At 35.0% G+C, this 144,179-nt stretch overlaps 2 protein-coding genes across 3 annotated transcripts; both read left to right on the top strand.

The window, feature by feature from the left end:
• The first annotated feature begins 21,133 nt into the window (after positions 1-21,133).
• LOC149803371 (uncharacterized) lies at positions 21,134-28,894 on the top strand. Its single transcript, XM_089953083.1, has one exon. It carries the CDS (start codon positions 21,144-21,146, stop codon positions 23,157-23,159), a length of 2,016 nt encoding a protein of 671 aa, XP_089809209.1. The 5' UTR covers positions 21,134-21,143; the 3' UTR covers positions 23,160-28,894.
• Positions 28,895-59,289: 30,395 nt separating this feature from the next.
• Positions 59,290-119,914, top strand: LOC149803370 (pituitary homeobox x-like). Of its 2 annotated transcripts, none has more exons than XM_089953082.1 (3): positions 59,290-59,639; positions 112,552-112,754; positions 118,063-119,914. In XM_089953082.1, the coding sequence occupies exons 1-3, from the start codon at positions 59,576-59,578 to the stop codon at positions 118,588-118,590; spliced, it is 795 nt and encodes a 264-aa protein (XP_089809208.1). In that variant the 5' UTR covers positions 59,290-59,575; the 3' UTR covers positions 118,591-119,914. The 2 variants fall into 2 exon arrangements, with proteins under 2 accessions (XP_089809208.1, XP_089809207.1); XM_089953081.1 differs by lacking the exon at positions 59,290-59,639 and adding an exon at positions 104,182-104,731.
• Positions 119,915-144,179: the final 24,265 nt, after the last annotated feature.

Genomic DNA, 144,179 nt, shown 5'->3' with positions numbered 1-144,179 from the left:
TCCTTTTGAACCATTTGGCGAAGAACGTGACGATGTTTGCCTAAGCATTGTTTCTGGTGTTTGGACAAAGGGATCGTGCCTTTCAAGACGTTCAAATAACATTCGCACACGGTATCGATGACCTCTTTGGAAGCTGATTGAATGAGGTTTTTTTCGTAGGGTGGAGAAGCTTTGGACAGGACAGATAACATGTCCCCATGTTTGACTAAACGAGGAGGCAGTCCTTTCCTTTTCTTTCCTTGGGGTTGTTTAGAAGAGGGATGTTTTCTGGAGGGTGACATCTTTGAGTCTTCAGCACCAAAAACACTGATACCCCTACTTAGTCACAGGCCTTTTTATACTGGAACGCATCGCCACTGGTTGTCTTTACGTCGTATCAACTTGACACGACATGACACGTCGTGCAGGGGTACGTAACGGACTAAATCGAGCCAGTTCTTGCTTGGACAAATCCAGTAAACTTTGTAACATGCCCTATCTTTCTTGAACTTTGATTTTGGGAGAAGGTACTTTGTGAGCAGCGGCCACTGCCGCTAAATTGGAGGGACCTGCCACTGGAGAAGTTCTTGGGGTCATTAACGGAGATGTTCTTGGTGTAATCAACGTCTCCAAGTACTCTTCAGTTCTTGGTGTCATCAACGGAGAAGTGAATGAACCTGAGGCTACCGGAGACGCGGTCACCGCCGTTGCAGGTCGTGGTTTGCGAGTGTAAGGTTGTGTCCTGGCCGAAGTGCCTCTCTTGCGACTAGTTTTCTTCTGTGGACTTTTCTCTTTCTAAGGACTTTTTCTCTGTTTATTTTTCTGGGGGCTTTTCTTTTTCTGGGGTGGTGACTGGTAAGAGGAGGGTCCCGCCACTGGATAAGTTCTTGGAGACACGGGTCTCCTTGGGGACTTGGCCTTGGCACCGTGGCTCTTTTTCTTCTTCTTGGAGCTTCGTTTGACTTTTTTCTTGCGGAGAAGTTTGGGAGCATTAGGATTCCATCTTAAGAGAGAGCGAATGATGACCCCTCGTAGAGTACCGCTCCCTCCAGGTTTCAAAATGATTTGTTTTTTGGTTTGAGTGTCGATGCGGGGATCGGCCAGTTCGACCAAAGCGACTTTGTTTCGATCAAAAAAGCGTTTGGTTTGATGAGGAATCTGAATGATTCCTTGGATTAATTGACGTGCTGTCAATATGAACCATCGTAAGACTTCTTTGAGACTAGCTTCTAAGACACGAGCTCGTATTTGTGGATTTTTTTCTCGAATGATGCCATACAAGGCACGAATGAATTTGATGGGAAGATGCGACTGAAGGGACGTCATGTTCAAGCTGTGTGTGAGACAGACGAAAAGTGTCTGAGGTTTTTATAGATTTTTTTGTTAAGTGAAGTTAAGTCGAGGACGGAGACGTGTACAGGACAGGCCCTCCGTCTTGGCACCAGTGGTGAAACAAGTGGGTACGAAATCGCAAATCATTGAGTGGCATCGTCGTACGCCGGAGTCAGCCAAGGCGTTCCTAACTGTTTGGCTAAGACTTGCACATGTGATTTATCTCGAGGGCTTTTAAACAAGACCACGTAATGCGCATTGAGACTGATGGTGCAATGGGCTTTACTTTGTTGAAACAAATTTTGGGTGATGTAAACGACACTGGCATTACGGTGATGCCCTTTGTGCGTAAACCACAGTTTAATTTCTTCTTCGTCTTCTCCTAACATGTCGTCGAAAATGACCAAATGGGTTTGACGGGAGTCAGAGACGATGCCGTCGTCTTCTTTAGGAATGCCTTTCACAAACACGATGGAATCGCCTTGACTTTCTCGCAAGAGGCTGTACGCCGATTGCCACTCTTTGTAACACCACACGATGCGTTGAGCTGGACGACCGATCAAATGATGTTTATGTTCGATCAAACGTTTGACGAATTCGGTTTTGCCTGAACCGCTAGGTCCAGCAATGAGAATGTTAATTGGATGGCGAAGATACAAAGCCTCCCAACTGGCACGATCTAAGTGTTCGTCGATGACTTTGACAGTAGAGGAAGAGGGAGCAGAGACAGCAGAGGTAGCCATAGTGTTAGGAATGTCACTTGTGACACGAAAACAAACAAGACAAGAGTTTATATACTTTTTTCAGAACACGTTTATTGAATGTTTTAAACATGAATACGAAAGACAAAAATACATAAAAGCCAAAGGCTTAAGTACAAGGATAAAAGGCACATCAAAATCATCAACGTGGAATAGAAACAAGTGTCTGTACAACATGTTTTGGGTAAGGTTCTAACCAGTTCTATAGGGGGTAAGGTCACACAAGTGTCCTCCCGAAAGTGTCTTTCAGGCATGTCCACGACAGTCCTGTCCTGGGTGACGGGTTCTTCTTCTTCTGGTACCGTCACCAACACAGGTTTAAAAGTAACTTTTTTCTTTGGACATTGAAAGGAAGGACAACAACTCTCGAGCATACTGGGCCACTTCTTGGGTCCAAGCTTCAAAACCCCATTTTTTCCAGCCACGGACATCTGTCCAGTGGGGGTGTAGGTCACAAGCTACACACACATCGTCATTCACGTCTTGGGTAGCTAAAATTTGACGAATCTTTTTTTCCCGTAGAGGTCGAGAAGTATCCAGATGAAAACGTAAGGCTTTGAGCAAAAGGAGTCTCTCGTGAATATTTAAGGCCATTGGGGTGGTAAGTACTGATCGTAAAGAGCCCACAAAGAATCGGCTGGTAAACGAAATCCCAGAAAACAAGTCACTAAGACACACACCACTTGTCGACCCAAATTGAATGGATACAGTTCTTGTAATAAATGATGGTAATGATCCACGGTTTGAATATGGTCATTGAGTTCCTTCCACGGAATCTGTTCAATCACATGTGATAAAAGTCGTGACATGGATTCCTGTTTTTATACTCTCTTTGTTTCGGAAGCAATACACGTACTTTCTAGCCACAGATATTCGTTCTCCAGTGGGGAATCTAAATCTTGCATACTGTAACCTAAACTTCAGAGTTCGATTAGAAGTTTCCTCTTCCTCTAAGTAGATTCCACGTAAAATATGTTGGTAATCCTTTAACTTGTCTTCCTCAATGCGATGCACTAGGTGAATCTCGAAGTAACCAAAATGATGAACATTTCGTTCATTCACTAACTCAAAGTGTTCAACAAGGTCTGACCACTGAAACAATTTCTGACGAATCAGTTCTTTTATACCATTCAGGTACCAGTGGTTAAACATCTGGTGACGTAACGGATGCAACTGTTCTTTACGTTTCACTTATATTTTGACCCGCTCTCGGTAAATGCGTTCTCTCAACTCCACAGGCAAAGCACGAATGTTCTCTTGTAAAGTACCCATCAATAGGTCAGTCCGTACAATTCACAATCTTCTTCTAGAGTAAAAGTAATCCACATAGTGAATAATTTCTGACCACTGCCATTCAGGGTAACGTCCAAGAATCTCATTGAATTCTTTTGATGTAAACGGACTAGAGTAATATAATAGGATGAATGCACACTTGACCCAGAGAAATCTAACACACTGATTGACTTTTTTTCACTTTCCTCTTGTGAATTTCTCGGCACAAAAGTTCTACAGTCACCCATTGAGATTTCACTCTGGCAAGCCCCTGCCAAACTTCTTTGTAAATCTTCTCTTGCAGTTCTTTAGGTAATGATTCAATATCGCTTTTGAAATGAAGTTTAAATACTGGTCTCGGTGATGTCCAACATTTGACCCCTAGCCAATCTGGTTTCTTCTTCAACGACATGGTAAGTTACTTTAATGTCTCGGTCCCACTAAGGGTAAGTAATGACAATTCGGTGACCAACGAGTATGTTCTAGGTAGGCCGAATCTTGTGGTTCCCAGTGGTGAAGTGACACACCGCAACTGAAGCACTTGACTTTATCCCCTTCGCCCAAGTAGAAAAATCCAGCTCTGGCTAATTCTTCGGGGGTTGGTCCTCCCAGATACTTAGGCCATTTTCCATTGAACGATTGAAGACGATTTTCAGAGTTGCAGTATTCCGACGAACGCACAGGAAACGAATATTGGTCTTTCACAGGTTCGTTTCGATGAGGGTTGGGTGACATGGACAGGAGTTTGCTCAGGGCTGGATGACATCCGTAGGGGGGTAGACGTGAAGGTGAACATTCACCTTTAAAACGAAACCCAGTAAAGTGTCCAAGAGGACGAGCGGCATCGCTTTCGCATCCCTCAGGTTTGACACGCACAGCATCACTTTCCATGATAGGGGTAGTGAGAACAAAGTTCCCATGATGCTTTACGGAATCGCTAAGGTCACAACGTACAGCATCGTTCCCATCGCAAGGCTCACAATCGCGTTCGACTTAAGAAGCCCCAAACTTGAATTGTGCCTGTCTGAACTTGTTTTGTGTTTCTCTGAAAGCATTCATCTTGTTCGCTTGGTCTTGGTAGTCACAATGAACTATTGATCTTGACCATAGCCCCTTTTTATACTAGTCGCAATGCAGTCTCAAGCTTGTACATCGTTCCTTTTTTATGTCTAGTTTTGGAAGGTACCGTCTCTAAGGTACCGTCATAATTGTACCGTAGTGTAATGGGTGGAAAGGCCATAGAAAGGTAAAGGCAGTGCGGAGACCATCGAGTATGTTCCAGAATAGCTGAATCTTTATAGATACATAGATCCATCGTAACTTCAGTCCGCAAGCGAAACACTGTACTTCGTATCCCAATCCAGTCTCAGGTCCTAAGTAGACAAATCCTATTCTAGCTAAAACATGCGAAGAAGGTAATCCTTCCCTATTTGTAGGCCATGCTTGAAACGTTTCCAATCGACGGGCACAATCACAATAGTCAGGTAAGAAGACTGGAAAATGGTAGGGTTTGAACTTGGAGTTCTCACTGGATTCTCACTCGATTCTTGCTGTGGCGAAGTCATACTTCTGGTGGGTGGCTATCCTCTTGCAGCCAATGTTTTATACCGACATGTCCATACAGCAAAGTGATTGGGAAGCAGCACTCGCTTCTGGTACACGATTTGATAGACTTTTTCCAAGGGTCGACTGACGATGTGGTGAGTGGGTAAACGTACAATCTTGTTGGGCTGATAGGTGGTCACTTTAAAGTGTTCATCCTCTCTAGACTGCAAGGCTTCTTTCAATACCCAAAAGTTGACCACACGACTGGTACGATAATTCAGAGTCAGCCTTTCACTTTACACGTCGTGTGCACTTCTTCTTGTTTGTCCCGGTATTTGTAGCCGTAACTTTTAGGACCACCACTGACGAAACTTAGAATCTTGTCGTCGGGGTGCTCGTCTCTCCAGGCTCCTAAACGGTCTCCTTTTATGTCAGGGTGATGTTGAGTCTGGTGATGGATGTAAATGCAGCTGTCCGTGTCAAAGTACAGGACACGTTCCCCTAACAGTTCTAAAGCTTCGTACAATTTTAAGCGAGCATGAGCTGTCACGTAAGCCGCAATGATGACATTTCCAAAGGGGTCGTCTTGTACAAAGTCCAGATCTTCTTCGTAATTCACTAAGATCAAACCTTCGCGAACGACGTCCACGTGTTTCATGTATTTGGGTTTGTCGTGAATCATCTGGAAGTAGCGGGAAGGTTCGGTCAAATATTCCGTTTTGGGTAAACACGGTCGTCGTGCCATTTTACCCCACAAGCAATTTAACATCACTTTGGCAAACGATCGCCTGCCTTCGTTTTTCTCGATGTGGTCTAAAGAGATGCCTTCTTGTGCCCAGTATTTCTCTTTGAATGTCTTTTCGTCTTCGGGAGTGTGATACCAGGAAGGATAGCCGCTGGCTTCTTGCTTCAGTTTCAAAAAGGCATCCACGTAGTCTGCGACAATGCCTTTCTGCGTGGGGTCACCCTTGTGGTATTATTGTGTCTTGGGAAAGTGGCAAATTTCGTACACTTCTAACAGTTGGTATCCCATGTCCAAAGCTTTGAACAATTCTACGCTGACCCACGTCCCCGTCAAGGCCCGTTCTTCCTGCGTGTGCTGACAAGGTTGATCTTGGTTGCACGTTTCGGCACAAGTACGGCACAATGGAAACACCAGTTTGCCTTGGCAATGGTGAGGTAAGACGGGATGGTTCAAGTCCGTGGGAGGCAAAACTTTGCACTTGATCAAGCCTTCGTATTGTCGAATGTTTTTCAGGTCAATGTGTTCGGTGAACAATTGTGGGTGCCCTGCAGGAAAGCGACAATATTTGCACACGTAAGGATACAGCGAACACACGTCTTCTCCTTTCTCTTCGTCAGCTTGGTACAGCAAACAGGTGGCATTGGTCCTTCCTCCGTACAAACTATCCCTCGGGTTCAGGGGGTCCATGAACTGGTAACTTTCCACGAGGCGTTTAAACTCGGGATCGGTTTTCAAACGGTGATCGTACTCGTGTTCCCACATTTCCACCACTTGGTATCCTTCCTGTTCTAACTTTAGGTGTCGCTGACAAGTGGCCTGGTACAAGTCTTCCATGGTTCGTTGTAAAAACTGATTTTTAGTGCCGCGTCAGGGTAACAGACGGGACATCCGTGAAATAAGCAACCGTTAAACTCGTACACGATCTTGGGGTTTTCTAAGTCCCAGCCATCGACCGAATGCGTTCCGATGGTCTTTTCGCCCCCTCCATTGCGGGCATGCTGAATCCGCTTGTCTTCCTTGTTGAACAAGTAATGTAACCAGCGTAGGGCTTTGACAGAGTATTGACGTTTGACATAGTTGGTCGTTTGAGGACTGATGATAGCCACGGTGTTTTCAGGCATGAATCGTTGGCGGTACACTAAGGAACACGCTTTGCCAATGGTGCAAGCTTCTTTCAAAGGATCGACCCCTCCGTGTTCCATGAACAGTTCTCGAAATTTTTCACAGCATCGCCGTAAAATGTCCACGTCGGAACTACAATACTTTAGCATTTCTTCCTGAAAGTCGAAAGGGTCGGAGGCGTGAGCCTGGTACCAAGCGTAGAAGGCGTCTCGTTGTTCGGTACGCATGTTGTCGGGGTCGTAATAGTGATCCTCAGGTAAATGGGGTAGAACGGCGTGTTGATTGGCTTCGGTATTGAAAAAGTGAGGAAAATACCCTTTAGCCATTTCTGTAATTCCAAATGTTTTAGGCATTCGGCTCAAAGGCATGGCCAAGTAGCTCATCGAATCTTTAAACTGTACTTGTCCCACTTGCATGAAAATGACTTTGGCTCCGTTCAAAGTGACTTTAGGGCGCTCGGTGCCTTGTTCCGTATAGTATCTGAGAAGAAACTGTCCATCGTATCCGGAGAAATTGTGAGCCATCACCGTGGCATGACGATGACAATCTCCATAACGTTCGATGTCCTCTTGGCTCCACGTCTTGTCGATGGGGTCTAAGACCCATCGGGCGAAATCGGCTAGCGTGTTCGGTCCCCGAAAGATTTTTTCACGCCCTCCGGGAATCTTGCTGCAGTGAGGGCAATGACTGAAGATAGGTTCTTGAATGCACTTCTCGCACGCTCGATGAGCCACGCAGAAATTAGGAATGTGAATGCCAGTCTCTTGCATGCATTCGAAATCGAAAAAGATGAAATTGCCTTTCTTCTTCTTGTGACCGTCCTCTTCCTCTTGTTGGGGTTTTTATGTTTGCACGTAACATTGGTGTTCCAAGTCCACGATGTGGTGACAAATGTGACATTTTTTCTTTCCTCGACATACGTGTGCCTTGGCATTATTGGTACATATGCCTTGTCCACACGTGAGGCACAATCTCAGCAGTTGACAAGCACATTTCTGCTGTGAACCTTGCGTCTTCAGATGTTGTTGGTAACAGGTAGGACTGACAAACGTGCGCTGACAAGCTGGACAATGCACTGGTTCTTGCCCTTCGCTCAGACAGGGTTGAGAGGCCAAACATCCTGAGCATTTCGATCCGCAATGTTTGTGTTGCTCTCGATTTTTATAACCACGGTCACATTTCTCACAGTAATATTTGTATCCCACGAATCCGGTGATACTGGTAATGGTATCGAAATGGTCATCGTGATGATAAAGGTGAATGTATTTTCCGTCCTTAAAATCTTGGCCTCGAAACAAGAGGCCCACGCACTTCTTGAGGGTGTACTTTCAAGGTGTATCGTGGAGCTAGGGCATCTTGCAATTTTTGCATCCCAGGAATGCCACAGGATGTGTCTTTGGACAGTTTGGCTTGTTGTAGCAGGAGTTCTGCTTCATTTCGTTGTTTGGCTCGGTTCGATTTTCGAATGTTCTCCCATTCTCTTTTCCATTCTGCCGTGTCGTTCTTGTTGGCATAGGTTCGTCCCACCACGATAGCCCTGGCTAAACACATCTGGTCTTGAGGGTTGTTAATTCGGACGAGGCTTGTTTTGGTGTTACGAAGGCCGTCCACCAATAAGACCTTTTTGCGGCCAGTCCCTTGAGGAGGAGAGACGTGGGTCATGTCCAGTGTGGCTTTTCCATCGGTGATGTCAAACTGGTCATTGGATTGTTGTACGTGTTGAATCTTGTCCATGACTTTGGAAGCGGTCAATTCTGCAGGGCCGCTAAACTCAATCCAGGCAGGGATTTCAAACCGTCGTGTTGAATGGAAAGTCTCAAGCGATCGTCTTCTTTGGGTTGACATTGTCGTTTGAGTGTGGTAAGCAAACAATCCCACACCCCGGTGATGAACCCTTCTGCTTTCTCTAAGGGTACGTCGGACTTGAAATCTTTAAACTTTACCGTGTATTTGTAAGCCGTGGTTCTAAATTTTCTAGAGGAGCGCTTTTCTGTCTCTCGAATGGAATAGTATTTTTCAGGGTTAACTAAGGGTGGTGAACTTTGTTTAGAGGGTTCGGATTCTGGTTCACTCATGTCCTCTTCAAAATCACTGGCATGAATTTGTGCCAAGACTTCAGCTCTGGTACGAGGCGATAGATCACGTTTCTGCCTCTTACTTTCTTCTTCTTTCTTCTCAAATGAATTGGATCGTTTCATCTTGATAGCAAAAAGTCAAATGACTAAAATTTAAACACCATGGACTAATTTATAGTCATGGCAGACCAGTGTATATAAAGGGTATATGTCTTGTCCTTTCAATATTCATTTCACTCTCAAACCGAGCACGACGATGGAAGAGACTACCCAGATGGAACGTTTCATCAGAGCGTTGCGAGGGGTTATTAGAAAATTTTCTTCAGACCAGCCGACGGACTACTCTCCTTCCTTTCGAGATAAAAGTGAAGATACTTGCTATATCTGTCAGAAGAAAGGGCACTGGTCTTCAGAGTGTCCAGACCGTCAAAATAGAAAAAAGGGGTTAGAAAAGACAAAAGTCAAGATACCTGTTATTATTGTCAAGAAAAAGGACATTGGTCTCCAGATTGCCCTAAGAAACAAGAGGAGCAAGAAGAGAGGGATTCTGGAGAGGAAGAAGAGGAGGAAGAAAGTAGACAGGTGAAGAAAAAGAAACAGGAGAAGAAAAGAAGAAGGGAAGAAAGTGAGAAGGAAGAGGAGGAAAAGACTGTGACGGTGAAGAAATTGAAAAAACAGAGAGAGTAAACAAAGAAACAGAAGTCTATGAACTTTTTAAAGTGCTATTTTGTGAATTGTGAATTGGATTGTAAATATTGATAAAAGAATAAATTAATTATATAAGGTAAGTGTCTTTGGGTTTTGATTTTAAAATAAGAACGTACACTCACATACTCATAAACAAGTACTATAGGGGTAAAATGGGTTCCTTTTTTTTTTTGAGTTTGAATGGAAGTTGGCAATTGAAATTCTATCTCTTTTCGAGAGACGTGGGTGGCCCTGAAAAGGGCCTTTTTTGGTGTAGGGGTGAGTTTAAGCAATCAACTTTAACTGTCTTAAGCCTTTGCCACGGCCAAGGCCTACTTCTGGACTGCGTACTGTTGATGATATGATGATTTGGTTGAAATCACTAAGGGTGGCACGGTAGGCTTAGTCACAGGGTTGGAGTGTTTAGCTCGGGAAGGTCGTATTCTCTTCGGTCATAATAAAGAAGTCTGATACATTTGTTTCAGACTTCTTAACTCCGCTAAAATGTCTAACAGTACCGGGACCGTTTGATTTTCACCCTCTTGTTTCTTTGCTGCTGCTGCTTCTTGTTGTTGTTGTTTTTTTCTTACCTCTTCTTCTTGCTGTTGTTGCTGTAGGAGAAAAGCTTGTTCCGCTTCCTTTTGCTGTTGTATAAATTTCTCCAATTCTTCTTTCTGTCTCTGTCTAAAATTCTCCACTTGCGGTAATGAAGAAGGTGACGAAGGTTCCGGAACAAATTCTTGCGAGGTAAGAAAATCCACAAAATCCCATTTTACCTCTTCTGAAAGTAAGTCCGGGTTCCCTTGGGTGATTTCCATTGCTGGTGCACCCCAATTTATCGTTTTCTGAGTTTCCGTCATGTTGAATAACTGTCGCATGAATTGAGCGAATCTATATAGACCACGTGACGTCACAGACTGCTCTCTTCGGATTGGATGCGGGCTGACTGAATTTTTAACGCGTGTTTGGATTGGTCAATGAACTCAATCCGTATCAATCCTTCCTCTACCTATAAATAAACGCAGTTCACTACATTGATTCACCCGTTCTCGGCGTCTCAGCATGTGGACTGACGTTGAATCTTCCACCCTTGTGTCAACAATGATGTTCAGGACGGACATACAGATGTATGACCGATCCGAATGGACAGTTGTCCATAGGACCGCCACAAGCCTATGGATACGTAGGATTTACATGGAGAGGCAAGGATGCCTCAAAAGAGTGTTAGTTGTATGGTCCTACCATTAGACGAAGCCTAAGGACAAGAAGAAGTCACAGATGCCCTTTATGTTAAGGGCATATATAAACCCAAAGGCCCTTTTCAGGGCCACCCACATCTCTCGAAAAGAGATAGACTTTCAATTGCATACCCCATTTTTTTTAATTTTTTATTTTTTTTTTAAAAAATGAAAAAATAGAGACCCCTCCCTGTTTCAGTTTTCACCTGTTCCCTTTCCATAGACCCATCAGGTCGGGACCATATTAAAATAGGGTCCCGACCCTGTTCCATTTCCTCTTGTCCCTAGATAGACCCACACTCTATTCCCATGTTAAATTCCCCTTGTCCCTAGAATGGATATTTTTTTTCTCCCATGATAAATTACATAGTCCCCAGAGTGGATATTTTTTTTCTCCTATGTTAAATTTTACATAGTCCCCAGAGTGGATATACCCTTTTTAACATGGAAGTCCCCTAGTCCCTAGAGTGTCCCACTTCACTACTAAAAACAGTGAATATAGTGAATGACATCTTTTGTATTAGGTGTCCTACTCGCGGCCTTCACACTGTGTGGCCCATGGCCATATAGCAATATTATCGCAACCATTTAATAAGAATGTCATTAGTGTCATGTAATAATATTTGATTATCAAGCTGTTCCTGTTATGCGGCCCGCGACCCTAAGCATTTACTTTGTTTTGCTCTACAGCCAAAAGAGGTTGGACGCCCCTAGTTGATATTATACCTATATGAACATACTAAAACTTCATTCGGGGTTATAAAAAAAGCGCATTGATTTATCTTTATTTGTACATTAAAAACAAATAATATTGTGCAATAGAGGAAAATAGTTTAAATAAATTTAAGTTTTGATAGAAAATGTAGTTCATAGCTTCTACGTCCTCGGTACATACAAATTTGACATCCGTCGGGGGTACTAAATATAATTTTATGTGTTGATTAGTGTAATGATATGTAAATTAATTATTACCAAACTCATATATGTGTCCTTTTTTGACATATATTAAATTATATACCTACTTATGTGATATGTTCACACAAACCTATAATAATCAATGAACGAAAGAATACTTGAACAAAATTTAAGTTACGAAAATATAAGAACCCATTCTAGCTTGCCTGATTAATAAGAGAATAATTTACAAAAAAAAAAAAAAATTTTGCTTAAGGTCAGTTTAGTTCACACATGAGCAATACGCTTACCATATAAAGAAGTGAGTTATTTATCAATGGAAATTTTTCTCAAAAAAAAAGGCTAGATTTTAATTAGACTAGACTGGTTCGTCAGTCATTCGGCAGTTTGTTTGTTTCATTATGTTGGCCCAAGGGAGGTAACTTCTACAACTAGTGCGCTGTATGGACACAGTCGTCCGTCTGGTCTACAATGAAGGCTAGGATATTCTTATGTTCATCAAAGTTTATACAAGGTTTATGAGGTAATAAATTCATGACATGCTAGTTTACCATGATGTACGGAGGATCATGACTGTCCTGAACATAATCACCTGTCGCCTTTCAGGACGATCATAACATTCGGTACACCACAGTAAATGTATGTAACTAATGATATCTATTTGAATTACATTTTTTTTTTGTTCTTTCTTCCAAGTAAACCTTCCCAAACATACATTTTCAATAATTCCCGTGAGCCGTTTACCTAGCCAGAATATAAAAAGCAGAAGGAACTGGAAGCCTTTTAGGGCAAACCCTGTACTTTGCAAAACATAACTTGTAAGAAGCCTATCCGATGAAGGGTTGCGATTACTGTTAGGATACAGTTATGGTTCAAAATGCCGTTTTTCACTTTCAGCAGTAAATAGTATGTGTGATTTAATTGGTAAATTGAAAGGTCAGCATAACATGACCTCGTGCGTGCCTGTCAGATCTACTGAATATTAGCCTTTTTTGTAGTAGCATATGCAGGTACACGTACTAATAAATGCAGGTTGTACAGTATTTTCGATGTAAAACGAAGGGTTGAGTATTATGGTAGTCGTAACAGCGTACTGCATCCTGTGCAACTGCATTTGAGTTTCTATACAAAAATGTTTTACATATTTATGTTCCAAAAAAAAGGTGAAAACAGATGCTTGCACTTTAAACTTTATTTTCTTCCCCAGAAAGGAACGAGATTACCTAGAGGTTTTATTTTACTGAATAATTATTTACTCTAATTATCGGTTATTTACTAAAAGACTTAATGCAGATACAATTCTGCATATTGTTTAGCTATTATGATTGTACCCCATAATTATTTACGGGGAACTATATACAGCACCCGTTGTTCTCCCCGAACATTAGAAAGAGTATTCGGTTATGCAAATTAGGAGGGGATCATGTCAAGTAGTGACAGTAAACTCAAAATAATACATGTAAAAGTACCTCGATAGCTCACTTCATGTTGAAGTGTGCGTGCGTGCGTGCGCGCGCGCGCGCGCGTGTGTGTGTGTGTGTGTGTGTGATTTGGATTTTTAACGTAGCTTTAACAATTGTTCAGTCATATCGATGTCTGCAGTGTGATTGTTTTTAGTGATGTTTAGCACTGGGGTATCATGTAGCATGATGTCCCACCCATTCACACTATCCTTACACCTATCCGCCCAGTCCTAACTCGAACCTCTTAATGCTAAGCACCAAGCGAGGCATCTGTAAGTACCAATTTTAGAAGTCTTTGGTATGACTCGGCTGGGGAGGGGATCATGCCAAGTATTGATTTTAAACTCAAAATAATAGTGCCTCGATAACTCATTTCATATTTTAAGATTGGCTGCGAACAAAAATGGATGAGATAATCTTCGAGAATACCATATTATCGTTAACAACCTTTTCTTTCAGCGGACATTCATAAGCATGAGATATATTATTTAACTGCCAGTTTTTTGGGGTTTTTTTTATGTCACTGGGTTGGATACAAGTCATATATGCGATTACAGGTTTGTTTTACAAGATAAAGAAGGAAATAGTACTTGAACTTTATTTGCATGATAAATAGTTATCAGCTGATTTCATTATTTTATATGATGCTGTGCCTCCCGTCTGAATTTTACATACTGGAATTTAGTTTTACACTCACACGATCACGACCGTGTCATACGAATAGCGGACAAATATAGGTCAAGACGGGCTCGAGACAAGGACTAACGGTACGCTTACACTACTATAAATCGTTACAAAAAGTTTACTTTATACTGTATGTTTCAGACTATTTATGGTTACTCTATATAAATACGTCTCTCAATTCTTTAAGTTTAAATTTCAAACTTCTGAAGATTATTCATCAGAAAACTGGCTGTAACATTATTTGCTCAAAAAGGTGTTTTATATTTTTAAAAATCTGTTTTCTTACTGACTGCATAATCACCTGATTTATCTGCATATCGTACAAGAAGTATTCGTTGCAGCCACGTATACACCTAAGCGAGTATCCCCTAACACTGGGAACTATTTTAACTCCGCCACCTTAGGCCAGTCAATGTGTGCTTTCCAGGCACATTTCGCCAATATCACTGCATCATATTTGCCCCTATGGCGACATAAACGGTATCTGTCGAGTCCCTTCTTATTTATTCCTTTGTGTAATTTACCGGTTTCCTACTGTAAATACTGCCCTGCAGTCACACCACCAATGTACACCACTAGATTTTAATATGGACTATCTCACGACAGGGACATTCATTCGGTTTTGTCCTCAATTCACTACTAGTGAACCATGGTATCATGGAAACTCACTAACACTTCACTCCGTGATGTTTGCTCCTAGTAAATAGTTAATTATTTCGGGCTAAGGATATTTCCGTTGCGCCGAATTCCAATAATCACACAAATAATCACACAAATCTAAGAATTCCTTAAAACAAGGCGCTATAACCAAATGCGCATGCTCCAAATTTATGACATTATGCTTAGGCTTAATGAATACGACTGTTTGATAAAGGTGGCAGTTTTGCAAATGTGATTGTCTTACAAAGGTATTTGTCTTACAAAGGTGGCTGTTTTTATAGTTGACGGAGGTGGATGTCGTACAAAGGTGGCTATAAGAGCATGTTTGACTGTAAGAATCGTATGTGCATAATGTTGCTAATTAATTGGCTCGTTAGGAATCTGAGTGATCAGTGCATTTATGTCTCATAATGCAATGTAAACAACAATTTTTTCGGAAATATTCACACCTGTCTAAAATGTGGGGACCATCTCCTTTTTACTGCCTTTTTTCTTATTTTGATACTCTGCACTCAAAGTGTGCTCATATTAGGTAAATATTTAAAATATTTAATTAATATTTTGTAACTAAATGTAAGAAATTGAAAATTCGCAGTTTGGTTCGTTCAGACCTTTTCTACATAACGCTATATATTTTTATATGATCATCCCTGAGATCGTTTTCTGTTATTAAAGAGACAACAACAATTTATATATGGGTTTATCCTCCATTATTTGCAGTAGTGTCAAGAATGCATGATTTTATATTTTATGCAAACATGGACGATTCTAGTGTTGAAACACGCTGGTGCCAGCCGGGTTCTAGATTAAATTTTGGTAGACAAAATAAATAAGAGGCTACCCATTTTTCCTAGTTCTGCTTTTATGAGTTTACCTCAAAAGTTTCAGTTAACGATTTTGTTGGAGATCGGTCTGTTCATGGTCCACTTTCCGCTTTATTAAAGTAATACCCTGGGTACAATTATCAGCGCCATTTGTAGACAGATTATCTCAGATATTGTTTAGTAGGCTCTCCGTGATTTGAAATTTTTGGGATTTTCAAACTTGGAGAGGCTGGGGGAGAAGTGGAATGACAATAAAGTGAGTAATCATCAAAGTACAAACTTCACCGTGTCCACTGTTTAGTGATTGGGTTTCTCCGTTTTCTGACGAGTTTGAAAATGTATACATGTTAGTGGATATGAATTTATTTTGACAGGAGTGCATTCAGAGGTGAGATTTTGTATCGTCGTCTGCCGCCGTAACCAAAAATTGTCTAAGGCTACCTAGGGTTAATTTCTCAATACCACTTATTCCAATTATATAAAATAAAACTTTATGAGTAGGTAATAAAATGTTAAAATCGTTTTCATGACACAGACTTTGCGTGACACACAATCAGCGCTATTTTAGGATTTTATTTATAATTAAAGTTGAAGAAGGTATAGGGATAACTACAGGGTAAGTGACCTCTTCCGAGGTACAAGAATAACGACTTCTGATTGACTAATAAAAGAAATGACGTAATCATGACATTATAGAGAGAAGAAACCATAACGTGGCACTCTATATTGCTCAGGGTTTACTTTTTAGAGAAAAAGAATTTTTATGGTTTTCTTCAGCAATAATTATTTAAAAAAAACTGCTTGCTCCGGTTGGTCATTTTCACTTCCTGAATTTTAAAGATAACTTAGAAACATACAAGCCAATACTTTTTAATTTTTATATATTTTTGTAATTCATTCATTGCACTTTCAGAAGCTGGTGTTGCCTAATCTGGCGAAATTCGCTTCCCTTTTTTAATCACTCTAAATTTAGTGTACTTTGGAGACAAGTTCATGTTGAATTTTGTAGTGTATTTAAGCTGTCATTTTTGTTGGATATGTGTTAGCATATGTATTAACAAGTTGCTGATAAAGCGTGGTCTGAAAATGACCAGATAACTGCAGATAAGACAGAGCGGATATCATAACCGTCAGAGTTGTCTCCCTTTTCATATCACCTGAGGCCGTCCTTGCTCAGCATCAAGAAACGGAGTATTTAACGGTGCACGGGACGGGTTTTATGCAACAAATTTAGCGCCATCAACATAAAATAACAAATTCATAAATCTGTACTTCAGTATGGTCAAACAGTCACATTTATATAGCTCTAATAAATCAAAACCTACAAATGTGATTCATTTGACCTGACAAGTCTCATCTAGCTCATGTCATACATTTTAGCACGAAGAAGCAGCCTCGACATGGTCGATGAGTTATCCTATGTGTTGCAATGGAGCAATGTAAACTACTGTCAACGTCAAAAAGATGACATGAGTAAAAAATATACTACCTAACTAGAGTTATGTTTCTTTTTTGAATTGGGGTAATGATAAAAATTTTAAGCCTATATAAGGTAAAATATTGGTATATTTACACTAACCACCATGCCATAGAACACTAAATTCTCGCTGTAATTCGCTTTCCAAATATGGCTTGCTATATCATAGTTAGATATTCTACGAAAGTTACTCCATGCCATATTTACTGCTATCTGTTTCCGTTTCCAAAGAGGCATAATGTGACACCGGTGCTATACCTAAATTAATGTCTCATGTCTGTTCATGGAGCATGATGGCTTTTTCGTCACAGCCGTTTCCGTTGGCTAGAAAGGTGCCAATCACAAAACTATGCAAAATTAAATTGTTAATGTTATTTAGTAGAGACAAACAAGACATGCTGACATGCGTAGTTACTAGTCCATGGAATGTATGTCTCGGCTGTGTCATGCGTAGTTAGTAGTCCATCGAACGTATGTCTCGGCTGTGTCATGCGTAGTTACTAGTCCATGGAATGTATGTCTCGGCTGCTTTCTCAAATTTCGTAAAGTCTGCTACAGGATAATTTCTTAATGGGATTCCTATCACAGGATGTGCGTCGATTTGGTTTTCGAAACATCTTAAACTTGCTGTTTACTTCAATCAGAAAAAAAACATTTATTGGTATGTTATGTTGAACAAATCCTGTAAGGGAAGAAACCTAAGATTTTCATAACCTTTAACAGCATGGGCATACAACTGAGTCTAAACAAAGCACCAATAATTACCAGATCCTAAAATATAACTCACTTTCTCCACCTCTTAACAGCATCAGAGTGTTCTTAAGTAAAGCGCAATCCCTCAACTATTCAACAATTACGATATTGTTTCTGCCTTAAATAAATACCCGACCTACTTTTTCTGCCGGACGCCATTTAATGTTAGAAAAGCTTTCTTTTCATTACTTAAAAAAACAATGAATGAAATATAACAGAGCCTTTAAGTTTCTGGATGGTAATGCCTGGTCCTTTCTACTTGTAGTTCGTAATATTATTTCTGTAACATCATTTTTTCCCTCCCATCTCCTATTTGACGATTTTAACATACATAGTTGGAACAGTTCTAAAACATGCATTTTTTTCAGCACAAAGACTTAAGCGTTACTTAGCAGTACTTATGTACAGTATCACTTAGAGAAAAAAGTCAAAACGAAATTAATTTTAAGTATCTCGTGCTCTCTTATCTTTATTGTTATCTATGTGGAAATTTCTAAGTATGGTTTCTAACTAAATGGATGATTTCTTGAGATGCAACATTATCCAGCTACACTGCTGACCTTAATACAAATTAAACAAATATACTATTTAGTGATTCATTTATGCACGATTTAAAATATTTCTCTACTTGAACGGCATATACTTCCATGAATACCTAAAAGAAAATGTAGCTTCTTTATTTCATCAATATTTCATTATCACTCTTTTCCCAGGAAAAAAAATCCCTTTATCTTGTAACAGGATGAAACCGGATGAGGTTGGATCTATTAAAACCACTTAACACAATCGTGTGAATGAGATATTCATTTATATTACAAAGTAATGATGATAATGACGACCTTAACTTTCACGTTTCATAAACTGAACTATAACAACTGAAAATCCTTCCCAACTCATGAGCACAAAGTTCAATAACAGATGTAACAAAATGGTGTCGTTTCTTAATGGATACGATCAAGGTTTTGAAAACAAGGAATCGCAACTGATGTCGTCTGTGTACGGATTTGATCAAAACATGGGATTTGTTAACAAATATGAAAAATGTAAACAAAATATAAAATTGATGTATGGATTTATCAATAAATATGGTGGATGTAATCAATTAACACGTATGGTTAATGTACTAATGGATCAACAAGCATAATGTTGTATTAGATTGCGGCACATATAATGACATAAACTTTTTTGTTTAAATCCATATATATATATATATATATATATATATATATATATATATATATATATATATATATATATATATATATACGTACGTGTGTGTGTGTGTGTGTATGTGTGAATGAATGATGTCATCTCGCGGCATCAAGGCGATCTGCACGATTATTTCCTTTCCGATTAGCAACTCCTAACAAATGGTTAAAGAATGGCCAAGTAGATCTGCTCCTCCCAGCCTTTTGAATTGTCCCTCAAGAACCTTCCTACCACGCAAGTCTGCCGGTAGCTTCTCGTGGGTCGGTGGTTCTTCCCGGGGTTTTCCCGGTTTTCTCCACCATTTATACTGGCCGCCATGCATAGCCTATCGTGTGCTGAAAAATGGCGTTAAATCCCACAACAGCAGCAACCACGCAAGTCTGTTGTTCCAGAACCTTTGACCCTTTATACTGAGTTCAACTGTATCGTTCTCATTGACCGCATTATTCGGGCTAGACAACCACACGGAATCAGCTCGGACAGATTTCATGCGGATCGGAAATATTGGTGACTTCACTGTTAGAGTTTGTTCAGTTGGCTTTAGTGAATGCAACAACAACGGACTCCTCATACTGAGGAAATGCACTGAACACCACCTTCTAATCACTAACACAGTTATCTGCTTGCCAAAACGCAACAAGATTAGTAGATGCTCTTGCACTCTAAGTACTGGTATCTCAGTGACTATCTCATCTTAAGGAGAAGAGATCATCATGATGTCAGAGTAACGAGGCACACAAGAAACAGTTTATTTGTTGTTGTTGAAGAACTGTACAGAGCACGAATAACAATTCATACGAACTCCATGAACTTCGAGGAAAACGAGATATCTTTGAGAGGCTATGTGTACTCGGCTCCATCGAAAATCTTCGGTCCCACTTCACGTCAGTACTGACACCCAAATCAAACGAACGAAAAATATTTGGCTGCAAAAAAAAGCATCTCTAGATGACAGCATTTTATCATCTATGAAGGCAGCCTTCAACAGCATCAAGAGGACTTTTGCAAGACTCTTAGCTGAGCAACAAGATTGATGAGTCCTACGCAGACATGAATGGCATAAAGAACTTTTATGATGCTCAGAAGATACTCTATCGGCTGGTCATCAGAACCATCTCCAAAACTGATTAGAGACGGCACCACATTTCAACATCATCCTTACTCATCAGTCATTGAAGAGGCAACTGATCGACCGCCCCAAGTGAACAATAAGATACAATTTGCCAATCCACCTAGAATGCAAGTGAAATGCTCTCAATTGGCGAAGCGGATGCTGTACCAGTGTAACGTCTGCAAAGTCTGAGGGTTGCACATTGACCAGAAGCCGACTGAGCTCTTTCTGTCAAAGCGGTCACTAAGAACTATACTTCAAAAGCATAATGATGCATCGGTCGTCGGCTTGTACAAGAAGAAAGAGGATAATTGCATGGCTGTGCATGTTAAGGCGCTTGTTCATCGAAGCTAACCAATAGGTTACGATACTAGAAGCGCAGGTTCGATTCCTGCTTGGGATGAATTATAACTTCCTAACCAGTCCGATCATATGAGTAGTCTTTGCACTTACAATTATTCACTTATGTATACATGGTATCAAAATTAATGGCAATATATTTCAAATAAAAAATACATATACACTGCAATTATCACTGATGTATATTTAAATCAGCTTCATGTTTAATTTTTTTTAATTTTATTTAATCGTTCTATTTAAATATAAATAGTTTTGACTCTACATATATAATAGCAACAGAGCGAGAGAGAGAGAGAGAGAGAGAGAGAGAGAGAGAGAGAAAGAGAGAGAGAGAGATTTGAATGTCATCAGTATTGATTAGCATTCTAAATCAGTCCACCAACGGAAAAATATCTAAGGATATATCTTCAAATTTTACCTGCTGTGTATATGAAAAAGTATAAGAATAAATATCAAATCTCATAATCTTACGTATCTACATCACATCTTAAATATTATAAGTGTAGATTTACCATGGACTGATCTCAAATGCGTCTATATTAATTGTGTCAACTAATTTTGCAAACATTTTTATTTTTTGTCTCTTTGCTAACGAACCCGCATGTATTATTTTAGGTTACCTAACTAAAAAACAAAACTAAAGACACGGCGGACGAAGTAAAAGGTCCGGCTTACGCGGATACTAACCTACGAAAAATCAATCAGATAACATGTAAATAAATCCTTTTTGATAACAGTATCAGTGTACTATTTATCTTCCTTCACACCCATTAACGTCGTCTAGATACCCAACTATTTTTCGGAATGGATAAATGCAAGCCGAATTTAGACGGGGTACAAATCAATATACATATAAAATCAATATATACCCGGAAGTTTTATTACCGGCTACTCTATACACTTAAGACTTGTTAAATGGCATGCACCTAAAATGGAGACTGCGAGTGAAGATCTGATAGCTTCAAATTCAGCTTCGATTGACAATTCATCAGATTTCGTTGAATTTAGAGTGTCTGAGGATTTGAACTGTCCACTTTGTCTGAAAGTATTTAGGTCCCCACGACGACTGCCATGCTCTCATTCGTTCTGCCAAGACTGTTTACAGTCTCATATAATTAGCACCGCATCCAAAAGTGGTTCGCAAAAGGAATTCAGTTGTTCGGTATGTAAAACCGTTATTTCTGCAGAAGATAGTCCCTTGGATAAATGGGTGTATTTATTTCCCCTTAACATACTTCTTTTGTCTTTGCTGTTAAAAGCGAGGGTGAAAGCAGACTTTGCATGTGATGTTTGTCGGGCTGATAATGTCATTTCTCCTCTTGAAGATTTGTGCGTTGTATGTGAAGAGGGATTGTGCAAGAAATGCTCTAAATCTCATAGTAACCAAAGAATATCGAGGACTCACCCTATTATCAAATTTAAAGACCTGGCATGCAAGCAGGATATCATTCTTAATAACAGTTCAATGTTCAATTGCGCAGAACATCATCAGAATCATCTGGAACTTTACTGCAAAAGTCATGAGCTCCCGTTGTGTGGCACTTGCTTTAGTAATAATCATCGCACCTGTTCTGATGTGGTTCAGCTTAATAGTGAGGTACCAGACTTATCTGAAACATCCAAGCAGGTAAAAAATGTTTCAGATCGGCTGAAGAAACTGACCGATATTAACGAGACAAACCTGAGGAATATCGAATCCCGGGTAAATGATTTGACAAGTGAAATAAGGACAATAAAGGTAGCAATTAATAATGCTCTTGAAGACCTTGAGAAAAGAGTAAAGATCGATGGAGAAAGAATTTGTGAGAAAGAAAGGAAGAGATCTGAAGAAATACGCAAAGAATGCAATGCTCGGATTACTGCAATCAGGAACTCAAATGTTATTTTAGAGTGTGTGAGAGAAAATGCGACGCAATCTCAGATCCTCCTCATGTCCAGAAAAGTGAGAAGTCAACTTGACCTTTTCAAGAAACAAATGGAAGAAACGTATAAGAAGAGTGACAGTTTGGAGTTGGAGTTAGAGATCAATCCACATCTTACGTCCATTGCAAATACTCCAAGGAGTGAAATCGGAAAACTTCAAATTAAAAGAAAAGATGGTAAGAAAGATATAACTGACGGATTCAAGCCGCTGAAAGGGTGCAAGACAGAGGTCGCTTATGTCAAAGAGATCAAAGGCCTGGACTCCAAGTGTCCATGGTATTCAGGTGTGACTTATTTGCCCAACAAACACGTGATGCTAGCAGACTGCAACAACAATAGATGTTGTCTTCTGGACTCCTCGCTGAATTATGTGAACAGTTTCCATTTTAATGATTTTCCATTCAATGTATGCGTTGCTGGAGACAGTGAAATAGCTGTATCGTTACCTTGTCAAAAGAAGATACAGTTCTTGTCGGTGGGAGACGGCACAATAACAGAAACTAGAACGATTGCAACCAAGCGTCGTTGTTATGGGCTTGCAGCTGTGAGTCAAAACGAGATCATAGTATCAGGACCATGCGACGATGATAAGAAGTACTATTGGAGTGTTGTTAACCTGGATGGGAAGGAGAAATACTACTGTAAGTTTCGTGGCGACGGTTCCAAGCAAACCTATATAACTCTAAATGCCTTCAAAACCCGTCTGTTTATATCCGTATTGAAAGATGATTCTCTCCATTGTTTTGGTCTCAATGGTACAAGATATTTTACTTTTAAACATCGGAAATTATTAGAACCTCAAGGTGTTGCTGTGGACAGGGATGATAACGTGTATTTGGTGGGATCTGGATCCAGGAATATTTTACAGCTTTCTTCGGAAGGTTCCCTAATTCAGATCATAGCGCAGGAAATGGATAAGTCTTCGTTAGGAATATGTTTCGATTCGAACGGTGAAATGTTTTTGCTGACACATTTTAAAGATAGCACTGTCAGCATGTATGGGCTCAAGGATAAGCACGGTTGATGCTATAGTACTACAATAATGTATCATATATAAAAAGGGGTTGTAAATACATCACTTTGTACTAGAGGTAACGAAATATTTCGCGAGTGAAATGGTAACATTGCCTTACGCGATTCGAAATGTCTCCGCTTTACGAGTGAAATATTTCTATATATCAACTAATCAACGTCGATTTTCGTTTTATTATATACTTTTAAAGGCTATACTCCAATGATGTACTTTCGTGCCTCGTTGAATGTCGTGAGTTAATCGTAACATTGTCTGACCTTTTCACCAATGATCGAAGAAAACATCTAGGATATTCATATACATGCACATAAAAGGAAGGATGTGCGTGCAATGAAATTCACTGATAATTATATCTTGGTAAATTCATGTGCACATCTCATACTAAAAGCAAATTGACTTGTAAAAAGAAATTGTAAGGTTTATTTTTGAACGCTGTAGATAACTTTATTTTACTGAATTTGTGCTAATAATTCCATATGGGTTTCATAATGCTTTTGACACGGCTATTTTGTCCTGCCTACTTTATCCCGTGGCTGAGTTCACCGGCTATGTCCCCCTTTTTATGCTGGGTCACCCCATCGAAGTAAATCCGAGATAAAACATACTCCTCACAATGGATTAGCTCCCTCTAGAAGAAATATGAGCTGTGAGGAGTGTTAGAAAAGTCATGAGGTGTTCCGATTGTTTATATGTATATTGCACGTATTGTCTCACTCAACCAGACGCGTAAGGCGAAGATTCCATAGAGCCACGCGAGAGTCTAGTGAACGAGACAAGACTGAGCCTAAATGAATAAGCCGCATTTCTACATTGATAAAAAGAAATTCCCGTAGTTTACAATAATTTGATGATAGTTACTTTTTTTCATTTCCTACATATTACGATTGAAATTGTTTTGCCTTATTACTGACTGTTTTCCAAAGACGACTGAAACGATTTCGTTAGCACAAGTTTTATGTGCACGGAAATTGTTAACATTGTTAGATGGTAGCATCATCACAGAGCAGAGGGATCCAACACCCATTAGAACATAACAAATTCAAACTAAAATTGTTATGAATGTGAGTTGATTTATTAGAATTTTAATCCCGGGTGTATGAGTTAGGGTGGGTGGGTGACTGACTGCATTCAAACGCTAATTAGTTTGTAATGTATGGGTGTGGAGAGAGATGGAATCACTAATTAAACACTTTCTTAGTATTATATGTTAACGGTTTTAGCAATATGTTAAAATTAGAAATTTAAAACTAAATACTTTTTCGTTTGTACTCGATTTTGTAGCTGGTAATGACGTCACTAAATATGCAATATTTAAATAGGTCACGTGCCTTCTGTCATTGACGATTTGTGTATAACTATTTTCAGTTTATTTTCAGACCTCTTTATCACACCTGCAAATTGTTACATAAATGCATAATTTTTATATATTTTAGGATCTGTTCAAATTAACGATTTGGGGTTTTATCCCAGCAACACAAAAAAGTTATTTAGTGCCGAGACCAATGGAGTATAATCGAGCGAGCACAAAATTTATTGCAGAACAATGCCTGTAAAAGAGACCATCTGTCAGTATCACATAACGAGTAGCGGAGGTGTGATGAAATTGAAAGAGAATATTGTTGGATCAATAATCGTGGCGAAAATTCACCACCAATTTTTTTATAAATCTTATAAATTAGTGTCTTGTCATTTCATCAGTATACAAAAAAAAAATGAAGAAGACTACCCTATATATAAAGGATATGATGAAAGTTTTGACAAGAACGAACGAGTTTTCTCAACCTTATTTGCTGCAGTTTTACTTACATGATCTGACTGGCTCTTTTTAATCTTCTGTAAGACACACTTGAAATTTATATTTTAATCGCAGGGCTTGAAAATTCCATTCGTTTCGTTTACAAATAAGTAATTTATTACTTCAAAAAAGAAAAGATGCTTGGGTATTTTTCTAATCAAGGATTCCCTACTTAGAAGTTTTCTTCGCCGACATCATGTAATAGATGGATACAACTGTGTTGCTGTTTACATACAAGCGTATCATTTGTAATGATACATACTAATCTAATATTAATAATATTATTAATACTAATCTAATATTAAACTTAATCATTTGATGTACTCTAACATAAATTTGAGTTATATCAGCATCCTATAAACTATTTCCTACCTTTAGAAGAGAAGTGTTTCAAACGTTGTTACTGGTTACCATTAACTTTTAACATTTATGTTTTGCTGTTTAGTTAGAAATACAGCTATGGTACCAGACAATATGAACTGTTTATTGTTACCAGTGGCAAACGGGCGATTTTCCTTGGCATTCGCCTAGAGATATTATGTGTATAATTTTGTATATGATAAGTAACAATTCTAAGTCACTCACCCTGACTGGCAAAATGGGTTGGGTTTTTTAAAAATAAAAACTATGAAATGACGGATATTTTCAAACTAAAAAGCTATGTTATTTCTTGAGCATGAGTGTGTTTGAAACAGATGAATTTGAACAACTTTGAACAAAGTGGCACAGAGAAAATTATTCAAAATTTCTAATTAACTTTTTGTTTTAATATGCATAGTTGAAACTGAAATCAAAGATTGATACAGAATAGAATATACATAGTCGGGCTGTTTAATAAACTTAACTGGGCATGACTGATCAACACTAGTTTGTTGGATTCTAAATGAAACTACTTTAGTTTTAGATTAATAATAATACTATATTCTTTCTCGAATTGAAACTATAAGTCGATTTTCGCAAAAGAAATACTTCATAATACAATGAGTCGTAATATCAATGGGGATTTAAGCATTATGTGACCTTTTCCACACTGCGAAATGAACTAATTGTTAGCCCCTCACACGCTTGATTACACAAAAATATACACATGCTGAGGCTGCTGGGCTGCTAAAGGTTGGGAACACATGCGCAATGGGAAATGTCTAGAAAATGGTTCACTTGAAACAGTGTCCCCAGCAGGGAAAAGACTTTCAAAGCTTTCTCGTGTGACCATTTATATGATTGATTGTATGGTGTTTCACTGGTATTATTCCTCGTCATTTATTTTCAATCTTAATTATTTATGAGTGTGCCAAGCACAGTATATGCATACAAGTAGGTGACACTAATTTGCACGCTCATAAGTATGTTATACTCAACTCCATACCCCTACGTATGTCGTTCCTATTTGCATGTCACAAGTCTGCTGTCACAATTGTTTCTTCTTAAGTGTATTGTGCTCATTTTCAGATGGTATGACATACTCATTTACATATTTATTAACCTGTCATATTCATTTCCATACTCATTTACATATGTATTAACCTGTCATACTCATTTACATATGTATTAACCTGTCATACTCATTTCCTTACTCATTTACATATTAGCTAACTTGTCATACTCATTTCTTGGTTCATATGTATATAAATCATACCTATATGCTTACGAATAGGACATTTCTGCGATTCAATAATCATTAGGTACTAAGATAAAGAAAGATGTAAACATTGCAAGTAGCTGGATCCTCAAAACGAATTGGTGGCTTTTACGTTATTTGTTAAATACTGCACTGATAGGTATGTGAAACTTCAAAGTTTGAAGTAATATTTAAAAAAGATGTCAAGACTTATATCATCATTCTTTGAATCAATTTAATTTTATTCAACAACACTTCTACGATTGAAATCGCATCAATTTTTTTCCATACAGTTAGTGTTGTTGTTACCCTAAGTATATATATATATATATATATATATATATATATATATATATATATATATATATATATATATATATATACACACACACACACTTGGAAGTAAATGAAAATTGTGCTTATCAGACCTCCAATATGAACACATTGGGAGCCATCTTAAAAATCTTGTAATAGGTGATTCGTATAAAAAACGATTACAGTGACATATACGTTTACCTAAAGAAACAGTTCGATATTTGTTTGGTCCTAAATGAGGGCACTCTTTATCAGATCACCAATTTGATGGCCACACTGTCCATCTTGAAAATCGAGTTGAAAGTAGCCCTCTTTCAGGGATTGTCATATTTAGACGTGGTTTCGCTTAAACCCTTTTCTCTATATGTAGATGGTCCTAAAGGAAAATGATGCCCATGTGATCTGCCAATATTTGATGAATCTTGTAGCAGCTGCCTCTTGCGAATATATGACCGTATCCACATTTGTAGACTACTTTTGTCCATTCTGAAAATGTTTGCATGGCTACTTCTGATGAACAAAAAGGTTTTAACTGAAACACTATAAGAATACAAAATGTAGTCAGTTTTGAATGAAAGAGGTGTTCACTCAACCTCCAGCATGGCACAATAGCCATCTCGAAAATCTTTTGTCAAAATTTCACTTACACGGATAGTTGTATCGGCATCGTATTTTCAATTAAACTTCTTATTCAAATATTTAAATAGTTTTTAATGAATATGGTACAGATATGTCCACAAATCATCCCGTACCTAACTTTGTGGTCACGTCAGAGGTCATAGTTTGTATTTTGTATTTCGCTGACCTAAGAACACAGCGAGTCATAATATACAAATGAACTTTGGCCAGTTTTTGTATTTCGTTGCATTCCAATGAGCACGTTGATTGTTACCACTCTTATATTGATTTTAAAGTCTAAGCTCTAACTAAGGTGTTAGGCTGTACTGGCTTGTAGGCATGATAATGCACACAAGGAAGAATTGACTGTTATCATTTAACTTAGTTTTGGGGATATATCTAAATATACATTCATGATTCCACTTCAAAAACTGTGTTGTTTCTTTTTTTCTCCAAAATTATATGTTACAGAGTTCTCTAAAGTCTTAGCGTAGTTATATCTTATCTTTTTTGGAGACGTGCTCAGTTGTCTTGTATTCATGACATCAGGTTAAAGACCAAAGGCCATGAAATAAATTAGCACAGCACTTACGGGCATCTTGGGAACAGGCAACCCAAACGTAAGTCAATATTTATGTTCACAGATTTTGCATGATAGAATTTCCCAAGTATATCAGAGATAGTTTCAATACAAAGCTGCTAAAAGAACGAAACTGTCTTAACTTGGATTTCTGGAAGTTGTTTTCATCTAAAAGAGGGTCAGTCCCTTTGAGGGACTCTTGTTAACTTTAAGAGAAATCATTTCCTGTTGTTTTACTTGTGCAGGTTTTATTCTGAATATATGGTATTATAAACTCTTTGTACTGCGGGTCGTTTTACTGTGAGAAATGATTCGTATTTTCCTGAGTTTCAATTTATAATTATAAGAAATTAGAGTAATATAACAGATGTCTTCAAATATTACCTCATTTGCTTGAAAACCATGGTCTCTCGGCATGTATTATTTCATGGAATGTTTTAATATATAATGTATAATGAATAAATCTCTATACTGAGAATACGGTCTCTCGAGACAGGTTGTCTCTCATACCAGTGGCTTTCAAGACAGGTTTTACTGCAATACGTAAGGAAATTTTATTGCTTGCATCAATATTAATTTTGTTATGATAAAAGAGTTCCTGTATGAACGTTATGTGCTACGATAATTTGTTAAAGAAAATCAAGTTTCATACTTGAAAGGTTACATAATTTGTTCTGTGTTTATTCACCTTTCTGTTATTGTGTAGCTTTCACAGATTTTAGTTTTTATTTGATGCACAAAGATCCGAGCACTATTCAGAAATATTTGATTTTTAACTAGAAATAAAATAGTTCGGCTAATCATTGGTTATTTTTTTATATGATACTTTGTATAATTGTATGTACATAAACCATTGAGAAACAACGGTGCTGGCAAGCCTATAATTTTTTGTTTACCTGTACTAGTCGGACCGCTTCAGTGATCTAGTGATTAAAGCGTCCGCATAGGACGCGGGCAGTCTCGGTTCGAAACCCCGGCCGAATCATATCACTGATAAAAATGGTACTAACAGCTGCCTCGCTAGACGCTCAACTTTAAGAGGTTAGTGTTAGGACTGGTCAGCCTGGTATCAGGGTAATGTGACAGGGTGGGACATCATGTTACATGTCTGCGGCAATATACTCCATTGCTAGACACCACTATAAAATGCCACACTGCAGACATCGTAGCGATATGACTGAAACATTGTTAAAGCTCGGTTACAAATCCAAATCACACACACACACACACACGCACGCACGCACGCACACACACACACACACACACACACACACACACACACACACCTATACTAGTCATAGACCAGAATAACTTATCTGATGGCCTATCGTGAATCGTCCATAAGCAGTGAGGGATGGAATGAAACCTTACACATTCGTTTCACTGTAAACTGTGCCCCACGGACATCCAATACAGCTACGATGACATTCATCTTGAAAATCGTATCATTACAAAAATCTACTCCTGGTCGTACTAGCAGGGGGATTTCACTAGAATGTTTTTAACGTATTTAGTTGGTCTTAAATGAAAACGAATCCTCTTTTTTTATTGATTCTCCTCCTAGTTGGTCCTAAATGGAAATGGAAATGGTACCGATTGATCTTCCAACATGTCTGCCAAATGCTGTTATTATCGCTACTTCTCCTAAACACCTATTTGCGGTTTTCACCAGAAGACATTTGTTATTTGTTTCTCACGACAAGTTGAACCGAAATTAACATGGTGCCGAAATGACGTCCAATGTGGCCACCACAACAGCTAGCTTGAAAATCTTGTTATCACTTCTTCTCCTGAGCAGATAACTATATTAACATGGGGATGGCATCGTTGCAAAATTCATCCAATTTTTCCTTGGGTCTCTTTCACTAATCATCTACTAATGGTAATGATGGGGAATGAGGTGAAGAGACTACTACCGTGGGAGACAAATATTCTCGAGGAGAAACAGGAAACCAGCCAACGCTAAACTGAAGTCATATTTTGTTCTAATGATAATACTGGGTAGAGCTGCATTAGTAATCGTAGTCATGGTACTGTCACTCCAAGCCTACGATGTATCCACAGCAGGTGTAACCCAATACATTGTCTTCATGTTATCAGTCATACGTATGACTCTGAAACTGTTTCGCAACGGTAAATAAACCGTACGCTGGTGCGCCTATTTACATTGAAAGTGATCCACACGTCCCTTATCTTTTGGGGTCCCGAGTGGCCGAGTGGTCTAAAGCGCTCTCCGTTACGGATCACTGCGATCTCACCTATGTCTGCACCGGTTCGAGTCTCGGATTCAGCCAATGTGGGTATGTGAGAAAGCTTACCAGTAGCTTCTCGTGGGTCGGTGGTTCTTTCCGGGGTTTCCCGGGTTCTTCTTCCTCCACCATTAATACTGGCCGCCATGTATAGCCTATCATGTGCTGAAAAATGGCGTTAAACCCCACAACAACAATAACCATTCTCTTCTGAAGAGAGACCCCACGCTCTGATTGAAATTTATGTTCAAGCGTAATCTCCTTTGCTGACCCCTGTTTTGAAGACAATAAAAATCAGTCAAGAGATGGGTAACACTAGAGTTATCAATCATCATTTCTACCATGCTGTTCAACCTAGACTACTTAATCTGTTTGAAGACATCGTGGACGATCAACAAGTGATGAGAGTATGTGGAGATGCCGGGATGTCTGAAGAGGATATCTGAGTATAGGCCGGGTGTGAGAAGAAGTTTGAGAAGAAGAGGATCGGTTATGCAATGCCACTTGTCTTCACCAACATATAAAAAAACCTAACGGCCATTTCCAGAGCCATTCATATCTCTAGAAAAAAGGAGATACAAATCATATTTGCCAAAACTTTCTTTAATTTTCCACGTAGGTGTTGAGCATGTTTTGTGTCTTTTCCTGCAAAACACTCAAACTTAAAACCCCTTTACCTTTTCTCAAAACCCCTTTACCTTTTCTCTTGTGCCAAAATTCAACATATTTCCATCTAACTGTTTCAACTCTTGCTGTAATTAGTTCATTATTTGGTCAAGATAATCTAAATCCCTTCTGCAGACATTAACTGCATCAATATGCCTCACTATCCAATTATAATAACCAAATTAATTAATACTTACAAGGTTTGGCAATATTTAACAAACACTTGAACCCATTAAAGTTAAAGCTGGTGCTTTTTCAAGCATGTTGATCACTCGAGGGCTGATATTAGTGATGGCAACGACTGCTTTCGGTGGGCCAATTCTTGAAATCCGATTGCGATTGTCGCGAAAAGGTACGTAAACGAAACTGTATATAGGTCGCAAACGGAAAGTAAAATAATCCATTCTTCAAAATCTTCTCAAGTCCTGAAAGTATCACTTCTTACACATGGGAGGTTATGTATCTTCAGTATGTCTTGTCTGTGCAGGGCTGCAACGGGTAACCAATTTAGGACTTGATTATTAGCAGTGACAACCTCGACTGGGACTCGAGTATTCGAAATTGCAATAGTCTGTCTCCAGTCAAATTAGAAAACATCCAACTCAACCCACTTTCCCGGACTTTACGGAAAAAGTTGAATGCAGACTCTTAGAATATTTTTCAGTTCGGAATACATGCACACGTTCGTCATATTTGAAGTAAATTAGCCTTAATAACAGCAACTATATTGGAATATTACAATTGCGCGTCATTTTCAGCTGACCACAGAATACAGATCCCATTCGGATTAGTGTATCACCATTGGTTGCTAGCTCGACCAGGGTCTTATGTAGATCAGACTTCGTGAAGCGGGATGACGCAATTATTGGTCTGCAAATTAACATACTGCGCTGTTCGCATGAAAAAAATATTTAAGCTGAACATCGGTGAAGATTTCATTATTCTGCGCGAAGAATAATTGAAAAATATGTTCAGCAAAACCGTTGTCAAATTGTATGGTCCTCCAGATAGAAATCAAAGAATAAGAGCGCCAGTGGCTGCAGAAGGAAAAAAATAACTCTGGTTTAAAGAAAATAAGTACAGCATCGTGACTTTCAAATTGTTGGTTGGAGTTGTCTCCTCTTTTTGTCGAGAATTCAGGTCTACGATGTTCCCGACTCGTACCCGAGTACCTGAATAATCATTGTAGCACTTTTGTCCAACCCATATTGGCCTTTCGTATTCATCACCTGAATGGAACAAGTTTTTCAAAATCGTGTACGGTCTTGGTTGCTGTTGTTGTTGTTGTTGTTGTAGGGTTTAACGCCATTTTTCAGCACACGATAGGCTATACATGTCGGCCAGTATAAATAGTGGAGGAAGAACCCGGGAAAACCCCGGAAAGAACTACCGACCCACGAGAAGCTACTGGCAGCTTTCTCACATACCCATGTTGGCTGAATCCGAGGCTCGAACCCAAGCAGACAGAGGCGATATGGCAATGATCCACACAAACTGCAGCAATCACATGGCAATAAACCACCTCAGAGTTACGTCCCTTGCATGTAAGGTAAAAGATGTAGTTTTCTTACATTTGTATTGGGATTTTAAATATATATATATATATATATATATATATATATATATATATATATATATATATATATATATATATATATATAAACGAGCAAAAAAGACCCAGACAACAAAACAACACAAACGCTGATAACTCAGTGCAACTAGTTTTGCATGTAATGTATGCCTCTTCAGGCACAAAATGTTTCGAAAGAAACGAATGACTTCTTTATATTTAAAATAGCAATTACCTCATAGTATATGTACAGCATGTACGCTGTCAATGATATACCACGAGATGTATAAATTTTTCATTAAAAGAAAACGAGGCATGCCAAATTTCCTTTGAATGAAAAATTTATACAACGAGTAGTATAGCATTGATACAGCGTACATACTGCACATATATTTTATTTATATCACATACAGATACATATATTTGCTCTTTGAACGGAGTTATGATTTACTACAGGCAGCTGTGTATTACCGAGTGAATGAACTCCACACATCACCGAGTGTGACCGCTACAAAATGTGGTTCTATGCCTTTTGTGGCTATTAACAATCACCTTTGAATAATCATAAGTTGATTGTTTTCTTTTTTTAGTTTATATTTTTCTTCACATTGATTAAATCAATATAATACACACTTATGATTTAAACATGACAGATTGTTTTAATGGTATAAGTAGAGCACTACAAACACATGGGTAGCTACGCCATTCACATGAAAGCTTAGTCATCCACGTACCGGCGCATGAAAATTAATGTGGAATAGAAAATAAGCGAAATGACGAATCAGCAAGAGGTAACTAAAATATTTTAATATATTTACAGTTGATGTAAGTCATTATTCTGCTTAAATAATAACAGTACCACCGCCGACCTTAATCAATCTCTCTCTCTCTCTCTCTCTTTCTTTCTCTCTCTCTCTCTCTCTCTCTCATACATCTTTGGTCGATTTGACAACTTTTACCATTAATCATAAGTCCAGAGACATCCTGAGATGAAACAAACGCTCATCATTTCATAGATTTTAGCCCGTATCTTGGTACGAAGGTCCAGAGAGAGAGAGAGAGAGAGAGGAGCAGCAAAAGAGGGCGAACAGACTCTAATTGACTCACCCTCGAATAGCAAAAACAAGCCTTCCTGAAAATCGCAACAACAACAAAAATCGCAACAACAAAAAAAAGAAAGGATCGCGGTGACTAGGTGCCGAGTATGAGACTTCGCCTTCTCTGCTGCTACTATCCAAAAATTGTATCAAGACCGACTCGATATCTCGACCTTGGGTCATGTAAGTTTATTGTTATAAATCCATGCGGAGATAACTGAGCCTGACTAAATAAATTTCTAAATTTAATTATGTCCATATCTCCGCTGCACCAAGTCTGATGAATATTTCGCAGAGTACGTGTATCAACTCCGTTAAATACAGCTAAAATATTGCAGTTATCTCTGATCACTTTTAGTATTTGTGTATAATGCTGGGTTACATAAATTACATCTGTCTTTTTATGTCTACCGCTTCAAAATATTCTAGCAGGATTTGATTGCTTATCCAGCTTTACATCGTTGTATACAACTAAATTATTAATAAATCCATCAATATCATCTACAGATGGCGCTTCATTAATATCAGTAATAAATTCAATAACATCATCGTCGTTTTCATCCAACAACTTTGCGTTTTCATTAAAGTCTTTGAGTATATCGTAGCATCGCTGATTATCTACAGACGGAGCTACTAAATACAACTTGTCCCATCTGAGCCATCTCATTATCAAATTAAGCAGCAGTTGTGTTTAACAGACCCAGATGGACCTATTACAATCATTCGGACAGAATTTGGTAGCGCAGCATGATGCTTGAGCGGCTCTTGCTTTCGTGTCGCTGAGAAATCAATTACATCCATGTTGTAGAAATATAATAAATGTAAAATGCAGGACGCGTACACCCACAAGTGGACTACGAACCATCACAACAAAAGATAATAGATAAGAAGTTACATGTAAGTGTGAACGATGTGGTACAAAAACATTTAAGTTTATTTCAACAAGCGGAGTTTTTTTTTTAATTTTAAAAAAAGGTGATATTGCCGCGCAGTTAACAACGTTACCAGGAACTCCATGGGCGAAATATCCAGGAGAAAAACATCTTCAAGGATATAATTATTGTGGTCCTGGGACTCGACTTGATATCAGGCTTGATAACCAAGATCAGCCAAAACCAGGTGAATATCCAGTAAATGCTATTGATAAAGCGTGTCACGCTCATGATGTCGCTTATAAAAGTAAAAACCTACAAGATAGATATATTGCAGATGTAAAATTAATTCACGCGCTAACTTCCATAACAAATAAATCTTTCAAAGAATCATTAGTTAATTGGTTAGTAAGATCTGCAATGAAAGGTAAACCAGCATTAGGAAATTGAAAATTGCCCGAGCTGGTAATTAATCAACCGACTATTTTCACAACAGAGTCGATTTATTATAGCCCAAGAGGATACTGGAGGGGTAGAGCAGCGATTAGTAAACTCGCCGAAGCAGCAGGTGTCAAACGTGTTGCTGCTGAAAATGGTTAGCACGACAGGCAATATGGCAAATTTACCTACCACCGCCTAAAACAATACAGTACGCACATTTTGAAGTCAGCGTTCCAAATGAAGTTCATCAGGCGGATATTTTGTTTTTACCACACGATACTATCAAAATACGTAGACGTCAATTAACATAGAAATAGGCGCTAACTGTCGTTGATGTTGCAAGTAGATACATGGAAGTAGAGCCGTTATCAACAAAGACAGCAGCTTAAGTAGCTTCTGTGTTTGAACGAATATATCGACGTGGTGGTCTACGATGGCCACGGCTACTACAGGTTGATCCTGGCAAATAATTTCAAGACGCAGTATCATCGCTGATGAAGCAACATAACTTCAAAATACGAAGAGGACATACTGCAATCCATCGTGATCAGGCAAATGTGGAACGATTTAATCGAACGCTTTCTGAGCGGTTATTTGGGTTTAAGTATGCGAAGGAAATAATTCAGGACAAAATATCAAGCGAATGGGTTGCAAGATTACCAAATGTGATAACTGCATTAAACCTGAAATTACTCGTGCAACTTCTATGAAACCAATTAATGCAATCACAAAAAACATATACCCGTACAACGACGTGATTTTTCAAAAAATCCAGTATTAAGTAACGTGACTGTAAGATATTTATATGAACCCGGTGAACTAAAAGGTGGTAAAAAAAGAGCGACTGATCCTATCTGGAGTATTACGACACATAAAATTTTCAGCGTGGTAAGATCCGCGGGTAGACCTGCAATATACAGACTAGATTCAGCTGCTCCTCAGCGTGGATTTACACGTGAACAATTACAAGTAATTCCTGAAGACACACAATTACCACAGCGATCACTTAACTAGCACCTCTGCGCTGATTACATTCAAGACAGGTTAGCATCACATTTTCGCGTGTATGATCATTACTACTATCTTTTCTATAAACGGTAAATTGTCTTGGATCATTATTTGAATATCGCCACAACATTATACGATTACAACTTGCTTGCACAATTATTATTCTGCTGCTGTTTTAGCGCTATGATAAATTCAACATCGAGGTCAAAGTCTCGTTTTTTTTGTCACTATGTTTATAACCAGCTATTTTTTAACTTACTTTATCACTGTCATCGAGGACATCATCAATGGTTTCTGTAGCGTCTATGACAATTCTCCTCAGCTGAGATATTCTTCTGACTCTAGACACTTCAAGATAAACTAAATTTTGACCACTCGACACGATTATCTACAATCGAAACTCGAGTATTAGAGATGGTTAACCCCTGAGATGAGTGAATTGTCATCGCGTATCCCAATGTCCATGGAGTCTTATCCGCGCTCAGTGTATCCTCAACAACACTGATATCAACCAAAACAACATCATTTAATGTCAGATTCTGTTTCTCAGTCTGTCCTGGTATATCAATGTCGATATTATGTCGTCGTGTATCAGCTGGTCTATAACACAATGGTATACGTAGGTCTGAAAATATATCTTTATGTAACTGAAAAAATCGCTGCTGAAGTGTATCACGAACTATCGTTCTACTTGCCACTATTAAATCATTTGGTCTCCACCTTTGCAGAACATCGTTGACAGAAGTTTCTGAAATTATTTTACGCATTATTTCACATTGAATCTTATTCGGTTGTAGTCTGATTAATTTCTTAAACTCCCTTAATTCTACATCAAGAGATCTATGATCATCAGTTATCTCCTCGTAATAAGCCACAAAATGTTTTAGGCACCCGTGTGGAAATGGCCCAACAAACGGAGGCGGTTGACTATGATCTCCGCACATGACCACAGCTGTATTTTTCAATAAAAGCCAATCGAGGAACATTTTTAATGTATCTTTAGATACTGTGCATACTTCATCCCAAATGACGATCTTTGGAAAATATTTCTCGCCCATCCGATCAGGAGTCCATATGTCATCCTTGTATCGGAAAAAGCTAAGATAAGAACATGATCGTACTCCTCATTGTTTCATTTCTCTTGCGAGTCTGTGAGTAGGTGTTAAAACAACCATATCATCCGAACTCTGCCGAAATAATTCAATACCTCATGTTGTTTTACCAGAAAACTCCGGTCCGTTTTGATAGACCGTCTTGTGTCCGGATACTGGATCATACACAGATGCCGCGGACGATAATTCTGATACCTGATTATTTTTGTAATAAATATCTTTGATTTCAACATCTGCGGATTCAGAATAATTATATAACATTTTTTTGTTTTATTATCCATTTACCCCACGATGCATCATGAGCAGTATATTGAGTCAGTAGTTCTGTATATTTGTTTTCGATGTAGAATAAAGACGGAGAATCGGCGACTTTCTAGTCAGTCGGACTGAAGTTTACAGGGAAAGTAAAATGTTTTCTTCAGTAATCTTTTACACAATTTTATTATATCACATAGTTGAGAAATATAATGTAAAGATAAATTATATACTGTATAATGAACTACAAAAATATCAACGATATTATTTCAGCTATTAAAAAATTAGAAAAAGACGGCATAACTATATCTGATGAACTAAATCCTGAAAAAATTATTTATGATTTTGAAACATTACAAGAACGTAAGTGGGAAGGGGGATACACATTGCCATCAGAATACAGGCTCGTAAAGCAAATTCAAACGTGGCGGTTTCAGTCGCTGGCCACAGTAAATGAAAGTTAAGTGAGGGAATTCGTCCCTCTTTCTCTCGCAATAGAAAAGATTAGATCAGAACTGTCTCGTGAATATGAGGCAAAAAAAGACAATCAATACTCGCATAAGACAATTAAGAAAAATTATGTCAGAAACTGTCGGTGGTAATGAAAATGAAAGTTAAACTCATTCGTGAAAATGAAAGTGAAAGTATGTCAGATTTTAGTCTTTCTCTCACTGATTTTGTCGATTTGTCAGTTAAAAAATATCCACCCTTTTGATTTTAGCAAGAATAAAATCAGGGAGATAAAAATCAAGGACGGGGATTATTATTTTTTACTGTTTTTAATGTGTATCACAAGTCAGTGGCATTTTTCAGGTAAGTACTTGTTCCCTTGACCCTGTCTTTGATAAGGGGAGACAACACTCTACGATTAAACGACCTCGAAAATCGTTGATTTTTAAGATTAAAAGTCATTAAGAATTCACATATAAATTAAGACTTAAAACCTCTCCACGAAGGTCAAGCAAGTTGCCGGACTGGTCAGTTAGTCTGAAATTTATTCTTGATAATAGCGGATGATGACATCGTAGATAGACCGGGTTAACTGGTTCTTGCAGAATCAGATATCAGGTGGGAATTGCGGTGTAAAAGTATACAAGATATATCCGTGCTGTGCTTGATTTAATATTTCTGTGTTTGTCTGATAGCTGCCATAAATTACGTCATATACAAAATTGACCGCGATCATTGAGGTTATATTTACAATTCCCGGCGAAATATGACAGCATTGTCCGTGTTGTCCATTGTTGTATCTGAGAATACTTGCCGGCGGCAATGTTTTTCTCCATTGTTCAAGTATTTTAGGAAAAACTCATCAATGATATTATTGACTGATTTTTTTAGTTCGTCTGGGTTATACCCGAAAATTTAAATGTAGGTAGATCTGATTCATTTACTGAATAATATTTGTGAAATTCTAGCTTGGGTTTTTCTTCTGACTTAACTACAGTTTTCACAAGACTTTCGTGAACAAATTTAAAATGAGATAAAAGTTGATTAGATAATTCTATCTGTTTTATGATTTCTTTCCTTGGCGATGACAAATCAAGAAGATATTCTGTAAAACTCTGTCGTATTTGTTCTTGATATTGTTTTTGGTTTTCTATAATTTCACCGAGTAAAGTGTTTAAACATGGTATAACACTTACCGCTCTATTGGTGCTATCATCAGTGGTAAAATAACTGTACTCCCAATATAAATCCTTCCCCATGAACAATAATTTACTGTTACCACCAGAATCATTAATTATTGCTTTATAATAAGTTTTTATGTAATATTCTGGAACAGTTCTCCAGTACGAGCGTTTGTCCGAAGTAAAATCAGCTTCGGTTGGTTCAGGTATTGGAGGTGGTGCCTCTGGGGAAACTTCAAGCCATCTTAACACTGATGTGATCGATGACTGATATCCGTAATCCGGAAAATGTATCTCTATCGCAGCGGACAGTGTTGGTTCATGGACTGTTACGGCTATCTTGGATTCTTTCTCTGTGAAATTCTTTATTAAACGTTGAAATTCATCACTGATCTGTTCGATCTGATAACTCCCCGTGGGTGTTCCGATGACCTGCCAGTCAGGTGTTCCATCTGGTTTATTTTTATTTGTAAATACCAACGAATTATGTGACTGCATTCCGCCGAATGATCTTGACCGGATATTGGGCCAACTGTAGTATACTTGCAACTGCGAAAGAGCGATTTCTTTTACTGGAATCGCGGTTGGAAAAGTAATACCAAATTCAGGGTTGGTTGAGCTTACTGATATCGTCGTGGTTCTCGACCGACTTGTATTTGCGGCTATCTGTTGAAGTAATTCTGTCGTTATTTAAACTCCTATTTTTCAAATCATGGTAATCTAAATCAATTACTTCATTATATGTCTTAACCATTATATCAAATTCAGAATTTAATATTGTCGTATCGTCAAGGCTTGACGATATCAGCGACGTCAATTTAGAATATGCTGTTGTTGCCGTGTGTAATTTTACAGTATAATCATGCAATTTTGTACTCGTGCACGTGGATATCTTTTTCGCGATAATATTAAAAAACCCATCAATTGTTGCTGATGATGAAACACATATCGTTGCTACTGCTACCGTTAATGGTATTAGCACTTATAACACTACGCCGATGGACGCAACGAGTGTAGATACCGAGTATACAACAACATCGATGGCAACTACACGTCTTCGATATGTTTTTATTTCGTTGTATACTTGTCCACGATGGTTTTTAGCGCTGTTTGCCATTCACGTACTTGATCATATCTAAATTTTGAACGTCCATTATACAGTAACCAATTGGGGCGTTTCATCAACAAATTCCAGACACCACCAGTAAGATGTTGCGGTTAATTTCTTATCAGCTGCTTCCAGTATAAACGTTTCTTCGTCGTTGCTATTTAACACAACAGACACAACCCCGAAAAACTTATCGGTTGATTGCCGTCAGAGATATGTAGTGTATATACTAAATTTTGCAGCGCTGATCACAGACAACCTGTACACACCAGTGACTTCCGCAATATGTTTGATAGTATTATTCTGCTGTGACCATGTTGAGAATCCTGATGACACTGATTATACCACATTGATGATCTGTTTGTGGGGAATTTTAATCAGATTAATTTTGGTAACGATATCAGGAATTCCACTTATGACATCTTCTAGTGTTTTTTTTTTTTAATCATTTCAATATTCACCTTGACATCAGAGAGTTTCACGTCAGCGGTCAACGGTGTGCCAAAGAAATAATCTGCGATTTATTACATTTTCTAAAGTTTCTACGGAGATTTGTAAACGCACTTACGTGAACATCATACTCGGCCCGCAACGTGGATAATTTGCCATCAACGGTGCTGTAGTTAACGTCTACATATTTTTTTTCTTGCGGCATCTTCGTCGGATGTTGGATCTCTTAACGCGACTATTTTATTTCCATTCATGCTGAGTTCACCTGTCATTGTGTCGCCGGTATTCTTCAAACGATTAGCAACGCTTCTTTAAATTTCATCTCTGATGGTTATAAACGATATATTTGAGTTTCTGATTCTACCGCCGTCAGTAAACACATGGATGTTATCCGTGGTAGCACCCAGAACTCTACGATCTATATCATTCCATTTGATATTACTTGTTTTCAAAACGTCGTATTTATCCTGAAAAACAACAACCTCATCTCGGTCAACCCCAGAGAGGTTCATGGTATCAGTGAATTCGTCTTTAGTTGCGTGATTTGACAAATCTATTTCGACGAACAATTTTTTTTTACTCTTAGTAGTATCACCGTGGGATCTTCCGTAAATATCTACCATTATTCTTTTCTTTTTAGTCTAAATCAATGATTTCTCAAACTGTTGACTTGTATAATTAGATGCGACTTTGTGAGGTGGCAACGGTGGCGTCGCTGATACAGCGTCAAGTACATCAGTTGCTTCACTGCCGCATATTGGTCGATCGGTTAATATTTGTGTTGGTAGCGTTGAGTACCAGGTTGGCACTCTGTGTCCGACTTTGTACTCAGAGACATAGTGCATTAATTCCTGCGGTGGAGCTAACCCGTACGAGTCAAAATAAACAATTCCAGGGGGATCAATCACGTATGCTACCCAATGAGTTACTGCGCCTGTACTATTATCGAGATGAATAATACCCTTCTCGGTGTGGTTTGGTCGTTGCGGTAACTGATCGCATATAAAAACACCTCTAAAAAATTATTTTTAGTTGCTTTGCAGCATCAAGTAAGTCAAAATTTGACATCGGCGAAATTAACACATTGTTCCTGGAAGTCTCAGACCCTTTCCTCGATTCTGAGTTCCTGGAAGCCTTAAGCCCTTTCCCTTTAATGCCGTTCCAGCATCGGTTCCAATAGCACCTAACGCGGCCACTTTTGCAACGGCTGGGGCTGCAGCGGCTATCAGCGCTGGTATTGCCGGAAGAAGTGGAAATATCCCTGGTACTTGTGGAAAGTTTAAGTCGTATAGCCCATTTCATACCGAATTTAACCGAGTTGCTCCGTAATTATCCGAATAACCTCCCGAGTTACTGTATGCTCCAGCCAATCAAGCGCTGGTGGGTACATGTACATAACAAAATGGCGTCCATTGTTCTTTAGAAATATTTCAGAAATAAAATTAATTAAATGACTGAAATTTATATATAAATTATCCACAGACTTTCAAAAACAAATCTGATAAACTGATATGAAACGCATTTTATTATAGTGACGTTTCGGATGCACAGAAATAGTTTGAACAACTTGCTCTTTGATTGTTAGGATTAAATTTGTTTACTTCGACACCGTTTCCTTACTTACATGTACATGTCCAAATGTAAACAGCTCAAAGCTACTCTCTCGTATGGGTTTGAAATCCGCCCTGTTTTCCAGAAAATAAGACAGGATGGTTCCAATATTAAATTTCGTCAATATATGCGCAGCATCGCTGTTGAACATGCATTTTTCAACTCGATAAACGATGTTGAAGTAGTTACAGAAGTTGATGCTAATGCTGTAGCGTCCGCCATATTTTGCCCACAACCTATCGAATGTCTATTACGGTCAGCTGACCACCCGCCACGTGATAAAAATACCGAGCAAATTACGAAGTTCACCGAAGTCTGCATGAAATGGGCTCTGCCGGTTTTGGATTGTGTGGCTTTATTAAGATGTTTAAACTTCGCGCTGTCAACGACAGTTTATTTTCACCGCCTGTGATTTCATTGTGTTTTAACGTTATTGTGACTTCCGTTTATTTCATTGACGCGGATTGTAGTTTTTTTAATCTGACCAGGAGTCAGACTGACACTAACATGATGGTATGATGACATTTATAAAATACTCGTGTTTTTAAATCGTTACATATTTGGAAAACATTACATGTTTTTACTGGTGCGTCAACGATTTTCATTCTGCCACCAGCGCCTTCAAGCAACATTGCCTTGTCGCTCAGTATAACCGCGATTGCTCTAGCACCAACTGGAATAACCGGTGGACCTTCTGCTCCTAATGGTACTCGAGCTATGCGAGCTAGCTCGAATGTGTATATCAACGACAGATTGCCTGAATAAATCCAAGTGTTGCAACGAGAAATAATAGATTGGATACAGTGTTGTAAAATCGCGCTGAGATAACTGTAAACCAGTATCGCTGTCTTGTATGCGTCCCATGTATGATGCTAATCGATGATATGCACGTGCAACATGATTATGCTCAAAATCCAGCAGTATTTCTTCAGATGGTTATTGATGTCCGTTTATCCTCAAAGCATCTTCAGGAACTCCAAACGGGTCAAATACCATTGGATTTCCTTCATGTCTGTTTACTCTGTGGTTTGCCTGAAGCGCAACAAATATATGTCGTGGTGCTGACACTTCCTGTTGTGATGCTATTTTCCACGTGAACAAACCAGCGGCGTTAACGATAGAAATATCTGTGGACATTGTAAGACATGATATTATCGATTTACCATCTGTGTTCATAAAAGAAAGTAATCGCTGTTCTGCAGCAAGCGATGGAGTCATTACTGGCATCCACAGTGACAGTTTTGTTAGTGTTATTTTACCATCATCAACCTCAGCAGAATGCCATATTACATCGCTGTCGGTGGGTTTTCTAACAAGTACTACTGTGTGCTTGGCTCCAAATATAACCTATCTAACATCTCTGCAAAATCCAAAAATATGAGTCAGTGGAATCGCGCATGAAAACTCTTCATTGTCGTTTAACATTCCTCGGCGTGCAGCAAACCCCATGTTGTAATCTTCATTCATTGATGCAACTTCGGTTCCAGCTGCATTCGTTCTTACGTTTCTGTTTCTGAGTGATCAGATGTGTCTTTTGCAAACATCATTGTTGGACCAGCCGATCTTGTGTAATCATCGGAGTATCTTGCAAGACCAAGTATCGTCGTGGCAACACCGACATTTACAAGACACGATTCAATATCTTTTCCATCAATAGAGTATGTAGCTCTGTTAAATAAAGCGATAATGCCATTATTAACAAAACCAACTCGATCACCAATTTCATATGCATCATTATTTGCTTTTGTGAGTCTACCTTCAACTCGATAAACCCCTCAGAGGGTAGGAAATATCTGCTTGTATCCTGAACTTGTAACTCAATTCTTCCACGTGCGTCTGGTGTGCGCGTATCATAAAAATAATACTGATAATCACGCACAAACTCATCTTTGGGAACTGGTGCGTCCATGTCAAATGCTGTATCGGATATACGCTTGAACATTTTTATTATAGTTGTTATCGTCTAACACGAAGACCACTTCCTGCTATCAGACTTGCAGTCATATTTTTTTCTATTTCTTTAGTACACCAGCCAACTCTGCTAGTTTTTAATTTGCGGCTGATTTATTATTTTACTGATATCCGCGAGCATAACTTCGGTGCTTGGTAATTTTGCTGGTTGTTGCTGAACCACCTTTCGTCTGCGTATTAATCGTGCTATTCTGTCTTTGATTGCCGTGAACGCTTTACCAGCAACGTCGCTGAAAGCACCAGGAGCTTTTTCACGAATAACATCAATGGCTTTCATTGATAATTGTTTTGCGATTGGCCATGCTTTGGGAGCTATCCTTGTAAATAATCCCTGAACAACATCATCGAGTCCATCCCCGTAATATGCGAGTTTACTACCCTGACCGTTTGGGGTTTGCGGTGAGAATCATGTATGATAATCTTATTTGTTAGTTATTCGTTTAATCGCTGTAGAAGCCGTCCGCAATTTCATCAATAACTTCACGATAAACATTGATATCCATGATGCCGCCGCGAAATAATCTTTGACAAATATTAGCTGCTTCATTTTTTATTTCCGGAGAATTATTACCGGTCGTTTTCCTCCTATGAGAACTTCTAGTCGTTGCACGTCATCGATGTTAGGACAAGTAACAAGACCACTTCCAATACCCCTTCCAGCTGTACCGACATCGTGAAATTCTTCTTCTGGTTTTGCATATAGTCTATAAAATTCTTCATCCGTTTTCTCTTGTTGCAGAGGTGGAAGAAGTTGATAAGGCTGTTGCTGTTAGAGTTTTTAGTCCTAGCTTGTCTATTCGTCGTTGTTGTGCTCTCATTGTAGATTCTAGTATCGTTCTCGGAGAAGACTTAAAACTTTGCGGGGAAGGGGGTCCCATCTCTGCTAATCGTTGTTGTTTTTGTTCTTTTTCTACTCGTCGTTGTTCTTGTTTTTGTTTTCGTTCCTCTTGTTTTTGTTCTTTTTCTTTTTGTTGTTGTTCTTGTTGTTGTTTTTGACGCTCATCATGAAATTTTACTCCTTTTGAAAATTCTGTATAAATAACATTTTGCTTGTCTATCTGATTAATGTTCTGGTTTATTTTATACACCCAATCAATCCATGTGGCATGACTTACGCCTTTGATATGTTCAGATTTTAAAATTGTATCTCTCGAAGGATAACTTGCGGCAGCAAACACACTAAACTTGATTATATCATCAGGTTTTATTAGTTAAAATTGTTTTATTACTTTTATACATTTTCGGTACATTTCTCCGTAAAACTAATTCCCCTTTCCCCTTTTTTTTGGTTCGTCCGCGCCTTCAAGTTGAGGAGGTGGTTGAGGTGGAGGTTGGGGTGAATACTGAGGTGGAAGTTGAGCTGCAGCAATATCAACTGGAAGATCTCGTAAAATCTTGGTTTTTTGTTTAGTTCTTTCTGCTGTTTTGTTTCAGTAGCCGCTGCGACTTTTTCAGTAACTGCTGTGATAGGCTTAATTAATTGTCCTGTACCCGTAGCGAATTCAACTTGTGCTTCTTGACGCGCTTGTGGTTTTTGTTTAACAGCATTAACATCATCTCTCAACGGAATATATTTCTTAATTGCTTCTAGTCGCTCTCGAGCTAATCTGGCTGTGTAAGATTCCTGCGCTGGGGGCATTATTTGTTATAATTTTATTTTAATTGATAGCAGCAGCGAGGGTGTTGTCTCGGCACCCCGAGTCACCGCTGAGATCTATTTTTTGGCTATTTTTTTGCGATTTTCAGAAAGGCTTATTTTTGCAATTCGAGTGTGAGTCAATTAGAGGCTGTTCACCCTCAGGCCCAGTCAACCCCGCGTGGATTTATAACAATAAACTTACATTGACCCATGATCGCGCTATCGTCTAGATAAAAAGAAAAATTAATAGCAGCAGAGAGGGCGAAGTCTCATACTCGGCACCCAGTCACCGCAAACCCCCCGCCCCATGATTTTTTTGGCGATTTTCAGGAAGGTTTTTTTTGCACTTCGAGGGTGAGTCAATCAGAGTCTGTTCGCCATTTCTGCTGCTAGAGGCCTTTGGACAGGATCGAAAACATACATCAGTCTATAATGAAAACCAAATCAGTAAACTATTAAAAGAATTGATATGTTGAATATCCTTAAAAACTATAATTGTATGCATGACTGTTTGTCTATATTTATTATTTTGCTTAAATTTCGAATATTGCGCTTTATGCTATAAACTGTTTATTTTAACAGATGAAAATAAATACCATATATCCACAACATATGCTTGGTTTTTATTTGAATATTTTTCTTCTTTTCATGTTATGTGTAAATATGTTGCATTTGTAATACGTCAGCCCATATAAATGTACTTAATATTAATTTTTTCAAATATTAATCGTTTTTTTTCTTTCAGAAATGGCATAAAATATGACATAATAAACAAGTGTCATTTTCTGATCAATTGGTTAAAATCTTTTTATATTTCAAGGTACATGTTTTGTTTTTTTAATTTAATTATGGAAACTTTACCGTTTAGTATCACAATATAAGAGAATATTTATCTGAGTTCGTGTTTATTTAACGCAGTATAGTATAGTGTTTTACCTATTACAAGCTCTTCATCTGACGCAGTATGCTGTAGTACGTTTTAGCAGTTCCTTGTCTTACTCAGTGCAGTGTAATACCTATTACCAGCTCCTTATTTTGACGCAGTTTGGTGTAGTACCTATTACTGTCTTCTCGTCTGATGCACTGTGGTGTAGTATCTATTACTGTCTTCTCGTCTGATGCAGTGTGGTGTAGTACCTATTACTGTCTTCTCGTCTGATGCAGCGTGGTGTAGTACCTATTACTGTCTTCTCGTCTGATGCAGCGTGGTGTAGTACCTATTACTGTCTTCTCGTCTGATGCAGCGTGGTGTAGTACCTATTACTGTCTTCTCGTCTGATGCAGTGTGGTGTAATACCTATTACTGTCTTCTCGTCTGATGCAGCGTGGTGTAGTACCTATTACTGTCTTCTCGTCTGATGCAGCGTGGTGTAGTACCTATTACTGTCTTCTCGTCTGATGCAGCGTGGTGTAGTACCTATTACTGTCTTCTCGTCTGATGCAGCGTGGTGTAGTACCTATTACTGTCTTCTCGTCTGATGCACTGTGGTGTAGTATCTATTACTGTCTTCTCGTCTGATGCAGTGTGGTGTAGTATATATTACTGTCTTCTCGTCTGATGCACTGTGGTGTAGTATCTATTACTGTCTTCTCGTCTGATGCAGTGTGGTGTAGTATATATTACTGTCTTCTCGTCTGATGCAGCGTGGTGTAGTATATATTACTGTCTTCTCGTCTGATGCAGTGTAGTACCTATTACTGTCTTCTCGTCTGATGCAGTGTGGTGTAGTACCTTTTACTGTCTTCTCGTCTGATGCAGTGTGGTGTAGTATCTATTACTGTCTTCTCGTCTGATGCAGTGTGGTGTAGTATCTATTACTGTCTTCTCGTCTGATGCACTGTGGTGTAGTATATATTACTGTCTTCTCGTCTGATGCAGTGTGGTGTAGTATCTATTACTGTCTTCTCGTCTGATGCAGCGTGGTGTAGTATCTATTACTGTCTTCTCGTCTGATGCACTGTGGTGTAGTATATATTACTGTCTTCTCGTCTGATGCAGTGTGGTGTAGTATCTATTACTGTCTTCTCGTCTGATGCAGCGTGGTGTAGTATCTATTACTGTCTTCTCGTCTGATGCAGTGTGGTGTAGTACCTATTACTGTCTTCTCGTCTGATGCAGTGTGGTGTAGTACCTATTACTGTCTTCTCGTCTGATGCAGTGTGGTGTAGTATCTATTACTGCTCTTCATTAAGACGCATTGCGGTGTAGTTCCTATTAACGCCTCCAAATCTTCAAAGTTTAGTTACCAGAAACACATCATATCGACGTCACTTAGTAAATGTTCGAATGAATGAATTTCTTTTCTGCTACAGTTTCATTAAAACCATATTCTGAAAAATAATGAGGATGATCTTTGTCACAATTCAGTGTCATTTAATATAGAATAAATCATGAGTTCTTCTGACAATGCGTATCAATATGCAGGTTTACCACAGTATCTGCATACACATTTGTTCACTCACCTGGCAATTTGTCGTAAAATAGGAACAAAGTTGAGCTTTTGGAAAGTAAAATTGAGATCTCGAAAGTAATAAATGGCACACAGCAAATACGAGTTATCGCCCTTATCAACGTACAGTTGGATGCAATAGTGGATTCCTGTGAAAATTCGTATATATTATACTAACCTTCATCATATATTCAGTTTAACCAATCATTGTAATCGCCCTATTTTCACATAAGGAATGTCCTTTTTCTGATTTATAAACTCATCTCCATCATGGAATGATGGGGTTGGTTGTGGGCTGTCCTCTAGTATTTAGCTCTACTGGTCACATAGCACTAGTTTGTCTGTTTTATTGGAACTATTCCACCTAAAATTATTATGAGCATTTTTATACAACTTTGCGGACGTGTTAAGGTCTGGTTAGTTCTACATCAAAATTGTTACCATCGGGCATCAACTATGGCCGCTTTGGCAACCTCATGAATGGAAAGTCATACTGACACGTGGTTTTGAATGAAAGACTTCTTATGATTTATATTTGGGTGTAAATGAAAATGGCGCCGATTTTAATACCCAAAATGTATGTTACACCAGCTTACCTTAAAATAATGTTATCGCTAATACTCCTAAATGGATGATCATACAAACATGGAATTTTACCAAAAGACTTCTTATTTTATCTAGCTGATCCTAAATTAAAATTGTGCCTATATGAGGAGATATGAAGATGAATAAATCTTATCGCCGGAACAAACGAGAGAGAGAGAGAGAGAGAGAGAGAGAGAGAGAGAGAGAGAGAGAGAGATGGATGGAGGGAAGGAGAGAGAGTCGTTGATTGCCCGTGGCATATTATCATTTTCAGGTATTGACGAATAAGCTTATACGGATAAGTGCGTATGTTGCAGAAGAAGAAAAAAAACATGCAAAAGAAAATGAAAATGTTCGGTGCAACCAGATCTGAAACACGTGTTTGTATTAAATTCTCGCTAATTGCTCATACTGATGTTTGACTTAAAACCTATGAAACAGAAGAAGAAAAAAATATGATATGTGGTGCTGTTTGGCTAAAACCCTTGCAAGCATAGTGTGTTTTGTTTTAGAAAGTAAATGTACAAAATACATATCACTTGTGTTCTCCGTGATTTCAAAAGACGTATTCGATATTGACTATATCAGAAGGACATTGACGGAACATTGACGGACATTGTCGGAACGATAATCAGCAGATGTGCACTGAAAACGACACTGATCTCAATATCTGGAAAATAGTACTGTATACATGTATTAAATTAGTTAAAGAAATAGGAAGAAACGAATAACTACTATTATCGAAGTGGAAGCCAATTGCATTAATAACAAAATTCAAGAGATATTCCGCACTGCTTGAAGTGGGTGGGGTGGGGTCGTATGTGCACACACCAATAGCACGCCGAAGGAACCTTACTTCAAGGGATTGCACTTTCCTTTGTACCTTACTCTACATTATTACAGCACTTCAATCATTCGCATTTCTCTTAATTTATTTTTCTTATTTTACATTTTTATTATGATTTCTTCCCCTCCATCCCTGTCTATTTAGACCAATGTCCGTGTAAGGGAGGTAACTCAAATGACCTTATGTTTTGTATCGATAACAGTCATCGACCTTAGTGTAGTCTACGTAATGCAGCGCATGTTCCTCTAAATGTAGCACTCCGGTATTAATTCAGCTCCAGTTGTAAACCTATGGAAACATCATGATATTAAAAAGGTCATAATTTTACATTTCTGAATGCTCATGATCAAACTTGCATTTATCAGTGTAGATATATCCATGAAGCAAGTTCTGTGTAGAGACAATCATATGAACCGTGGCATTTTCCAGATCTACACGTCTTTGTTTTCAAATCCGCACCAAAAAGTCTGGTGCTAATTTCAAGAATAAGTTTTCGAAATCAAATCTGCTTTTGACATTTTTCATCTTTGACATTTTATATAAAAAAGATATACGACATTTACATATCTAGATTGAGCATAGTGCAGACATTCACAACCTTTCCCAATATTGATTTATGGATTCACAAAACGATCTCCCGTAGAGTTAAATTTGCGTAGTTTGACTTGTAATAACCGACGGGGTGGGGTGGGGTGGGATGACTTTAGGTTTTCGATTTTCAGAATTTGTTTAAATTACCTTCATGGGATGGGGCAGTTTACAGTTAAAAAGTTTTCAAGCTCGGTAAAAATTAATATGTATGTATGCATGTATGTATGTATATATATATATATATATATATATATATATACTTTATGAAGAAATATAAATAAAAAGTTTAACAACATTTTTTGTTATGTCTATTTTATTATATACACACACATACATACATACATACATACATACATACATACATACATACATACATACATGCATGCATACATACATACATTCATACATACATACATACACACAAATACACACACACGTACATACATACATACATACACACAGACAGACAGACAGGCAGGCAGGCAGACAGGCAGACAGACAGCTGATAAAATCCGCTAATTTGAATATAAATGAAACCATATTGTTATTATACGTATTAACTAATCAGAAGTCGATATTTCATTTCGAACTGGCTACCGACTCGGTAGCTGCCCCTAAAGACCCTTTAACTTTGATAGTATATACAACATTTAATATGCGTATTACAGAGAAATCTGTATTTCTTCGCAGCAAACAAAACCAATTTCTCAAATTACTTTACATAAAACAGTTTTATTTGTGCAAGGGTTATTAGTTCTGGAATGGGCTAGTGATAAGGTTTATGTGCACCGAATGTTTTCATTTATCTGAAACAGAAATCTGATACATATGCTAAAGTTGTAGGTAACGCGTAAGAGAGCGTGTTCCACACGCAAGCAAATCTAGGAAGTCATCAAAATCCGTACTTCCGATCATACAAAATATACATCCTTTCGAGTAGTTGTAAAGTTCATAAGTTCTAATTCCTTGCTCAAAATAATTTCCAAATGTTTTCTGTACCTGGATAGTCACACAAAAATATCATTATTTTCTGTTCCGTCTTTATAAATGGTACATTTATAATCATCACTTAAATTATTATTTTTTATCTCAAAAGCTGATGTCTGCCAATATTTGTATGAAGAAACCTAAAAGTAACAGATCAGTTTGGTGTTTTTTGTACAACAATTGCCCAATAGAAAAGAATTGGTATATTTATCCGTACCAATAACACGCTTCCGCTGCATGGACCAAATTTCATCTTAACGATTGTGCAGTTCTATGTTGATTCTGATCAAGTCTTTACAAATAAAGGTATCATATTTGCGACAGGTATATAATAATTAAAAATGGATTCGCAGGATCCAATGGAAATATTTTCCTTTAAAAACAACAACATATATCTCCTTATAATAATAATAATAATAATAATAATAATAATAATAATAATAATAATAATAATAATAATAATAATCATAATGATAATAATAATAATAAAATTTCGGTGAATCGGGTGACGATAAACACAGTATTATTATTATTATTATTATTATTATTATTATTATTATTCATTTGTGCCCGGTCAAATTTTTCTGTTTCTAATGCCATAAAATAGGTGGTGACCATAGGGCACTCGGTCGTCGAGGGCTTGTGGCGAAATGGCAGATGGACCCTCAAGGTTCCTCTTGAGTTCTGGCCCTCTAGTTGACCGCTGACCCGCAGGTAACGGACCCAAAGGGAAAAGTTGGAAGGTCAAACTATTCCTCTGATATTACTCTTTCGCGGGATTACATCTTGAGCCGGCTGACGGCGGGACTCCTTGAAAAAAAATGAAATATATCGAGCAGGAAATTTTTGAGATAAGAGATGTTCTGCGCTAAACAAAGAAATAAACTTTAGAAGAGAGGATCAGATTATAGCAAGATTGTCTTGTCCAAATTTCCAAAATTTCCACCATTTATTGATGGCTGCTGGCACGTGGTGCTGTTTGGTTAAAGCTTCATCTTTTATTCATTATTTGTGTTTAATTGGTCTATTGAGTATAATAAGAAGCACATATTTCAATATTACAAATGCGGGATATTGTAAATAGCCTTGATTCAAAGAGACCGCTATCAATAAATAATGTGGAGAACTCTAATGTGGAAGACTTTGAATTCAATCGCTAAAGTGGCCACCTTCAATCATCTTGAAATGACCATTTATTTCTATCTAGAGATCAAAACAAACTTTGTGAAACAAGGAGATCTAAGATACGCTTTGGATAGCGCACATTAGTATTTGCAAATGGAGGCCAAATGTTCATGTCACCGTGACTCTTACCAAAAATTCAACACATACAAAGAAGGAACACATGGTGCATGTTTTGCATAACATGAAAATAATGGATGAAGACCTGAGAAAAAAAAGAAGCAAATAAACACAAAACAAAACACCCCCAACCCCACAAAAAATACCCAAACAGAACAAACAAGCTACAATCTCAAATCTGGCTTGATTTTCATATATGTGTATAGTTCATCTTTTAAAACATAATATCATAAATTATTTAAATGTTTCCTGTACATTAGATTTAATGTTAAAGTGTTTGCCACTACTGATTGTTTGTTGCTACCGCCCCTGTTCTATGACTACAAACATTTAATTTCATATAATGTCTCTTAAAAATGTTATCTCTAAAATACATACATAACTACATCTGCCAATCCAGATTGAATGAAAAAACAACACAACTAATAAAACTAAAACAAGCGAATAATTCAAATATATTTCATATTTGAATTATTCATAAATTACTTTTGGTTCTAGGAGTCAAATTTCAAGTTAAGCAAGTTACAATAATGAGTATGCTTGTCTGACAACAAAGTGGCGTCTGTCTCTCAGATCTTGTGTGAGAAAGCTTAGAAGCTTTAGCAAGTTTGATTTTTGACCTAAATAATAATAATAATAATAATAATAATAATAATAATAATAATGATGATGATGATGATGATGATGATGATGATGATGATAATAATAATAATAATAATATTGATAGTGATAATAATAATATTGATAATAATGATAATAATAATGAATTATTATTATTATTATTATTAGCAGTAGTAGTAGTAGTATTGAATTGTTGTTGTTGTTGTTGTTGTTGTCTCCTTACACGATAAAATATTAAGTGTAGAGGTGTAAACATGCTTTAAATATTTGATAAAATAAATGGTGACGACAACAAGAGTAAAATCCTTAGAATATACAAATATTAGGTGGGATTTTCATCAAACTTTGTATGCATCTTTATTACATCTTGGATCAGATCGAATATCAGCTTCGTCCAAGGTCAATGAAAGAGGCGTAGATGTTTAATCTAGACTGGTTGTGAAAAAATATGAATGTAATTTGATCACACACTCAGCAGTGTACTGGACAAGATCGAGAACCAGTGCTGCATGGACTTGACAGTCAATGTAAAAGTTTATTAAAGTTTGTTCTACAATGAGCTTCAAATGCTTGTACAAATATATACCAATGGACTAAAATCTGTATTCACATTTCAACGCGATATCAGTCAGGTTCGATAGTTGGCACTCGATGTCAAGCTCAAAAGTCTTGAATTATGTTTGTGAGTTGTAAGGGCTTGTAAAAATTATCGCCCATACAAGAATGGGTAGGTATTGATAAAACTTGTTATGTGGGTGTATCTGAAGAATATCTTGAACGAAAACACACGTCTCTTTATGACCTTAAATTCAAGTCGATATAAGTAATGAATAGCACATAGTCTGAAATAAAGTAGGGTGGCCGCTTAATCGAAACTTTTAAGGGCCTTTCTCCAATTAGTTATGAATAAAGGTGAAGCTTGGCTCGACTGCGGCCTCCTACTATACTCAGTTGTACTTAGATTAGTCCCAATGACGATCGTACAGTGGTCATTGTACCAGGCTGCGTTTGATTCTGGGCAAGGATGAATGTAGTCAAATAGGCAGACCAGAAGCAACTTAGAAGATAAAGATGGACGCGTAACGTAAGACATATATAAATCACAAAGAAAAAAAAAATAGAAAAGTTCTTGTAAAAGGATATGCTGAAATACTAAATAAAAATGTAAGAACAACCATAACCTCAAATAAATAGATAAATAAATAAATAAAAAATAAATAAATAAATAAATAAAAAATAAATAAATAAATAAATATAAAATCTTATATAGTTCAATCATGTGTTTTCATAAATATCGATTAACATTTAAATTAGGTTTGGATACAATATTTTCTGCAGCAGTGTTAACAACCAGACGCCTCAATGTAATTGCCTATTTTAGCCGAGTTGATTTGATTCCAGCATATAGGCGTGAGCAATTTATACCAGCAAAATCAACTTTCTGCGACAATTAAAAGCCCATTTAGTCTGGGGAGCTACGGTGAAAGTTGATGTCCTGCAGTTAGGTAATTCAGAATTAGTTCTCATTCTGGCGAAATTGTCGATCAACAAGTAAAATAATGAGCGTCCTTGCCTCGCCATAATGTGTTACTTTGCATCGATTTGCCTTCAATACACGTCTTTTCTTGATCCCATAGTCGCTATTCACATAATTTTAATCAAATTGAAGTCGAGCGATTTGACGCTCGTTCTAGCCTCATTACTCCTCTAATCACGCCAGACCCCGATATGGATTAACTTTAATCCCAGTGAACGATAACTAGCGGGAAGTACCGGGAGCGCAGCTTCCCGGTGATCGATATTTTTTTGTTTTGTTTTTATAGTGATGGCAAAACTGAGGTATTGCGGACGAGATGCGGCAAAAGAAACCAAAACTTTGACAAAGATTCTTTGCTTGAATTTTGATAGAGAAACTGAAACACATATGATACTGTTTTATGTTCTATTTGCCGAAATAAACATTTTTAAGTAAACGTATAGCGAGTATTAATTTCTTGTTCCTCTGCTCCCGTTTTCTGTCATGTTAATAATATTGCTAAAAAGTCGTATTTCCCCTTTTGTACAGGAAATGTTGATAGATAAATTGATACATCGAAAGTAGATAAATAGATCCGTCTGAGTCCATCTTAACGATCCCGCGCAATGTTCAGTAACGTTTGCTTTTAATATTGCTTAAATAGGAAACAACCAAAATTTAATAAAAGAATGCACAAGACTACAGTACTCAGTCGGTGGAATTTCAAATTTAATTTCAGCTCCTAGACGATTAACTTAGAAATGTTTTCCTTCTCTTTTCTTATATCCACCTTTGACCTGCAGATTTTGTTCTCAGTGTCAATCGCTCTCAAATGATCTTTTACTTCATTTTGTACTAACATGTTTATGCAGAATTTTTATTTGTCTTCGAATGTCTGAACGTATACATGCTGTATTTGTCTTTGCAGTCGTATGTCCGAACTTAGACGTTTCATTTTATCTTTGCATTCGTGTTACTGAAAATGCTCCTCTATCTTAACATGTAAAGTTCGTTCGGTTTCCATTGCATTATGCTTGTACACTTTAAACAATACGCCACTTGTGTTCCATTTTGTGCATCACATGAACGATGTTGTTTAATTTTAAATTTCTACCTGTGTTCAAGATTTTAAGATAGATAGATAGATAGATGGATGGATGGGTGGGTGGACGGATAGACATATATATATATATATATATATATATATATATATATATATATATATATATATATATATATATATATATATATATATATATATATATATATATATATATATATATATATATATATATATATATATATATGTGTGTGTGTGTGTGTGTGTGTGTGTGTGTGTGTAGACACATAGATAGATAGATAGATAGATAGATAACAGCAAATAACAGTCTTTCCAGTACATATAAGAAACAACTGCAGGTTCCTTTCTCAATAACACACACAAAAAAAAACCACTAACAAAAACAACAATAAATACAGACAAATGTCAAAAGTACAAATTCACAAGAAGAAACTGAAAGGTTTCGTATGTTTAATTGTTTTCTTCTGTGTTAATTGTTGTGTTTTGTATTTGTGCTTTTCGTAAGTATTCGAGAGCTATAACTCTAATTTGGTGTAATAAATGTTGATTTGCTTTTCTTTTTAAGTCATGTCTTATGCTAACGAAAATTCTGACCATAATTGTGATGGAAAGTAGTCACGACTCTTTTGATATCATTCAGCGCAATTAGGTCACAGTGATTTTTACTTACGGAAAACATTCTCGTGGGTCGGTGGTTCTTCCCGGGGTTTTCTAGGGTTCTTCCTCCACCATTAATACTGGCCGCCATGCATAGCCTATCGTGTGCTGAAAAATTGCGTTAAACCCCACTACAACAACAACAACAACAATTTACGGAAAACAAAACGTTCCTGGCTAATCTCCCAACCAACATGGGTTACACTTCTATTTATTAACGATCGTAACTAAGATACATGAATGAAATTAATTCGAAAAAGTATCTGTCATATCAAGATAAAAAGGAAAAACCTGTAAATAATTCGTATAGATGCCACGAGTTTAGGCGACTTTCATACAGTCTAATTAATGTTACGTTCCTATTTAACACATAGCTTTTAATAACTTTGTTTTCACTTTATGTCATGTCATAAAATACTGCTTTACTCATGCTAGAGTGTGACATTCAAATTTTATGGCGTCGAGTTATGACACTAATACAGATAAGCCCTAAAATGTAATAAATATAGAAATTCACATTCACATGAGTTTTCATTACACATAAAATGTATAAAACGAGATGCATGGAGGAAGTGGTATATGCTATTACCTGGCGAGATTCAAAGTCTAAAGACATACGAACATGGAAATAATAAGCTGTTTAGTTATACACATTGTATTTCTGAATGACGGTGCTGTGTCAGATTACTAAATATTAGGTAAAGTTGTGTCATATTTGTATGTGACCCTAAGACTATTAAATTTAACATAGTAATTCACTGAAGGATATATCTGACGACAGGATATGAAATACACAAGATGCAACATTTGAAGCATGTTGTGATTTTTGACCAGCAAAAAATGGCAATACAAGCGCAGACCACCAATAAATCAATATGTCGTCTTAATTTACCATCTAATCACGATGCATACCAAGATGACTCAAAATGTTATATTCGGATTAAGCTCGGACATATCAGAAATTAAAAGGGCAATCGAATAATAATCATTCGGCGAACTCATATGACTTTATCTAAATATTCATAGACATAACAACCGTATCTCGATTACATATTAACTTATTTAATAATTCAACTGCTTTTCATTTTGTCATATTCATAGATAACGTAATACATATTGCCGTGTCTTTCTTAATGAAAGATCTACACCCAAATGCCTCCGAAGCAAACTCATTTGTGATGGTATTGGTGTATGATACGTTAGCACTTGACAGACAGTAACATGACGATAGTTAGACAAATAGACAATGAAAGACTATATATATATATATATATATATATATATATATATATATATATATATATATATATATATATATATATATATACATATACATATATATATATATATATATATATATATATATATATATATATATATATATATATATATATATATATATATATATATATATATATATATATATATATATATATAAGTAATTACTATGTCGTCATGCACGAGTGCATATGGCACCAACTCAGTAGAATCACTTTTGGTGATGTCTGCTTAGTCGTGTTGGAATATGGACTGATGCGTGCAGGCAAGGCGATTGGTGTCGTTTACCCGCTGACCTGGGTTCGAATCTCCGTAGAGTACGACTTAAGAATTCTCTAACTTGTATGATAGTATTATTTGCATTAAATATTAATTCCGCCTGGTATTATGAAATATTCTCCTTTAGACTCCAGGGATAGCATTTTACGTTTGGTGCATATCTCTCTGTCTCTCTGTCTCTCTGTCTCTCTCTCTCTCTCTCTCTCTCTCTATATATATATATATATATATATATATATATATATATATATATATATATATATATATATATATATATATATATATATACACTAAAATTGGGGGTAGGTAGCTAGATAGATAGATGCACTAAATCTTCATAAAAATGGTTTTATCTCAGAAGTGCAAACTGTCATCGACATCTTTAATGATATACACAGGAAAACCTAAATTGATGGAAGTAACGTATGTATCCACGTATCTGGATGACTTGACTTTTGATTCAGTAGAATAGACAATAACGTCTGAAAAGAAAACATGTCCATGTTAGATAAGAATTTATTTTTCCTGGCGGTACGATTCCTGTCTCTTTGCGAAACTCAACCTCAATTGACCTTTAATTGCTATCGCGCATAGATATCAAAACACATTTTATTTCCATCAAGATTTCTTCCCGATATACGAGAAACAAATTAGCCAAATAAAGACAGAGCGCAAGAGCATTATAAGTTTCAAAATAAATCGTTTTGCAAACATATCGACTATTTCGCCTCTAAATACCCATTTGTATGATAATTTCCTTGTTGGGGCATCTTTGATTGCCGTCGTCTACAAATACCAGGGGAATGCGTTTATGATCCCGGCTTCGAAATGACAGATGCGATCAAGCGGAAATCGTAAGATTGTCGGGAATGAGCTTGCCGCGCTGAGGCTTCGCGTATAAATTCCATGAATTTCTATCAGATAATTGATCATAAGAAGCTTTAAACCATGTTCTTTAAAGTTAGATATATTATTGACCAATCTAAAATCCCAACTTACATCACATTAAGAAAAAATAAACAGCTTTCAATTTTCCGGAAGAGTTCCAAAGTCCTTGAGAAATTAGGATTTTACGTACTTTGTGAGCAAGTTCAGAACTAAGTCCAGCGCTTAGACCAAATCTTCCCCGCTTATACGCTAATGCAATTATGAAGTATTCTTTACGAAATTAAATTTCCTTATAATACTAGGACTTTTGGTGTTTAGGAAAAGATTTCACGAGCTTTTCTGCGCTTATGTCCCGCTATAAAACATGAGGATGGGTGAGTTCGATTTCTCTAACTGCATTAGTTGTCTGTGAGGTGTGCATTTCGTCTTATACGAGGTAGAAATAATTCGAAAATTGTATGCGCAAATATCAGCAAAATATGAGATCCCTGAGTATTAATTTTGCCTTATGTAGTGGATGAACTATTTGCAGTTTCATGGGAAAGTAATTGAAAAAATTGCTCTGGATTTTGAGAGCTCATGCAGTCGACTGTGTGATATGAAAATTACTTTGTTGGTTTTGCGGCTTATTGTTTACACCTCGGTTGATCTGAAAGTGTTTATAACAGATTGTTGAAGTAGAATAAAAGAGCAATATTTTGGCCATTTTAGTCATTCATATGTCCAGTGACACGGGAATGAACGAAATGGACGTTCAAGTCGACGGAGAAGACTCGGGTGGAGGTAGGTAATACAGTTACAGTTTATATATTTGAAGATCGGTATTCTGTGGCAACTTATTGAGCAACACTTCAGCGGGGTGGGGTGGGGTCGATGTGAGGGTAGACCTACAAATCGAGGTTGTGGTGAAGGAGGCAGGATTGAATTAAAGGTCAATGTTGTACCTTAGGTGGTTGCGAAGAGGGTGCAGTGGGTTAATTTCAACTTCTGTGGTAATAGATTTTCCTAGACTTATAATAGGGGAAAAATACGAGACATTACTCTATCAACGAACCAATTTTATTTATCTATTGCACATAATGCACTGATAGTACACTATCAAATTACGTCAGTCTATCGAGAACCTTTTATTTGTACCTTTTCTGCTTAATATATGTTTGTGTTCTCGTTCGCAATTTGTGTATTTTATTTCAGTTATAATTTTCTTGCTTGTATAAGAACGGCAGTATGCAAGCAAAAACCCATTTAATTAAATAATTTGCTAAGATAATATACATGTTCACTTCTTTTCAAAAAAAACAACAACAACATGGAAATGCAACTATAAATACAGGTTTCCTCCAGTTAAAAAATATGTCGGTGCACCATCAAATATGGTAGCCATTGAAGCCATGACTAAAAAGATATAAAAAAACATAAAACAACTGCTTATAAACATCCTGACATAAATGACTTTAAAGTTTATGCAAGTGAAGCCAATCTGTCATCAAATATGATTGATGTTAATAAAAAGAGAAAAAAATGTCTTGCTGACTTCTTCAAATATCGCATAACAGAATCTGACGAAATTTGATCAAAGCCATTATGTTATGAAGAGCTTTGAACTTTTATAAGTGGTTCAGATATGCTTCAAATATGGATGCAGTTAATAACAAGAGAAACGTTTTACAGTTCCTGCTTAATGGCGCAATATAATTTGACCAATTTTTGAGGCAACAAACTTGTTTTCAAATACTCCACCCTTTCATTCCTTCCTCTTGCACAAAACTGAAATTATGTTTTCCCTTCTTGTGAGTTTTTTATTTAAGCCACATTATCGTTTTTTTATATAGAAAGTGTATCTTACCATTGCTTCTATATGCTAAACATAGACGATATGTCAAAAATATTTTATTTAAATATGTAACCCGAACCTTATCCTTGTATAGTTGTATCCACATGTTACCCGATTCTTATTTGTTTGTGGTTGTATCCACATGTAACCAGATCCTTTTCTGTGTACAGTTGTATCCACATATATGCAGATCCTTATCTATTGATCCACATTCCTGTTTTCTTTCTAGTTCTCATCATCATTTTTTGCATGACGAATAATTAGTAAAATGTGATTTTATATTTGATAGCATGCTTGCTATAGTTTTCTTAATATACGTTATCCTATATTTATTTATCATATTACAAATGCTGTAAGTAAGAAACCTGTTTGTATGAGCGTCTGGGAACTGGCTCATCTCATAATTAATTCTCTTTGTTTTCAAATTTGTATATGTTTAGGCTTAAATTACTTTAAGCTTGAACACCTAATAACAAATTACTTCAAGGTCTTATACCTCATGGGTTAACTTACTTCAAGTTTTAACACCTTCTATTTATTAAAGGATGACAACATATTGCTTAATATATTGGTGTATTCCGCATGCTGAATCATAGAGGTGCGCGGTATCACCGATGGTACATGCCACAGTACGTCTTCACTGTACCGGTACTTCATATGGAATGTACGGAAAGTCCTGCGTAATCGTGCTACAAATTTAATTATATTAACAGCATATTATTTTCCATGACAAAATAAAAATTATAAAAAAATATTTTTTTAAAAGTTGCATTTGTCACAAATTAATTTTGAATATTACAAATATAATTTTTTTGATGATTCTTTAACAACATGCTTGCCACATGTCACGTATGCAAGCGTGGATGTCAAATGGTATGTTTTCATAGATTCTATAAAACAAATACCATTTTGTTAGTTAACAATAGTGTATGTTAGTGTGTTACGTACACGTTTTCCTTTGTAAGATTGAGAATACTGCAAAGAATTTTAGGAGAGCCGTGGTTTTCTGTTTGAATTTTAAAATTCATTCAAGTTAACTAAACATTTACTCGTTTGTTGAACATGTTTTATGTTTACTGGCCTTCTCCGATACATATCTGGTCCCGGTGTTCGCATTCCATTGAAAGTTTATCTTCTTATTATGTCATGGCGTAGCTAGCGAATTGTGTACAGAATCAACAATTCCTGTTTCTGTCAACAAGCTCTCTAATATCAGCATAATGTCTATCACAAGTGTCAAATATATTGATAGTTTAATCATTCAACTTCAATTACTGAGTATGATTATAATTTATACAACAATTAACATTAACATAGAAAGCGCATCTACTGTAAGGTACTAGTTCAATTAAGAGCGAGGGGTTGCATTTTTCTTTTGAGCTGAGATATTATATTTCAAATTTCTTTTATCTCAAGATAATTATTTTTAAAAATTACAGTGGATAAAAGCGCGTGTTATGTTGCTATAAATCAGGGCAAGATATTTTTTCCAGCATTTGTCAGAGTAAATATTGTAAAATACTCTTCTCATGCCCCTGTCCAGAGCATTACATTTTTGGTCCCAAAATATTTCTGCGGTGCAAAATTTTCCTTGGTACCATGCTTTACTAAACCACCTCAGTGCGATAAGATAGCACCTACCTGAAAAAGAAAAAAAAATGAAATAATATGTTGTATAATGCCAATAGCCAGTTCTTCATGTTCCAAAAATCAATGTCGGACACACAGACTGTCGATTATTTTACCCGTCTGTAATTCTGTAGTGCTATACATAAACTCATTTGATGGCAAGTTCGTCACTCAAGCAACGAACATTACTTAGACCTGCACCGCAAAGGTCGAAGTTTTAAAAAGAATTCCATGACTGTATTCCATTATTTTTTTGTTTCATCTGTCCATCTAATTTTCTGTCCCATTGACACTCCTTTCTGAGATTATGGGTTGATCCATATTTACGAGGTAGATGGGTGCTTTTAAGGTAGTGTCTATTTTCTTTTGTGCACTCAAAGCTACGTAGTGCATTGTTTGGTGTACAATGTAAATGTATGTTCTAGGAATATGTTAAACAGTTTGTTTTATGTGGTGTGTTGGTGTGAATAACTATATTATCTATAATTTTTCTAACTGCATTTGCCCCGCTCCTAGTAAATAACAATCTTGATCAAACTTTATTTTATTGCAAATTCTCGTAGTTTGTGATAGTCGGTTGATGGCTTAGCTGCTGTCAAAAGGTGGTCTTTATGGCAGAGGAAACGCTAGTACCCGGATGGAACCACCGATCTTAGCATGGCAACAACATACTCTTGCAGTGTCGGACCTAGAGATCGAAAGAGACGTCGCCAATATTCAAAGCTTTGCGTGTATTCGCGGCAATATCTAGATTTAGGAATCGAACTAATATTGGCTCCTCACTATATTCAAACTATTGCTGATGGTAAAGAAGAATCAATCATAGGTGTATATCTATCTGAACTCCAATCGTAAATGAATTTCATTATAATCTTACCTGAAAGTCAGTCAGTTATTATATAGGTCTGAAGTTGTTTTATCGTTTAGTACTGGGTGCGTCCAATCACATGACAAGATATTTAATAATTTCTCGATGTCAGTATGACGTATCATGGTCAACCCAATTCGGTTCTTAAATGAATAAAAGGTAGTAGATACAAAAAGATTTTAAGCTATTATTAAGTTTCCTTTTCTGTTTGTTGTATGGATTTTAGTGGCACTATTTTAGCACATTATTGGATATATCACGCCCAGGAAATGGGACCATGGCTTGCCTGAGCGGGTATCGAATCTACGACTCCTGGATTACATGTACGACTCTGTCAACTGAGTTACGGTGGGGGTTCGCATATGGCGCTCTTTTGCAAATTCACACCACGAACAATGTGGTCCTTTAAATTTATAGAAAGTATTTATACACAAAGAGAAAGATACTTCCGATAATGATTTTGATGATGATGATGACGATAATGACTGTGGTGCCGGTCATGATGACTTCATCGTTGATGTTGTAGGCAGTGTCTTCCATCACAGTTTGTTTCTATTATGTATTTTGTTTTACCGAAATAAGACCACTCATATTTCTTCCAAAATTAATACGAAAATGTGTGTAAATCTGCAAGTGTGCAACTATGCACGTGAACAATAATGGCGTTATTCTACCATGCACGCGAGACACATGGCGGTTGGCTAAGAGAGGTAACATTTCATCACTAGTCGCTGTATCTCATAACAATTATATCGTAACCACATTGAAACCCACCACGACGTTAGTATATAATGCTAATTAGATTCTATTATAACTACTTAGAGACATACTGAAAAATATTTTGCCAATGACAGCGTGTAAAAATCCGTGAAAATATAATGCCAACGAAACCCGAGGTTTTCCAATAAATTACACAAGTTTTACAACCAAAATCACGATAATTTTACAGCCTGACGTTTTTCCTTTGATCAAAATATATCATAGATATAATACTGTAAACAGGGCCCGGAAAAACCCAAATGGTAACCTAAAGGTAACGTTGATTGACGTTAGTTGGATGGCACGTAGTTTGGGAAAACATTAAAAAGAGGTGCTTGATTATGTCACAACCGCTTGCGTTTAACAGTCGATATCGCCATAAAATTACAATCACGTCAAGATGTACAGCATTAATGGCTCATACAGTAACGTATCCATTTGAACCCTGTTCTAACAGATATAGACATAAAACACACCCTAAGCACGTGCTTAGTTCTAATCATGCTCGTCGATTTCAACATCAAAGATATAACTTGACAAACATGCGATGTTGATGGCATGTGTTTTGTTGCATATTCACAGACGTTGGTTCGATTATCTCCTCCGGGGATAGAAGGGGTTGGAGATATATGTTCTACTTACAATGTAAGGACATTATTTATGTATAATTTACTTATACATCGACGCGTTGAGACTAATCACTAACAATTTATCTCTATGTGTAAATCTGCGGATTTCTTGGAATTTGAAGGAATTGTTTCTGCTTTATGTACTAGCAAAGGTATCTGGTTTAAATTTACGAGAAAAAAGTGCATTATACAGTTTTCCTTTGGGGGTGGGGTGAGCTTTAATACACGTATGCTCAACAACTTTCAATAAAGATATCATACGGACTTATAACTAAGAGAGAGAGAGAGAGAGAGAGAGAGAGAGAGAGAGAGAGAGAGAGAATTAGTATATTCATTCATTAATACATTTGTATTCAAGCTGACCGCTAACCTAAGACTGGTTCAGAGCTGCTTTAATGGGAATACGCTCAGGATATGCCGCTTTTGTCATGCTATACATTCTATTGCAGACATACTTACCATATCACATATTACAGTCCCGATCAGTCTTTTTCGTGGCTATGGTCCTTTGCAATAAACGAAAATGGCGCATTTGTGTATAAACCAATTATTTCTCACCACCTTTGATCTGTTGAGCATGAAGGACTCTGCCAAGAGAAACTTCTTGCCAACTAGTGACTCAAAATTGGTTTGTTATATATAGTGCAGCAAATTATTTGAAGATACGAGAATGCGCTTATGTCAGCTGTTTCTTCTAAAACAAGTGAAGCACGCACCGCTATCGATACTGCCATACCCGAACTCACGTAGATCGCCATACATTTTAGCAAAACAAATTCACTGTCGATCTCAGACGTGTTAAACTAGCTTGCGAAAAACTATACTGCGAATTCTGTTCTGGCATATACGTTTATATTTCCACATTAATTACAAACATGCATCAGAAGTATTGTATTTGATTCCTAGTGATTATATTCCAGAAGTCCATAAGCAACAAGTAAACATACGGAAATTCCCAAGCCAGGACCAATGACTGGCCTTACCGCTGGCGCTATTCTTCAATTCTAAGATCTAGGTGCTGACACAATCTGTCTGATTTGCTTTTGTTCAATTGATTGCCAATATATTTATTCATTCCATTATTTTTTGGAATGGACCTGTTTGGACTTGATTTTTCAACAAAATGCCCCTCTCTTGAGAGAGCGGGTTTTACAGGTACCTTAACTCTTTTATAAACATTTTGTTTGCAAAGACAGGATGCAACTAGTTGAAAATTATTGATTGACAGTATGGAATGCAAATATATTTCAAATTTGTTATCTTTTATACCTTGGTCATAGTATTAATTTTATGACAAGTCGGTGTGCCTTACTTGGTAACTAACATTGGATTTGTCTCGCAATGATACTTGGAAAGTAACATTAGGGATACTATTCACAATGCTTCTGAGGCTATAGTGGACAAACCAACATTGTTCTGGAGTTTTTCGATTCGGTTCCGAATGATAGGATTAGTAAATATTATAAGAAAATCCAGAATCAGATGAAGGCAAAACGCATTGAACTAAACAAATATCAATCCCTTTAGGTATGTAACAATCATGAAGGATGAAAAGAAAATGCAAAATCGGAAGATTATAATTTGAAATTTAAGAATTAACAAGAAGCACTAGTTTTAACAAGAATTAGTAGAATCTTATTTTCGTCTGCTTCATCCATAAGTTGCATATGGTTACTGGAGAAAGAGAAAAATAAGTTCATGTGACCTATTTTAAAGGTTTTGTATAGAAGTCCTAGAAAAGAACGCATCTTACAGGTTTCATATCTACGAATAGTTATTCGCTATAAAAGTATAGGGTTAAATGAAAATACTTTTAAGCTATCTTGTGAACGTGAATGTATGTCAGTGTGACATGCTTTATAACTTGTGAGAAGTACTTCTATAGAGTAATATTTCCATGAAGTTTCATGACTGTAAATGAGAAACGTGAAATCGATCAAGATGCCAAAGAAATCGAATTCTACGACAATGAAAACAAATCTTGTTTTACCAATGCTTTGCTTCTTCCAAAGGAATATTTTGTTGGTGTAAGAGCAGATCCGAACTATTGTAGATATATTGTTTTCTTTTAAAAAAGAATACGCTGTTTTACTTTCTATGAGTGTTATCATTTAACATTATAATGAGAAACGTGACGGTAGTCACTTATTTTATGCATATTACAAGATAAGCAAAGTGATCAAACTATATTGGACCAGAGTCTCCCCCCCCCCCTTGTAAGAGCCATCCACTCCGCCTCTATCCAGAGCACTAAAATTATCTTCTTAAATCTATAATGTTTACCATTTATTCAAATTTTTATGTTTATTCAGTGTAGGATCAATTTATGAGTGTGTTTCTGTCTGTTTCTAATCCCATAAAGATTATATTGTAAATTTCATTGTTGGTATCAAATCGCTTTTATTTCCAGAAAATCCTTTGTTACAAAAATGTGCGTTTCTGCTTTAAGTGTGACCTTAGCTAAGCGTGTCGCTCTTTCTCTCCCATCTGTGAAAATTATGTGAACTCAAGATGGATGACCTGCGTAAATACACTAGAGGAAATTTAGTTCATATGTACTTTAAATTTTCATTTTCATAACATATTTGTTTCCTTCAACGATCATTTAATTTTGAAAAGTATCTGTTTATATCAAATTCACATCTACCGCGTGTGGATTACGCATCAGGATTCCTTCCCCCACAGTTTTGTATATTGTCATTAAATGAACGTGCTTTTCCTAAAACGAAAAGGGGGCTGTATGCCTATTTCATATATTAATTTAAACCGAATGAAATGGTGATGATTTCAGATTATAAATTATACCGACGTTACTGTAAATGTAATCGGAAATGTTGAACTCAAATCGAGTAATCCTACACCTACCATATTAATATAGCAAAACTAGCAGGGGCTGAAGCTTTTGAGGTGACCGCATAGCATGACCTTGACCTTCTAATTTGCAACTGAATCTTTCGTCTATAATGAATCCTTTCGGGAAGGGGTGCGTTTAGATTTCGATTATTTAAACGCCATTTTGCATATTTTTTCATAACTATGATATTTTGTTTAATTAAATAATCATTTAAATCATTTCAAACTAATTAATTAATAATTATATGACCGTTGCATTTAATTATATATTTGTTTTGAATTTCTCAAGTCGTGCATATAGGTTACATATAAAGTACAGCTGCTGATTCAGCGTAGAAGCTTCCCTACAAACTCACATAGGTAGGCATTATATATACAACACACACACACACACACACACACACACACATTTTCACTTGCAGAAGAGTGTTGCATTTTGCCCAAAATAATGAACTGAACTGGTATTAGCGCAATGAAACAGTTAGGATTAGTAAACTAAGACAGTAGTAATAAGTTAGAGCTAAATATGATTAAAGGGATAAATCATCTCACGAGACGCTTCCTTCCAAAGAATATAGTTTCATTACATTTATATCAATTATAGGTATACTTTGCTAAGGAACCCCTCTATATCGTTTGATCCCGAAAACTCCGCAGCGCTCAAATGAGATCGGAATTCTATCCACGTTGAATCCCACCACGACGTTGGCATATATTGGCGAACTAAATCTCCGGCTTTCATTCCGCGGCCATTATGGATGTTGCGGGAGATACAACATAATCCCGGGATAATGAAGTTATACGGTTGACGGAACCATTTCAATGTGATGTTATTACACTAGAAAATTGGCTTTGTCCCCAGTCAAATACCTAATACCTTCTTGACGAATAACTTTTAGATCACTTCATTTGCATTATTTGTACATTTGCTTGCAATTCATGACACCCAGACAATAATACGGCCCACTGTGACAAACCCGTTAATAAAATAAGTCGTTTTGTTGACAATAGATTGAAACTGGAAGTAAAACACACTAATTTGGAACAAAAAGTAGAAATTTAACGAGTTTATCTTTGTTTTCGTCCTGTGTTGTAGACCTGATGTCATTCATACGCAAAACAGCTCGTTTTTCCGGCTACATTTTCTCACATAAAAAATATTAATATTTGACTTATGTTTAAATTTATGGGGAAGGAAATGCTTCCATCTGGTCAATCAGGCTTCTATATAACCACCTTAAACACTTACATATAACAAACAATAGGGCCGCCAGGTGTTCTCTGACATGAGTTATTGCATATTATTATAAGACATGTTGAAGAATTCAGAACATGGTTTGTTGGTGTTGTTAACGGCAATTTTAACACGTTATTGGCTATATCATGCCGAGAAAATGGGAGCTAAGTGCCGTTCAGAAGACTAGACTGCGACAGATGACACGGGCTTGCCTGGGCGGGTATTCAACCCACCACACTTGGATTACAAGTCTGAAACTCCATCAGCTCAACAACCGCGGCTCCCCAACAAGTTAGACTCACTCTTGTACATACATACATACATGCATACATACATACATACATACAACTGTATGTGCTTGAGACCATTCCAGTGGCCTATTGGTCAGCGAGTCCGCCTCAGATGCGGGAGGTAGCGGGTTCAATCCCCGGTTGAGTCATGTCAAAGACTTATAAAAATGGCACTAATCGCTGCCTCGCTTGGCGCTCAGCATTAAGAGGTAAGTGTTAGGACTGGTCGGCCTGGTGTCAGGATAATGTGCCGATGTGTGACATAACACTACATGTCTGATACCCCAGTGTTAGACATCACTATAATCTGCCACAATGCAGACATCGTAGCGATATGACATAATTTTATTAAAAATACAACTCACACACACACACACATACACACACAGAGGCACGCACACTCACTCTCTCTCACACACACACACACACACACACACAATGAATGTGATTGACCTTTGTCCGTGAATAATTGTATAATAGTTACCATTTATCTGACTCAATATTTTTATAAAAATCGTACTGATATTTAAATTCAAGGTCTAACCATGTTTACAAACTAGGATATTTTGTAAGCAATTTAGCAGGGAATTTACTTATGTCTTAGGTTTTTATACAGAGCTGAGATAGACAAAATTCACTCCTAACTTAATAGCCGTCTGTGGGGTAATTTGTAAGTGTGTTTAGATATAACTTGAGAGAAATAATTTAGTTAAAATCTATTCATTTGAATTGCATAGTGCTCATTCCCAATTTGGACAAAACACTACTTTGGGATGATTGTAAATTCATTTAGAAGATATTCCGGATTATATCAATGTGAAACATCAAGACTGCTGGTAATGTATGTATGTATGTATGTATTTATGTATGTATGTATGTATGTATGCATGCATGCATGCATGTATGTATGTATGCACGTACGTACGCACGCACGTAAGTACGTATGTATGTGCTTATGTATGCGTGTGTGCGCGCGCGCATGTGTGTGTGTGTGTGTGCAAGACCTGTGCCATCCAATATAATGGCAATAAAGTTGACCTTAGTGAAAGAATGAAGAATCACAAAAGCCAAAGTATAAGCAATACCAACACAAAACTCGCTAGCCATTTTAACTCAATCGGACATTTAAGTCCAGTCTCTTTAAATACTACCCATTAAGTCAAATAACAGCTGGACTTAACAACGACCGACATATGACCACCATAAACAAAAATATTCGATACAGCAGATGCGAACACATGGTGAAATTGACTGAAACGTAGAACTCGATCATAAACATGCTTTTTTAAGAGAATCAGATTGTTTCCTACCATTTTGCTCAGCACGCTCTCTTTCAGTGACATCATGGTGTTGTTGTCCATCGTCCCATCTAATGGAAATACATTAATATCTTTAAAAACATATCTTATCGGATTAAGATCTTATTTTTATTTCTTGCAATATGTTGGTAAAAGTTTGAACATTTTTGTGTGATTATCCCATTCAAAACAAGGGTGGGCGAGGCTTTGCACCCATAGTGGAAATACTGATTATTGTATGTATATGATTTGGTTATTCTTATGTTAGTCTGCGAATTACTGGATTTTCTTAGGCAAATAAACTTGATAATTGGAGGTAAAAAAGAAGTCATATTTTCCCTCTGCTTGTCATTAGACACGGATACTATTATGACCAACAAATGTAAAGTTCTATCTATCAAGCGGTAAGTATGGCTACTTCCCGTAGAAGACGAACCGAATTTCAAACCCAACAGGGCGCAAATTCTTTTCATTTCTTAATGTGCTATTTTAAGTTGACTTGGGAAAGAAAATTAGGTTACTGTTCATATTTTCTGTGCGAATATTTACAAAACACAGCAGATTAACTATATATTGATGAATCAGAGTTAATCTCGCATCAGTGTTATGTATTTCAAATAGTTTAGAGTTCAAACATTTTTAATGAAACATAAAACGAATGAAATCGAGAAGACCAACAAGTAGATCGAGATCTAACTGATGTATATATTTCACATGACTTGCAAAACTGAACGTCTGTGAACAGTGTATTCTAAAATAATAGTATCGGTACAGTACCTTCCTCTGTGTGTTAAAAAATAATATAGAATCCGTACAGTACTTTTCTCAGTGCATTCTAAAATAATATAGTATTAGTACAGTACTTATCTCATGGTATTCTAAAATATTATAGTATTTATACAGTATGTTCCTCAGTGTATTCTAAAATAGCATAGTATCGGTACAGTACTTTACTCAGTGTATTCTAAAATAACATAGTATCGGTACAGTACTTTACTCAGTGTATTCTAAAATAATATAGTATTGGTACAGTACTTTACTCGGTGTATTCTAAAATAATATAGTATTGGTACAGAACTTTACTCAGTGTATTGTAAAATAAGGCAGTATTGGTACATTCTAAAATATAGCAATGGTACAGTACTTTACTCAGTATATTCTAAAATATTAGTATCGGTACAGTAATTTCCCCAATGTATTCTAAAACAATAGTATCGATACAGTACTTTACTCAGTGTATTCTAAACTAATAGTATTGGTACAGTAGTTTCCTCGGTGTATTCTAAACTAATAGTATTGGTACAGTAGTTTCCTCGGTGTATTCTAAACTAATAGTATTGGTACAGTAGTTTCCTCGGTGTATTCTAAAATAATATAGTATTGGTACAGTTCTTTCCTCAGTGCATTCTAAAATAACATAGTATCGGTACAGTATTTACTCAGTGCATTCTAATATAATATAGTATTGGTACAGCACTTTACTTAGTGTATTCTAAACTAATATAGTATTGGTACATTCTAAAATAATAGCATCGGTACAGTACTTTCCTCTGTGTATTTTAAAATAATATAGTACAAGTATAATATTGGTACAGTACTTTACTCAGTGTATTGTAAAACAATATAGTATTGATACAGTACTTTCCTCAGTGTATTGTAAAACAATATAGTATTGATACAGTACTTTCCTCGGTGTATTCGAAAATAAAAGAGTATTGGTACATAACTTCACTCAGTGTATTGTAAAATAATGTCGTATTGGTGCATTCTAAAATATAGCAATGGTACAATACTTTATTCAGTATATTCTAAAATAATATAGCATTGGTACAGTACTTTACTTGGTGTATTCTAAAATATTAGTATCGGTATAGTAATATCCCTAATGTATTCTAAAATAATAGTATCGGTACAATACTTTACTCTGTGTATTCTAAACAATATAGTATTGGTACAGTATTTTCCTCAGTGTATTCTAAAATAATATAGATTTGGTACAGTACTTTATTCAGTGTATTCTAAAATATTGTAGTATTGATACAGAACTTTCCCCACTGTATTCTAAAATAATATGGTATTGGTACAGAACTTTACTCAGTGTATTGTAAAATGTATCATTGTTACAGCACTTTACTCACGTATTCTAAAATAATATAGTATTGGTATAGTACTTTACTCGTTGTATTCTAAAATATTAGTATAGGTACAGTAATATGCCCCAGTGTATTCTACAATAATAGTATCGATGCAATACTTTCCCCAGTGTATTCTCAATAAAATAACATGGTAATGATACAGTACTTTCCTCAGTGATGTCTAAAATAATATAGCATCGATACAGTACTTTCCTCAGTGTTTTCTAAAATAATTTAGCATTGGTACATTCTAAAAAAATATTATCCGTAGAGTACTTTCATCAGTGTATTAAAAAAATAATATAACATCGGTACAGTACTTTTTCCAGTGTATTCTAAAACAATATTGTATTGATACAGTTCTTTCCTCAGTGTATGCTAAAATAATATAGTATGGATACAGTATTTTACTTAGTGTATTCTAAAAAAAGAGCATTGGTACAGTACATTCCCCAGTGTATTACAAAATAATATGGTATTGATACAATACTTTCCTCAGTCTAATCTGGGGCCCCGAGTGGCCGAGTGGTTTAAAGCGCTCTCCGTTACGGATCACTGCCATCTCACCTCTGTCTGCGCCGGTTCGAGTCTCAGATTCAGCCAATGTGGGTATGTGAGAAAGCTTGCCAGTAGCTTCTCGAGGGTCGGTGGTTCTTTCCCGGGTTTTCCCGGGTTCTTCCTCCACCATTAATACTGGCCGCCATGTATAGCCTATCGCGTGCTGAAAAATGGCGTTAAACCCCACAACAACAACAACAACAAATCAGTCTAATCTAAAATAATATAGTATAAATACAGTCCTTTACTCTTTGTATTATAAAATAAGAGTACTGGTACAGTACTTTCCTCGGTGTACTCTAAAATAATATAGTATTGGTACATTCTAAAATAATAGTACCAGTACTGTATTCTAAAATAATATAGTATAAGTACAGTACTTTCCTCAGAATATTCTAAAATAATATTGCATTGATACAGTACTTTCCTCAGTGTATTCTAAAATAATATAGTCTTGGTACATTCTAAAATAATATATTATTGGTACATTCTAAATAATATATTATCCGTACAGTACTTTCCTCAGTCTAATCTAAAATAATATAGTATAAATACAGTCCTTTACTCTTTGTATTATAAAATAAGAGTACTGGTACAGTACTTTCCTCGGTGTACTCTAAAATAATATAGTATTGGTACATTCTAAAATAATAGTACCAGTACTGTATTCTAAAATAATATAGTATAAGTACAGTACTTTCCTCAGAATATTCTAAAATAATATTGCATTGATACAGTACTTTCCTCAGTGTATTCTAAAATAATATAGTATTGAAAGAGTACTTTACTAAGTGTATTCTAAACTAATATTATTGGCACAGTACTTTCCTCGGTGCATTTTAAAATAATATAGTATTGGTACATTCTAAAATATTATAGTATAGCTACAGTAGTTTCCTCAGTGTACTCTAAAATAGTATAGTATTGGTAAAGTACTTTACCCAATGTATTCTAAAACAATATAGTATTGATACATTCTGAAATAATAGAACTAGTAGAGTACTTTCCTAGGTGTATTTTAAAATAATTTAGTATAAGTACAGTACTTTCCTCAGTGTATTCTAAAATAATATAGTATCGATACAGTACTTACCTCGGTGTATTCTAAAATAATATAGTATTTGTAAAGTATTTTACTCAGTGTATTCTAAAATAATATAGCATTGGTACAGTACTTTTCTCAGTGTATTCTAAAACAATATAGTATCGGTACAGTACTTTCCTTGGTGTATTATAAAATAATATAGTATAAGTACAGTACTTTCCTCAGTGTATTCTAAAATAATATAGTATTGGTACAGTACTTTCCCTGGTGTATTCTAAAATAATATAGTATGGATACAGTACTTTCCTCAGTGTATTCTAAAATAATATAGTATCGGTGCAGTACTTTACTCAGTGTATTCTAAAATAATATTGTATGGATACAGTACTTTACTCCGTGTGTTCTAAAATAATATAGTATTGGCACGGAACTTTACTCGGTGTGTTCTAAAGTAATAGTATCGGTACAGTACTTTCCCCAATGTATTCTAAAATTATAGTATACTACAGTACTCTACTCAGTGTATTCTAAAATAATATAGTATTGGTACAGTATTATACTCGATGTATTCTAAAATAATATAGTATAGGTACAGTACTTTACTCAGTGTATTCTAAATTAATATAGTATTGGTACAGTTCTTTCCTCGGTGTGTTCTAAAATAATATAGTATTGGCACAGTACTGTACTCGGTGTATTCTAAAATAATATAGCATCGCTACAGAATATTCCTAAGTGTTTAAAACTGTTTAATGTATGTATGTATGTATGTATGTATGTATGTATGTATGTATGTATGTATGTATGTATGTATGTATGCATGCATGTATGTGTATGTATGTATATATGTATGTATGTATGTATGTATGTATGTATGTATGTATGTATGTATATGTTTGTGTGTGTGTATGTTTGTATATATGTATGTATGTATGTGTGTATGTGTGTGTGTATGTATGTATGTATGTATGACTGACTGACTGACTGACTGACTGACTGACTGACTTTATTTCCTCTTTAAAAAGAGATTACATCAGAATAAACAAATTCATGATAATACATGTATGTATGTATGTATGTATGTATGTATGTATGTATGTATGCATGCATGTATGTGTATGTATGTATATATGTATGTATGTATGTATGTATGTATGTATGTATGTATGTATGTATATGTTTGTGTGTGTGTATGTATGTATGTATGTATGTATGTATGTATGTATGTATGTACGTACGTATGTATGCATGTACGCATGTATGTACGTATGTATGTATGTATGTATGCATGTATGTGTGTGTGTGTATATGAATAGATGGATGGATGGATGAATGGATGTATGCATGCATGCATGCATGCATGCATGCATGCAAGCATGCATGCATGTATGTATGTATGTATGTATGTATGTGTGTATGTATGTATGTATGTATGTATGTATGTATGTATGTATGTATGTGTGTATGTATGTATGGATGTATGGATGCATGCATGCATGCATGGGTGTGTGTGTGCATGGATATATCGATGTATGTCTGTATGTATGTATGTATGTATGTGTGTGTTTGTTTGTGTGCGTGTGTCCGTGCGTGTGTATGTATGTTTGTATGTATGTATGTATGTATGTGTATATATGTATGTATGTATGCATATATGCATGTAAGTGGATGTGTTTATGTGTGTATGCATGTGTGTATGTATGTATGTACGTACGTACGTTTGTATGTATGTATGTATGAATGAATGTATGTATGTGCATGCATGCATGCATGTATGTATGTATGTATGTATGTATGTATGTATGTATGTATGTATGTATGTATGTATGTATGTATGTATGTATGTATGTATGTGTGTGTGTGTATGTATGTATGGATGCATGCATGCATACATGCATGTGTGTGTGTGTGTGCATGGATATATGTCTGTATGTCTGTATGTATGTATGTATGTATGTATGTATGTATGTGTGTGTGTTTGTTTGTGTACTTGCGTCCGTGCGTGTGTATGTATGTATGTATGTATGTATGCATGTATGTATGTATGTATATATGTATGTATGTATGTATGTATGTATGTATGTATGTATGTATGTATGTATGTGTGTGTGTGTTTGTGTGCGTGCGTCCGTGCGTATGTATGTATGTGTGTGTTTAAGTATGTATGTATGTATGTATGTATGTATGTATGTATGCATATATGCATTAAGTGGATGTGTTTATGTGTGTACGCATGTGTGTATGTATGTATGTATGTATGTATGTATGTATGTATGTATGTATGTATACAATCAATTGCTTTTTTATTGTATTGCTTTTATTTTCATAGTTGTCTTGTCGTTAAAAATCCTGGATTTTCACTACGCATTGTGGTAAGAAATCATTTTCTTTTAACAAGGAAATAGTGCTAACAGAAGAAAAAATACTTTATATATTCATTGTGTGGAATTATATAATCAGCTATCAAAAGCAAACCTTGCCGGTAAGAACTAACGATTCAAACAATAAGATATTCTGAAATTGAGTGACTAGAGGTTCAAATTCATATTAAAACTATCATGAGAAGAGACGGCATTACGATGTTTTGAATTAATCTAGGTGAGTATTACATTTTTCGGCCCTCTCATCAATTAAAACGTCCCCCTTAAAGAGCTGCAATGAAGGAGAACACCCACTAGTTAGATAACTATGCGCGGTATTAAGAGGATTGGCGAAGAAGCCAACTTGTCTGAGGAAAAATGAAATACATCCCATATAAACTTTTCACAGCCAGGGGGATTATTGGTACAAAGGAAGGAGGAAATTACACCGTATATTAAATTATGATTTTTAATATCAATTTAGTCATAGGCGCGTGGATACGTATTTATTACGCCAAGCGACATTCACTTGTATGAAGGAAACATCTCGTGCCTAGTTTAGATTCCTTTATATAACGAAATACATCACATATCTTGTTTTTTTTCCTTCTCCTCCTTGTAATCATTCAGTCTCTTAAAGTATGCAAACATTTGTAGCTGATTAAGAAAGCTACGGGCAGTGATGTTTCTAAGAATATTTGCTTTAAGGGTGTTGCCTAATAGGAGACATGAATGCTTATAAAGGATAATATAAAATGCAATTAATAGCGTCGATTTTGTGTTGTATTTATGTTTTGTTTCAGTCCATCCTTTTCATTATTGAAAATTGTATTAAAAACATGTAAGATATTGCTGAAGGTGCTCATTTTGCTGGTGAATATGTACAAATGGAAAAATTAATTTGATTATTTTACTAAGCTACTATTTTTTTAATTTTCTGTTTGTATTGAAAACTATCGTTTAATTTCACGGTTACACTGATATGAGAAAATAAATTTTAAATGACACGAAACTGCACAAATTATGTCTCAAGATAAAACCATTTCATTAAAAGAGAGAACTGTGAATCAGCAGAAGCATGGATTTAGATAAAACAGAACACACAAAAAACTTTTTCCAAATCGTCACATAAACTTGCTGACGTAGTAGCAGCATTCAAGAAATCCCGTGCAATGTACAATACACTAATTTAAACTGGTACACGAAGTATAATGACTCTTTCGTGCCAGAACGTCATTGAAGAAAAGGGATTTGACTCAACATCGAGGTGTGTGTGTGTGTGTGTGTGTGTGTGTGTGTGTGTGTGTGATTTTGATTTTTAACGTAGCTCTAACATTTTCCAGTCATATCGCTACGATGTCTGCAGTGTGACAGTTTACAGTGATATCTAGCACTGGGGCATCATGCCTCAGACATGTCGCACGGTGTCCCACCCAGTCACATTATCCTGACACCAGGCCAACCAGTCCTAACACTAACCTCTTAATGCTGAGCGCCAAGCGAGGCAGCTGTTAGTACCATTTTTGTAAGTCTTTGGTATGACTCGGCCGGGGATCAAACCCACGACCTCCCGCATCCGAGACAGACGCTCGAACCACTAGGCCACCGGAGCGGTCATCGAGCTGTGTACTAGTTCGAAAAATCTTCATGTACATTGTATTATTTCAATAATATTTAGCTACACTATATTTCTGGTATTGGTTTGTTAAAAAATTTTATATAACAAAACAAAAAAAAACTAATATCCGATGGTTCGACTATTTAAATAAAGACTTTGTCAAAAATAAAAGGTTGATAATCGTGACTTTAATTTTAGGCAAAAATAATAATGCACCTTTACGATTATTAAGAAAGGCGGAAAACAACCGACGAAAAAGTCAAATGGTCTACATAGCTCTTTCAACACATGCGCATGGCATGGACCAAAACCCATCAAATCATTGTGTATTCCTACAACTCTTTTAACACATGCCCATGGCAAAAACCAAAACCCATCAAATCATTATGTACTCCACAATGTCTTTTAACACATGCGCATGGCACAGACCAAGACCCATCAAATCATTGTTTATTCCCACAAAATCTCTTAACACATGCGCATGACATAGACCAAAACCCATCAAATCATTGTGTATTCCCACAACTCATTCAACACATGTGTGCATGGCACAGATCAAAACCCATCAAATCATTGTGTATTCCCACAACTCTTTTAACACATGCGCATGACACAGACCAAAATCCACCAAATCATTGCGTATTCCCACAAGCTCTTTTAACACATGCGCATGGCACAGACCAAAACCCATCAAATCATTATGTATTCCCACAACTCTTTCCGAAGTTTCATCGCTATTTCTTGACGTGACGGAAATGTCTGATGTGTGAAATTGAAGACAAATGTCGATAAAATACAATATAGAAAGGAACATTGGCTTAGTACGAGTCAGTGGGGATAAATTATGAAATAAATAGTTCATTACGTTCCTTTTTTGGGGGGAGATCGCTGAAAAATAATGTCTCAAAGCGACTGTAACTTTAAAAGTCTAGTAAAATTTAATTCCGTCAGCTATGGACAACAAAAAAAAGTCCACCCTCACTCCCACTAAAACTAATCTAACCTGAAATAAACTTTTCAAGGTGAAACACTGGCACGGCGATATACAAGGTTGGAGCATACCGGCATCCAATGCAATAAACTTTTCAAGGTGAAACACTGGCACGGCGATATACAAGGTTGGAGTATACCGGCATCAAATGCAATTGTTCAGAATTTAGCAATAACTGAAAATGTTAAGCAAAGTGTTGTATTTGCGAAATGTACGACATCTATATGTAATACTAAATAACTGAGACTTTACAAAAAAACAAGAACAACAATAATAATGATAGTAATATTAAAAATGACGTAGACGGTTAGTGGAAGAGAATGCATCAACCAATTTTTATTGCAAGTACAGAGCAAAAAGCAAAAATTACAATTATATATATATATATATATATATATATATATATATATATATATATATATATATATATATATATATATATATATATATATATATATATATATATATATATATATATATATATATGTGTGTGTGTGTGTGTGTGTGTGTGTGTGTGTGTGTGTGTGTGTTACAAAATGATGATAATGATGATGACAACGATGATGTTAATGCAAAATTTAAATAATATAATTCATGCACTTACTTCTGCATGGACTTTAGGTAATCGTTTTTAAAACTATACTTGCATTATCTATTTCATATTGCAGTCCTAAGATAGACTTATCCATTTGTTACTTAGTGCGAAGATATAATGGCCATATAAATCACTAACGATGGTTAATACAATGGTACGTACCGCTCCGGTGGCCTAGTTGTTAGAGCGTCCGCCTCGGATGCGGTAGGTCGCAAGTTCGAAAAGCTTATACCAAAGTCTTATAAAAATGGTACTAACAGCTGCCTCGCTAGGCGCTAAGCAGTAATATGTTAATGTAAGGAATAGTATGCCTCGTGTCAGGAAAATGTGACTGGGTGGTACACGATGCTACATGTCTGCGGCATGATGCCCCAGTGCTAGACATCAATATAAACTGCCACACTGCATACATCGTAGCGATATGACTGAAAAAGTGTTAAAACTAAGTTTAAAATTCAAATCAAACACTCTCTCTATCTCTCTCTCTCTCTCTCTCTCTCTCTCTCTCACACACACACACACACACACACACACACACACACACACACACACACACACACACTGGTGTGTCTGTGTATCAAGTCATATTGCACCGTAGCGATATGCATTGAATTCAAACTATTCAAAGAATGTACAAACATATGCATGTGCTAGACATCTCTATAAACTGCCACACTGCAGACATCGTAGCGATATGACTGAAAAATTGTTAAAACTACGTTAAAAAGCCAAATCACACACACACACATACACACACACAATTGTTCGCCTGTGTATCAAGTCATATTGCACCGTAGCGATATGCATTGAATTCAAGCTGTTTTAAGGAATCTACAAACATATGCACGTGTTCTTGCACAACATATATACATTCAGTAGCACTGTCGCATGGAAATTCAAGCCAACTTTTGACATTGTTCATCCCATTCGGAAAAACCGTCTCCAATGAAATGTTGTAGCAACACATTCTGCACAACACCCTTCAAAACTTAATTCTGGTATCCTCTCTCTGTAAGAAGTGTTTTAATATGGTAATTGTGCACCCCACTTGGCCTGCCTTACGAGCCCCCCCCCCCCCATTGTTACGTAACTGCTATAAAGGTATGTTTCTGACACTTCTAAATGCTTGTCCCGTTCCTCTCAAAATATTTAAGTCTCAAGTCCAGAGGTTACTGACTGAAATTAGTGGGTTGTTTTCCCGAGTCTCCCAAAATTATTGCTTAAAATTATTGTTTAAAATTAAAATCTTAACAGTACACTATAAATTTATTATAAATAGACCAAAGTTTGCAGATGTTAGAAAGAAAGAACAAGTAATGCAAATGAAAGTTTTCTTCTCGTTAGGTCGGCAATGGCGGATACAGTCCCTTCCATATATCTATTTGTACATTTGAGAATACAACTTGGGTCTACGACATTAACTTTTTATTATAGTGTGAAAGAGGGTTTGCATATAAAGGCAGTAGTCATTTCAATACAATGCCATTTGTTTGTTGGAGGCATTAGGGACTTTTTAAAATTAAAAGATTGTCGATGTTTTAAAACAGGCTGATCTAAGAAATCGCAGAAAGTCCACGGTTTCCATTTCTTAAGATAATTTAAGTCAACTTGGATATTTGTTTGGGGGTGGGGTCAATATGTTTTAAAATCTTCATCATGGAAGGAAAAGAAGAAAGAAAAACAGAATCTTTGGTTAAGGGGGAATGCTTGCGTAATTGGAGAGAACACATTTCTCACTATGCGGGAATGCATCGAAGGAGAGAACGGCTCTCTTACTATGCGGGAATGCATCGAGGGAAAGAACACCTCTCTTACTATACGGCAATGCATCGAGGGAGAAAACAGCTCTCTTGAAATACAAGAGATGCGTCAGTGGAGAGATGACGTAATTTTAAAAATCGTGGCTCAAGTATTTAGTGTAACAGTCCACATCGTTACTATTCCCGTCGTTGTTCTATTGTACAGGATATTATTTTTCAGGACACTGCTTTTCGAATTTGATTAATAGGCGAATTACACTAAGATATTTATAACGTTCACAATTTTATATTCTTTAATGAGTTCCTTCTTAGAATATAATTTTATTTGTTTCGATTTATTCATTTGTATTGGATTAATTTTTAGTAAGCCTTTTTTTATATACTTCAAACATGTATTTTCAATTAGTAATTGAAAAAGCGTTTACGATCAACGTATGCATGACGTTATTTTTTATTGACCCATTTTAAATGTAAAACTATACTATACTATACTATACTATACTATACTATACTATACTATACTATACTATACTATACTATACTATACTATACTATACTATACTATATTATGCTATGCTATGCTATGCCGTGCCACTCTACGCTATGCTATGCTATTCTATACCGACCCATGCCATATGATATGATATGATATATGATATGAAATTATATGATATATGATATATGATATGATATGATATAATATGATACGATACGATATGATGAGATATGATATGATATGACATGTGATGCACTGCGATGCTGTGCGATGCGATGCGACGCGACACGACACGACACGATACGATACGATATGATACGATACCATACGATACCATGCGACATGGCATGACGTAACGTGACCTGACCTAACCTGACAAGACGTGACGTGACTTGCCGTGCCGTGCCGTGACATGACATGACATAATATGACATGACATGACATGACATGATATGACGTGACGTGACCTAACGTTACGTGGCATGACACGACATGACGTGACGTTACGTGATACGACACGACACGACATTTATATTATATTTTATTATATTACATTATTTTATATTATATTATATTATATTATATTATATTATATTATATTATATTTATATTATATTATATTATATTATGTTATATTATGTTATGTTATATGATATGATATGATATGATATGATATGATATTATATGATATTATATTATGTTATATTATATTAACCGTCGCCTTGATATTGGTGCTGTATGTCGTCATGGCTTAGGAAACCTAAAGCAGATATCAAGACAGTAGCGGGGTGATGTGGTGATTGTGGTAATTCAACTTAAAGACCTTGTACACAGCATCAGTGTAACATTTTTCTCACACAAAATTTTTCCATCCATAGAACAGCTAGATATCAACTCCTTCCATGTAAAGAATTATGCGTTTATTTATTTATTCATTTATTTATTTATACAACGACTTCAGTTTTCATGTCTTGACCTAGACATAACCTTTCGAATAATATTCCGTCTCTTAGTTAGTAACTTAGACGCCAAAAACACAATCTTCCTCACTGTTTCAAGACGAAGAGGAAGTAGCGAGTTATTCCATCAATACGGATTTGTTAATCGCCTCTTGAGATTAATTCCCTACTCTATTTTCTGGGTCTACGTACGCAGTTTACGTCGCGATATAATTCGGTCTTCATGGCTTTTTGAGTGTTCTGGTCTGATAAATTAGCAACATCCCTCGTAACGATCGTCTCGTGCAACGAGAAGTAGAGGAGATTAAAGGACTTAGTAAAATATCCTAATAATTTGTTTGCATGGAAATAAATCACTTTCTTGGAATGACTTGAAAATGATGGGTGTTTTTTATTTTATTTTGACTGAAAATTTTGCAGTAAGAAGGTTTTCAAGCAGTTAATTATGGCACCCCACGAGCAATGCAATTTGTTCAATTTCATTTTTCGGTTGAGTGTGGGATACAACGAAATGTAGACACTCATGGTGTGTAGTAGGTCGTCTCAAGTGTTAGGGGATTTTGGGCGAGAGTCGGCCATGCTGAAAATAAAACCTATAATTATGGAATAGGAGCTATAGAAGCTGAGAGCCTGTGAAGAAAATAGGCGCTAACTTGTGGGGAAAGTTTTATTGCACGCCCCACCCGCAGTTATCACTTCACGTTAAGGTATCCGTCTAGTAGACAGAGCCACAGGGAGCTAGGAAAATATACTAATACCCAACGTATTGAGTTTCTAAAATCAAAGATGAATGCCTTATTTAGATTTCTGTTTAATAATTGATTTATCGGCACATGAAACTCTGCTTAGGGACGGGGCAATGGGCTTGGTCTTGTCCAAAAATATACCATGGTAACTGACTTAGTCTGGCATTCTCAGGATCTGAACCCGCAACCCACCGAATATGAGTCTAGCAAGTTAATAATTGTGCTGCCCCTGTCTTCTCAGAAATTGCGATTATCTGTGTACAGAGTGAGTAAATTGTACAAAAATAAAATATCGATTATACGATTTGTTTCAATTCTATTGTAGATTTTCGTAAGGGTCGAATATGGGGTGGTGGTGATTATAATTGCGATAGGTTATGAAAAGGAAACTGCGATAGACTATGAAAAGGACAGCGAGTCTGTTGAAAATGTGATAGACTATGAAAAGGACAGCGAGTCTGTTGAAACTGCGATAGACTATGAAAAGGACAGCGAGTTTGTTGAAACTGCGATAGACTATGAAAAGGACTGAGTTTGTTGAAATTGCGATAGGCTATGAAAAGAACAGAGATGCTGTTGAAATTGCAATAGGTTATGAACCGAACAGCAATTCTGTTGAAAATTTAAAAACTGAAACGACTAATGATACACATTTGGTCAGTGTATGACCGCTAATACACTGAGATTAAAAATGAAAACAAATATTGACAACTATGAAAATACCATGTGATCCAATGCAAAATCGCGATTTGCCACGTATTTCCTAACGTTAATATGATTTAAGCCATCTTGTGAAAATTAATGTATTAGATTCACAATTGTTGTCAAAATTATTGACAATAATTCTTCCAAAATAAACTGTACTCGATTGAAATTGCACACGGGGGATTACGTCCCTCCCATTAAGTGTAATCTTTACCTCCTAATATAACAGTTCGTAAAGCTCTACGCGATATTTGTTGCATTTATTTTTCTGTCATAAATGTGTAAAGCAAAACATTAAATGAAGATATGTGTTTGAAATTAAAATGTCTGTACACTGTAAAAGGGAACAAATTATTTTTCAATGTTTGTCTTTTTCTTCTCTCTAATGCTTTTATTTTCAGCTTCTTCCAGAACGATGTTAGCCACGCGATACAGATAAAGCTGGGTCTTTATCGATGGACGTAATATAATTGCTGGTTTTGCTTAACCTAAGTCTCTTCGTTCATTTTAACGGTAAATTTCAGAAACTGTGTTTGTGTATATTTGGCAGGAGAAACGGATGTTTAATTTATATATAAAGGTCTATAGAAAGCATTACAAATTTATAATTTGAAGATTCTGACTACAATTAACCTTTAAAGTATTTATCTGATACCCATAAGCACGTGTACCTAATTTGTTTTTAGATGAAAGTTACATTTTTGTCTATGGATGAGAAAATGGGAATAATTTAGATTACTCTTTAATTCGAATATATGAAGTTCTTGAATGTTCAAAACCTTCTTCAACTTCCATTACTTATTTCTTAGTGTATGAACAAAATAATTGTGTAAAATACTGCTATTTTAATTATTGCTGTTTAATTTGACCACGTTCAATCTAGTATACTTTGTAAGCTCCACCATATAGCAATTAAAACTTTAACGATACATCAATACATTCCATGAATATCGATATTTTTAGTGTAATACGATATATCACAACGCTACCCCTTTATCACGACATTCATGGTTCCACATGCGAACTAAATAAAAACAGTAATGCTATTAAAAAAATCATAATGCTTGCCAGTTAATGCTGTAAGTGGTTTTTATTTATCATGATATTTAGCTTTGTTGTCATGATGTATTTAGCTTTGCAAAGAATTATTGTTTTCAACTTCAAACGGATGGAGAGCAATTGTTGCATTAATAGTAAATTGTGCTAAAATGGTGAACCCCATCAGAAATCAATTTCCCTTACATACTACCTGTTCTTATTTCGTCTCAGAATACTCCGAAAACGCCTCTTTGCAGATGGCTGCTTTATAGTTTTAGAGAACAGCTAACTCTACTAGTATTCTGTTGCGAGTACACAGTTTAATTCGTCTATCAAAAATAATAGCCACTTGGTTGATACTTTCGAACAGCTAAGGCAATGTATTTTGAATAGCAAACGTTTCTTCAAGCGAACGACGACTAAACATCTCACAATGCCTTCCACAATATATGATTTTTTAAAAATATCTTCCTCATTGCTAAAGTTTATATCTATCTATCTATCTATCTATCTATCTATCTATATCTATATATATATATATATATATATATATATATATATATATATATATATATATATATATATATATATATATGACTTTTTGCTGCATGGAACATTTAGCAGGTTGCAGAGATTAAAACACAGTCTTGAAGTTTCCTTAATGAGTCATGTCCTATTTCTAAAGATATCGAAGGTGTCTTAAATATTGTTAAAGAATATTTACATTTACTTTAATTAGTGTTCCTCATATGTAATGTTATCCTGATTCTTGAGCATCACATATGAGGAAAGCTAGTTAAAAGAAATTAAAACAAATATAAATATTCTTTAACAATATTTTAGGCACTTTCCATATATTTTAGGTTAATTAAAACGCCTAATTTAGAACCCGTCTTCAGATGAAATGCATCTAAAGTCTCGCCGTCTTCAGATGAAATACACATACAGTAGTAGCACCGTCCTCAGACGAAATACACCTAAAGTAGCACCCGTTCTCATATGAAATGCACCTAAAAAGTAGCACCGGTCTTCAGATTACACACTTAAAATAGCACCGTCCTCAGATGAAATACACCTAAAGTAGCACCGGTCTTTAGATTATACACTTAAAATAGTACCGTCCTCATTTACAATACACCTAAAGTAGCACCCGTCCTCATATGAAATGCACCTAATAAGTAGCACCGGTCTTCAGATTACACACTTAAAACAGCACCGTCCTCAAATACAATACACCTAAAGTAGTACCTGTCTTCAGATTAAATACACCTTAAATAGCACCGTCCTTAAGTAGTACCCGTCTTCAGACGAAATACACTTAAAGTAGCACCAATCTTCATATGAAATACACTTGAAGTAACGCCCATCTTGTGATGAACTCCAGTCCAAAGTAGAAAGAATGACAATTACTGATAAAATGGAAGTTTTTCGTTTAGTTTCTTTTACAAAACAAGATTAGAACAAAGATGCTCCTTTTAATATATTTTTTACAGGTTCTACATTTCGCAAATGCCCAGTGACATATGAATATTGTCTTTCAGATATGATGCTGTGGTTTGAAGAAATTCAAGCTTTATTTAAATCAGTTTACTTTTAATTTTTAATACTCTAAAGATATGCGAATAACTAAAGAAGTGTCTATCACTACCGTCCAAATCGTTCTATTTCAAAGGTGAATAATATAAGTTGTTTTCAGAAGATTTATTTTTGTGAACATTTGATATAAGGCACCTGAATATAGTAAAAATTCACACAGACACGCATACACACACACACACGTACATATACCCCCATATATATATATATATATATATATATATATATATATATATATATATATATATATATATATATATATATATATATATATATATATATATATATATATATATATATATATATATATATATATATATATATATATATATATATATATATATAATGCTTCTTCCACGTTAACGTACTGGTCCTAACTGAATTGCTTGCACTATTTCTAAGTCAATGGCGCCATCATCCAGAATCGAATCTAGGACTAACAAAACACTATTTTCAAACAGAAGAAAGACTTAAAACCTTAGATTGCTCCTGTGTCTCATATCTCATTTGCATATTTAATAAATTGTCCTCTTGTTAATTCGAGAAAACATTCAATCAGTGACGATCACTCAACGCAAAAAAAAAAATCAATCGAGTGAACTCTCCTACATTTTATTATTTTAATGACAGATTTTCAAAGATGAAAAGGGTAAACTGCAGAACTCTTCCAATTTAGAAATAAATTTATTTGAAGTACATATTATTACAACTATTGTGTCGCGAGGACCTCAAGTTCGCCGTTTTACCGCTTGTTATTGAAAATATTTAGTCCCGTTTTGTGCCGCTTAATATTCGGGAATTTTTCTTTTGTTTGCCTTGAAAAACATTGAGCAAAGATTCTTTGCGAAGAAAATGTTACCTGAAGTACAGTAACCTTTTGCTTGTAGTTATCATATTACGTACACGAATTCTTCTTTTCCTTCAAAAGAATATAAAATCTGCTTCGTGATCTCTTAAGACAGTCTCAATTTTAGTTTTTTTTTTACTCGTGGCAGGTTTTATAAGGTCATATGAGAATGTCACTCAAGAAACTCGACAAGCGTTACAGTATCAGAAAACTTCTTCCAAAAGCTAATCGATTTAAAATCAAGAAGAAGCAAGAATACTCTTTTGCTTGAAAATTGGTTTGGCTGCAGACGACAGATTTTGGCTACATATGGACACGGATAAGCGAACCTCGGAGAACATAAAACTTGGATTAAGTCGGTGAATAGATGATGGGATTGCTCTCTTGTTCTCTTATTTTACGGCGATTACCAGGAACAGTGTTATTGTTTGTCTGTCATTGACTGCCAGGTAATTTGCATAACAAAAGGAGGACTTGAGAGGTGCTCTTCATTTGGGATTGTTGGAATTAAAATTAACAGTGGGTCTGTCCACCTCTCTCTCTCTCTCTCTCTCTCTCACGCACGCACATAAATACGTACACAAACTCTCATTTAAACGCACATAGGTACGTACAAGAAAGTCACATTTCATCCATACTAAAACAGCTGAAGTAAGGTGATTCACAAAGACATGCGCAGAGTTGCGTTACACCAAGTGTCAAGTTTAAACTGCTTTTCAAGCGACATTAAAGCGGTTTGTATCAAAACCATGCTTAAAAATATCTTTTGTTCGCACTTCATTATATATGGAATTTTAATTTTGGGGGACAAAATCAAGGCTTACAAAATTGTCCTGAAAAACGTATTCGCCAAGAAGTGTGGTATTTCCTAACTTTAGCAAACCAAATTTGTATACTCTATATTCTGAGCAGAAAATATAAGTATAAAACAATAGCTGGTCAAGACTTGGACAATGTTAGAAATTCTGAAAAATATTTGATGTATTTGCGAAGATTTTTTTAAAAACGCACTGAGCATAACTTTTTCAATGCTCGTTCATTTTGCGAGTTACAAATATTTAGAAAGGGGGTATGTCGTAAATACAAAACACCATCCTTGTATTGTGTTGGAGGAAAGAACTCGCTTGATATTGCTTATGCATATGCCATATCAAACTCGTTGTTTCCCACGACTCAGAACGAAACACGCATCCCGTTTTGTGCATTTATTAATTAGGTTCCCACATAAATCCAGCAAATTTGTATTGACTGAAACGTCACGAAATGTTGCTAATAGGCATTCTGTTACCCACGCGGTATGCCTTTTACTTTCTACGACAAACGGACGCATTTTTAGCAAAAGCTCTGGTAAAATATAGTATTCTAACTGTAAACACAATCATGATCATGTCTGAAAAGAATGACGGTATCGTTCATTGATGAGCGTTGATTGCAAACCGAAATTAAAAGACAACAGTTATGTATATCTGATTTAATTTGTAGTTGATTTAATTTAATTATTTGTTTGTTAGTTTTAATTTTTTTTATTCCATTGCATGCTATTGTGATGTTACTTTTTTACTGGATTTTACATTTTCCAAAAAATTAGTTCAGTTCTATTTGACCTGAATGTTTTTCATAAACAACTAATAATATAAATTTTGTATCGAGTGCTGACCTAGTTCCTGACCTTGGTTCAGAATCAGTAAAAGTTGAAGTGAACAACTTTTTAATTTTTTTAATTCTTTTCCAGAAATGAAAAAGTTCAGAACCGAAAACCATTAAAGGAGGACCATAAGCATTAAAATCTTCTGTTTAAAGATGATACGCTCTGACCTGTCACATGTGACCACTGTGATATTTCTTCAATAGGGTCACCCGCGTAAAAAAATGTGTAATGTATTAATCCGCGCAGAGAATGTGCTAATGACGATAAATAATCTTTTCATTTTTGTGTGAAAACAGTTATTACTTTGACAATATACTAAATTTAAAAGCAATATAAGATAAAATACACAAAGGTTCGTTATGCTAAAAGGTTCGTAAATTTCAAAACCTCCTTTTATCGATGTATACATTCGTTATTAGAACTGACACATAAGGGAGAATAACCGGTGCAAGTCGACGAGTTTCACCTTAAAATATATAAGAAAGAAAACCGTCATTTTTCTGAGCCGATATAAGGAAATATGTATTATTTTTTCAAGAGTCCACTGATTGAATTATCTTTTAAGTAGTCCTTAATTTAAAATAAAGCTATAAAGATTACTTTTTTTTAAAGTCGCAGAAGAAAATCCCTTTTAAGGTGCTGTCTGTTTCCGGTAGTGGCAACAGTACGGACATACTTATTAGCATACATTAGCAGTATCACATAAACGCTTGGATCACAGTCTTGATAAACGTTTCTAAAGTAGACCAAAACCAATTGATTTTGATTGCACCTTCGTTCTCGAATGCTTAACTAAGCAGTTGGAAGATATGCAACATGAGCAACGAACCCAGCTAATGAAATATAGTTGATCTGAGTACTTGTGTATGAACTCTTAGATTTGACCAGATTTACCTTCGTGGAGATGTTAGTGACTGATATAGGATATACCTATATTTAAGGTTGGGAGAATTTATTTTCTGCGGGAGATACAATCTTTATATATATAGCAGAAAAACTACCTACTTACCTACCTGCATCCATCCACCGTCCATCCATCCATCCATTCATACATCCATCCATCCATCCATTCATTCATACATACATACATACATACATACATACATACATACATACATACATACATACATACATACATTACATTACATGCATGCATGCATGCATGCATGCATTCATTCATACATACATACATACATACATACATACATACATACATATGAAACCATATATAAATGATTTGTTTCATGTATCTGACGATCATGATAAAAATAGATCTGATAAAATCTAGATACAACATACGTGAGGTAGTATAGTTGTTGTATATATGTAAGGGGTGATTGGGTTGCCTTTCGCATCCACTAAATACATACCACACCAACTACAAGTACACATGTTAGCTAATCATATTGTAACCACAGTTGATGCATCATGTCTCTATATAGGTACACATACGCTCGTGCACGCACGCATGCATGCACGCGCATATCTTCACGAACATTTCCTTTCTTACAAAGTTGCCCATTTCGCTCCGTCTAGACTCCAAATTAGTTCTTGTTCTATCAAGGTTTTGTTGTCAATTAATCAACCTATTGTATCTTTCCTTGACCTTTTCTTTTGATTTATTTAAAGAGACAACCCTATTTCTCTTTGGTTGTATACCTTTTAAATCAAATTCATATGCTTGCAGATTCAACGTCACGTGTATATAATATGTGCGCTAATTATACGGCTTGATTAAATAGAAATAGGCGCCTTACTCGCTTCAAACGACGATACAAAATTTAAGTGCATTACTAGGAAACGTTTGCTTTCTTTAAATTGGTGTTGATAAAGATTCATTCGACTTATCATGGGAATAAGTTTCATCTTTTTGTCTGGCTAAATTTAACCAAATAAATACTGTTCCTTTGTACTTGAGGAAATAAACCTAAAAATAAAGAGGCTGCAAGTTGTTAGACAGCCAGATTGACGTATATTTTGCTATTTTTCAAGAGTGTGTAGATAACTCACGTCAGTTGGAGTGGGCTCCCTTGATTGATACAGATCAACGCTGGACCGGGCGCCCTATTCCGTTATCTACATATGCGCAATTGCACGGTCCGCCGATACGATGCATTGATAGAGAGCATTTAGATCGTAAATTATATTTTGTTAATGAAGATCGTTTGATGTTTGATTTTGCCGTAGTATCTCCATAATCTAAACTTTAAACTTTTGTAGATACTCGAGACACAGTCTCCACCGTGTAATTTTTAGTTCCGGAAACGTTAACATTAAACGTTAAGATTATTAAACCATACTCCATGGAGTCCAACAGCTACAAATTGTATCGCTTGATTAAGAAAAGCAATTAAGATCAGTCTTCATTCAAGATAACAAAGTTCCTCATCTCTGAATTGCATATGGAGTATCCTAAAACAATCATTTTTCTTTGAAACATGTATTTGGCATATCTTAGATACCTGATTTCTGAGTTTGTTGACAAACCTATTCGGCTAATAAAAGTAGAGAGCATGTGCCCAACTGCTGGTTGAGGAGAAACATACTGGCAGTTTTATATTCGTTTCAAACGATGCATGATCAACCGTTCATTTGTTTGTTTTCAAGTTGCGCGGAGTTTCAACAGCTATTTAAGAAAGCTCTAAAGTCCAGAGACATTGAAAGATGATGAATATCAAGAGACGGTGGGTGTGTAACTTTATTGGATTTCAGATGGGGCTTGCCGTTCCGGTTCGGAAATAGTACCAAATCATATGTAGCAGCGATTTTGAATTCCAGCATTTGTATCATTAAGAAGTAATTTTAGTTCGATGGGTAATTATCCTCAACAAATGAAGTTATTTGTTAACTCTTATGCAATGGAAACAAAGAATACATATCAAGGCAGGTATCGCATCTACAGTTTTTTTTTTTGCTGGGTTTTTATTAGCTAACGAATGGGAGGTTTTACTTACACGGTGATCTTACATGAACATACTCGTCTCAGGTATTTACCAAAGCATGTACCCAGAATTAAGAAAATAACGCCAGTTTATTTAAAGCCAGTCATGGAAGACAAACGCAACAGGGCATCACATCATATAGGTAATAGCCACTACAAGCATTCAGAAGTCAAACTTCACCAACATCATACATTCAACCAGTCAATTAGATTCATAGATGAACAGCTTCCTTCATAGTAGAAAAATATATATCGAGCCTTAGTAATATGTATCCCCTTGGTTCGACCTTCCAGCAAATTCATGTAGCGTGTCGGTACAGTGCCATTTGATAAGCATCGATGAGTACATAAGCACTATTTAAGGTTCCTTTAAAATTGGTTCTCTCAGCATCATTATCAACAAAAGTATTAGCAGCAGCAAAACCAAGCCACCACCACCACCATCATTATCTTCAAAAATGGGAACGCATTACTGTCGGGTGAGTTTGTTTTTATTGCGAAAGACTTTCAACTATCTAAAAGGTGTTTGTTTCGCATGCAGTGTACTTGAACTTTTCCCCCCATTCTTTGAAGCTTAAAAAATCTTTTAATCTTAAACTACTGATATAAATTCTTGGTTCTTATAACAAACCATAAAAACCCGATTACATCTTAAATATTGGCTTACTACCCAGATTTAACAAATTAAAACAGATGAGGATTTTTTCAACACAAAATGGATCCTAAACATTGCGAAAGGGAGAATTATATTGATCTAGAAAAAAAAAAGTTAGTGCCATGCAATTCCACTTAAAAGACCAGAAGCTGTAAAATTATGTGATTTTTAGAAAACCTATTCATTTTATTGTCATTGCACAAAATGACTGTAGCGAATTAGTCAATACAGAATCTTTCATCATCACTTTTGTCGATGATAGACAATAATACAAATCAGCTCTTCCTGCTTCATGTCCAAAAAAGCATACATGATATTGAAAACATTTATTTTGGCAGAAAAGCCATTTTTTGTTTAAAGAGTATCCTACTTCAAATGCACAAACAGTATCAGATGCACAGGCATACCTACCTACCTACCTCCTACCTACCTACCTACCTACCTACCTACATACATACATACATACATACATACATATATACATACATACATGACAGTTTATTCTTGTGTTTCTGTAAATGTGTAATACATTTATTTTACTTAAATAATTTATTTGTGTTTATGTAAACGTGTAATATATGTATTTTAATTCATTACATTATTTTTGTGGCTCTATCTTATTTACGATAATAACAGAGTCTGAGTTTCATGATTTACTTTTCTTCATTCCAGTTGGTACTAAAGTATGACAGGATAACTCAATTTTCAATATTCTTTACCTGGCAAAGCAAGTAATATTTAAATCACTCGAAAGAGATTGCGATGTTATTGTCCTATTTGTGTCTCTTCAAGCAGTTTCTACTTAATTCGTTTTAAATTTTAAAAAAGAAAACAACTACAACGCGAACATGTATGTGTTTAATTATTCATGATACAAGTCCTTATTCCATTTTCTTGTGCTGTTATTGTTTTCATGAGTTTGTTATGCTGGCAAAGGATGCAGTATTGTAGCACATGCAGCAAATGTCCTCTATAAGAAAGGTGACATTAGTCAAAACATTTCTACATAATATAAGGTCTATATATGAAATTATTGTGTGCCATTGTTTTCATGTTATCTTATTCCACACACACACACACGCACACGCACATGATGTCACTAATGTAATTAAACAATAACATCAGATGTATAATTAGTTCTAAGCAGACATCGAAAGACAACTATCACCTAGATGTCATGCGCCAACTCTCTATGTGTCTGTGTCTCACACATATATTATAAATACAGACATACAAACACATGCACGTACACACACATACATACGTACATACGTACGTACGTACGGACGTGCGTGCGTGCGTACGTCCGTCCGTCCATTCATCCATCCATCCATCCATACATACATACATACACACACACTCATGCATGTAAGCACATACTCCATCTTTTCACTTCTTCCCGTATCATGCTGGGCTCAGTGATATCTTTTTTTTTTGGTTCTTAGTTCTGGTTATGATAATAAAGCCGATGTTTGTGCTTACCAGACTAGCTGATAATTCTGGGTGCTAGTATTAGACAAACAAACATCTAATCACTGCTTCAGACATTATAAGTTGTTTGATGGGCTGTGACATCCAATATATCCAATCAGTCTTCACCTTCTGAGATCGCATTGCCAATAACATGACACGTCCATGACATCTCCGTAATATGTGGCAAAAAGTAGGGAAGATTAAAAGATTTTCATATCATCACATTTTCAAGCATGAACGATGCAATGCGACAATTAATGATTAGAATTGACACTGAATACATTAATTGCAATTAATTTCTCCATATGCTATAACAAAGATAAAGTGACAAACGTACATGTATTTACATTAAAATCTGTATATTTTGTACATGGTATAAGATATTTTTAAGATAAAAACGTTTTTGACAAGATATTTTTCATTCCCAGTTGCAGATTTTAATCCTTGTTGTTGAAGTTGTTGTTGATGTTGTCGAATCGATCATACAATTCGAATTTTCAGGTGCACAATTTTATCTTCTCTTTTTCTTGCATGGAAACATCAATATAATTAATTTTATGTCGTATGGATCACAACATGTAAAAATGTATGTACTGATAAAATGACATGAGAGAAATGAACACTGTTGGCAGTGTGAAATCTACTTTTCGTGTAACTCATTACGTTTTTAGTAGTAAATATATAAAATTCAACTAATTATTTTTTCTACAATCGTTTAGCAAATATTCAAAAGAAGTATCCAAAAGTGGATATAACTAACTAACCAACAAACTAACTAACTAAATAAATAAATAAATAAATAAATAAATAAATAAATAAATAAATAATAAACAAATACATAAATAAATTAAAGCAACTTTAGTAATGCTGAAGACAGGAGACAAAACTGAACCGTGAAGATATTTAGAGATATTGCTTACATCCGTAGTTTTCTTTGACGATCTGACTGTACAACTCTATGACCGGTTCCATATAAATTTAGTTGTATTTCATTATTAACACACCCTCTATAGCCAGACGGCCAAAGTGTGAGGAATCACTTATGACAGATCGCAATTACATGCAGTAACCGTCTCATTGTCAAACATAACGGTTCTGTCATAACCCAGTTCGCAGCTTCTTTTCCCATGGGCTCGTATGCCACTAAAGCAAATCCGGACATACTGGTGATTATATGACGGTCATAATTTGCATGACCACTGACTAAATGTCGCAGAATGAAAGTGCATTCCCAAATCATGAACTCCCATTATGCGTATTTATATGTAACGGTATAAAATTTAAATAACTCTGACAGCATTAATTTCCCTCCAACTAAAACTTTTGAGGCAAGAAAATATCATTGTTATTTCATAGTTTCCTACCATAAATATAGTTCATTTGTAACTTAATGGTGTAATAGATGACATTCATATATATATATATATATATATATATATATATATATATATATATATATATATATATATATATATATATATATATATATATATATATATATATATATATGTGTGTGTGTGTGTGTGTGTGTGTCCATACATATATATATATTTTTTTTTTTCTAAACCAAACCCAGCCTGATATTAGTCAATATCTGCAATATCTATATCTTTTTGCAAAATATGGACTCTTCACAATAAGAACTATTTTATTTATTAAAAAAAAAATTCATTTATCATGCATGGTGGAGAGCAATTGTTTATTTATACAGATACTGAAACTAATCTCATGTAAAAATGGTGTCGAAATTATCTCTTTGGATTTGAATGTTGAGTTTTGGTTAAAGTGATTCATACTATATACAACAGATTGCCCCAACGCACGTGATTTTCATAGTGTGTACTACTTGTAAATTGAGCCAAGCCATATAACAAGTTTTTTTGCTCATTTATTCCTTTTAGTATTACTTTCATTAGGGTCTGCTTTTTTTATCGCTCATAGTTTTTCTGTCGTAGCGATTTTCGTCGAGTCGTCTTCCTCTTATATCAGACACCAAATTGTTGTTGCATTGTTTAACTCCATTTTTCAGACACGAAATAGAAAGTTAAGTATAACTGCCAGGTTTTGTTTACTTGCCTCGGGATGTCGACTACCTAGTTGTGCGTTTTAAAGTTCGCTATGGTTTAATCCGCCATAATTAGCGCTTTGTGATTGATAAGTTGTGAGAGGGGATTAAGAGCGCGCGCCTGGCGCGCGACTCTTTTTCCCCTTGGGATATGTTTTTACCGCATCGTCCGTCACTCTGCCAAGGAAATTGGTTTGGAATCTTCCCAAAATAAAAACTTATGACAGCAGTTGTCTCACAAATATCCTCAAGAAAACATTGCCGGGACAAGTGTAAAAAAACCCCAAACAAAACAAGACAAACTTTCTTTTGGCCGTTCCATTTTTTCTTGAGAATCCATTTGCATACCTCCGCTAAACTATGCCGATACACTTCAGAAGAGGCAAGATTCGCGATGTATGTCTGTTAATATTGATTGAAGGATGCAAGATGAAATGCAAATTGCTAGAAATAATGTCTGTTGTAATCCCTCTATCTCTCTATTCTAGTCATAACAAAAATTAAAGCAGTCGAAATTTTTGTGACAGGTGCACGATAATTTCTTTGTCGTTCACCAGGAGGCGCTTTCTCAGAAGGGAGCAGTAATTGACTTGAAGATGCACTATGTCTCACATTCGAACCTCGTTTACAATGTGCTACAATTTCGTCTAGTCCCCTGTGGAGCCATTATTTTCCGCTTTTCGAGAATTCGGCAATAAATCACCTCTTACATATGAAGACAACTTTTCTATAGTCATCAATCTTGGACGATTTCTTCATTTATTAAAGGATTGATGATTTGTGTGTTTGTTAAGTATGGCTTTCGCCATGGTTTTGATGGAGCGTAGTCTTATTTGATTAGCTTGCTTTCATTGTATCAGTCTGAGCCTCGTTAACCAAATCAGCCAACCCCATTTAATCCGACAATAGGTCATTACGCCTTCTCAATTGTGTTTTGCAGAAAATAAATGGATCACGGAAATAATGGCGTTTCATTAAGTTATAAGAATAGAACGTTTTCTTAATGTTTAGTTTGTGAAAAATATAAGGTATATTAGGTTGTTTGATATGAAACCCAAACGTCATTATATTTTATTTATTTGCATGTCAGGAGCTTCTCTCATTTTTATTGCTTGTAATGAAGAGTCATATAAAACGATTTCAACTGTTGTAAATCGGTAGATATAATCCGAAGAAATACATTTCCATCGGTAAATATAATCCGAAGATATACTTTACCATCGGTTGATATAATCCGACGATATATTGTACCATCGGTAGATATAACTTGAAGATATGCATTACCATCGGTAGATATAATCTGTATATATATTTTACTATATGTAACTATCATTCGAAAATATACATTGCCATCAGAAGAGAGAATCCGAAAATATACATTACCATCGGTAGATATAATCCGAAAATATACATTACCATTTCATTTGAGATTTGTTAATGTAAATCACGATATTTTAGCGTGAGAAACTTTTAGCGAATTTTCAATTTTAACATATTAACGACACAGCTTTTTTGCGGTCAATCGATGGGCAAAACACAATATGAATGTATGTATTAGAGCTTAATGGTCCGTCAGCTCAATAGTGACTACATGGTGCCAACTAATGGCAAATCCTAAAAACAATGTAAAAATTAATTGCACAAAACATTTAGGAAGATAAATCATTCCAAGTAAGCGAAAACATCGAGTACAAGAAAATAACTAATAAAAATGTACAAAAATGCTAAAATTTAGTAAAATGTATATAAAATTAAACATAAAGGTAACACATGTAAAATATGTAGAAATTACGGTCACAATCTGTCAAAATATCGCACTCCCCCAAAATCCTTGACATCATCATAACGTTCACATAATAATATTTCTGCAACTCAGGGTTTAATTTGACACACACAACCGGAATGTGTTCCACTCTCAGTGGATACTGCAACAATATAGATTTTTAGTACCGATTTCACTGTATCTTACTAAAGAAATGTGTCCTTTCAGGTTACCTCATTCCATCTCAGTCAAAATAAAGTACGGTCGCTTTATTACAAAAAGAAAAAAGAAAGAGGGAAAGAGAAAAAAAGCAATCATAAAATTTCTTGACTGTAACACCTAACATACAACTTAAAAACAGAAACAGGAATCATAATTTTTTTAACGTAACATCAAATATCCATAATTCGATGTTTCCATATTTACCTATTATAGTATGAATATAATGAGAAAAAAAAATAGTTTATAAAATGTATCCTCGATTACAAAGACTCAGAACCGCTTGTTTGGGTTGGCCTTACACTGTACATAAATCGGCATCATATAATATTCTCAAAAATGCCTTCAAATGTGTTTTCTCTAAATTATGCCAGTCTCTCTGTCTTTTCTGTTCTGTTCCATATTTGTTTGTTTAGCTGTATATGTGCGCATCAACTACATCGCGTTTTACTCGCCATATTTTTCATACATGTACATGAAATTGTCGTAATTAAAAGATCTCAGTAAAAGATGGTTTGAGACATAGAACAGTATGTTTGTATCTTTTTATATTTGCAGCTTTTTATTGTTTCAGTTTTGTTGAACTTGCATCTGTCAAACTCAATGTCTTTCGGTGTGTTTGTCATTAAGTTTAGTTTTTTTTTATTTCTACTTGTTTCGGCATGCATATTATTTGTACATTTACATTTGTATCAATATATAATTGTCCGTTTGTATGTATGTAATTATATATAGTACATTTAGCTGTGGCACTATAACATGCTGCTTATACTGTTTATTCTATCGGTGTTTGCGGCACGCTTACTTTTATTTTCCTAGCTTCTTAAATAATAATGAAATTTTAAATTTTACAGTACATGCTCTCTCTCACGATGTATGTATGTATGTATGTATGTATGTATGTATGTATGTATGCATGCATGCATGTATGTATGTGTGTGTGCGTACGTGCGTGCATGCGTGCGTGAACGTACGTATGTCTGTATGTATGCATATATATATATATATATATATATATATATATATATATATATATATATATATATATATATATATATATATATATATATATATATATATATAGAGAGAGAGAGAGAGAGAGAGAGAGAGAGAGAGAGAGAGAGAGAGAGAGAGAGAGTGAGTGAGAGAGATAGATGGGTGGATGGATGGATGGATGGATAGATAGATAGATAGATACAGAGCGACAGAGAGAAACAGAATATTAAAATTTTAATCAGCGACAAAATTGTCACTTTGACCAAACACATATACAATTTTCTTTAACCGTTGCATGTATATTTGAAACTTATATTGCGGAGAAAATGAAAACTTGAAACATCACAAATAACAGCATTGTGGTGACTCGTTACATTGATATTTGACAATTATATTCTTATCTCATTTTCTCAACATGATATTTAAACAGAAAGTAAGTAATGAGTATTACTTGACGTGAAAGATCGCGATCACACATGCTCAGCATATGTATGTATGTATGTATGTATGTATGTATGTATGTATGTATGTATGCATGCATCCATGTATGTATGTATGTATGTATGTATGTATGTATGTACAGGAATATTACTCTATACGCCGTCTTAGAACAGTGAAACCATTCGACCAAAATAAAGAAGACCAGAAAAGGACAACTACTCGGAAAACAAAATCATCTTTTAACAGCCAGCACATTTACATAGACCGTACCTTTACCCTAAATTGTTAGAACGTCCGCCTCGGATGCAGGAGGTTGCGGGTTTGAACCCCGGCCGAGTTATACCATATACTTATGCAAATGGTACTTGCTGGGTGACCAGCATTAAAAAGTTACTGTTAGGACAGGTTGGCCTGGTGCCAGGATAATGTGACTGGATGAGACATAATGCTACATGTCTGCGGCATGGTGCCCCAGTGCTAGACATCACTATAAACTGCCACGCTGAAGATAACATAGTGATATGGCTGAATTTGTGTTAAAGCTACGTGAAAAATCAAAATCACACACACACACACACACACACACACACACACACACACACACGCTCACACTCACACTTAGATGGAGCTAGTTTTCCATTTTGTTGTAATTACTGTTGAAACAATTAAAAACATAAGAAACAGGTGGTGATATAGATAGCTGAAGGTCTGTAAAATAAATACACAACATTATGAGTCAAACAGATGCCAGTCAATAAAAAAATTAAAAAATTTCAAGGTTTGATTCCAGTAGAAATAGTTATGTAAACTTTCATAATTTCTACGGTTTTTTGCGTGTCTATTGTTTGTCTTGTCTCTGGTTTGTGTTTGCCTCTCAAAAGACTCGGAGTCGAAAGCACTCAGACAAGTCGGAAATGAGTTTTGCACTGTTCGTGGTCAGGTTATTGCATCTATCTTAATCATTCCCTGACACAAGCGATCTCATTGCTGGATCCACTGCACTTGAAAAGATAGCTATTCCCCATATGATTTATTATATATATATATATATATATAGAGAGAGAGAGAGAGAGAGAGAGAGAGAGAGAGATAGTGTGGGTGTGCGCGCGCGCGCGCGTGTGTGTGTGTCCTCGAACTTAGAGTTTATGAAGATATCCAGTTATGTCTCTTTTGGAGAACATAGTTAAGGTGGTCAGTACCACTGTCTCGAGTCCATTATAAAATATAGCAATGTCCACATGAAGTATGAATAATTTTGATGAGGATTATGGCGTGTGTTCCCATTTAATAGACTGATAATAAGATTGGCGGTAATCTATTATTTGACATTACAGCATGTCAAAATATATAAATACGAGCATAATCCGTATGCAAATACAAATGATAATTTGTCCAATAATGTTCCAAGACTGACTAATATGAAAGCATTTTTTCCCAATTTATTCTCGGTAGCCACGATAGACCTAAAGGACTTGGCGCTGGAATGAAAATCATATTAAACCTGGGGTGATTTAAGGCTCAATGTGTATTGCTTATGTGTACATGTGTATGTTTACGAGTCCGTTAGCTCACTCACTATCATGCCTGTCCTCGATCGCAAAGAGACGGAGCGTGCCGGGATCGGAGCACTGCCCTGAAACCTACTGACTTAACAGCATTACCCTGCCATGAACAATTTCATTGCGAGGCTACCGGATTTCTAACTGCAATTAGGACGTCTGGCACAAGCTATTAAGACTGTTGTCAATAACCTACCCCTAGCACGTCTGTAAATCCCATAGAAAACCCTCAAAGGCACCGCTCGCGGGTCAAGTGCTTATAGTGATAGGCCAATTCATCGGTAGACGAGAACTGGGTTTTTGTTTTGTTTCAGAGCTAAGTGGATCTAGATTATTTTTAAACATTTGAAAAGAAAAACAATAGGTTTATCGCCTTTTCAATATCTGCCTGTTACTGTTTCCTACTGCCCCTCGAGAAAGAGACAGTCTAGCAAAGTCTACAGTGTTGAGAGTTTTAGATTCAAATCTGATATGTAGCCCTTGACACATTGGTACTTTACCGGAATTAAGCAATGACAAAACAGTTTTCTAACTTTTATGAGGGGTAGGTGACTGGTGGATCAATTCTTTTTAAATGGAAAGCAGTTTACAGGTGCGATATACACTTAAGAAAGATTAAAAAGAATGATTGAGTGATGATTTTAATGAAATAAAAATTGAGCGCAAATTGTTGATGGACACTTTATTATCCATGGAAAGGAAATAGCCCAAAAACTGAACTAATCATATTTAGATGTCATAATGATTTTTTGTGTGTAAATCTCACCTGTGTTCCACTGCAAAAATATCACCAGTAATATTATTCTTTAAGTATTTTTATACTAATATTTACAAAACGTTATCCAGTTTATATCACGAAATTCAAGAAAAATTAAAAGAACAGAAGATAGTTGTCTTAATTGATTTGAAGAAACCGTATAATTTCTGATTGGCTTTCGTGACATATTTTTTATATAAGAATAATTTACTATTCTTTGGAAAATTGAGTACTGAAATTTAAAAAGCATACACGATTTAGACATGAAGAATTTGATCCAAAGTATACCGACTATATCAAGTTCTTTTTTTCTTCATTAGTTTTCCCCAAGGTGAATTACATGTGCATTTATTTTTACAATTCTAAAACTTTGAGAAATTCTGTAAGAAATTCTTTTGTCCAGACTGAAAGACGGTTCTGTGATGTTGGCGTGAGAAATATTGTATTATCATATCTTTAATATTTGACTTCAGATCAATGATATAATGTGTACTGCAATAAAAAATAATTTTGGAAAATTATTGAGTAAATATTTAATTGACAGTGATTTTAAACGATATATTTGAACATTTAACTTTGGTATAAACTCAGTAATCTGTTTCTTCTCGTTAGCAATAAATAATATCGAAATTGCACAACGATCCATTGTCCTAGTAAAGAAAAGACGTCTTTTGAAACGTAGCTCCCATGTCTATGTGTTACAATAGCTGTAGATATATATAGCAAATCATATGGGGAATAACTATTATATATATATATATATATATATATATATATATATATATATATATATATATATATATATATATATATATATATATATATATATATATATATATATATATATAGAGAGAGAGAGAGAGAGAGAGAGAGAGAGAGAGAGAGAGAGAGAGAATATTAATATTTTAATCAGCGACAAAATTTTCACTTTGACCAAACAGATATACAATTTTCTTTAACCGTTGCATGTGAAGCAGCACAAATAACAACATTGTATTCAATCGATGTATTGATATTTTAAAATTATATTTTGATCTCAGTTTCTCAACATTATATTTATATAAAAATAGAAAATAAATAATGCGTATTACTTGACGTGAAAGATCGCGATCACCCATGCTCAGCACTTATGCGTGCATGAACGTATGTATGTATGTATTATGTATGTATGTATGTATGTATGTATGTGTGTGTGTGTGTGTGTGTGAGTACGTGCGTTCATGCATACATGCATGTGCATGCGTATGTACGCATGTATGCATGCTGGATAATTCTTGCGACTTTTCAGTTTCAATTAAAAGAGTCATTTCATGCACTGCTTTTAAATAATTCGACAAAAACATAAGTTAATTAACTTATTTTTCAACGATTCATTTTTATTTGAAATATGTTATTTATCCACAATTGCTTTTGAAAGTAAATTTCGTTTACTTCAAAATGTTTTCCACTCATTTTATATGGATAATACAAAAGCTTATTGTTAATCGATTTTATTTAATCCCTATTAGTTGTATCGCATCTCTTTAAATCCTATGACTGAACATACTAAAAATTTACAAAAGATACCTTAACTTTTGACTCAGTGTTTAATGTTTCGAAGTTTATGTAAAATCCAAGTTAAATCAGCTTTAATACGATAGGACTATGTTTTCCCTCAAATTGTAAGCTCCACGTTATTGAAAATAATACTTGAGGAGTGATTTGCCTCGTGGCTACTTGATTTACCACAATTAAACGTAAGGTGGAAGTATTAGAGACGGATCAAGTGCTAGTTGTGGCGAATTAGACCGGAATTGCACGGCTTGTCTGGTTTATGCAAATAGCCATGTCACTCGTGAAGAGATAAAGCGATTAGCCAATCAGAAGCCCTGTCGATCCAATAGCTCTCCAGTAGCTATCGCAGAAATAAACACCTTTTGTATGACGTCACGCAAAGATCATGCTCAAATACGAAGTTGTCGCAAAATGTCTTCATAAAATGTTGATTGGTATTGAAGAGCTCATGCATTAAGCCTCATACAAACAGAGCTTGAAGTAAAAGGCTACTCTCATCCAGTTAATGTACATTTTCATAATTGTATTCCAAGCATAAGGAGATTTTACCAAAGTGCCACTCGCTTCTGTGACTCGACAGCTAGGAACAAGTGAACGTATATCGGGCTCCGTTGGATTTATGTAACCTACCTGCCTGCTTATTTATCCAATTTAATCGCCAGCTAGCTGAACTTTGATTCTCAAGAAAATTTATCTCATATGTTCCGATTGACTTGGCTAATGGTTCTTAATTCTGGATCTCATTCTGAGGTCTAACGGAACATAGATGGACACGTTAAATGATACGCTGTGTCTAGAAGAATTTGTCGGAACTTGTAACACTTCGCACTCCTCCGTTGTCGGTACCATGCATCTGGAAAATACCCCCTCTGGTTCCCAGGACCAAGTCCTCCCAACGAACTCTATCAGTTCCAGCATTGCTGTAACTTCCAGCGACTCACCATCTGACAAAATAACAGGTGAGATCAGATAAGAATTGAGAAAATATCATCTAAAATGTATCTTCTTTTATTATTGTATACAGGTAAATCATCAATTATTTGCAAACAATATACGGAACTGATTATTATTTCACACATCAATTTGCAAGATATGAATACACTGGAAATTAAATTACTCACACTGGGTCTTTCATTTACATTTAGAGTTTGGACTATTTATCGTTTCAGATAGATTCACAAAAATGTCATTATCCATTTGTTGTTTCTTTATTCAGTAAAATACTTTTTTCACAATACACTCTTACATATGGATTGGAGGTTTGAGAAAACTTTCGTGTGATGTAAAAGGACACGTTAATTGTATTTATGGTAACTCACGTTAAGGCAAAGGCATCAGTGTAATTATTTTCAACCTGGCTCTTTAAATGATCAGCACTATATATAAATTGGACAAAGCCATACGCTTGAACTCCTAAATTACTCGCCACGTTTATATTTAAACGCAGGACTGACCAATAATGGTACTAAAAGAACTGCAGATATCAGTGTGAAACAACGCTATTAAAGCGATCGATTTTTATAAGAAGCAACAAATAAGTTAGATTTTGCCAAATGTAGTGATTTTAATTTTTGGGGCGAAATTCATGTCAGAGTTATCTGATATTTAAAAAAAATAAAAAAATGAAACTAATGTCTCGTCAGCAAACATAATATGAATTTATTCCACCAAATCAATTCCATGTGCCAGTTCTAACATTTTAATACTATTTCATGTACGGATAATTTTGACTTATAGGAAAGTAATACATGAAAATGCGGTAAACTTTTCAGCAAAGTAAATTACTCTCTTAAGATAATGTTTCAATTTGTAGACGAGATAAACTAGGAAACGATAAAATCAGTTGTATTTTTAGTAATAATTGTGTATTCGCAAAAGGGGAAGAATTAGCATATATGTGGAATATATATATATATCTAAAAATTGTACCTTAAAAAAGAAATGTTTATAGTTTCATCATGAATTTAATATCTAAACTAATATTAATTTGTATGCCAATATTTTTAAAATACCGTACTATTTCAAAGATATATTTGCATGTCCTAAATGTGAATATTAGTTTATTTCTTTTACCGATGTTTTCATACTAGGTAAAGATCTCCACGTTCCCACATATTATCCCTTTTCTTGTTGAATATGCATGCTTACTGACTGAAGTGGATAATAACCTAAATGGCTTTTGTAGTAGTAGTAGTAACAGCAGCAGCAGCATCAGTAGTAATAATAATAATAAACAATAATAATAATAATAATAATAATAATAAATCATAAAATCAGTAGCACAAGTCAAACATGGAGTAGAAGTATTAAATGGATGATTTCTCTTTAACTACTCCTTCTAGCTCTTATTTATTTATTTATTTATTTATTTATTTATTTATTTATTTATTTATTTATTTATTTATTTAATTTAATTTAAACCGTGATTGAGTAACTAATTGATTGACTGATTCGTTAATTTTAATTCATTCTTTCATTTTAAACATTCATGCAAACTGTACCTTCTGCACTTTATTCTTAAACAAACAGATATCTGCACTTTTTCAACATGTCGCAAACGATATTCGTGTCATATTCGTACAAATAATTTACCTAAAAATGCATACATAGGTACTATACCACTTGATAGAACTTAATTCCCTCTAGTCAGTAATGTAATGGAGTCCAATCCATACACAACAATCTTGTCAGAGCTTCTTTACATGACAAAACAGCTATTTTTTTGGCATCAAGAGATACTTAGTGTCGATGGTGATAAAATATTAAACACAAAGGTTAGTAAAAGCTATCACTTATCGATAGAGCGAAACGCAACTCGAGATTCATTTTTGTTTCTGATATGTATAGTTGACAGTACTGTTTATCCGGCTTATATTTCCGGTTATTTCGTAATGACACGTATTTGTCAGTCTCAATTATGCATGCACTTGTAATGCATTTAAACAAATTTGCAATTGCCAACTGCAACATATATGTCAGCTAATATGCATGTTGAGGCAAAAGAGAAAAAAATCTACTAATAAGTTTGCCAATATTATGTTATTTTCATACACTAATCTTCATAGAATAAACTCTTATGACTTATATTAATAAACTGCATACCTTTACACACGTTTATAACAGAGTATATATATATATATATATATATATATATATATATATATATATATATATATATATATATATATATATATATATATATATATATATATATATATATATATATATATATATATATATATATATATATATATATATATATATATATATATATATATATATATATATATATATATATATATATATATATATATATATATATATATATATATATATATATATATATATATATATATATATAAGCAATCTTGATACAGGTATTGTTGTAAAAACATGTTAATTGAAAGAAGACATTGCTTGACTATTCCATCCCTTTGTTATAATCTTCTGCCTGTTAATCTCAGGTAAGCGAGTACTGTCAAATCTAATAAGAATGAGAGATACCTCCAGCAAGTAGTCATTTATTGCCATTTATTTAGTCCTTGCATCTTTTTTACGCCAGTGCCTCTTACCATATTTAAAGTTGTTGCCTTACACTTCTTTCGATTTTCATATGTCTCTTTTGATTTGCATAATGGGACACTTTGTAAATTATTATATATCAAGTGGGGAATTAAATATGAAAATTTTGCAGGTTCTCACTCTCTTCTTGAATTATTATCCCATCAAAAACTCAGTGGGTGTCGTACGTAACTCACAGCATGCTCTTGAGAATTTCTTAGTTGGAACTCCATCTTGGCGCCGTTCTTTACTTCACGACTTCGTTTCAAGAGTTTTCTGGGCACCAAGAAAACGTAATAGTTTGTCTCCATAATAAACAAGCCAACAATTAATTTAAGAGTTTCTAATTAATTTTATATTTATAATTCTCTGCAGGTCATTTTTGAATTTCGTGTTATTTGGAAACTTTAAAAGAAAATGGAACATACGTGGTCTGGGAATTACCGTTTCCCTCGTGGCCGACTGTTTTTGTCTCAAAGCTTCATGAAATGTATTGGCATTCAGTATCTTTTGACAAATCAGTAGAATTAAAAAGGCACATACTTGAGTCATTGAATTATACAAAACAATTTCAGTCAAATGCGTCCCTTTTTCATCGTTTACTTGTACGTAATGAATTTATCAATAGCACGATCTCTGTGCATTAAAATAATTCACAGAGTAAAATTCTCATATACTTTATTACTTTAAATATAGCAAAATTAAACGATCTAAATTTCTATACCAGTATATAGCTAATATTACATATGTACATACATGAAAAATATGTTTTTAAATTATAGAGAATAGCGATACCAAAAAGAAAATAATTCTTTATTCTTTATTTTGAATTAAAGTTTATGTGCATAAAGTTTCATCACATACACTTTATTACCTTAAATATAGCAAAATTAAACGATCGAATTTTCTATACCAGTATCTAGCTAATATTACATAAATACACAAATGAAAAATATGTTGTTAAATTCCAGAGAATAGCGTTACCAAACAAAACCGAAATATTTCTTTATACTTTTATTTTAATTAAAAATTATGTGCATACAGTTTCATCAAATATCTATCTATATGTATAGCATAGTGAGTACGATTTTGTTTGAAGAATGGTCTGTTAATTTTTGTTTCAATAGCAATTTTGTAGGATTTTATTTATTCAAAGGAGAGACAAAGTAATTTTTCGCAAAATTGTGCAATATTAGCCTATCGAGATTTATTTGAATCTTTTATACGTTGGATATTTTTATAATGAGAAAGAATAAACCATGGCTAATGTAAGGCAAAAGAAAATATTTTTATATAAAGAAAATGGTCATTAGTAAATACATTCACCAACTTGTATTTAAATAGGAATTAAAATTTTTTTAATGATATGAGATAACGTTTAAGTCTATAAGGTTTTAATGCATATCACTGATGAAGAAATAGTAAGACAACATAATAATAGTAAGATAACAAAATATTTGAGCGTCGTATATTTCCGTTTTAGTTTTGATTTGCAATTAGTGGGCCGAAAAGTGAAGAAAAAAAAGTTAGGCAAATGTGAAGATCTGTAATGAAATTACTGTGTATAATTAATGGGTATACTTTTCCGTTGAGATTTGTTTATTGTGAATTAATTATGACGCCAAAACTTCGTGTATAACTAGAACATTAAAACAAATATAATTGAAAACAAACTTGGACAACGAGCGCAGGAAATCATGGTCATAAAAACTTGAAAAGAAAGAAAAGTAAGATAGTTGTGAAATTAAATTGAACTGAATGGAACAGAATAACATATTTTGAATTTATATTGGTATGAAATAAATAGTACAATACGGTGAATCAAACAAATTAAACCGCATGAGTTAAGGTGTTGAAATGAAATAAAATAAAATACTAATAAATGTAAATGACACTAAAATAAAGGGGATAAGCTAATTTCAAGAGTTAATATAAAATCGAAAAGATTATATTATAATGAACATAGCATAAGCAGCGTCATTGCTTTAGTATTATCCTTTAAATTCACCCGAGTTAGGTATATCTTATAAAAGACAAATACATCCATTCAAGCTTGACTCTTCACTTTAAAATTTACATATTAGGATTGGCATTATATATCACAGCACTATTTAAAATTTTACGTTTGAAGAGTGATTGAAAATATCAACATTTTCTTCTTCCATAATTTTTCAGAGGTATAACGCTACAGTCCCATATATTTACGATCTTGATCACTTACAACTGTAACAATTTTATCACGCTTGTAATCTTTTCTCTTGCATGACTGTCAAGTTTGATTTGATCGCACAATCTTGAATCGAGAAACGAAAAATTTACGAAGACATATATTTTTATTTCTCTTATGCATTAATGATAAGTATATTCAAAAAAATCATCCATTGTACTCGTAATTAGTATGCATGGAAAGAAAACCCGACAGAAAGTTACGTTGATGAAACAGACATCATGCTTCACGCATCATTGTAAATGTATGTACAAGAAGTTATATTGTATCGTAGATGCATGTACACGAATTCGTAATTCATTGTAAATGTGTGTACACAAAGTTTACGCTTAAAAGTAAATGCGTGTACACGAATTTCATAATTCATTTTAAGCGTGTGTACAAAAAGTTTACACTTCAAAGTAATGCATGTTCATAACTCATTGCAAATGTGTGTGCACAAAGTTTACACTTAAAAGTAAATGCGTGTACACGAATTTCATAAATCATTTTAAGTGTGTGTACGAAACGTTTACACTTCAAAGTAATGCATGTACACGAAGTTCATAATTCATTGTAAATGTGTGTGCACAAAGCTTACGCGTCAAAGTAAATGCATGTACAATAAGTTCATAATTCATTGTAAATGTGTGTATACAAAGTTTACACTTCAAAGTAAATGCGTGTACACGAAGTTCATAATTTATTGTAAATGTGTTTACACAAAGTTTACACATCGAAGTAAATGCATTACATCATGATAATAAATAGTATGAACCAACATTTGGGATAATTCACGAGTAATGACTAAAATACATCATTAAAACCCACAAACAATATGTGATTTTGCATTCGAAACATTATAGTTTAATGACGCAATGCTCTGCTGTGTTTTTTTTTTAAAATTCTACATTGACTGATGAATAGATTTATGACGTCACATTTCCATACAATTAGGAAAACGAAATGTATGAAATAAATACTCATACTTGTTTTCAATAATGAACATCCATTTTCGACATCTGATATTAGACTTGTTTCATCAACCATTAACCACCCGTCTTTTCTTTTTCTTTCTTTCTTTCTTTCTTTCTTTCTTTCTTTCTTTCTTTCTTTCTTTCACACACGCACACACACACACGCACACGCACGCACGCACGCACGCACCCCCCCACACAGACACACACACACACACAAATGTTGCACGCACAACATTATCTCCTCCAGAAGAGACTTGAATTACTTAAGTGTCATCATGATTGTTTGTCTGCATGTACATTTGTACTCCCTAGATACCAATAAATATACAAGTACTTTGTTCGAACATGTCAAAAAATGCGATAGATGTTACATGCCTTTAAAAATTTCTTTTGTTAGCTCTTCCAACCACGTTCGTCCGCCATTATTGTTAGGTTACGAATTGTTATGGGTCAACGGGGTTATCTTTATCTGTGAACTTGCCGCTCGAAGTTGAAGCAATAAACTATGCCAAAGCACTTAGCAAAGGCTGGGTTCTCAGCAATAAATATATAGGTGTTTTGCAGCAGCAAATGTATAGGTGGCATCGTCGTTGTTGCGTAAGAAGTTAAATGGCGGAGAGTGCCGTAAAATAGGATACAGTACATGCATTCAAAATGTTCATTCATGAATTCTATATTGTTTGAGAGTTATGTTGTTTATGCATTTGTTTCCTCAGCAATAGTAGCGAATAATGATCGAACATAATTTCTAGAGGCTGTTCGAGTTTCTAAGTAACAATGAATTTCTCTATGGAATAGAATTAGCAATAAGCAGAAATTTGGAAGCTACAAGAAAATTTAAGCCATGATATCAACCCAACCCCACCTCCCACTTCACATAAAAGCAAACAACTCCCCCGAAAACTTATTATCAGAATTTCAAATGTATATGATTTTTGAGTCAAAATAACTATCTACCTATCCATCTATCCATTAATCGATCTGTACATTTTTGTCTGCTTTTTACTTTATAGTGTAGTTGTTTTGAAATCTTGAAGCAAAATATATAAGCTCACCCCTGAATTTGATAGATGAAAAAGCCCACATACAACCACATCAATAAAGTAAGGAATGATTTTAAACCGTGACCGTATACTACATTGCTGCATCTTTTGGAGGGCAAAATTCAACCAGAAACATTATTTAGAGGGCAAATTCAACCTGACACATTATTTGGAGAGCAAAATTTAACCCGAAGCTTTATTGGAAGAGCAAAATTAAGCCTGAAGCTTTATTCGGAGAGAAAATTCAGCGTGAAACATTATTTGGAAGGCAAAATTCAACCTGAAACCAGCTTCACGTATTTGAAACATCCATACAGAAATGACAATAGTATTGGTTAACGGGTTGAGTCTTACAACTGTGATAGTTCTTGCGCGGTGTTTAAGTAGCATAGACAATAAACCTGTTAAATGTTGAACTTCGAAGTGCATTCGAAATAAGTTTTCATCTATGTTATATCGTTCAGACGAAAATGATTTCTACGCTTTTACTGAAATGTGATATTAAATACGTTCAGCACTTCAAAACTTAACAGAAAAGTATAAAATAAATAACTATCAAATTAAGCGAACATATAATATTTGGACATTGCACATAAATCCATAGAAAACCTTTATTAAATCTGAGATGATGTTTGTTTAATTTGTCATTCCTCTACTGCATGTTTTATTATAATTCAATTATTGAAAGCATTCATTTTTCTTGTTCATCTGTTGTATTACTTTTATTGTGAAGTAATTTATCTCGATCAGTGTACGCACTGAGTACTCATTTATTTAATTGTATGTTTCACCGTGATTTGTTTTATTAATTAGTTGATGGTTTTCAAGTTTCCATTTGCACACATTTTCGCTTATTTAGTTTTGTTGGACTTCCTTTTTGTTTCTAGCGTCATTTACTTTATTTTTAGATGCAACATATCTCATGTATCGTATCATCGTCCATGTATTTTTCTGTCCGATTTTAAACAATTTCTTATTTTCCTTTTCAGAGTCACCAGACATAAAATCAAAAGCAGATGACAGTGCGTCAGATGACGACAAAAAGAAAAAGCGCCAACGACGCCAGCGAACGCATTTTACCAGCCAACAGTTGCAAGAGTTAGAGGCGACATTTGCCAGAAACAGATACCCAGACATGGCGACAAGAGAGGAAATTGCCGCCTGGACAAATCTTACAGAGGCTAGAGTCAGGGTAAGGATTGTTTATTATTCTTATTCTGTCTTTCTGTCTCTACAACTACTACTACTAGTACTAGTACCACTACTACTACTAATACACTAATACTACTATTATGCTACAAGCAAAGGATCTATCGTTTAGTTTGGCTGAACCTTTGATAAAGGACATTATATGAATATGTAAACGAACCTTTTCGCATTCTGGAAAGTTATTACACCATTCGAATGGCAATTTATACATTTGGGAACGATTCTTCATAAAGTGATTTCCCCTTCTACGATTAAAGGATGTACTGAAGACGGCAAGAGATTATGTTCGGGATAAGATTCAGTTAAAATTTTATATTTCTGAAAACAACATATTATTATCTTTTCAAAGGATCGTCAGATGTCATATACTAACGATGTAACCGCAAGTAAACTACTTTACGGCGGAAATGTTTAATGTAAAGTCTAGGCGTTTCTTGTAGGACACTTTAACTTTCATTTTAACAACATGCTCTGTGGTTATAAATTCAGATTTAACTCTCCTCAGCATAATAGTGTGCCTTATGTTTGAAGACAGATTCCTCATTTAAAATGGTTTATTGAAATGGATTAGCTTGCCAAGGATTTGCTTGGTGTTTAAAGTAATATTAACCCTTAATAAGCGTTGTAGAGTTCGTAGTCGATATGATTGACGTTACACCTAGTCATTAGGCTAGTTGTAAACCGATGATAACCACAACTGAACAATCCTCGCTTTTTTATATGACAATATTATTTTACAACTTATCCCATTTCAATATTTGTCCAGTTTATTGCGTGAAGAGATGATATTTGTTCCAGTCCTGGTACATGTTTTATGTCTGTCCTAGACCGGACACAGATTGTTCTAATTAGACGTTGGTTGTATATTTAGCACCAGCCCGGAAAGAATGGCTCCACCAGGAGATGGTGTTTGGCTATATAACATAATTCATGCACTTGAGCAAATACACTATAAGTAGTTTGTTCAATTTAAGGTACTTCATCTTTTTAATTTTAGCAGATATTGACAGAGATTCACTGATTCAGCAGGATACTTGATATAAATTGACAGCAAATTGCAGTTGTAAAAAATAATTGCTATAAATAACCCTCACGTCTTCTAATACAAAACTGAAACAGTTTTTAAGAAAGCGAAGGATGTAAAATATAATTTCTCTGAGCAGTTTCAAGGTCTTTTATTTAAATATTCTAACAGACAAGTATGCGGCAATTTAAAAACAACCCTTCCTCTATGTAAATACGAAAATACATCTGATTAGAAGAAGGGATTAAACATTTAAATTATTTTTTAAAATTTTGGTATTGATTGATGTTCCTTGAGATGGGTGTCAGGCTTTTTATCTTATAGAAATCATCATAATAGTAAGCCAAGTTGAGCATACATGATAAGCTGAATAAATATTCTTTTTATTAATAACATAATTCGGTTGCTAATAGGAGAGAACTTTCACTTCCACTGGAAACTATTACAAAAAGGAAAGCTCACCGATGTGATTCCAATATTAACTTGCATTCGTTAACAGTTTCCAATTTCTTATTATACTTAAAATTTAAAATTACTATATGCATATTTACAGTATTTCCATTAGTTACACCCAAAGTAATGGATTCAATATTTCCCACTTAAGTCTGACATATATTTCGTTACATCTTTTCCTTTGAAACTACGGAAATTGTATTTCATTGTCACCACGGAAATCTATGGTAATTCTTTATTAATAAAGAGGTAAAATTGTGGCAAAAAGTGAAATGTTTCTTTAAATTATAGACAGCACGATGCGAGCAAATCTAATTAATTTAGAAATTGGATGGAATGTAACCTTTTCGCAAGGACTTTGATATGTATGCAGATACTACAGGCATAAATATAGAAAGCAGGTTTGTAATGCTTTGAAGCATATTTCTGCAGATCATTTGCAACATTATATACACGTGCGCATCTGTTTCCAAAGAATGATGACATGACTGAAACCGTCTGTTGGTGCCAAGAGTTCTGCTTTAATGGTTTCTTAAAACAAGAAGTAAAACTGAAACTTTGATTCAATAATTTTAAACATTGGTACATTGAAATAACGATAATTTGAACATGGCCACACCCATCAAATGTACATATTAAAAGTCGTCTTTTAGGTATGTGATGGAAACCCTAATTCCCTTAAGGGTTGTGTTTCTTGGTACATGTTAGTGCGTTGAAGGTCGAGTCCTAGAAGATAAAAGTGCTACAGACATTTTGATACAAGTAATAAACTAATAAATTGATGTCAATCAAGGCTAAACTTCACCAAAATGAATATGACAGTTGTACAGAAAGTTCTATTTATAATGGCTGATAGAAAAAGGCCAGAACTGTCTTGAAAAATAAGTTCTAATATTTTCTTTCTCTAGTGTGTTACTCTGTTTTTTGCCTGCCTCTCTCTCTCTCTCTCTCTCTCTCTCTCTCTCTCTCTCTCTCTCTCTCTCTCTCTATATATATATATATATATATATATATATATATATATATATATATATATATATATATATATATAGATAGATAGATAGATAGATAGCCAAAGAGTATTGTCTTGTGATACATTTTATAGAATTTATTTAAGATCCTACTCCAAAATGACCAAAAAGGACATGCTCACCATATACTAATTTGTAAATTCCATATCACGTGAAAATTTAATGAATAGGATAATTATAACATCCTGATTTCCATGTTTCTATGGTAGAAAAATATTACATATTTTATCCTTATCCTCATCCAGTTTCTATTTTCTTACGATGTCCACAGAAAATGTGCATAAAATAACACTGGGTTGTAATAGAATAGGTTTAGCGAAATTAAATCTATTCGAATCCACTTAAGTTCATTATTTAAATAGACAGCCAATATATGTGTATTCTTTATTTAAGGTTCTCTTTTGATGTTTAATTGGAGACCATTTTCAAGCTACATGAGAGACAATAGATTTAAATTTAGTCAGTCAAGGTACTGTAGTGGTGTAAATTGAGAGTTTCGAGTGGAACAATCCCATTCCGAACCCAAAAAATCTTTCATTGAGGTCCCCAGCAAGCTAATTTATGACCAGATAATAGGCTAATTCCTTGTCTGGAGTGACTCAAAACATACAAAATCCGACTAGGCTAGATTGGTCTTAAATTTTAATCCTGGTTACCCCTGACAGTGAAAAAAGATTTGTAAGTTACATGCAATAAATCATACTTGTAATCCAAAATAAATAGAATTATGCAGCGGTGCTGTACACTCAAAACTTATGCTAAACCCATTATTATAAAGATTTGTTCTTACGTTACCGTTAATAATGTAGCCTTTAAGCTAACAGTTTAGATTAGATTTCTTTAAGTAACATTGACATTTAAAAAAAAACGATTTCGAACATTTAAACAAATATTAAATAAAACAAGAGGATATCTGTATTTGTTCGGGCACGCTTGCTAAATTGCAGTCAGTACGTCCACATCCCCTTTCCTAAGTTATGACAAAGGTTTCCTGTTGAGAAAAAACCTCTTTAAATGTTTATCTTTTCAAAATAATATGAACATTTATCGCGTAGATCTTAGAAACAATAGGAAGACAAGATAGGACGAGAGCCGAATAACTATTAATTAATTGTTTGATATCATTCATGTTATTAATCAATCAGACGCCTTTAATCGGTCATTTGACGAGGTAATTGTCTTGTTTAGTTGGTCACTTGAGAAGTAATTGACACGGTAATGACCCTATAACTTCTTACAGTAACCAATTGTTCATCCTTTGTTTTTGGAACCATGCGAAGCACATCAAGGAATTGCTGTATTCATTCCTCAGACACTGTGGGGTTTAATTTTAATAGTACCCAAGTTACAATCGTTGAGGATTCTTCCACGAGATTACGGTTAAAATCTTAGAGAACGTTTTCACCTTCCGGAAACAACATTATAATGGGGCCCTAGGTGGCCGATCACTGCCACCTCACCTTTGTCCAAGTGGGTTCGAGTCTCGGGCTAACCAAAATGTGGTTATGTGAGAAAGCTTGACAGCTTCATATGGGTCAGATCGTCTTACCGGAATTTTCACTTCTTCGTCATCATTTATACTTGTCACCATGTATAGCCTATCATAAGAAAAACGAAATATAGAGTTGAACCCCAAACAACAAAAACAACACAAATTCTGACCATGTGTTAAAGTTATGAATACCTCAGCAAAAATGAATCTGTCTCGATAACATCATACCTTTTGTTTAAGAAGTGGACTGTAAAAGAACTCCAGCAACGAAATTAGGCTACAATTAAAGTAAGAAAACAAGCTATCGTGAAATAGCAGACAAACGTAATAACAAAAGATTGAGTAATTAACTTAGTGGCGAAGAACTTAGGTGATTTATTATCGTGTTTTTATTGAATACGTGATTGGCAACATACGCTGAACAAGGGCTTGTTAATGTATTTTGAACAACGTTTGTATGTTCACAAGAACTGTATAAACTTCTTTTGCAGGTGTAAATGCTTTAATAACAAATAATTAGGCGATTCAAGGAGAAAACGTTGCAACTCATATTAAATATTCAGTGCGAAAAGTACTGCTTTTTTCTCTACACTCATAGCATCATCAATATGTAATGACAACGATGATTTGTATAAAGTGTATGTGTGAAATTAATTTTGGTGATGATGAGGATAAGGTCGTACAAGAAAACAAATCTGGTATAAATGGAGTCATTTACTTTTACACGGAACGAAGCTTAATTTTCAACATAAACAAGTAAAACAAAGGCAACCTCCACTCCCAGTGGACGTCATACCGAATAAATGAGAAAGAAAAGAATTAACACAAAACAACCGCAGAACAAAGGCGAAGGCCACGATTACCCCACCCCATCCCCTCACCCCCAAATAATCGTTTTGATCGTTTATTGTCTATGAAATTGAAAACATTCGGACGAGATACAATCAGTGTCGTATAAATCTTTTAGAGAGAAGGTTCTAATAATAATGTACAAAATCTCTCACATCATTTGTAAAGCATGATAACTACTGGTACAAAATAACAGACAAAAACACGCCCTCATGCAAAATAAATGCAGGTATAAATATTGTCTTCTTTACACGGTTAGCAAGTCTAGCAAGTTTATACACCAACAGTTCGTGGAACAGTTTTCTTATTCCTGTTCAAACAAGCATTCCAAAACATTATGATCTGAAGCGACATTGTTGCACTAGAACAAAACTATGGTGGAATAAATAAATGTCCATTTCATTAAAATAATGGATTCCATGTATGTCGTTTTCCGTTTCAGGTTTGGTTCAAGAATAGAAGGGCAAAATGGAGGAAGAGGGAGAGGAACATGGACTCTTTCAAAACTGGATTCGGTACCCAGTTTACAGGATTGATGCAAACTCCGTTTGATGATGGCTTGTACAACGGCTACTACAACAATACATGGGCAACCAAAGTACCTAGTCCACTTGGGTCTAAAACATTCCCATGGGGTTTAAATTCCGTCAACCCACATTTGTCATCGGTGGTGCCTACCCAACAGATGTGCTTTTCGTCTCCCTCGAGTAGTATAAGTTCCAGCATGGTCAGCAATGTTCCTTCGGTCCCAACTAACATGAACAATCCAGCATCCCCTTACGGCTACTCTCCGCAGGCCCCTCCATACATATACAGCCCTAATAGGGACCAGTGTTCTAGCAGTATAGCCACACTGAGGCTGAAAGCAAAGCATCATTCAACTGCATTTGGGTACAGTTCCATGACAGGACGGCAGCCTACGTTTTCAGCATGTCAGTATGCTACAGTGGCAAATGGTGGTGCAGTTTGACTAAAACATTAAGAATATTTGAATGAATGGGATGTTTTGTTGAAAATAGATCTGAGGAAGAAAGATCTAAAGCGCTGGAGAGACTGTTAAGACAATCTGGGACAATGAATTACTAATGATATATACTTTTAATAGAAACTAGAACTATAAGGTCTGCATGTCAAGGGGTTGTGGCAAGTTTCGGCAGGTGTCTTGTTCACTTGCCAAATTATATTGAATGTATCCAGAACATAAAACCCTTTCAAACACTGTCAGAGCAGTGTCCGTTAAATAATTGACCAGAGCCACTGTATAAACTTCGGCTTTTTAAAATAATATATTCATCTCTACCCAACTACGATTGTCCAAGAGTCTTCCCGAAGCTTCCAGCCATCGAGTGTATGGGCATGCTTGCCTACTGCATGGGAAAATTTCTTTCGATAGGAATGGAATGAACTACATATTTGTGGACCTTTGCATGAAATGGAGCGTCGCTGACCGTCTGGTTAGAACAAATTATATTGGAGCTAATAGCACAACTTTCTTCATGTGACAAGGTCTTTGTGTTAGGCATGAGTTTCAAGTCATGCAAAGGTTTTGGGACAAAGTTTGATTTTAAGTGGAGGATAGACTGTATCTCCATTACTGGGAAACCTTATCGTCTGTGTGTTTCCGTGGCTTTAAAAGTAGTACGGATTCGCATTGGAAGAATCGATCAATATAAATAACTTTTGATTCCATATAGTTGACTCTGGTTTTCAGGATCTTTCACCAGTTGCAATAGATGGAGAGGTAAACTTTGAACAAAGTCTGGGAAAAATAATGAAGGTAAACGTTAATGTAGCTGTGTAGTAGTCTAAAGCAATGAAAGTATTGATTGATAATGCCGTTCGGTGATGTAGATCCGAGTATATTATAAGAAAGAACTTTCTCCGTGAGAAAGCTCGTGGTCCTCCGATGAATTTTATGTGTTTTGCATGCAGTGGTGAGTTTCCATTCCATATATTTTGTTTGATGATATCTTAGTCAATTTTAGATATGATTTTGTTTCATTCATGTTTCTAAATAAGATGTTCGTAGGAACTTTGCAAACTTTAATGATAGATGTTTAATTGAGCATTGAATGAAACAGATGTTGGATTGTGTAGGTGTTTTATAAGATTGAATTGTAAAAGATACGATGCTTAAAATATTTCTACTGCCGATCGATCAAATGTTTTGTAACGATGACAACTTTGTATGTTAGAACATTAATACATTTTTGGGTAAGTGCTACGTTTCAGGTATTTATTAGACACACACGCTGTCTCAAATGTGACGAAATAATAAAATTAATGAAAAACTATTTTTCGTTGAGATTTTTGTTTTGTATACATTTATAACCTATCATTACATGTTAGTGTTTCCTAATTATCTATTCAGGATATATATATATATATATATATATATATATATATATATATATATATATATATATATATATATATATATATATATATATATATATATATATATATATATATATATATATATATATATATATATATATATATATATATATATATATATATTAGTGTAGGTGCGATTGAACTTTTATCAATTTTTTTAAAGGTCATTGCCAGTTAACATACAGAATACTTTATCGTATAATTTTTCCTTCACTTGAAGAAATCCCTTGTCCCCACCGTCTCATTGTATAATATGTAAATGATTCCTCTTTGTTACACTCATTTCAATGCCAGAGACTCCTGAAAAAATGCAGAAATTCCAAAGGAACGGTCAGTTAAACATGGTGAAATGTGATAATTTGGAATTATCCCCCTAAATATCCGCAACTCTGACGAAACATTGGTACCGCTTGAAAAATCCATATTTGTGGCCCGCCTAAATCGTTTATCTTAACTCCCTTATATCCGACTCATTCTTTTGTCACCCGATACGATTGGATAATCGATAACGAAATATGATTAAAATTGTGCATTAATGTTAAACGGAAGGCTGAATGATATGCATTATCTTTCCCTTTCAAAGAAATATTTTCTACTTGTGAACACAGATATTTTAATAATAATAATAATAATAATAATAATAATGGACTGGTTGAGAAAGTGTATCTTTTGTTAAATGTTTAATAAATTCGTTCAAAGATTATGATGCAGATGTTTATAACTCATTGTGAAGTTTGAAAGATTCAAAAATAAAGCTGCTTGAAATTCCGTATAATAATCTGATTGCTACTTGAAAGTACATTCGACCATATTTGGATGACTTTAGGAGTATAGGTAAAGTATATTTGGCCATATTTGGATGTCTTTAGGGGTATAGGTAAAGTATATTTGGCCATATTTGGATGCCTTTAGGGGTATAGGTAAAGTATATTTGGCCATATTTGGATGCCTTTAGGGGTATAGGTAAAGTATATTTGGCCATATTTGGATGCCTTTAGGGACATAGGTATATACCTTTGTCTACATTCGAGGAAACTTTTACATTGTAACAGAAAAGGGAACATTCGTCCTCTATCACATTAAAAAAGGAAAGAAAAAAGTTCTATTTTCATATGAGAGCTTCCGGTTTAGCCTAAATACAGGTTTCAACGTGAAGCTTCTGAGTCTTTGTTCACAAATTAGTTACTTCTATTCTAAACGTACGTAATATGACAAGCGATGTTCAACAGGAATATAAAACCCCTAATATACAAAACGATTAATGCTTAGAATTTATGTCATTTCCTATTTTGAAACTGGAAACGGCTGAACATACGCAAAATTGAATTTTGCCTCTAATCCTGTAGTTTTCTTTTGTAGTTAAAAGTTAGATAAAAATTTACTACTATCACTACTACTACCACTACTACTACTACTACTATGACTAATAACAAAAATAATATAATGAGCGGATTAAACAAACAGTAGATGTTTTGTTAGTCATCTATCGATCCAACTACCAATCTTCCTGCCCGCTCACCCACTCACCTACCTACCAGTCTATCTATCTATCTATCTATCTATCTATCTATCTATCTATCTATCTATCTGTCTGTCTGTCTGTCTGTCTGTATGTATGTATGTCTCTCTGCCTGCCTCTCTGTCAATTAAACATGCATATTAAGTCACCTGATTTTTTGGGGAAACATTTATAAGAGAATGCTACTTCTGCTTGAAAAAAATTGGAAACTCTTAACACAATGTTACCTTCTTGTATAATTAACAACCAGAGGTAAGAAAAGAAACCAACAATACGCTCTTGAGTAGTACCGCGATGAACTTTTAAAATTTATAAATTTAATTTTTCCATATCTCTTGTTCCCAGATTTACAAATAATATGAAGTTGCTCTTTTCCTTCATATGACCAGAATTTTAGCCAAAAATTGTAACTTTTGAATTGTGATATGCAAAACTTAAATAAATTTTTTTTGTTAAAGGGTTGTAATCATTTTCACTATAAGAGTTATCAGTTTAAAATAATACATGGAATAGGTGTTTACGAGACACCTAGTATTTGAAAATCAGGATATCTGGGGTTTTAAAAAAAATATAGTAAAAATCTGAAAAAATATACTAATTTTATAATTTTAGATTGTTTCTGATGAAGTTATCCTTGAATTTACGGACTTTGTTTCACGGAGTATATATAACGTCTCAAGTTAACATTTTTCCAGAGAAGCGTTACTCAAGGACCTTACTTATTACCCATATATTCCACTGGAAAATAAAGTAAAAGTCTTGAATAAATACACAATGCACAAATGTATAGTAGTAAGAAATATAAATAACAGATTCACTTTTATTTATATATTTTCACTATCCACAAAGAAGTCCTTCCGCATTGATAGTGTAAAGTGTATATCTTCTTATTCACTGACCCTATTTTCACACGGCTATAACCTTTATACCCGAGTATTATATGCTGTAATTACCGGCGAATTCGTCTTTGTCTTCGGGATTAGATGTTTGCTTATGTTTTCTTTACAACCGATTGCCTGTTAGCTTTAGTTTAACAGCTTCCTTGATTGTGGCTTTCGTGCATTCTAGCCTTCCATGTAGGTCTTAGGATGGAGTGAGTCTAATGTAACACTGAGCTGTCCGCCATAAGATATTCTGACGCTGTAACTACCTCCCAGTGTGTGACGACGGGCAAAGTAAACACAAATTCGAGAAAAAGTCAATTCAATACGGCTTGTTTCATAACAAATTGGCCTTGTAGAAATATGACATTAATTTAGCTAATTATCTGTTCTGAGAACTTTGTTCAGCTTTTGGGTGATTTGCTCTGTACGTAACATTCGATCAGGATGAATTTCTTCTGCTATTGCCATATGCGGAGCAACCAGTGCAAAACGGAAGAAAGAAAAAAAAAATCAGACTCGAAACACAATTCGACCATATTAAAAAAGTTTTAACTTTTTACTAGTAAAGAAAATAAAAATGGAAGAAATACAAATCTATGACCCGACAGAACTTTTTTTTTTGTTTGTGATTGTGATAACATTTTGGAGAGAAATATTGTCTGCGGGTACGGCAATCGTGTATGTGCTAAAGACAATAAAGTTTGCTCCTGTAAACTTGATGTTGCTGAGTTAGAATACGGCTGTAACAGAAGTTCAAAAGAAAAAAAAATACTGAAATCGTATAGTATAAACATAGTCAAAGAATGAAATAATCCAATAATCCCATTGAATTAATTTTGCTGAAAACAGCAGCTCTGATTTTGGCCAACCATTTACTTCTTGTCGTGTGGCATCATCTAGCTGGAGTGTAGAAATACAACACTTACTGTTTCGTTCAAATTTATGCATATGAAATAAAGAACCAGTCTAAACATCTTCCAACATAAGTGTTTTTGCCTCCCTCATAGAGTTTTATCAAATATTTCATTGTAGCAAATGTGTGACCCTAACATTTTGGAGGGTGAGATGTGAGATATCCCGGTTCACCTGTGAAGAAGCACACATCTCGAACCAGGTTTCTTGTTATCGGGGGTAAAAGTTGCTATCAAGCTAAGACGTATGACTTTTAACCTTTTGAGGCTTTAAGGGAGAAATAAAGACTGCATATCAAAATTATTTATAAAAATACTTGGAAGTCACAACTCTTTACGGCTTTACAAATAAATCCAAAGAAACTCAGGACTAAAGAATGTTCTGTTTCCTTTTTTTTATATTGCTGCACACTTTTATCTTAAACTATTACATGCCACGTTGAAATATATCATGTTTTATACAGAGAGGTTTCCTTGAGTTATCGATGTCGTCATAAATTGGCTTGGTAAATATCAATTAGTTTTCTTTGTATATCATAAACATATTCATTTCCTGATTTTGATGGGGTTTTATTTGAAGGGCTTAAAACCATATAATGGTAAACATGGAGAATGAAATTTCTTTAGAACGAATCCAATCAAATTTCAACTGTGTTTTATAGCATCTTTGTGAATCTCCTTTCTTAGAGTTAATCACAAAATGGAACTCTTTTTTTATATACCTTTGTTCATCAACGCTATCGTTCAGCTATCAATCTAGTTAAATTCGGCAGTGGACATTCTTGGAACAATATTTGAATTTAGCACCCTAAACCAATTTCAGTTTACAGTGAGTTTCCAATAGAAATGTTATCTCGCATGTAGCATGCTTCTACTGTTTTAAAATTTGCTTTTGTTTTTCATAATGTATTGTCTTAAGCAAATGTGCAAATGTAAGACAATCTTGTTTTCTGACGCGTAAGGAATGACTACTGTAGTAGTGGTCATTTTAGACCTTGTCCAACTTTAAAATATATACGTTATCATTAGTTCTTATTCTACTCACAAAATCAAACTATTTAACTTGTTTTATACGCCTTCAAAGCTGAAAACATACACCAAACTGAGATGTTCGTTGAAACAGGGGTTGCATGGCCATTCCACAGTTATTTCACCTCTTTTTCATTCGTCTGTACAAAATCATTAGCTGAGCCTGAAAAATGTTCTTCATTTAAAATGAAGTTCGAGACAATTCCTAACAGTGTAAAAGTAGACGGACAAATGAAAGTAAAATCGCAAGTTAAAGAATATCTTGTTTTCGACGGTAAAACTGGATCAGTTACAGAAGGCCATGCGCTAAACATACATATTTCACGGAAATGACACGAGGGACAGTTATGTTTCTTACAGAGTTAAATCTCTTAAATAAAGCAAATAAAACCAACAATAGGGACAACAAAAATTCCATATGAAATAAAACTCACAAGTAGTTTATGTTGAATGTACTAGCCGGAAGAATGCATAAAATGATTAAAATAAAATGTTTTCTCAGTCATGCCTTCAAATAGTAAAAAGAAAGAAAAAGAATCTGAGTCCAGAAAGTCACGTCAAGTCCTTAAAAACAATTTCGTTATGAAATTGACGTACGTTTCGACCAAAAATGTTTAACAAGAACTCCGTTTCTATGTTTCAACAATGGGTATAGTGAATGCACACTTTTTGAAGCATTTTACACCAATAGTCTTTAGGCTGATTCCTTGCCATCGTTTATTTTTTCCCCCAAGTCTAAAAAACTTACAGAAAATATATCCAGAGATTCAGATTACACTGTCACCAACAAATCTGAGTATTATTTTTTTCTCTCATAAAAGCTGTCTTGTATTATTGTTTACTTTTTAAAACAGGGATAAGGGTGTCCCATCCGGAGCCTCGAAGGTCAACCAGTAGCGTGGCCCACGCTGTCAGGTAGTTGTTTGCCGAGCTACCTCTCGCAGCGAGAACTCTCTTCTGCCTAGCTCCGGAAATATATGGGCATCTTCAAGGGTAAAGATAAAATTTGAGATAGGGATAATTTGTAAACTGTCAATACCAATTATATGCCTAATCCCACCTATCAGTCAAGCAGGGCTCGTGTTTTCTAAACTGCGGGAATTTTTGTCAGATTCCATTTTGATACTTGTCGATGGATTAACTCTTCACTGCTCTAAGCTCATGGGACGTATCGCTCAAAAATTAGCGGTATAATGGTTGCATAATAAATAGCATATTGTCATATTTAGGACCCGTTTTCAGCTCGTAATCCAAATATACTTTTCTCTTCCTTCATTTGAAATTTTAGAAACATACAAAATTCTGACTAAGAGATTAATTAATTAAGCCAGTAAGTACGTAATAGATAGGCAGGTAATTGTATGTATGGATATTGGTAATTGGGTAGAAAGGAATATTTTTTCAAGAACTCGGCATTGCTTTATGGACATTTATTTGTGCCTATTGAAAGGTTAAAATTTTCTATACAATCTTAGAACTTAATATTAGTTTAATATTTGATTCGTTGTCATTTATTTATGTCATGCCTTACCTTTATTCAGTACATATTAGTTGACAAAATAAAGAATACCAGAAATGCACCAAATATCGATGCCCAGTTCCATTTCGTTTTTTGCAGTTAAGTCTGAATTTGTTTGAAATACTAGTTAAGTTTAAATTTTCTAATGTATAAGCAATGTCAAACAAAGACAGTTTTGGTTTCTTCCTCCATTCGTGTGAAATAAAGAAAAAAATGGGGCGAGGCGTAGTATATTTCTCATAAGTTTTCATATTGTTTTGTTAAATTGAAAATTCATGTTAGATATATTCAATCGGTCATTTGTGTGTGTCCATCGGCTTTGTCTCATGTGACATAAATCAGACGGTACGTGTAATTTGTAATCATAATTCTTGTACAATAAAACAACGGTAACAAAGAGACCATTAAGTATATCATTACACACTGCAGGCTATAGTACCTCCTGATGCAGGGGAACCTGATACGCCAACTACCACGGTTCTCGTTCTGCATCTGAAACACTACGAACACAAATGATACTACAGTGTTTGTTTGCCTTTCTCTCCAACATTTTCCCAAAAGAAGTCTTGGCGCTTGCTTGAAAGGAAATACCAGGTCTTCTGTGACAACATGGAATACAAAGTCTTGACCCTTTCCGGCATTATTTGTTTTTGGTCAGTATGGTTACCATATGTAATTCTTTGGTCCTAATTTAGGCTGGCATTTTTCGGAAATGATGACTGATATACTATTTTTGCTGAAATCGGGTCAGTAAAAGATCTGAGACAGAGATAGCTGTATGCATGCATGTATGTATGTATGAGGTAGGGAGGATGGTATTGGTATCTATCTATCTATCTATCTATCTATCTATCTATCTATCTATCTATCTATCTATCTATCACACATATACACACAAAGGCACCTCAGCACAACCCTGACTGTGCTGTACCGAAGAAACTCTAAGTAGGAAACATATGAAGGCAAACCTTGCCAAAATCGTCATCAAGTCACCCCCCCCCCAACCAAAGTGAGTATGGACCATTAGACAAAAAAAAAAGGTAATCAAAACGTTCCCAAAAGGCACCAAAACAAAAGTAAAGGAAAAAACTTAAATTGCAAGATCAAACTTTTTCGCTTTTTAGAAAGTTCTGGACTTTATGTAGATCATCATTACTTGACACATCCTACCACAAACAGGGTAGTCTCCATTAGTCGCCAGTTACAAAATGCAGTAGAAGCGTTTGGTTGGGGGCTGCTCCATTTTCGAACCACATGGTTAAACCTAACAGTCAAACAAATCATGTATAGGTAGCTAGACAGATGGGTTGATTGTGAAATCAAAACATAACAAAATTAATAAAATCATGTTCTTTCGCAGCTATATAACCAAAATAATCCAAACTACAAAAATATTGTATGACCAAAGATTTTGCAGCATAAATGTTGTTTGAAGAAATTGAGACGGAAAAGGTCAAGGGAGCCCTTTATAGTCTATCAACATCCAAATCTAATTGCGCTTTCATAGTACACGCAAATTTGTGTCAACACACATCGCAATGTAACTTTTAATGTTATCGGTTAAGATTAAGGAATAAATACAAACCAATTCTTTGGGCACCTAACACTGCTGAGAAGTGGTGAGACCTGAAGAAAAAAAAAGAAAAGATGTTCCACCTGATTTATATGAAATTGAGTTATTTTAGTCTCTGGAAGATTTTTCAATGAATACAGTAGGCTTTATATTCTGCCATCCTAATAGACTCGTGCAATGGTCTGTGTAAAGTAATGCATTTTGTCATCCTAATAGACTAGTATAATGCTCTGTTTAGTGGTGTATTTTGTCATCCAAAAAAGACTCGTGTAATGCCATGTGTAAAGTGTTGTACTCAGTCATTCTATTAGATTGTTTAATGTCCTGTGTAAAGTATTGTGTTCTGTCATAGACATAGACTCGTATAATGCTCGGTGTAAAGTATTGTATTCTGTCATCCTAATAGATTCGTGTGAGAATCTATGTAAAGTATTATATTCTGTCATATTAACAGACTCAAGTAATGTTCGGTGTAAAATAGTGTGTTATGTAAATTTAATTTGTATTGTGTGATTGACCTTTGTCTATACTCGTAGGTAGGAGTTTGAATCTACCTGACCAATGTGGTTTTTGTTGTAAACAACGTAACTAATTTTTTTTTATATGTTTGTAGATTATATTTTAAGATTAGTATTATTTGTAAGCAAACACTTTTACTTGGCTTTTAGTTCAGGACATTGGTTTTTCCCTCGGGAATTCCTGGTGTATCTGATATTTTGCTGTGTTCTTTAAAACAATGTTAGTAACAAACCTGACCTTGTTGACAACTTAGAATATAATATAAATGAATTTTTGACCATAATTCTTGTCCTCTTTATGGTGTCTGTTGCTTTGATATTAAAGTTGTTTATATTAGAATTACACAATCTTATCTTAACATTAATCGTTTTAGGATTATATTAGAATTAGACATTCCTATCTAAACATTAATCTTTAGAGGAATCAGTTTTAGTTGTGTTTAGATTTAATTTGAAATGATTTATTTATTTACTTTATGTACTGCAATTACAAAGTGCTCTTGGACTTTAGGACTAAATCACTATTTTAAGATTATTGTGAATTCGTTTAGAGACATTTTAAATTAGAACATTGTGATACATTAAGACTGTTAGCAAATCAACGTTATTCTGTGTTATTGGTACATAAGCACAACCAAGATTGTAATTCATTTGGAGCACCACTGGAATTCACTATGCGTAATCAATACTCTGAGACTTGTGATAGAACTTCTAGGACTATTAGGGATTTAATTCACAAGACTATATTTCCTTTTAAATTTTCACTTTGTATTCTACGTGTTTAAATTATTTGTCGAATTTTATTAAATTTCTTAGTTTTCACTCTTTTCTGTTACTTAGTTTAAGACCATATAGTCGTAACAGAGGGGCGGAGGTAAATATATTAATCTTTGGATAAATGTCATTGAATACAAAAGTGTATCATATTCTGTCATCTTAAATGACTCACGTTATGCTCTCTGTAAATCATTGTATTATGTCATCCTAACAGACTAATGTAATGTTCTGTTTAAAGTAGTGTATTCTGTCATCCTAATAGACTCGTGTAATGCCCTGTGTAAATTAGGGACTGAGGTAAATATATTTCTCTTTAAGATAGTAATATGGTTTCGAAACACAATGAAGCGGTCTATTCGATTTATATCTTTCAAAACTGTGACGACCATTCTTCAGTTTGCCAGATGTACCAAATTACGTCCCATAATGTTACTATTGTGCTGACTTGATTTTGCTGTGTGCTTTAAATATTTAAAACTGTTTTCAAGATTACTTTTATTACAAGTAAATTTTTATCACAATTTTGACAGTTTTTTGTTCAAGAATCAAACATATTCGATCTAATATCCGCCTTTTCAAAGGCCTTATTTTTTCTGTTTACGACGGTGGCTTTTGATGGTCCAAGGCATGAGCCGGGATAATAGTAAACACGGAGTAAGACATCTTGTCGACGACTATGTCGAAACAAATGTGAAGTTTCAGATATTCGGTGGTTTGTATGGGCATGTATTAGGGCATTTCGTCTGCTGTTAAGATATTATTCGCGAATTAGTCGTCTGTTTTAGGAGAGAGCGTTTGAACCAGAGAACCATAATTCTTTATATTATCGAGAGAAAGCCAGAATGTGAGAAATGGCGTTGATTTTAGCATCATACCTATCGAGGAAAATTCCTATCGGACACAATGTTCACGCCTTCGGCCCAAAAATGTCGCCTGCTTCTCTTGCTCTTCAAGGCCGATAATCCAGATTTCTACATTGTTTTGTCCAGAAAAGGATCCGGATAGGATAATCACAAATACCACATTCCAGTTCTTGCTCGAACGACATCGTTTATCTACATACTCGTCCTATAGCCTATCTTAAGACCTTTATTACATAGTTTTCCTTCAGAATTAATAATCATTTCGGCCATGAACGCTTGTTGTAGAAATGAAAATTCAGTCTTTTGTACTAAATACCACCCCCCCCCCCCGTGTTTATTCCATTAGGAATGAACCAAATTATCAGACTGTCTCTGAAAATTCCACATTATGCTTGAATGTTATGGGCTTACTAAAATATGAACAAATGTCATTTTGTATTCGTTCAATTGTTTTGAAAATGGTCGTGATATTCAGTTAAGACTTCAGAGTTCCAACATCGCAAGATACCTTCGTTATAAACAATATATATATATATATATATATATATATATATATATATATATATATATATATATATATATATATATATATATATATATATATAGAGAGAGAGAGAGAGAGAGAGAGAGAGAGAGAGAGAGAGTATTATAAATACACACCAGACAGAACGGAAAGTGCTATCCCTGGATTCCTATAGAAGAATGCTTGATAATAGTAGACATAAATGATATTTTAATACAAATAATACTATCATACAGTTCAGATAATTTTTAATTCGTACTCTACGGAGATTCGAGCCCAGGTCCGCGGGTAAACGTCACCCATCGTCTGGCTTGGACACACGAGCCCATATTTCGTCACGACATAGCACACATAAATGATGGATCTCTATCGGTGTTATATGCACTCGTGTGTATATATATCACCTTTCTGATAATCAGGTAATTCCTAACAGAGTAGACAGAGTTTCATTTCCTAATGACCATTTTCGAAAAATATGATGTTAAAGAAATTTATTTTCCCAATGACCGTGTACGAAGACATAGCAACTGCCAAGAATGATGGAATTATACAGATAAAGATCGCAGCATCACGGGGATATTTAAGGACCTTATTTGCTTTGCAATAGAAAAGTACTGGCAACGCTTATTGCCATATTGTTGTATGCGCAATGTCAGATGAAGGCACGTGACGGGTCGATTGTCAAAACTCTTATAGGACTGATAATAGAATCGAAGCCATGTTGGATACAACATCCAAAACAAAGCGGAAAATAGCTGCAAGACATTCGTAGAAACAAAGAACTGTCATTATTCAGAATTCCTTGTACAGGGAAGTTTTGAGTACATGATTTGATCCTGTAGACAAAAATACTGCTTCTTGTATAATGTTACGCTTGAATGGAATCGATACAGCAATGAACAACAGCAACAGCAACAGCAAGCACAAGGGGAAAAAATCAACCAAAAATATTTTACCACTCCCAGATGACTAATTCGTCTTAGTTTTTATTTAATCCAAATATCGCATACCCTTATCGAAGTTTCGAGTATCTCTAAAGAACAGGGAGGCAAATAAAAATAGTTTGCAATGGAAACAGTTTAATACCAGATTTAAATAAATAAAATGCAATTATACAGAAATATGCATCATTGAAGGACTTATAGACTGTATTTAGTTAAACATTATTTGTAATAAATCCCCCTCCAATGCAAAAAGGTCAAAATGTAAATGAGAGAAATGCCAAAGAGAAAATAAGATAAACTCGATGCTGGGTTTATGTTGATACTGCTATCTAGGCGCTTGCGCCTCGAATGTTTATCCTGTACGATTCTTAGTAAATGTAGCACGCACTATCCGTAGATGCTGCAAGTTATCAGGATCTATTGAAGGGCAAAGCAATATGACAACATATTATAAATATCCCATGTTAAGAAAATACCGATGTTTCATCTCCTGGAGTAGAAGTAAATCCTTCCCCATTCAAATCTATATCCTGGATTATTTTCAACCAATGACGAGTTCAGCCCAGCATTTGTAGTGTTTATTTCTCTCAATGTCTCATCCTTGCATAACTGCCGATTGCGCCTTAGTCTTGAACGTGAATTAAAGCTCATAAGCTATTAGTTTTTGTGCACTAAGCTGAATGTCGGTGTGTTAACATGGCTACCCAGGTGCCTCAATCCGTGTTAATCCACACAGCAGCCATTTTGAATCGAAGTTGAAATGTAAAATAAAAACAGTCTTCCTTGGCACACTGTAACAACTATGCGTTTGTTGCGTTCTTGAATGAAATTGTCCTTATATTTTCAGTCTGTGTTTTAGTATTTAGGGTACTTTGGGCATAAGAACGGGATAGTGGTGAAATATTTTCTTCTTCGATGGTTTAATTACAGAGGTAAGTCGATCTTCACGTATCTACGTATCCATCGTTCTAGTTTCAGCGCATTTGTGTTGATCGGTAAAATCAATTAACTAGTACACACTTTAAGAACAGAGTATTTTGTTAAAATAGAAGGTATCACTACCACAGATATTGGTATAATATAATATAATATAATATAATATAATATAATATAATATAATATAATATAATATAATATAATATAATATAATACAATATAAAGGCGCTTTTATCTTTAAATATATCCTCTTTATCTCAATTGCAATTGTATGTTCCTTTATAGAATAAATACTGTAAAACTCAATCGATAAATCAACTATTACACCCACCCATCTATCTCTCTCTTTATGTATGTATGTATGTATGTATGTATATATATATATAAATATATATATATATATAATCAAAGATAAAAACAAACATGAATGTACGCGTCGATGTAAATTTATATATATCAACATTGCTCTTACTCTGCATAACAGACAACATCCATAAATCTATGCAAATTTGTGAAATGTTCCTGAACCATCTAAATATGTATCTACAGATGGGCGCTTATATATTTTCACTTATGGCATTTGTTTCCTAAAAAAGTATAAAATTTAAAACTCGTCGAAATTTGGACTCACTGACACAACAAGAATATATGTGACTCCGATAATTCTTCGGGGTGGGTTGGTGGATATAAAGTCATAACACCATATTCCGAAAAAATGGAACCACGTGCTTTCATTGACTCTAACATATTCTTACCAAACATTAGAATTCTTAATTTACAATGAAAGGAAATTTGGATTTGCTATACATATTGAAGTTAATATATGCTTAATCGGTTCAAGGTAAATTTGCTTACTCATTCTGCAAGCAAGGATGTACTCCGTCAATCAGTCGGAAAATTTAATTTAGTCTTTAAAAACAAAAGTCATGAATGAAATCCTGCAGACGCTTTTTTCGAACTACCACTACTACTACTATTACTACTACTACTACCAAGAAAAAATAATGCTACTTATTGTCATGCCCATTGTCGATTATCATTATTATTGTTATTATTATTATTATTATTATTATTATTATTATTGTTGTTGTTGTTGTTGTTGTTGTTATTATTGTTCTTCTTATTATTATTTTTTTTATTTATTATTACTAGTATAATAATAATAATAATAATAATAATAATAATAATAATAATAATAATAATAATAATAATAATTATTATTATTATTATTATTATTATTATTATTATTATTATTATTGATTGTGGTGGTGGTGTTATCATATCAATTTTGTTATTATTATTGTGATTATCATCATCATCATCATAATGATCATCATCATCGAAGGCTGATATAAGTAATATGCATATTGCTTATTCATTAAATGAATGCTTGTTTAGACACTGAAAACGTCACTACTTCCATTCCACTTTTTTGCTACTCTCTCTCTCTCTCTCTCTCGTGTGGCACTCATTAAGGAATTTCACGTTATACCAAAAGCTGAACCATTAACTGATAAGATATACTGACAAAGAATTAGTCCAATTCCTGAAATTTTAATCATTCAAATTATTTCATTTATTTGTATACTTAATTATTTTTATTTATTTAATTATATTTGTAATTTCTTTTAATATCTGGCTCTTAAAGTGGTTGAGAAAAGGAAAATCTGTTCTTGATATGCCAGTATGGTTCTTTCTTTTCACTCCCCCTCAATCGTTTATATTTACATGGCTTGGTGAAATTTCTTACTGGTGTAGACTTTATGTAACCAATATATGTACAATACCAATGAAGTCTTTTTGTACGTCCAGAAATAAACGTGAAAGTGAACGAGCAACTGTTTTCCAAACAATTAATTTAGCCAATTTATTAATGGAGTCAAGGTCACATATTAGCACATTGTGAATCAAAGAGAAGTGCAAAAAGCCCTCGCCTCCAATTTGCCAACTATGGCAAACACAAGAGCAATGTCTTGACGTGTTGTTTGGGTTTCGGGCAGTCCGCGACCGGGTGCGTGGACAGTCTAATTGCAATTAACGTGTCTGCAATAAACCGTGCCTTTACTTTACAACGTCTGAGACAAACCGCAAGTCCAACGAGGAATGAATATTTATAGCTGTTTATCTCTCACCTCAAAGGACTCCATGAAAAATATCATAAGCACTGTAGGTCAGACGTCTCACCGAATTCCTCAACATTTCCATGAATCAGTACCTTACGATCTCGAGTTGCGCCAATTTTCCTTTCTTAGATAAGTTGGGTTTTTTCCCTGAAAGATGTATCAAAACATGTTAAAAAGGTAAATCTTTTTTTTAATAATGTTTACAATAAACCTTTAAACAATTTAGCTATAAGTCTACTCCATGCGTAAAGTTTTGTATTTTGCATGTGAAAACTGAGCCTAAAATTAATTATTTAAATTTTGACTATAAATCAGTCCCATATTTAGTGTGCATGATAATTTCCACACGTACTTAATTATTTTCTATTCCATTGAAACTTTATTATTCCAATCATATTTACTGGTTTCATTCTCATTTTATTTGGTCACTCAATCTACATGATCGATGTACTCGTTCTGACTTAAGAAGTAAAAGAGTTACACGTGCTACTACTACTACGATGACGACGAATATTGAAGTACTAATCATTGATATAACAAAAATGGAACGTAATTATTGATGCTGTTACAAATGCCGATGTTAATAATAATAATAATAATAATAATAATAATAACAATAATAATTATAATTATGTTATTAATAAAAATAATAACAATGTTAATTATAATAATAAGGATGATTATAAGGATGACATAGTATTAAAAGTGATATTGTTATATTATTATTATTATTATTATTATTATTATTATTATTATTATTATTATAAGTAGTACTATTTTAAGAGAATAGGAAAACCAAACATTAAAAAGATAGCTATGAGTATTAAAAGTAGCATGGTAATTATAAGCGTTGTATTAACCTTTTGAAATCTACTTTGAGAACTTATACTGGTTATCTAATGGCAAGAGATTTTCTTAAATCGTTGCCGCATAGTCAACTAAATATAAAGTTGAAGTTGAATGTTAAATACTTTTCAATTTCAAGATATTTCGTGTTGAACATTTATTACTGCCTATTTTTAGCACACAGAATCAGACAATATATTCTTACAGTGAATCGAATAAAAAATATATCTCTTTATATATCTGTGGATAATTGCTTTTGGACGATATTCGTGGGGCGAGAGGGCTAACGTTCAAGGTCTAACCATTCAAACATTACATTGCTTGGTTATAATATTCTGTCGGGGCTAACGTTCAAGATCTAATCACTCAACCATTACATTGCTCATTTAACACCATCAAATGCTCAGGAAAGGCTGAAGTTTATTTTAGTGATGCAGGGTGCAGTCTTAGACCTCCGACTTATGATATATATTCTATTTTCATGATTGCGACTAGAGAACAAAATTATTGATTGTAATCTTTGTGCTAAAACCATTTTACTGCAACTACTTTTGAAGCAGCAAGGAGATTTAAATATCATTGTTGAGAGAGAGAGAGAGGAGAGAGACTTGAAACAACTTATGAGGTTTAAATAATTTTTGTCAGTTTTATCGGCACTTTGTGAATTATAAAATCATAGTATCACTTATGTTCTGAATTAAAACAACGAGAAAACCGAGCCTTAAAATTGTAGTCTTGAACCTATCATGTTACTGTTCATCAATCGTCCTCGTATAGTTCCATTACTTCAAAGAGAGATTTCCATGTTTCATACATTTATCAAATCACGACGGAAAATTCTACTGTAACCATGGTCACTTCAAAAAGGTGGCTTTATCAGCCGTGTTTGGAAGCACGCTATGAGACAACACGGGACAAAACTTCAACAAAATTTCTCTTATCTATCAATTTGCTCTCGGAAGCGAGTATTTAGGTACCTACATCACGAGTAATTTTTATAACCTCCCAGACAAACTGTCCAGGTCACACTCCTTAGAATGTCGCGAAAAAAATAGTGTGGAAACGAAGACCCTTGAATGCCTTGCCCGTCAACCAATGTGCAAATATGCTGACTTATGGACAATATCCATCTTAAAGATAATCTGTTTTTATCCCTTAAAACATTGATAAATGCTTATGAGGTTGCACAAGGCATGCAAAGATGATCGCTTATATGCATGACAGAGAATAATACTATTTCCCCTTTCATATCGGGTTCATGTGTGAAACGGACATTGAAAAAGAAGAATGATATTGTTACCATCTCTAACATCGTGGAGTGGGCAAAAGGCTCGTAAAAAGCTGCGGATCACTATTTTAAAAATAATTATTATTAGATGTACGAATTGTCCCAAATATAGAACAAGGCTTACAATATAGGTAGGGGATCATATATTCAAACAACAAAAAGAAAGTTTAGACATAGTTTTGCTACATTAAATATGAAAAGTGTCCAAGAGGCAATCTAATTGCAAGGAAAGAAAAATGTTGTATGGAGAATGAGAGTTTTAAAATCAGATTTTAATCCCCAAATATCAATAAAGCATCGAACAGACATCGAGGATGGCAGATGTTAAAAGAAAGAATATCTAATTAATGTACTTGCAATTTTGTCATAATTCATAAACACTCTTAATGTTTTTTTTTTACATACTTTTATGTGATTGGCCTTGTGCACTGTCAGTATCAATAGTCTTATCCTTTATTATATTTGAATCAAACAAATGATCAAGAATCTATCACTCAGATCAATTTAAATATACATTATTTCAATTCATCCACTAGCTTATACCCATTTCTATAGGATAAGACTTTTGTATCGTCTCATTTTTACGCATTTTCGGTCACTGGGTACAAATTTGTGTCACATTTTGCAATTCAAGCATTTGATATTTCCCTTGACGCAAATTAGTTTCAACATAACAGGACGTAAACAAAGCTAAAACGCTCCACGGAACGTAAAGTATCAAATGAACGATTGAAAACAAACCATGGAGGAATTTCAGAGCACTTCGGTGTAGGCAGGGAATAAGGCGCCATTCATTGTCAAGACTCGCAGAGCTGAATGCAGCTCCTATTTATGGCACAACAAAATGCAACTGCAGTCGCCTTTGTTTTAGTTTTGTTGGCAGTGACGAGTATATTTGTGCAATCACCGAATGGTCCGTTTCGTTACTGGGCGTAAAATAGTTGCAAACTATATTAAAATAATCCTCTATCTGAATGATATAATTCTTTCTTCCATTCGTGCATGTTACTAGATTCTACATTGAAGTGTATCTCTCGTGGTATGTTCATGAAAAAGAACCTAAACATTAAGTAATGTCAATAATATGATGCCAGCTGGAACCGGATTTGCAAAGTCTGACAACATTGGCATTACGCTGCAACGAGCAGAATTCTTATCACTGTTGTAAATTTGCAGAAAAAGGAATTTAAACAGGATTTATCAGGGAATACGTACATAAATGACTAAAGCTTTCTGTGGCTTCTTTTTTTTACCGTACACAAACATAACCTGTCTTTATTCCATCACTGCAAACTTTTGTATGCACACCTTATCACTATGCATACAAAGATATACCTTATATTTAAAATATAAGATTTTGCTTTAGTGATTGATTCATGGCGTTAAACAGCAAATTAAAACTATTTAATGCCAAGGAATCTGAATTCCTGTAATGTTATTTTGCTTAGACACCCATCTAATAGTCTGGAAAAGTTTTAAACCCGCAACTTGCCATTGAGCGCCCGGCGTTCTGCCCCATACGTCACCATGGCTGCACTCCAGTTAATCAGCGCTCTATTTTGACCAAAGTTAAATAGTTTTATCTCTCTCTCTCTCTCTCTCTCTCTCTCTCTCTCTCTCTCTCTCTATATATATATATATATATATATATATATATATATATATATATATATATATATATATATATATATTTCACACGTGCCCTGCCCTCTATTTACACACAAATGTGTTAATTTTATTAATAAATCTACATTAATGTTAAGTCAGCAACAGGTTATTACAAATATATTGATATTTAGCCTGTCAGCCCAAAGTATCAACAATCATTAAAAGCCTCACACAATCTTGCACTTGGCTTTCAACATGTTGGCATGATTCAAACTAAAAAGCTTTTTCTCCTGAAAAGCCAAAGTTACACCATGTGCTTTCACCGTCCAAAATCTGGTACAATATTTTATATGTACCAAATATTAATCTTGCCATTGTTTAATTTCAGTAATGGTATAACCCATGGTGTAGTACAATTAATTGGTGAATTTATTATTAATTGCAAACCAACCAGTAGTTTCTTTATTTTTCTTCTTTGTAATATGCTGTATATATATTTATATTGTACACTTGCCATGCTTTCGTTTGTCTTCGTGTTGGTTTAATTCATTTCTAATTGATTCCATTGATACTGATTTTGATTCATTTGTCTGAAAGTGAATTATAAACTATTTGCACACATATGCACAGCTGTAATTTTTCTGAGATATTAATGCCAACTTTTTTCTTTAGAGTCAACCTTCCATGACAGTTTAATCGGAGCCAATATTTGTTAATAAGGGAATCATTTAAGCTTTGTGATATGAAAATGCATATCATGTATAATTGTATTACAAATGTGGTATGATTATGATTTACTTTTAAGAGAGACACAAGCTTTTGGAAGCTGACCAAATTGTATGATTGATAGGTGTAATATGGGTTATAGAGTTTACAGCTTGGCCTTACTCCAGATGTGAAACTTTAAAAAATCTGCTAGTTCCACTTGGTTATTTTCACTGAACTTCAGAGGTACATTCTAAAGAAAAGAGCTGATAACTTCTTTTTTTTTTTACATTTTATATATTTGGTAATTCATCCATTGTACTTTCAGAAGTTGTTACCGTCTAGTTGGGTAAAATTCATTTTCCCCATTTTAATAGGTGCTAAATATAGTGTACTTTAGACTAATTCAGGCTGATTTTTTTAAAACAGGGGAGCAGTAATTTTAGTTATCAGTGTGCGTAGATCATGTACAATTTCAATAAGTGCAAAGAAATATCAGCCACATTACATCACAATAGCATCAACATTACATAGGTTTCTCTCTCAAAAGTACTTAATAACCTTAGATCGCCCCCTTTAGACTTTAATACCTTTGAAGTTTGGTAAAGACTTCAGTTACTTTGAATCTTGTTGTAGACTTCAGTTCCCTAGATCTTAGTATAGACTTTAGTTCCTTAGATCTTTGTGATGTGTCCAGTTTCCTAACACCTTGGTGTGGATTTCAGTTCCCTTGAATCTTGGTGTAAAATACATTTCAGTTCCTTTGAATCTTGGTATAAAATTTCATTTCAATTTTCTTGAATCTTGGAAGTTTTCCGGAAATTATATAGCTTAATATTTTCAATAATAAAAATGATTATGGACTACTTTTTATTAAGAAAAGAAGACTTGTTTTTTTAGCTAATGATAAAGTATCGGGGAAATATTACTTGAAATATATAAAATGAATATTAGAAATACAACGATAAAAATGCCAAATAAAATAAACGAATGGAAGACATTGGACTGTTTGTTGGCATACAATCACCAGAAAAAGAAAGTCCCCCCTTTGTACAACCCTGAAAAGCTAGGGGAATGTCATATTTTTCTTGATTATATATTCACTGCCAAATTGTGCATAGAATATTTTCTGATATATGTAATACTCGATACCAACATCTGGATAAAACTATATGATCGTGTCCTATGATTGACAGCATAAAAAGAGGCCGTTTGAGGCATCTGTGAGTTTTAAATCTTTAACACAGCTATACTCAAAAGCACTTTTTCCTATGTAGGAATATTGTCCAGACTGAGACGTGTAACAGTACTTGCTTTTTAGAGTTATACATTTATTGGTTTGATTGTAACTTTCAAATTGCTATAATTGTCTTGATGAAGTGATAACTAAAATTACCAATGACCATTAGACACAACTAAATATGTTTTGGCAAACGAAGTCAATCTGACCATACAGTTTTTATAATTTCAAAGCTGAATAAATTTATACTTTTAAGTGCAAAAAACACCAACGAAGAATATAACAATTTCCTGTAACCTATGATACATCGGTTGGTGAGCAGCGTCGTATTGCATACCTTAAGGAAATTTCCATCTAAATACTTGTTATACGACAACAGGAATTTGTTATGGTATTTTTTCCGATGTCTTTTTTGTTTGACTCGAGTTGTCTAATTGTAGACGTGCTTGAAATTTGTTCGTATTTCACAAGTCGGGTCCCATTGGAACAAATTAGCTCCGTAATTGTTCTATGAAATTCATAAGCAACGATATAGAATCGGAAACAAAACAGCGGAAAGAAAACAGTTGAAACTGGAACTTGTAATAATTGACAGCACATTGGCATTTCAGCTACACGAAATCCTCAGCACACGATTGCACACGGAATCTTTCACTGGCTTTCACGATGTTGTAAAGCACGCATATTAAGGGATTAGACATAATGTACCAATCCACTTTGCATTCTTTCTGCTGCGTACATAATTCCTGTTTTCGTCGTTATTCACTGTTTTCACGCCAGCATCGATAAGTTTATTCAATGTGCAACAGAGTAAGATAATTTTAGAGAATTGGTATGCATGAAAAAGTACAAGATACGTTGCTGTTATAAGAATGCATGTACATGTTCAATCTTAATTTACAACAAAACAATAAGGCGCCATTTAGTGTCATATGAAGATTTTCGATGTTTATTGTTAGGAGTGAAATGTTGGAAAAGCAATTAGTTAGATAAAAATTGTAAATGCAAATTTCAGCTAAAAGGAATTACAAATCTTATGCTTATTAAAAACAAATACTTCTATTAAACATATCTAGTCAGAAAATAATTCTTTAAAAAATATTATTTTCAAAACCTTCAGTTATTACAAGTAAAAAAACAACTAAAACTATCCTGTGTACTAATTGCTGCGAATGGCTTTTTGTCTTTGTGTTGCGCTTCATTTAGGTGTAAACGAAATATAAAAAATAGAAAATGATTTGCTTCGTATGCGAGAAAAAATACATTTAATTGGCGAATTTCGCAAACTTCATTCGAAATGAATAACAAAGTAAGGATTCATTTCTCATATGAAGAAAAACTGGGTTTATTTGACGCAACTGCAAGATAGCGCTTTAAATAACTTTGAAATGCATTTGGGTACCTCTATCATTAGTCTTATATAATGTTATGACATCTTTGTCGTCATGAAAAATTATTATCATTACTTAACTTAAACTGTTGCATTATAATAATTGTATGGTATTAATATGCATATACTTAACTGAGTTTTATTATTGGGCGAAAATATTATTTTTTTATGGAAGTGCATATTTGATTAACTATAACTTGTTTTATACACATTCGATGCTCTGGTAGCTATGATTCGAAACATTAGTTGCTAGGTTTGATGAATATAACTTAAAGCGCTGTTATTACAACACTTTTAATATAGTAAAAATGAAATATTTATCAGGCAACACTGAAATTCCATGGGCAATTTTATTTTTTCGAAATTACCATCTCTGAAGGGTATTTAATAATCATCATCTATTGTTCTTCATGATTTTCCCTCCAGTGTGAACAATTTTGAATGCTTAAATTTTCATTTTTAGAAAATCCCTCAACCTGAGACGACATATTGTTTGAAATATGCATGTTTAGTTTTGAATAACGGCTCCTATTCAAGACCACCGAAATCTGATACTATGGCAAAAAAAAAAAAAATGAAAACTGTTTGCGTTGAAAATGATTTTTCAAAGTGTCGGAATGTATTTAGGTTTGTTGACGTAACCAAACTGTTTTCAACTGAACATGAGCTCATTGTACTTAGGTTTGTAGACGTACCCAAACTGTTTTTAACTAAACACGAGCTCAAAATCCAGAAATTTTGTTTTTATTTTAATTTGAATGTCTTCATCGAAATTTTTGTATTTTATAATTAAACTAGACTTCAAATATTGATACTGAGCATATGTTTTCAGTTTTTTTATACGTTTTTCTAAGGACGACATTCAGTTTTCAAGGTCCCGTGGTATGATCTTGCTTACAAATATAAAAATGATCATACATTTTGTACACTCCAGAAAAGAAAATGATATAAATTTTATTTAAGGATGAAAACATGAGCACATGTACAATAACATAACAACAATATCTATATTTTTCACTATCCTTACAAGACAATGTACAAGTATTTCTCATTGTCTTAATAAAGTGCAATCATTAATATTATCCAGAAAATAAGATGTTTTTTTTATATTCCAATAAGAGTTAAAATTTCTGTAACTTTCATCAGGAAATTTATGACGTAATCGAAAATCATGGAAATAGCAGACCATTATTCTCTGTTTGCAATAAGCAATAAACATTACGCCAATTTTTGATGCATCCAGTTTAGTAATCCATTATAACAGCGGTCATGTTTAACCAAAACCCCTACAGCTGAGGTATGTTTATCAACAGACTAGTAGAATTTGCAATAGTTTTGTCAATGGCGTTTTTGTTCCTATAACCCCAAATTTCAGCGGTATAAAAATAATATACTTAATACAAACACGAAAACTTTTAAAGCTGATTTTGGTGTCAGACAATTACCGAAAAAAGGTATTAACTCTTATTATTTAAAAGTGTCTCGAACAGACTAAATATGATGGTGCATACAGAGCCCTTTGCGAAAGTCATTTAATTTTTCATATTGATGTTTTTAAGTATGTACTGTTTTGAATAACTAAACTCTTTGTAATGCTGTTTTCCCATGAAGAAAATATTACATCTAAAGCTGAATATATCATACGATGATCTAATGCATGGCATTCGAAGAATCTATCTATCTATCTGTCTGTCTGTCTGTCTTTCTATCCGTCCATCCATCCATTCATCCATCCATCCATCCATCCATCCATCTATCTATCTATCTATCTATCTATCTATCTATCTATCTATCTATCTATCTATCTATCTATCTATCTATCTATCTATCAGTGTCACTTCTACCTCAGAGAATAAATTTAGTAGTCAATTCATTTCTTCATTTCTTGTGGTATCATTTGGACCATTATGGTGGACTTCATTGACTTAAGCAATGACTTTACTTTGATGGTCCGTTGGTAGTCGCTACAGATGTTTTTATGTGTTTGCTAATAATATGACATCACTGCAGACTTTGTGTTTCAAAGTGATACCATTTGTAGAGTTCAAGTATACGCGTCAGGTTGTAATTGTGTTTTGTTCAGACGGGTACACAATATGATTCTATAGAGACAATTATGTCATAATAAATGTATCAGCATTATTACATGTATTAATGTAGTGTGAACCAGCACACCTCTCAAACAGTAAACCCCTCAAAATCTTTTCAGCCAGAAACCAATCTATGTAATAGAAAGGGTTTCGTTTTGAAAATTTCGTTGTCGGTAACTTTCTCGCTTACAAGTCTTTATAATGTCTCATTTTTGAAGTTAGCATAGGAAGATCGGGTCTGTCTGACAAAAATACGACTTTTAATAAATAATATTGGACATGTACCGTTATACTCAGTTATCTGGAATATAAGCTCATTTTATAATGGGAACGATAAATCCTCACTCGAAAAATCCAAAAATATCATTATGCGCATGGGAACATTGAACATATATAAGTGGAACTTCTACCTGCTAGAACCACATCAATGGCAGATTTATTGGTATAATTTTGGTTGCGATGACGAAATTTCACAGCTCTCAGAATTGACTTTGATGACTGTTTTCTCCAAATTGATGAAAATGATCGACGATGGGTTTATTTGTAGCCTCAAAATATGTTTATAGCAGGGTAATAGAGCAAACGTTTGTAAATTCGGTTTTTTTTAATGTCTATTTTTGTATTCAGATAAACTCGTGTCTTATGATGGTCGCTATTTCAGCCGGATAATACATATAAATATATAAGGAAAATTCTGTTGATGCTCATTTTCAATGCTATTCCTATGATATTATTGTGGCATAGATCCAGCACAGGCTTCATTATCAGTTTCAACCAGAGGCCATCTTTGTGTGCGAAGGCCTTTGATGTTGGTAATTTCCTTAAGGCTACCTTTCTCGTGGTATTAATTACTTATTACTGAATTTTTCATAGGAA

The sequence above is a fragment of the Sinohyriopsis cumingii genome, chromosome 3 (assembly GCF_028554795.1).
Source record: "Sinohyriopsis cumingii isolate HCF-2022 chromosome 3, ASM2855479v2, whole genome shotgun sequence".
Classification (NCBI taxonomy): domain Eukaryota; kingdom Metazoa; phylum Mollusca; class Bivalvia; order Unionida; family Unionidae; genus Sinohyriopsis; species Sinohyriopsis cumingii.
The sequence above is the reverse complement of the archived record's forward strand: the minus strand, read 5'-3'. Positions and strand labels throughout refer to the sequence as shown.

What these genes read in the sequence shown, in the direction of transcription:
- LOC149803370 (XM_089953081.1), top strand. Translation starts at nt 104,539, where the DNA reads ATGGACACGTTAAATGATACGCTGTGTCTAGAAGAATTTGTCGGAACT. An exon ending in ACCATCTGACAAAATAACAG is followed by an intron (nt 104,732 to 112,551) that starts GTGAGATCAGAT and finishes TTTCCTTTTCAG; the next exon opens with AGTCACCAGACATAAAATCA. An exon ending in TTACAGAGGCTAGAGTCAGG is followed by an intron (nt 112,755 to 118,062) that starts GTAAGGATTGTT and finishes TTTCCGTTTCAG; the next exon opens with GTTTGGTTCAAGAATAGAAG.
- LOC149803371 (XM_089953083.1), top strand. Translation starts at nt 21,144, where the DNA reads ATGGAGACTGCGAGTGAAGATCTGATAGCTTCAAATTCAGCTTCGATT.